Below are 144,179 nucleotides of genomic sequence, written 5' to 3'. Positions count from 1 at the left end.
AAGAGGAAGTTCCAGTTCATTGGAACTTCATGTTCTTCATGCTTCAAGGGCTTCTGGAATAACAAAAAAAATGTGCATGTATTCTTTGCCAAAGAGACTTGAAAAGACAGATGTTATCCTAACTTACAACCAGGATTCTGGCTGCCCATTTCAGTAGCATATTCTGGCCAATTAAAAACTGACATCTGTAGAAGTGAGTAGCAATAATGCAACCATGAGCCCAATGCTTCTACTGACTGTAGATTATTTTCTGTCTGAAAACATACACAATTTAAATAACAAAGGAATGCTTCATTGGTGATACTTTAAAGGTTTTATTTTGAATAAAGTCACATTGTCAAGATAGACTGGTGTCATTGCTTAGCCCAAAGAGCAGAAGGATAAGTTTGATTCCTATTGAAATTAATGCAAAGACCCTTACCAAGGGAATTATGTCAGTATTAGGGACAGTATTAGCTCTGTTTTTTTGTTTGTTTGTTTGTTTGTTTTTCTTTGTAATAGACAGCCAAATCCAACAGTTTTCCTTAACACATTCCCACAGAGTGATCATATGGATGTATTTTACCTTTTTAAATACTTGACCTTTATATTAAATGTTAAATAGTCTTTATCATTTTAGCCTACTAGTTCAGAGTGATTTTGAAAGCGTCTTCTTAGTTAAATTACACCTCCTGGAAAAGCTACCCCGTAAAAGCTATACACTTTAACTCAGCTACTGAGACAAAGATATCCCACTTTTTACTCTCAATGGAGCACTGCTTTGTAGCTAACATTTGAATTTTGTCTGACACTCTGGGGTTTAAAAGGGAGCTTACTTGAGAATACTGTTAATGGAAATCTTTCTAGTAAAGAGAATGGGTTCTCAACCCTAGAGAAAGCCTATACCAAAGTTGCTTCTGGGCCAAGAGTTCAGCATTCATACGTGACACTACTTTTAAACTAGCCTGTTTGAATATTGTTAGGGATGTCTCCCAAGAAGCTGGATTAGACTACCACTAAACACTGTTGTCTGAAGTGCTTCACCCAAAGGTAGCTATCTCCATGGTGCCCACTTGAACTGCAGTCTTGTGATGACAGAGTGCAGAGGAGCTCCTGTGTGACTTGCAGATGTGAAAATTTATCTTCTGTACTTTTCCTTCAGAACTTGATAAAGGTTCTTCTGCCTCCACCACTTTCCCCCACCCCAGTTGTTACTTGTCACAGACTGTACAGGTTAACAAGCTTCTCATTATCGTTGGCATTTAAATCACTCTTTTCATCTCCTTCCTCCCATCTAATGATCTTCTCTTTTTTTTGGTATGATCTGATATTTTTCTGACTTCTCCTTCCTACCCCTTACAGAGATGCTTCCAGAACAAAAGTAAATAAAACAAAATTAATGGTGACATGAATGTGACAGCTTCCAAAACTTGCAACCATTGTTTTCCATATCCTACTATTACTCTAATAAAAGATAATAGTTTGATGTGGACATGGAAACGTTTAGATTCAGTCGCAGCAGCAGGCTTAAAAAGGGAGTCAGCAATTTTATTTAATCTGTTAGACAGCAATGGTAACTATTTCAAAGAAGTGAGACATTGTCTGAACCTGAAAATGAATTAAAGGTTGTACCTTTAGGCTTCCCTAATGATCTATAACTCAACCACAACCCACTTGTCTTCTAGCTAGAAGTGGAAGTGAAGAGCAATAGGATTAGAGGAAACAAATTGCCACCTCACTGTCTTCCAGGACAAATGCCCAGAAAACTCTCTAGCACAGAGTTTTTACTTTAAATCATCTTCTACCCTGACTAAGCTGATGAATCTATTTCAGTCATTCAGTCATTACAGTCATTTGAAATGCAAAACCAGACATTCCGAATGTGGAAGAAAACAAAGAAAAACACACAGAAAATCAAACAAACTATCAAAAAAACACTACACAAAGCAAAGGTCTGCTTATGGAAAAACACTTCTGAAGCCCACACTATTAATCATGTGCTTTCATATCAGCAGAGACTTAGCATGGTAACCTGACAAGTAGGATGAATCAGTCTAGAATAGCTAGAGCAGTTAAGAAATAAATCAAGAGAACAACTTCCCAGAGCAATGAAATGAAAAAAGGTGATTGTGGGTAGTCATAGATGTTTCTGCTAGTTCTTATTAGCATCTATTTGATCTGTAGGCATATAAATAACTCTGAAAAGTGAACTCTCAAGAACATGCTAAGAGTCATGACTGTAGTGTTTTTGAGAAAAAGACTGAAGAGATACAGTGTGCTCCTCCATTGCTCAGAGTAATTTTTCCTCTCGATTTCCAACCACCATTTTTGTATTGTACAAATTTATTTTCAGCTACTTTCCCCTCATCCAATTCTAACTTGAGATCTGACAGTGATTTAACAGCTGTACATACCACTTTGACCAAAGTAATGCTATTGTTGCCTTGTGCTATCAACTGCCCAGTGTTATTTGAAGGGTTTCTCAATATCAAAGGCCAACATTCTCTGATCAATCAATAAAACTTACTCGGTGATCCTATTAAAGACAGAGTAATCTGTAAAATCTTTAGACTGTCAGAGGTGAAGTCTCAGTTGCATGCAATAGATACTCAAGTCATTTTGTAATCCCTTCACTAGTAGCCTTATGGATGTCATGGTAAAAATAAAAATAATAATAATTAAAAAAAAAAAAAGTTATGGTAGAAAGAGAGCAATTTTGAAATTGTTCATATAAATTGTTTAAATCTGAAATAAGATTTGGCTGTGGCACTGAGGATGACAGCTCAATACTTGATGAAGCCAAAAATAAATCAAAGGTACAAACAAAGACATTTAATTACAGTTCTACAACCAAAGTAAAAAAGCTGAGATTGAAAGAGATTCCAGGCCTCTGAACCACAGGAGGCAACTGGGAGGGGTGGGGGGGAGAGAGGGTGAAGTGTACGGGGACACATGTGGAAATGTGAACTTTTGATAAGCAACTCATATCTAGTTGTCATTCTTATAGGAAAAAATTCTTCTGAACACTCCTTATTTGCACACATACATGTGAGATGCTTCACGTTACAAGAGACTCTGCTCATTAAAGTAGGTGGTCAGCCACCTGCTGACTTGTGGGAAGCTGTTTAGGGATGCTGGTCTGCATCTTTATTATCAGAAAATTTTCAGCTGATCCATGGGTGTTACTGATATACTGTCTGCATCAGGCAACATGAAGTTGAAAGTCAATTCCTTTCATTATAGCACACAACCAAAATCTTTAATTAATTTCAGATCTTTCTTGACTGTCATCTGCTGTGTCTCACTGTGGCTATTAACTCAACACCTTGCTGAGTAACCTTTACTAAAAACAAACAACTGACGCTAAATGTTATGTGGGATTTCCAAAAATTGTTTTTACAGTTTCCAGAGGGAAATTACTAATTTATGATAGTAATTAAAATTACATATTTAATTTAATCCAGCCAGCTAAAACTGTGGTTAAGGTAAGGAGAAAAGAATTCAACTCACCTTAAAATAAGCATAGAAGGCAGGTGGGATGAATAAGCTGCCCCTTTTACCTGGACTGAACACAGAGGGAGCCAAGACTTAGACCGGACACCTAATTTTAAAATAACTAAAACTGGAACATACCTCAGCCAATGTTTATTTGCAATTCAGCACATATTAATATCACAGTTTATGTGTATTTACAAGATGGAATTTGTATTTTCATGCATACAACTCAGTATATATATAGATTTATATATAATGCACAAGCTGAATATATACTGCAGATTTTATTTTGCATGTATGCATATAAAACCTCTATTTCTTGTATAATTTCTGTTAATCAGCCACTGATTTCTCTGTTGCACTTCTAATTAGATTCTGCTGTTAGATAAGCACCACAGGCTGGAAGTGGTTTCAATGACCAATGAGTATTTCTCTGGACTTCTCTGGAGGTTGTAGCAAATGTAAGAGTATAAAGAAAACATAAATGTAATTATTTCTCTGTAACATAAGAGGGCATATGATTAACATTCCAGTGCTTTTGGAGTATTTGCAAATAAGGAAATAAATATTTTTAATAGGGAGTCCTCTCATAAAAAAATAAGAAATTTAAGCAATATTCATGCCAACATTAACATTTATCAGGTCACACCATAACGATAATAATACATACAGTGACCCTAATAATGCAGAGGGTATTGAAGTGATGTGAATGTATCCCTTAACTAAAGTTAGGTTCCCTCATTATATTATGAGTTGCACCAACGTACTCAGGTTTTCAGGTGTTGATTTAGAAGAACACATTTCACAAAGGCCTAACTGCTTATCTGGGCTAACTTTACCAAACAAAATATTTTATTCAACAAAATAAACAGGGAGGTTGGAAAGTGAAGGAAGCATACCAGAGACAAAATTTGTCACATATAAACAGACATACATTCTTGGTTAAGTGAGGACACTCCACTCCCATCAGTTCTTGATATCTTATATTTACTTCACTTCTAATACTGCTTGCTTGGTTCTCATCTTTGGAGGTACCCTGTCTCCCAGCTTTCTACCAGGTTTCTTGTTATTTTATTCTGCAGCCTTGACTGCTGTCATTGCCTTCACTGGTCTTCTTTGCAATTTGTTTCCATTTTTTTTTTCTCTTGCATTCCTTTTTCCTCATTTTTCCATTCCCTGAAAGTTTGTTTTCCAACTTTGTTAGTCTCTTCTCCTTCATCAATAATCCAGCTGTTTCCATTGAGAGTTGTGCGTTCAAGTGAAAAGATGCTTGATGAGTTGTCAAATGGTGTTGCTAACTTTTCAGATTTATTCATTCATTTCTGTGGTCCACATTTCCATTGTTGCCTTAATATGCATATATTGGTATCCCATTCAAGCTACTGTAGCCAGAGAGTTATTTTTTGAAACTTGGCTGTCTTACCCAAAGTTTTCGTTATTATTTTATTGAACTGCAGTGGGAAAGGTAAGTAGAAATTGACCTTTTATATTCACAGTAACACGGCTTTATATTTCAAATTATTTTTTTCCCTGTAGATCTTTTCTACTATTTCTTTACTCAAACATTTCATTCCCTAAGCACAAATGTCTATGAGGCTATTTCATATGAAAGAACTTGTTCTCCAGGTTTACTGAGTAGCCCTGAGTCACAGTAGTTATTTGTTTTTGTGCTGTTTTCCTCCATAGTCCAACTGTTTTACTCATGGTGAATTTCAAAAATAAACATATTTAATTGCCTTGAGCAGTCCACAATAGGCAGCTGAACTGAATAAAATAATGTTTTTAACTTGTTATATATGTGCCATTTAAAATTTTCAGTAACATAAAACAAAAACAAAACAACAACAACAAAAGCACCTCAGGAATATCTAGGGTTAGTTATCCATATATCTTTCAATAAGATGGGATGAGATTTATTTTTAGCTCAGAATCATTGTGAGGAAAAAGATATGCAGTTACTAGTGAGCATGCTTGCTTCAAAAATACTGCATTTCTACATGCTCAGAATAATTTTATATTCATTTTGATTAGAGCAAACCGCTTACTCTCAAGAGGTTGACAAACGTTAAAGATTTCCACTTTAGTGGTTTACAATGACATCAAAGTGGCCTTACATCTTTGAAAAGATCTGTTTCCTTGGTAACGTGAAGCAAACTGTTCATTTCAGAGGTGCCTATAGAGAGCAACTGAGATTTTATTTTCATGTTAAATATCAAAACTTAATGTGGATAATGACATTGTACATAATATACTACTGAGTTTAAAAGATGTTCAATCTTCAAGTAAATCATACAAACAGCCACTTTGGAATATCAATAATTTCTAATTATATTTGGATAATTTTATTTCTTGGAAGCCAAAATATGATATGAAATCAAACATAATTTAACAAAAATGAATTTTTAACAAACAAACAAAAACACATACTATAACAACTGTTAAAATAAAAAAAAAATCCACTCACTCATATTTAAAAATATTCTATGGAAAAGTATTCCCTGAGAAGTAAATTCTAAAAGAGTTTTAAAGTATTGTTTACCTATCAGTGAATTATTTCTCTGCCAGGAGTATCTTTCTCTGCTGGACACAAGCTTTATGCACACAGCATTGTGATGAAAAATAGCTTCAGTTTCATACAATCAATAAATGATTAAAACTCCTCATCCTTGCTCCATTTATTTATTACACTTAGTATATCTTAACTAAGACCCTGAACTGGAAATATATCCAAGCAGGAGCTTAGCTTTAAAGCAGCAAACATCTGTATTGAAGTTCTCTAAGCTTAGGGAAGATTTGAAGAATACATGAAAAATCTATCAAATATTCTCATGAACACTATGAATTTGTAACAGCTGAAATTATCACACATCTACATGTAAATGAATGTTCTTTTTCTGACAAAGCATCTAAACATCAATCTGTCAAGATATTTCCACAAATGAGACACATTTAATGCTCCAGTTATGATCAATAATCAGTGTGCTAAGGGGATTTCCAGCTCCATTAGAAATGTAAAAATAATTATTCCATTTCTTTCTTGATGGAAAAGGAAGAAATGCAAAGAGGTGGAAAATCTTTACACAGAGTAACAAAAGAGGTGACAGAGAAATTCAACGGGACCAAGATAGGAGAAACTTTATGGGGAGATACAGAGAGTTTTCTAGGGAAAAAAATTACCTTTTATAATGGCTGCATAATATCAACTTTTGTTTACCACTCCCTCACAGCCACGGAAGTGTACCCAATAACATCATACCTCAAATTTTGTAAAGGCGCATTTAGTTCAAATAAAATATTTAGTATACTTCACCTAAAGAGTGGATTAAGAAGAATCAGCCCAGCAGTCTGCCTCATAACCAGACCAGAATTTTACCAGATCACCTACTAGACATTGTACATAACATTAAAACATGTGATAAGGTAATTCTTGTACTAGACTGCAAACATTTTCTTAACAGGGAATATATATTTTTATAAGATATTATTAACATGTAGTAGTAACACAGTACATTATGCAATTTGATAGAAATAGGGCTAGAAATGGGGCTAGAAAACATTATTTCCAGGGAGGCATTAGAGAATGATCTTTTTTTATTTATTTTATTTTTTTTTTCTTTCACTAGTTTCCGTGCCATTTTTTTAGATGTTTAAAATTATGATTTATTTATTTATTATTATTTTACTCATTTATTTATTTATTTTAGAGAAAGGTAAAACTAGATAAAGTGAAAACTAAAGAACTTTTATTCTGTTGAACACTGTGGTGAATAGATGTTTGAAGATCCAAAAAAAATGATTTTTTAAAGCTTCCCATAAAATTGCCACATGTTGCTTATGGAAAGGCAAACAATGTTTGGGCCTTTCTGAAGTATTACCAAAGATCTCTGACATAAAAACTGGAAAGCTTCATAACACAGCCATGCGAGTTCATCTCAAATGTGTTTGAGATGAAGACTTGCATTATCTGCAGTCTTTGGAGGACAGTGTTTGCTTAGATCAAATCTCTACAAATGTATTTCCTTTCTTCGATGATTCAATGCAGGTATGAACATGAGTATCTGTTATTCATCTATGTATATCATTATATACATATAATAAATATATATATAATTCACATAATAACTATCTGATAGAATTATAGGCTCAACCTGAGTGTAAAGTGTTTTCAGTCACATTTCTGGTTGCCTCTGTTCTGCATCCACTTTCTAAGTCAGGCTAACCCAGGGTGATATTATTTGATTTACTATACTTCAGCTGAAAGATTTATAAATGATTAATGGATGGGGTCCATACCTTGTGGTTATAATATAGAAGCTATTTAAGCTACGTACAGTTCACATTGTCAGATATTGATTAATTTTGTCAGACTATTTGTTTATTTATTTGGTTTTCTTGGAGTAAGTTAGTTCAGCAACACATTTATCAACTGGCCAAAATAGCTAGTAGATAATCTAGTCTCTAATGTTCTCAGCTCTTAATTTATAGCAGCACAGGCTGCAATTAGGCACTACAGCTGTGAACAAATAATAAAAAGTGAAATTTTATTTAACACTCTGGTAAGTATGAAGCATGAACATCACAGTACAGCTATATTGGTCCTATAATAGTCATCTATTGGGAGAAAAAATAAAAATAAAATAAATTTAAAATTTAAAAAATAATAAAATAATAAAATAAATAAAATACACTTTCAGATGAGAGTTTTATAACAGAATATGTGGTGCTTCTTTCCAAGAGGAATCATAAAAAAGTAATTTGAGGTGCTATAGAGAACATGGACATGAGGAGGAGATACTTAGTCTCACTGCTATGAAATACATTAAATGTAACATAGTACTAATCTCAAGCTTAAAATAACAGTGGAAAAATTGTAATAACCTTCATGTTTCAACACAGCTTTTCCCAAGGCAAGTTGCCCTGAGGTTCTATTAAAAGTAAGGCTACTTTTAACAAATATTTGAATTTGTTAACATTTTCTCTTCTATTTTGAAGGGAAAAAAAAAAAAAACTGTTTGCAAATTACAAAAACAAAATGTAGATTTGTAAAGAGACACGTTTTCCAGAAACTTCCATGACATGAATCTGGCCTCTCAGCACATGGTCTTCACACAAATCTTCATGTTTTACAGTTCAAACAATTCTTTCTATAGGCTTTTTGTCAAGAAATTGACACATGAATGTTATTTTCTGGTCCATAAGTCAGGACCAGAACTGTAGTAATGTTTGTATAATGTTTCCATACATACTTCCCCTGAGTGAGAGGGATCAGGGGAGAGACCTTACCCATGGGCTGAGCAGAGAAAATGTGGACCCCATACAGTCCCATGATGTAGTTCACTGGCAGCATCCGAAAAAAAAAAAAAAAAAAAAAAAAAGACACTATTTGGCAACAAAATTTATCATCACAGAGTGAATTGTCTCCAATAAAGACCTTGGTCTTTAGTCACAGTTAAAGTTACAGTTATAAAAATTAACTTGCTATCTTCTTCAGAACTTATAATTTTGTGTATCTAGCAGAACAGCTGTATTTTATGTGGCATAATTGTAGCAATGGTGATGACAGTAAAAGCAACACCTATAACAAGTAGAAAGTTAAATTTCCAGAATGTTTTTTCAAAGATGTTTTACTTTCACATTGCCTAAATATCAGCAGGAGGGTGTAGTATCCAAAGTTAAACAGAGCTTTTATTGAATATCACCTTTACTAATGGGAGATTAACAAGCAAATGAGGAAGAAATCTTAACAAATTATTTTGTAGGAGTACTAGATTTTGCATACATTTAAGAAATCTGATTACAATAGTTAGAGATGTAACTTTGCAAAACTAGGATTTAAAGACAAAATCCTTAAGATTTTTGTGTTCAAATAACAATCAAACATAGAAGAGTTAAATATATATGTATCCATGAATAATGCAGATATATTTTTTACTGATCAGTGGAGGAAAAATAATTTAGTCCAAAAGAGGTAACAAAATTAAATAATAATGAAATGTAATAGAGCATTAAAAAGACAGAACTATTTAATTATGGAATAACAGATTGATATTCACAGACCATCCATAAACAGAATAATGTGTGTAAGAACCTTGACTCATGTTAATTTTCTTTTTTAATTTTTTTTATACTCGCAATCATAGTTGAGTAAAATTCAATGCAAAGGTTTAATTGTGTGATTTCTGCAAATACTTTCATTTTGTTAAACCACCTCAGTATTTTGTGTACTTTAAGTTTTAGTTAATTAATACATTTAATTTAGTTTTAATGTTTTATTTTCTCCTTTTTTTTTTTTCCCCTGTTCCTTATTTTTCTATAATGGGGATTTTATTCCAGTTTTATTTTTCCTTTACAAAACTGTTCATTTCTAAACTAAATGCCTTATGTAGTTACTTTCTCCCTTCAAACACTGCTAAGTAACCTACCATTTGACAACAGAAAAAGCCATAGTAGTAAGCAGAAAGATTTAGAAGTCATATACATAAAACCTGTCTATCAGACCTTTGAGACTGAAATCTTTAGGGCCATGTTGCCAGTTTGCACTCGGCTTCCTCCCTGTTCAGGAAAATGTATTCTGTTCTACTTTGGCTGTTGGTGCAGTTGCACTATATTTAATTTTGTTATTGAGAAATTTTATAATACAACTCTTGGGACTTATTTACTGAGTAGGATACAACACACACAGATCATTGGACAATATTGTTAACAGGGCTTTCACCATATCCCCAGGTAAATTCCTTGTCACACAGACATCTACCAAGAAAGTTATTGTCCAGCTTAATTTCTTTCCATCGAGAAAATATTAGCTATATGGGATTCTATGAAAATAAAATGCTTTGGTAACCTTATGAGTGCTATACAAATCTATCCTTGATATTGGTCATTTTTTCTTTTCCTTTTCGTTTATTATAGTGCTTTTCAGCACAATGAGTCATTGAACCTGTGGGCAGCATTTTTTTGAAGGCATAATATTAGGAATACAGCATGTCTTCACAGCTAGCAGCAGAAGAAAAGTTTGGCCAACAACACAAATAATTTCTTTCTCCTACATTTTGCCCTCTGACTTATTTTTGCTCCAATACTATTAGAATATTTTTGTACCTTTCATCTTGCTTTTATATTCCCCGTCATAAAAAATATCAGCAAGGTGGTTTCTCATTTTGCTGGCTTGTGCTGCAAATCTGCTGAGGTCTGTTATCTTCCCCCTCACTTTTCAAACTTTGAAGAACACCAGTGTAACTTTACCGATTAACTGGCAAAACATCTCTTGTTACAATATATATGAAAAAGATTAAAGTTTGTACTTCAGCTGTTTTAGTCCTCTCCTCTCCTCTCCTCTCCTCTCCTCTCCTCTCCTCTCCTCTCCTCTCCTCTCCTCTCCTCTCCTCTCCTCTCCTCTCCTCTCCTCTCCTCTCCTCTCCTCTCCTCTCCTCTCCTCTCCTCTCCTCTCCTGGTATGTTTTCTCGTACATCTCCATGGGCAGGGACACCTCCCACTATACAAGGTTGCCCAAAGACCCATGCAGCCTAGCCTTGAACAGTTCCAGAGATGGGCCATCCACAGCTTCTCTGAGCAACCTGTGCCAGTGCCTCACCACCCTCAGAGTAAAGAATTTTACTGAGAATCTGATGAGGTCTTTAATATGCCATGGCATTTCCTCTCACATGATGTCTTCACTGCCTCTTTTCCTACCAAAAACCAAAATGCTTCAGAAAGTTTGACCACATCACTGCCTCTCAAACAGTAATTTCCTACCTCTACTCCCAAGAGGATTCAATATCTGTCAGAAAATTAAGACTCCAAAGTCTTCCTTCTTGTTACTTTTGTCCAGACCATGCATCTTGAAACAATGCAATAACCATCTCTCTGGTCAGTTCCTGTCATCTCTTACAGGCCTTTATAGTGCTAAGAATTCATCTTAAAGAAGGGGAGGTTTATGGTTTTGGTACACAAGTTCAGGTCTTTGTTAGCAGGTTTGTTTAAGCTTACTTAAAAAATGTTGAACAAGTCACAATTTCACTGCTTGCCACATCCCACCTAGTAATTCAGAAAAAGTTTTTGTCCCAATCTTTGTGATTGTAAGACTCTGAGTAGATAGCAGTAATAGCTGTGATATTATAGTTCAACGTATGTGTGCACATACGATAGTACACTCTACTATCCACACACAAACACACAGAGACACAAACAAAACTTTGCAGAGAATTTCCAATTTCAGTTTCCGAGTATAAAGAAAGCTGAGTAAAAACAGCTAGACATACCACCATTTGTCTTCTTCAAAGTTTTAATCTACTTATTCATGTAATGTTTAACATTATAATGGCATAACTCAGAAATATACTGTATTGCAAAAATGATTTATATAGAAGATGCTCTATGTGTTGAATGCATACATCACTGCTGATTAAGTAATACCCTGGAGTTGCTAATGAAAACCTAATTAGCCCTTAGATAAACATATTATGGTTATGATGTGTGACATAAAAAGCAATGATGAAGAAAATTAAGCAGTCTCCTAGCTCCAGAAACTGTATCAAAACTTCATATTTTCAAGTGGAAAGAGTAATCCTTACTTGCATTTCATGGCTGCCTAGAGAATTAGTCCCTTACCAACAAATCAAGACAGGGAAGAGCTGCAAAACAGAAAGTGTATATCCACATCTTAAGCATAATATTTCATCAGTTTGTTTACTAAATGATTGATCACAAGTAATTATGTGAATTTTAAAAAGAGATCTGTATGATGTAAATTAATTAAAAGGCTTCAACAATATGGATATTTTTGAAGAAAAAAAACCTTTATGCCAGTAAGTAAATCAGACAAAGTACAACACAATTTTGCACTATCAGATATAAGAAAATTTCCTTCTCTGGAAAAATGTAAATTGATAACTTGCTAAGAACCAAGGCATTGGTCTTCAGGAGAAAGGAAGACAGCTTTCTTCCAGAGACAATGCAAACCCTGCATTGCCAAAAACATTTACCGTCATGGGAGGGCTGTGGGGCCTGTACATGAAAGCAGGAAGCTGGCCATCCCTGTCCCTGCCTCGGGCTAAGACAGAGTTCCGTTAACACGGGAAGAGAATAAATGCAAGGCCTTCTTCCATTTTCCAGGAGGTCACAAATTCATATTTGAGTAACTGGAATGATCACAGCTGAATAGCCCCAATAGGATAAGAAAGAGCATCTTTTATTGAACACAGTTCCCTCTTCCTTAGGACCCTACCCCATCACATTGTAATCACCTCAAACCTGTTGTCATTCTGAGGAGGCTGACTACCCTTATGCCTGTTTTTAATTAAAATTCATTAATGACGCACAAACATTCAAACATGTAGACTTTTGTGTCAAGTGTTTTTATTAAAGTACAGATTAAAATTAAATATAAGATTCAGTGAAAATTAAATATAAGATTCAGTGGAAGAGATACTAAATACTGAGATGTATCTTGAGTTATCAAAGACAGGGACTTGTCCCTCCTGGGAGAAATGGCTGTTAATTCATCTCTGACACTTAGGAACTGACATCTGATCTTATAAAAACATTAGCATCTTTAAGGGTATGAACTGACACTACTTTAATTAAAAGGAATTCTAAGATTGTCTTGTGATTAAGTCACAAAAAAAAAAAAAAAAAAAAGAAAAAAGAAAAAGTTTAATAGAGAAATTTATCATTGAATGGCTTGGTTGGAAGGGACCTTAAAGATCATCTAATTCCAACCCTCCTGCCATGGGCAGGGACACATACCACTAGATCAGGTTGCCCAGGGCCTCATCCAATATTCCAAACTGGTCTTGAACACTTCCAGGGAATGGGGCATCCACAGCTTCTGTGAGCCACCTGTTCCAGTGCCTCACCACCCTCTGAGTGAATAATTCCCTCCAAATTTGTAATCAAAATCTCTCCTCTTTTAGTTTAAAACCAATCTCCCTTGTCCTATCATTATCTGCCCAAGTAAAAAGTTGTTCTCCAACTTTCTTATAAACTCCCTTTATGTACTGAAAGGCTGCAATGAGGTCTCCCTAGAGCCTTCTCTTCTTCAGGCTGAACATCCCCAGTTCTCTCAGCCTTTCTTCATAGGAGAGGTGCTCCAGTCCTCTGATCATCTTCATGGCCTTCCTCTTGACCCGCTCTAACAGATCAACACCTTTCTTGTGCTGGGGGCCCCAGACCTGCATGCAACACTCCAGGTGGGGCCTCACAAGGGCAGAGCAGAAGGGGACAATCACTTTCTTTGATCAGATGGCAACCCCTCTGGTGATGCAACCCAGGATGCAGTTGGCCTTCTGGGCTGGAAGCACACACTGCTGGGTCATGTCAAGCTTTTCATCCATCAGAACCCCCAAGTCCTTCCCTGCAGGGCTGCTCTCAACGAGTTCTTCTCCCAGTCTATACTCATGTCTGGGATTACAGACTTACCTGAATGGATTTCAAGAATGAGTTGTGTTTGTTTGTTTGTTTGTTTGTTTTACATAAGAGTTGGATGGAATGCATACAATCTGAGATCTACAGCTTCCAGAAAGAATTCTCTGATGAATGAGATGTCAGAAAAAGCCTTTAGGAAGTCACATGTATAAAGAAGGATTGAGAATTTTCATTTCATCACCTCTGGCTTTTGTAAACCCTTGTAGCAAGTCTGCTTATTCAGCTATTGTGAGCAAATACTTTTTAGATGCATTTTACCTTGAGTCAGTTTGAGTTAAGAATGATTTCAAGGTAACTGAGTAACAGAAAGGCATTTCTCTCTTGGGGTGGTGTGACATGTTGATATGTCAAAGTACTAAAAACATCTTTAAAAAATAAAGAAAAAAATCCAAAGTATAATTTGCATTGTCCAAAGATAAACAGAATACACACCCTGAGCACTGGATGGGCAGCTGACATTCCTACCCTCAGGAAAAAAAGAATTATTTTACACATCTATTCAGGACTGGGAAAATTCTCTCTGTTCCAGACACTTCTGCTACTTTGCCCTTCTTTTACCTCCTATTATGGCACTGAAAACAAATAAAACCAAATTACTGATCAGCAGAAATAATGGAATTTCAGACAAGACTAAACTGAGTATAATATTATTTTTTTTGTGGGTATTACATCAAATAGATATACCAGACTTCACAAAGAAACCTGATTTTTTACCTCTGTGTGTCCTGTGGAAAAGTACCTCAAAGCTGTCTTCTTCCATCATTTCTTCAAAAAACTACCAGACATATTCCATCATGAAATATGTGCCTGGTTTATCCTTTCACACATCTTGAAATATATTTTTTCAGTACCTTGTTAATCCAGATTTTAAAGAGGATGTTCTGATTGTTCATATATATGACATATTCCCATCCAAACCTAAGAAAAAATATGTTTTGCTGTGTGGGCTGTTTAGGTGAATGTTCAGCCTTTTTGACCAACTTTGGCTCAAGCCTCTAGAATCACATGGTTTTGCAAAGTGTATACAGAAGACAAATCTGACTTCCCTTGTTCTGGTACCAGAACACATTTTCTGAGTTTGGCAGGCCAGAAGACAGTAATTTCATTCTGCAAAATTGGAGCTTCAGAATGCCATTTTTTATATCGCAGCAGAATGGAAAATTAAATATTAATTTACATGAAGATGAATTGCAAGAGATTGCTTTACTTCCCACCAACAGCTACTCCATGTACTCACACCATGAGTAGTAGTTTCAGCTTGCATCCTTCCTTTCATGAGCCAAGGCAGTTACTTAAAGCTACAAAACAGCAGATCATGGGAGGTGATTCTCCCCTTTATTCTGCTCTCTTGAGACCTCAGCTGTAGGATTCTGTTCAGCTCTAGGACCCCCAACACAAGAAGGACATGGACCTATTAGAATGAGTCCAGAGGACGGCCACAGGAATGATCAAAGTGCACCCCTCCTATGAAGACAGGCTGAGGGAGTTAGGAGTGCAGGGAGGGAAAAGACAAGGAGCAGCAGTTTTAAACTGAAAAGAGGTAGATTTAAATCAGATATTATAAAAAAATTCTTTACTCTGAGGGTGGTGAGGCACTGGCACAGGTTGCTCAGAGAAGCTGTGGATGGCCCATCTCTGGAACTGTTCAAGGCTAGGCTGCATGGGTCTTTGGGCAACCTTGTATAGTGGGAGGTGTCCCTGCCCATGGGGATGTACGAGAAAACATACCAGGAGAGGAGAGGAGAGGAGAGGAGAGGAGAGGAGAGGAGAGGAGAGGAGAGGAGAGGAGAGGAGAGGAGAGGAGAGGAGAGGAGAGGAGAGGAGAGGAGAGGAGAGGAGAGGAGAGGAGAGGAGAGGAGAGGAGAGGAGAGGAGAGGAGAGGAGAGGAGAGGAGAGGAGAGGACTAAAACAGCTGAAGTACAAACTTTAATCTTTTTCATATATATTGTAACAAGAGATGTTTTGCCAGTTAATCGGTAAAGTTACACTGGTGTTCTTCAAAGTTTGAAAAGTGAGGGGGAAGATAACAGACTATTTAATATATAATATAAAATTAATATATAATATATAATTATTTACCCTGGAGTATTTTGGCTGAGGGATAAGTTGTTGCCTCTAACTCCACCAAGTTCCAGTCATGTCTGAACTAGTTCCAACCTGCTTTTGTTCAAACCTTTGTGAGCAATGAAAATGTTGAAGGATAAACTACTGCTGTACTAATCAAATTAAATAACTTAATGTGAAAGCAAACAAACCTTGTCATATGTTCCAATAATTAGTTAATGGAACATCAAAGAGAGAATGAAAAAGACAGTTGCAGCACCCTCAAGAGAAGATTGACTGACTAATTATGACTCAGACAACTTCTCCCCTTCCTCTCCATTGTTCAGAGACGGAAATTGTAAGGGCTATATTTAAAATAAATAAACAAATGAAAAACAAAATCAAAAAGAAACTCACAGAAGGTAGAAAGATAGAGGAGACTAAAAGCTACCTAAGTCATACAGTGTTCATCACCTATTCAACTGCTGCCTAATTCTGGAAGTATTGAGCAGTCTCATCAGGTACATCACCAGCTTAGCCTGAAAATTCCCAAAATAGCTATTTTTATTCTTCCCCCAGAAATGGCTTCTGTACATGTACCAAGCTGATGCAGTGCAAGGAAATCACACTTCCTGCAGTGCAAGGAAGTGGCTCATGGGAGCCACTTGGCTCCCCTGAGGCAGAGACAAGAGCACCCCTGCCTCTAAACTCTCAATGTACGCTGACACATTTGGGGATAGTTTGTCCTAAATGCGAGTCTAGATTGCCTTTGAAACTGCTCTGGTGTCAGTGCCACAAGAACTGAGAGCTTGCTGATGGATAGGAGATGCAGGGCAAGCCCTTTCAACATGGGCCCATCCCACCATCCCAGAGACAGAAGAAGGACAATTGGAGGTCACCAAGGCAACTTGGTGTACTGGGTCTGGCTGGAATGTTAACTTTCCCTGCAGCAGCCCCTACAGTGCTGTGCTCTGCACTTGTAGCTAGAACAGCAGTGTTATCACACCAGTGTTGTTTCTAGTGCTGAGCAGCAGTGGCACAGCATTGGGACTCTCTCTAACCCTCCTAGGAGGCGGGCAAAAAAGTGAGAAGAGAAACATCACCAGGGCAGCTGACCTAAACCAACAAAAGGAATATTCCATACCATATGATTTCACACTCAGCAATAAAAGGTGGAAACAGGAAGAATAGGGGAGGGGTGGGCTCTCATTGGGAAAACATCAGTCCTCCTCCCGAACACAAGCTACATGCATTGAGGCCCTGCTTCAAGGACATGGTCAAGCATTGCTCCTTTGTGGGAAGTAGAGAGTAATTTCTTTCCTCTGCACTTCCACATAGTCTTCATTTGTTTTATTTGTTTGTTTTCCTCCTTTTCCTCCCTTTTTCTGCTTTCCCCCTCATTTTTCCCCTTTCCCTTTTTTTTCCCCTTTAGTTAAATTGTTTAGTTAATAATAATCTTTCCATTATTATTATTATTATTATTATTATTATTATTATTATTATTATTATTATTATTACTATTTCCTTTTAATTAAATTATCTTTATCTCAACCCGTGAGTTGTTCTTTATTTTACTTCTTCTCCTCTGCATCTCAGGAGGGGGAGTGAGAGAGCGGTTGTGGTGTTCAGCTGCCTAGCATGGTAAAACCACCACACTTGCTGCTGAGAGTACACAGAAGAAACAGATCTAGGATCATCATTCTCTTTGTCCAAAAGAGTTCAAATCCATAATTTCAAAACTGTAATGCTCAAACAAAATGCTAACCTACATCTGTCTCTGGAAATCACATTACTGTACACCAAAAAGCATATGACTCATGGTGTTGGTGCCCTCTCTCCTGTGTGAGCCGGGTGGTTCACCCTCCAGACCTCATGAACTCTTGCACCTCTGTGTGTGACAGAAGTAGAGAAGTAGACCTTCCTCTCTAATCTATCTTCATTCTCTCCTCTGTCATTCTTTCAATATACAAACATCTAAAAATTAACACTTTTCCGTCCCCAGTAAAGCTGTTCTTTTAATCCAAGGGCTTGTCTACACAATGGAGTGAAAGTGCCATGTGCCATGACGTAAAACTGCTGTCTGCTTCTTATCCTGAAATAAGTGGATATTTCTGGTACATTTGGTGTCTGTGCATGGTACTAGCCAACACCATAGTTTCTTGAGATAAGGAAAGGGTTGAGTGAAAGAGAGGAAGACTACAGCTCTTTTTCTTTCTACTTCTTCACTATTATTACTGAAATCTAGCTATAGCATACTTCTATACAGTACCTCTCAGTGCGTTGTATGCATGCTGTCAGTATGCACAGGAAGTGTCCATGGAAAGTATCCAGATGAGATGCCTTTTCTGCTGTAAGGTGCTGGAGTAGCTAGGCAAGCTGCCAAGAGAAACTCAGTTCCATGGAGAATATTTCCTTGCATGCCAGCTCTTAATTGTAAAATACAGAGCAATCCAAGACTGAACTCGTTCCAACTGGCTAGCTGCTCTAGATACATAGTCATTAATGGGGGTTAACCTAATTCTGGCTCTGCAAAACTGCTTTGTAGAAAGCAAAGATAAAAGCTAACTAAGAAAATGGCAAAAAATAACTCTGTAGAGAAGTAAGAACTAGAGAAAATTCTTTATATAATTGTAATGATTTTACCCCATGAGACCTTGCATATGCTCCTGATCAATCTACCATCAGGAAAAAAGGTCTTTAGTATTAAATTTTTAACATCATTTAGACAGTGGAGTGTTTTCCAATAGATTTAGAATTTGATTTCCTCAGATTTCATAACAGTTTCACTAATATATGATGAACCTATAAAGATACACTTGTGTTCTTAGTGCTTCAGTTCATACAATCATAGAATAGTTAAGGTTGGAAAAGACCTCCAAGATCATCTGGTCCAACCATCACCCAAATACTAATGTCACACACTAAACCATGTCCCAAAGCACCACATCCAACTTTTCCCTGAACACCCTCAGGGATGGCGACTCCACCACCTCCCTCGGCAACCCGTCCCAGTGCCTGACTGCCTTTTCTGAGAAGAAACACCTCCTTATTTACAACCTAAACCTCCCCCGGCACAACTTGAGGCCATTCCCTCTAGTCCTATCATGAGTTACCTGTGAAAAGAGGCTGACCCCCACATCTACAGCTTCCTTTCAGGTAGTAGTAGAGAGCAATAAGGTCTCCCCTGAGTCTTCTGTAGACTAAGAAACCCCAGTTCCCTCAGCCACTTCTCATAGGGCTTGTGTTCCAGGCCCTTCACCAGTTCCATTCACACTTGATTATTTCTTTTTGACAACATTGTATATTGTCTTGAAGATGAACAATTTAGCATACGGTGGCACTGAGTCCCTCCTCAGTATCCTGGACTTGCAGAGGAACATTCACTGACATCTTACTTTGAAGGACTGATCTTAATGAAAGTTTGCCAGTGCAAGGACACACAGTGCTTGGACCTGAATCTTAAGGAAGGTTTGGTTAATTGATCTATCTGAAAAACTGTGTCATAAATCAGCTGAGAACACAGTTCTTTCTGAGACTTTCAGTCAAGTAGGCTGATAAAGTACTTTCTTAAAGTGCCCACATACAGTATCTCAATAGAAATTAAGAGTAGACATTTCCAAAGATTAATAATTTAAAAGTTAAGTTTTGTAAATTAGGTTTGCTTGTGTTTTGTGGGAAAAAGGAAACAACAGTCAAAGGACAGGAGGGACATTTTTAATTCTTACTTCAGCTTCTGTTAGTCATATCTCATTTAGTGATGGCAGGAGTTAAAAGATACGAAGTAACAGCAACCTAGCTTTCAATTTATAAACATTATCTATCTTTTTTTTCCCCCCTCTTTCTCTTCTGTTGCTGCTGCAACTCTGTTCAGTTAATAATTTATACATATGATGATTGACAAAGGTATTCAGTAAATATACCTGTAGACTGAGATTTCAGAAAGTTATCAAAATAACTGTACTAATTCTTCTCCCACTTACATCAATAGCACTTCAAAACTAGATACAGTGTCAGCTGAATGAGGGAAAGGGCTGAATATGCTTCAGATGAGTACCTTAACATTTCATAGAATATCTGAGTTGGAGGGAACCCACAAGGACAGGATGGAGAGATGGGTGGAGAGGAACCTTATGAGGTTCAACAAGGGCAAGTACAGGGTCCTGCACCTTGGGAGGAACAACCCCAGGCATCAGTACAGGCAGTACCAGTACTGGAGAGCAGCTCCAAGGAGAGGAACCTGAGGGCTGGGTTGGAGAAGAAGTTAACTATGAGCCAGCAGTATGCCTTTGTGGCCAAGAAGGCCAATGAGATCCTAGCTTGCATCAGGAAGAGTGTGGACAGCAGGGTCAAGAGAGGTTATCCTCCCCATTTACTCAGCTCTGGTGAGGCCACACCTGGAATACAGTGAGCAGTGATGGTCTCTCCAGTACAAGAGAAATGTAGAACTTCTAGAGATGGTCCAGAGTAGAGACACAAAGATGATTAAGGGATTGAAGCATCTGTTTTATGAGGAAAGACTAAGTGAACTGGGCCTGTTTAGCCTAGAGAAGAGGAGACTGAGAGGGGATTTTATCAACCTTTACAAATACCTGAGGGTACAACATAAAGAGGATGGGGCCAAACTCTTCTCAGTAGCAGCCAGTGATAGGACAAGGGGTAATGGGTATAAATTGAACCACAGGACGTTTCATCACCATATAAGGAAGAAACTCTTTACAGTTCAGTTGACAGAGCACTGGAACAGGCTGCCCAGAGAGGTTGTGGAGTCTCTTTCTTTGGAGATATTCAAAACCCACCTGGGTAAGACATATGTAACATGCTTTAGGTAACCAGGCTTGAACAGAGGGGTTGGACTAGATGATCTCTGGAGGTTCCTTCCAACCTCAACCATTCTGTAATTCTGTGATTCTGTTTTAAAAAAGGATGAGGATGGAGCAGGGACAGGGTGCACAGGACCTGATTCTGTCCTGATTCTAGAAGCCTGAGTGGAAACTACTCAACAAGATTTTCTCTTTCACCACTACCACTGAAATCAGTTAACCAAACTATGCCACCAGTCGGAGCCATGCTCTTGTGCAGAGCAATTCCCAGTGAAGGAATTAAAGTCATATGATGATCAAGCAATTTTCAGAGTCCAATGAAAAGTCAAACAGCACTAGTAACTTGTGAATATGAGCCACAATACAACTTTTAACCAACAAAATAGTATTGATTGTGACATTGATTTGTGGAGAAGTCTATTTTCTCCTTTTTCTTGTTAACATGATCCATTGAGAATATGCAGAAAGCAGTAGTGTGCTTAGCTGGAAGTTTTTATTACTATAAAACCTTTAAAAAATGTCTCTCCTACTAAGTTGACATGGAGAAATACAAACGAATAAAGAAATAGGAAAAATTAAATGACAACAACAAAAAGGAAGCATCTAGACAGATAAAATATTGAAATTAATGAGGAATACACAGTTTATCAGTAGACATAGAAGTACTGTGGTCTACATACCCTCTAAAATATTAGCAAATGTTCAACACTGTTCTTTATCCACATTTTAGAAAAGTATCTATGTATAAAATTAATGAGCAATTCCAAAAGGAAACATGAAAAGATAGAATTAATCAAATCCAGACTTGACATGTCCAACAAGCACTATGACTAATAACACGTTGAGTAGATATGAAACAGCTCTTCAAAGCTCTTCAAATCAAGTTGTAAACCTGTTCATATAAATCTAAACTGTCTTTTTTTTTGTTGTTGCCTTTTTCCCAGTAAAATTTTTAGTGAAGCTAATATTTTTGATGGGAAAATGGTAATTTCAGTGAGAATTTCACCAGAAATTGTACCTGTTGCACAGATTTCAAAGCTTTTTGCATATAATTTAGTGGGCTGTAACAGAGCCCAGAAAAGCCAAAGCTTGTACAGAAATGGTAACTCAGTTCCTGTTCAGTGTAGGACAAAGGATCAGAGGTTTTCCCATCAGCATTTGGAAACAGCTATTTTCAGCTGTGTACTTGGAAACTGCCCTTACCTTATCGATTAAGAAAATGATTACAAATAGGTTATGAACCTTATTTCCTATGTTTTCTACTGTCTTAAGTCATGAAGTATTAAAATATTTCCAAGATTGTTATTTAAAATACAATTGAAAGAATAGTATGCTCCCTGCTTGACTGTTTTAAAAACAGAAACATAGTAATCATATTAAGAAAATGAAAAAACATGTTAAAAATAAAAGGTTTGAACTTTTGCAAAGCTGTAAAAGAATTGACTCTTCTGTTCTAGGCATAAATCAATAACAAAAGAGATAAAAAGATAACTTTGCTTCCAGCTAATTGTCCAACTAATGATCTGCTTTAGATAGCAAAGTACCCTGTACGTAGGTTATCATTTGCTCTGGAATACTGAATCTTTTGTTATATAATCTCATTTATTAGTCATAAAAAGACTTTCAGAATTCTAGGAAATATATCATTTATACTAGCACAGAACAGACAATCTGTTTGGATAACTCTCTGTAATTAATGGACAATAACATATTTTTAAGTTATTAGAAATTGAACATCAAATATTTGACCAATAAATGAATAAAAAACTAAAGACTTTTCAAGATATATATATATTTTAATTCCGAGTCTAGACCAAAGGCTGAATAATTTATTTATTTGTTTAATGAAGAATATATTATACTGAGATTTTTATTAAAAGGTTGGTGTGTACTTGGGGAACTGTGTATTTGTTGTACTGGCTTTAAACTTAGTTTTCTTAAACGCTTTAAAATGTCTACAATATATTATGTCCATTACTACCTCAAATGCAGTATCAGAAAGAATATTTTCTTTGTTTAAAAAACCATAGTCAGTTCTCTGAATATTGACTCTGCTAAGGCAAAACTTCAGATTAAGATCATATTATTTTACATTGCACATGTATATTGTTTGCTTTTTAAAAACTGATGTTAAAGCTAATTGTACATTCCACTTTAAGTGATAAACTATTGTTTATGATAATTGAATTTAGCATTTGAAGGCAAATCTATACTTGATAGAAAACAAAATTACATGCTAAGCACTTATGTAAACTGTGGTTCAGAAAGAATGCATTACAAATTCTCTTCTTGCTGTTTATCCTTTTTCTAGAAGAAATAAATGGTTGCTTAAATGGGACACGCAAAAACGGAACACCTTTATTTCCACAATAGCTCTTTGAATATGTTAATTAATCCAGCTAAAGTTAAGTAGGTCTGTGGTATCCTGAGGTAAGGTCGCAACGAACTCATATAAAATTAAATGTTTATTTTAACAATCATATCTCATCAAGCACACAAAAGGAAAAATACTGTTATTATTAATACTAATTTTATACATAATTATTAATAATAATCACAGAATCACAGAATCATCTAGGTTGGAAGAGACCTCCCAGATCACCTAGTCGAACCTCTGACCTAACACTAACCAGTCCTCCTAAACCATATCACTAAGCTAATAGAATCAATAAAATGCATGGTCTTTCAAGATTACAGAAATTCAGAGGAAAATCTTCAAATTTGGACACACAGCATAAGACTGATTTTAATGTCAGTTTCCCAAATCTTCATTTGATTTAATACCATGAAAAGAAATTCTTGTTTACCACAGTCTGAGTGAGATATGAATCACATTTCGTATCAAGTCAAGGAAGTCCTTGACTTTCTCAAGTGAAAGAAAGAACTTCATAGGAAAATAGGAAGAAAAACCTGCAGACACAGAAAACACTTCACATGTTCCCACATTTGCTGACTCAGAGATAACCAAATACCCTCTATCTTTTCTCATTCTAACTTTCCCAAGCTAAAAGAAGAAAAGAATTCACTGAATAAAAGAGTAGCAAAGAGGAAATGAAAAGAAGGAAGGATACATGTTAGAAACCAGCTATTTAAGCAGCTTGCAAACAGGCAAATCAGGAGAGCAGAAATAGTCTTTCCTCTGCTGGAAGTCTCCTATATCACTGCAATAAACTCATTTATCTCATGTCAGTGAACAACAGCATTTAAGAAGTGACTTGCAGTTTAGTAATAATAGTTGAATTGCTGATTGCACTGACAGTAGATTTCACCCACCCAAAGGGCTCCCTCCCTCCCTCCCTCCACCCTCCCTCCCCCCTCCTTTCTCTCCCTTCTCTGTCTGACCAAAAAGAAATCCTGAATTATTAGTGGAGGCTGGTGTGGTTAAAGTATGTCTCATTGCAGGTTGTTGGTTTCCTTTCCTTTCCTTTCCTTTCCTTTCCTTTCCTTTCCTTTCCTTTCCTTTCCTTTTCCTTTCCTTTCCTTTCCTTTCCTTTCCTTTCCTTTCCTTTTCCTTTCCTTTCCTTTCCTTTCCTTTCCTTTCCTTTCCTTTCCTTTCCTTTCCTTTCCTTTCCTTTCCTTTCCTTTCCTTTCCTTTCCTTTCCTTTCCTTTCCTTTCCTTTCCTTTCCTTTCCTTTCCTTCTTTTGTTTGCTTTTCTCCTGGATGAGAAACTCAAGAGGGAATCATAGTAAGAAACAGTAAATGTAGGGGACAGGGAGAAAAACCTACTGCAGATCATTGTGGAGGAAACATTTATGTCTAGCTTAACAGAAAGTCAAAAGAAACAAGGGGTAATGAGAAACAAAGGAAGAGGGAAGAGAGTTGTTAAAAATAGAAGAAAAAAAGTCAGAGAAACTAGTTTAATGAAAGAGAAAAGCAGCCTTTGAAGCTCAAGAAAAGAAAGACAAAAGTCTATAAGGCTAGAGACAGAGAGGAAGAAAACTGTGTGTGTGAAAGGGCCTATCTCCCTTAAACAGGTCTTACAAGAGAGAAAGCATCATTAGCACAGGATTGCTAATGGAAAGCAAGACATCTTTTCCTTAGGCCATTAGGTATAAAATAATGGAAGAGCACTTGTATTAGACAAGGGTGGGATGTCTCTTACCAGGCTGGTAGAATAATTAACCTAGTACCTATGGGAACTTTTCCTACCAAAATCTGCCCAAAGGTGGGAGAGACAAAGAAACAAAAGGCTAGTTCAGAAAGTTAGGTCAATGTGGGGAGAGGAGAGCCTGAGAAGTCCTGAAAAAACAAACTCTTCAAAACAAATCAATTTGCCTGTTGTGAATGCTTAACCTTGTTTAAAAATGAAGCTTATCACTCAGTGTACTATAGTATTAATGCTGCCCAGTATTGAGAGAGAATGTCAGATGATTAGGAAATGCACTGGACAGCCACTGAGAAGTGTTCATAAGAAGTGTGAGTATAATCTAAAGGTATTCTACAGTGATTAATACTGTGTTTGAAGTGCAATCTGCGTTTCAGTGAATTAACTGAACAATTATTCTAGACAAAACATGTGGGTAAAATAAAGGGTGGTAGCATCATAAATAACAGTAGGAATGGTGCAAAAAAAGAAGTCAATATGGTTCATGCACACTGAATACACTTTTTTTCAGCCACAAACAAAACTACACATACTCAATATGAGATGTTAAATATGTAGTAGAAAAAAATATCAGAAGTTCCTAAAACATTTTAAATGCTTTTGAAAGCAGAAATATAACTGGGATTACTGAATAAGAACAGACGTGATTTTCACTTCTCCTTATGGCATGATAAGACCAACAGAAGCATAATGAGTAACAATGGGGGTTCATATTACACAAAAAACATTACTGAGAAATCACAAAGGGTGCAGAAAATTATTCAAAGGCTAGAGAAAATGCTTTCCTGCAGGAGATTTAAAGAATTCAATCACTACAGTTTATGTAAAAGAAAGTTAATGACAGTGGCTTCACACTATCTTAGAGAGAAAATTTCTGTTACTAAAGCACTTGGTGAGCTATAAGAGAAAAGAAAGGCGAAAACCAATGTCTGGAAGCTGAAACCAGACAAATCCACTATGAAAAGGCACACAGTTTTAATAGTGATTAATGAGTGGAAAAACAATTATCAGAGGAGGCGATAGATTTTCTTTCCCTCTTGATTTCTTCCCATTATGACTAGGTGGCTTTCTACAAATTAAGCTTTAGCCAAACTCAGCTAATGGGCTTAGGAAAGGAATAACTGGAGATGCATAACCACTTATGGATGCTTTCCAGACTCAAACATTCTAAGTCCCTGAACATATCTTAAATTTGGTAGATTAGAATAGCCCTGTCAGAGGGCATTTTCTAGAACACACTTTGCTGGTCTTTGGAAGACAGTGGTGGGTGCCACCCACACCAACAAGGAAACTTCCTCATTGAAGTTCTGCTGCCCACTATTGTATTTCAAAATAGCAGAAAGCTGTGGTGGTTTTGTGCTTGACAGGAAGATCCAATTTGAAAATAAAAACTATTTGGGAAAATTTACTGTATTTAGGCACGTGATCACTGCTTTAGATGCAGACATCACTACATGACTTCACGGAAGAGGAAGAAGCCCTTTCTGACAAACCTGAACTTTACATGTCTGTAACAGGAGCAAAAACTGTCTCTACTTATCTTTAACTCAGAGTTAACCCAGACTGAAATGTCTCTTTCTTAGTACAAATGTTTATGTGGGTATGGCACACATGAATCAAAAAAAGCATGAATTCTTTTGAGTAGCATGCCAAACTAGGATAACCAATCTTCAGGTTTTTGTCCCTCCAGATCTAGCACACAGGCACCTAGAGTATAATTAAGGACAAAAGATCCTTTAATTATGAATGGCTTTGCTTTTATCCATCTTAGAAAAGATGGGTGTCGCTAATACAATCAAATATATGTCAAGAAGTATCTGTTAATGTCAATTGTCGGGAGATACTTGTTACAAGTTGTATACCTGCAACTTTTTTCATTAAGAAAGTAAATAACAAAGGTTTGTCTCTGTTGTTATTATACATATATATAATGTTTATATATGAATATAATATATGTATATAAAAGTTATAATGGTCATCTAGTCTGGGCTTACTTGGGATATAAGTTGCTCTAGACCTGTTTTTAAGGATAAATTTCTTTTGAGAAGCAGAGATATGGGTATGGTGGCTTTGCCATCAATTTGCATCATATTATCCATAAACACTGTATTATCAGAAAGCGTAGAATATACGAAGAATTCAAAAGTATTTTGTTTACTAATCACATTTCTGATGTGTATTACAGATCTGTATGACTGGGCATTTTCAAAGGAAGGAAAAATCAACTCTCATTGAAAAATTAATGATATATGACACCTGCCTTTATAATGGACATAATGGGCTTGAAAAGTTGATTTTTTTACAATGTACTTAACCAAAAATGGTAAAAGTTAAGCTTTTTAACAGCTGCTGCATATTTTATAACTGATTAAATTGACTATGCCATTTGAGATATGAATGACATTTAGCTGACAGAGTTCATGATAAATTCGGCTGCTGGCAACATAATTATCCCTAGTCATTGATTCATCTGTATGTTTCTAAGCAGTAAGACTTCAGTGTTTTTACAGATGTGGTAGCTAGCTGTGTCTCTTCCTTGTTGGATGATAGCTGTATTTCTTTTCACTAGTTTATTCATTTTATTTCAGCTAATGTATTGTGTGATTGAACTTTGTATAATGCATATAGTTCACCTAGAATAAGATGCAGTACTGAAGAGTGGAAACTGGAACAACTAGCTTTTTAAAATGATTCAATGATATCCAAGGAGTAAAAGATAAAGTTGAGTATTATCTGTGAGAGTTTCTCAGCAAAACAATATATGAAATTTCTGGCATATCCAGTGAAAAATAGGTCAATCTGAACTTCAATAAACAGTGTTAACATTTGCATTTTTGAATGAAAACAAAGCATAATCTTGTAAATGCTTTTCTGCATGGAATAGTTAGTGCAGTATAATTACACTGCAGTTATTTCTTTATACTACTTTATTTCTTTATACTACTACATTTCTTTATATCTCTCTACCTGGAAAATATCATTTTATGTTAAGTAATCCTGCACTGAATCCCTCTCTTTATATAAAGTCATCTCCTTTTTCCACATACAGAGAAGGCTCAAGAATTTAACATCACTAGGCTAAAGCTAACCTTTGTGAATTTAATCTACAAGTGCTTGTGCACTGTAATTTAGTAGCTTCTCAGGAAGAAAAATGTGCTATAAATTATTTCCCTCATTTGCTGTGGATTAACTGGTCTGTGAAGACAAACTGTAAGTCACCTGGGTACGCTTGAAATTTATGCTCACTTTTTTAGCCTCACAGAACTTGTACTTTCTTATCATACCCAGACATAGCAATCAAAAATTTGACCTTGACCAGGGCCTAGGAAGCAGCAGTTGCTCAAAATCAACCTTTAGAAATACTCAAAATCAGGATTGAGAGCAGTTTACTTTCTAAAAAACATTTGTAAGTTTCTGGTTGATTTTCATTCTTAGCTACAGAGGAAGTAACAACAAAAAGATATCTGATAGTTCACAGCATGTATTTACAATACTAGACAATACTGCACTTTGTCAAACATTTTTACTGGTCAATTAAATTTCATGTGGATTAAGAAATGGGAATCCTGGGTTTAAAAACTTATTCTTTCTGTACTGATGTTTGTAAACAAAGAGGACTCTGTTAATTAGAAATTAGGATTATGAAAGCAGACATATAATAGACCCTTGGAATGGTTGATGTTGACTTCTAGGACATCCCTTCACTAGAAAATATGAAGTAATGATATTTATTTCTATTTTGTTTTCCATTCTTTTTGGTTTTTACTATCACTCATTGAAAGTACTGACAGATGAGGATGTGATCCAAAATTGTGCAGAATATTTGACACAATCAGAAATTTATCAAAGAAAAATATATAATACTCTAAGTTTTTGAATAAGAATGTATTCTTCTTTGGATATAAAATCTAAGTTTTACCATCCCTTGGAACTATTAAGTAACAGAGACTAGGGTTGTTGGGGTTTTTGTTGTTTTGTTGTTACTGTTTGTTTGATTGTTTTAATAGTCTATGCTTTCCTTCTGAGATAGTTGTGATAAATATTTTATGCAATGTTTTCCATCTAAGCCTAGAAATTTATGCATCATACCTAAATTGATATTTAGTTTTATAATATTTTATTAACAAGAAATTATATGTGCAATCATGTACATTAACAAAATTAATAAATGCTAGCATTTTGTTTTTAACACTGTTTTAGTATTCCTCTCCAGGCTAAGGCAACAGTGAATGCAATTTTAATTCAATATATATAGTGATAGTTTTATACAGTGAAGGTTTCCGGTCTAAATATGGAATTTTAATTGGGAAGGGATGGGATGCTTTATTTGAATTATATAACTGCTACTTAGGCCAGTGCTTACATGACAGATTTGTTATGTGATAATTCTGAGTTTGCTCAGAATTTTGGTCCTGTCAAAATTTTCCATAAAATCTATTAATTTTTAAAGAGATAGAGGTGAGAGAAGGCAGGTGAAAATAAGATGGAGCACACACCACAGTTATTAAGTGGTAGATGGCTTAATTCTATCAAAATTAAAGCTCTAGTTCTGATGTTTAGAAAACTTGATAAACAGAGGTAACTCTACTGACTTCTGAATTAACATGTGTAAGATAAAAGCAAACGCAATTCTTCAACCATTACCATAGCAACATTATTAATGTTATGTTAGTTAAGGCTGCTGCAATGTTTCTATTTTGTATAAAAACAGTGCTTCCTCCTTTCTAGTAGTTCATGTAAAATGGAAAGAATGCAGAAATATTTATTACGTGTCTGTCTCCTAATGAAAGGTTATCATCACAAGTAACGTTCCATCACCGCTGACATAGTATAGAAGTTTTGATGATCAATGATGTGTATTAAAGATTTAACACTGTAAAATAGTAGATCTAAATATTTTTGTTACAACTGAACCACAAACAATAATGACAATTCCAGTGAGTCTTCTCAATTGAAGTGCAAAGCAAACGAACTTTCCACCCCTTCCAGCAGTCTTTACATAAGGATATTTTTATGTACATACTCACACTGAATTTGCTAGTCAGAATTTCTAGTATTCATCATGAATTACTTCAGCTCACAATTTAGGTACATCAGTATCTGCTGCCCTCACAGCAATAGGACTCACAGAACAGTGTTTCTAATTACTGTTTGTAGTTACTCAAATGTAACCCATGTAATCCTACTTCTGTATATGCTATATGTAGCAATGCATAACAGATACATTTTTTCTTTACTCTGGATTAACTTTTTTTTTTTCCAGTGTGCCTAGATGCCCCCTAATATTGATGCTATTTCTTTCCACAGTACTTTATACCCTCAAATATAATTGAATCTTCATGAAAAGAGCAAAAGAATTACATTAGGAGATTTTGGGGCCGGGGGGAGGGAACTTACTTGGTCTTCTGAATCCTTTATTCTTTCAATACTACATCAACATTTTAAATGGGTGAAAAAATAATTTACATTAGAATAATATGCTAAAGGCTAGCTAGACAACAACTAGTAAGAATGCACATACAGCTCACACTGAACTAGTGAGTTTGTAGTTCTCCCCAGTACTCCCATTTGCACAGTTCATGGGTAACTTTCTGTTGCATTTTCAGATATTTGCCATGGAAAACACAGTAATAGAAAAAAGTTCCCATAAAGCTTCAGTGTCAGCCAGAATGACTGGCATATTTTGTGCAATGCTCTTCCCCTTGCACATACCTGCTTCATCCTGGAAGGCATTCTGGGCCACAGGAGTATAGGGAACAAGGTATTACTTATAATTAGTCAAGAATCCTTTGGGAAGAACAAAAAATTGCATTTTTGCCTTCAGCCAGTATAAATTTTATTTTATTTATTTATTTATTTATTTATTTTTTTTTTTTTTGCTTCCATGTCTTCAGAAAGGGACAAGTATTTGCCCAATCTTTGCAAAAAATAAAATAAATAAATAAAATAAAAAGTGAAGTAGTTTCTAATCTCAATTGTAATAAGTACCTTCTCTGAACCATTTTATTGTAGTCAGCCTGAAATGTGCCAAAGTCTTCATTTCTGGGATCATCTCCACATTCTCAATAAATGATCTTTTGGATGTCATGAGATTTTAACCTGCATGCTCTCATTTTAAATGACATTAGTTCTAAATGTGTCCAAATTTTCAGAATTAGAAAAATACCCAAAAGTGAATTTTGTACATGTTTCTTTGAGATAACCAGATGTCAAATTGATAGTAGGTGTTAATCCAGAATAATTGGGTTTCTATGAAGGGAAAGCATCAGCAGGGATGAAGTTCAGCAGAAAGGGTAAAATTCATCATTAGATAATAAGGGACTGTCTAATTGAAATTTGAAAAGTGAAGAATGAATCACACTTTGTCCTAGAATGCTGTGAAGATTTCAAAGGAAAAAAAAAATTAAAAAAAAAGACCTTTTTACAGAATATTATCCAGGCTGCTTATGTGGCCTAGCAGGCCATCTCTGAGTCAGAGAGCGTTCAGTACTCACTGACCTTCTGAAAACGAAAGTTGTCTTTTAAACTCTCAGTGACTGCATATGGAAGAGGATCAAAAAAGTATGTTTGCTACATGAAACGGAGGTTTTGGTTCTTTAATAATAGTGAAAAGACAACTTCACTAATATCTCTTTTTGCAGTGATGATGATATATTTCAGGAAGTAATACTGTATTTTTAGCTTTATACATCTGATATAAACATGTTCCTCAGTCTTTACAAGGCACAACAGTTTTGTGACACTGACTCAGTTCAGTCCTATAAATTATCTGAAGTAGCAAATTATTAATAATTACTCCTAAACTGTAATTAGAAATATAAGAGAATTGTTGAATTACCATTTCTAGTCTGATATCCTATTTTCAATTTCCTTTCAGAAGTGCATGTCTCCATAAGTAGCTAATATAGCACACAGTAACTTGGCATGCTTAGAATGTTCCTGGGGCTTCCGTTATCCCAGTTTTGTTTTTGTTTTTGTTTTTTTTGTTTTGTTTTTTTTATCTCTCGTTCTTGCAGCAGGATTAACATTTTTACAGAGGAATGACTGCCCTGGGTCAGAGCAAAGGTCTCTCTTTAACATGTCTTGTCCCCAGTGGTGGCAAAGAGCAGATACTAAGAGAAGTATCCTAGAACAGGGCAATCATGCAACAATGCTTTCACAGAATACTCTCCCAGTCTCTGATCTTATTGTGCCAGAAGTTATATGATTTTGTTTAATAATTCTTGTGGATTCCACTGATTTGCCTAATTGCTCTTAGAACCCATGTAAATTTTAAGTCATCACGACATGTAATGACATTTCTACATAGCTCAACTATCTATCATGGAAAGATGCCCTTCCTCTTGTTTCTTCTGCATAAACCTGCTGATAATCTGACCTCTTGTTCATGTATTGGAATAAATGGTGTTACATCTTTCCCAAAGTGCTTGTATTTTTACATACAGTTACAATTTTTTTTTCACCAGTTTCTTTTCTACAAAAGTAGTACAGGTTTACTTATCTCCTCTTTGTAGAAAATGATTCCATGTCTTTGCTCATCCTTGCTGCCCCTCTCTGAAGTTTTCCTAGCTTTACCACAGCCTTTTTGAAAAAGGACACATATGGGAGAGGCTATGTATTCAGAGTTTTATGCACATCATACAAGAGATAGGAGTACCTGGGATTTACTGAGTAGGATAAAACATTTTCTTAAAAGCCCAAGATTTCACTTCAGAATACTAGTAACCAACTTACAGCCCAGTAGGTTTTAAATTTGAATCTTGTTCCCTTCCCAGCAATGAAATCTAAATTCTGTTTCCTTACTCCAGGAGAGTACTATGGCAATCAAGTCCTCCTGCTTGGTTCTGAAGTCGTGTTTGTACAATGTGTAATTGATATTCTTTGGTGTCTTTAGAATTTAGAAGCTCCTTGAGCTTTGTACTACCCACTGCTCAGTCAAGAAGAAACAATAATTATTCCAGATGTTCACAAGTCAATATTATCAATGCTGTAACTGAACTGAATCCAACAGTGGCCTGAAAAATAAGTTACAGTTAGAGGAAATGCTGGCTTCTCATGGGGAAAATAAAGTTTCTGCTCAGAATCATTATTTCAGATTATTTCAGTTTTATTTCTTTTTGTAAAGTGTACATGGCCCCCAATTATCAGCAGCATTTTCTGCTTAATTTAACTTGTTTTTATCACACAGTCTTATTGGTTTAAAAATTCCATGTTCTGAACTGGTGTACCACGAACAATGAACTGTTTGCTTATATTTATTTTAGTGCAAAAAAATTTAATCATGATAAATTATGGCTTCTGGGAAGTGTTACATTTCTGCCTCAAATCCTAAGCAGTCAGAAACCAGAGCTTACACACCGACTCACTGTCATTCCAAATGATATTCTCTGTCTACAGATTATTCTTTTCCTCATATCAGCCAATAGTCACACATGAGCTCAATGACAGCTGCCAAGCTTAACAAAATAAATTTTCCTTTCTCTCCAAAATATGTTTAAATCAAGCTGGATGAGACTGTAACCCAGAACTGTATCTAGTTTCAAGCATAGAAATGGGGCACAGATCTTCTCATATCCTATTGAGCCAGCTGTTTCCAGTTGTTTCTCATGGTGTCTGGTGCTCTCCAAGTGCTCTCTGCAGTCTATTTATCATATTTGGTGTAGATGGCTCCTGATTTGTCTATTTATTTTTTTTACACTGTGACTCCAACAGAGTTCAGAATGGATTTCCAAATGGCATCTTGCTGTTCTGTATTCATCATCTTACACCTTCCAGTTGTTTTCTCAATTAAAATGTAAGAATAATTTACCCTGACTTTCCCCTGACTGGAAGCCCTGTAAACACATGCAAAGATATGCATGCCACTACATAACCATGTACATGGAAACAAACTCATAGTAACAATGAGCAAGGCAGGTGACAACACTTTTAACTGTCTTCATGCCTTTAAGGAACTCAGCCTTTATGATTACTTATCTCAGTATTAATATTAAACATAATTCATTATTAATATTAAACATAATTCATTATGTTGAAATATTAATGTTATGCATAACAGCATGACACATTGAAGGAAGACATTTAAATAAAAATAGGTTTTCTCTTAGTCTGAATTATCATTTAAAAATACTCTTGTAGAGAAACATAAACCAAACAGTGCAGCTTACTGCATAATTTTGTCTTTTGGATGAAGATTTTGCTTGCAGACAGAAGCAATTAATACTCTACTGAAGAAAGAAAGTTTTAAGAACTACTGTAACTCAGGAAGATAAGTTTGCATTAGGCTCAGTAAGTGAAAGAATCTTCTGTTCACTTTGCAGACTGTTATAAGTCATGGTTTTCAAACCCTGAGGCAGATTCTGCTGCAGAATTGAAAAAGAAGCCACTGGACAAAAGCATTTCCATTGGGAGAACTGTTGTACATGTATATTTTTCATCTAAAATATTTTTCTTTCAAATGGAGGATAATTCCATTCAACAAATTTAAGTATCAATAGGAAAATTATATTCACATGACTTTTATTGTAACCTAGATCTTATGACTTTGTTAAAATTGTAAGATTAAATTGTAAGTTATATTATTACATTTTTTTGTCTAAAAATAATCTGATTTGATCAACATTACCCGATGTATAATTAACAGCAAAATCACAGCTAAATTACAGTGTAATTTGTCAATTTTAGTTGGTAGTTCAAGGAGAAAAAAAAAAAAAAAGAAAAAAGAAAAAAAAAAAAAGACCTCAGGCATTCCTACTTCTGGCTCCGGATGCTTCTCAGGAGAATGCACAAAATAATTGGAATGATTACATTCTTTAAATGCTATGAACAATGAACTCAGCATGCAAACAGCTCTGACAGCAACACCCAACAATAAGATCATGTTAAAAATGCCACTTTTCTTAGCACAACAGTTGAACAGGGCTTACCACTTGTGACAAGAGATTACAGAGGTCTAGCACACTACCTTGAACTGTTTCCTTTTCCTCTTTCTTATATTAATATATGGCTTACATTGTCATCCTTCTGCCAACTGATGTAAGCACCAGCATGGTCCTGGTCCTTAAATTATTTGGATAGAAGATAAGAAAAGCATTGTTTCAGGATAATTCTTGACAATATATTAGCTGATACTCTCTGTTAGGACCATCAGAACAGGAAAAATGGTGTTGCATAGAACACCATTTTTCCTTCTGCTATTCTCTGACCATTGTTTACTGTTAGTGGGTAGAAAGTCCCCAAGTCCTGAAGAGTGCTTCAGGGTACCCTTCCTCCCAAAGTGTACTTCACCAACTGATGCTTTCTACCCTAGAAAGCATCATCCAGTTTTACATGATGTCCCAACACTTAGTTCACAATAACAATTTCAGTGACAATTTCCATCCCAAATTTCTTCTATAGTTTTGCCTTTCTGAGCATAAAAACTCTTTTGAATTCAGTTCCACATTAAGTACTCTCAAGAACATGGATCCTTTTGTGGGAAGTTGTCACATCTTCCTCAAAAATACGAACCTATTCTCACAGCCAGTTTCCCTACTCAACCATCTCTGACTATTTATGGAGTTGCAGTGACTTTCAGAGTCAGCAATGAATTCCTGTATAGTTTATTTAGAGGAAGCAACATTCTAGTAATAATTTCTCCATCCAGAAACATGTGACAGAAGATGACTTTTGGTGTAATTTCTCATTCTATCACTGGAGCATAAGACCCAAAGACTGTTATTACTTTAAAGTTTTAGAACTGAAGCCATGTAGTCAAATGTGACATACCCTTAAAGCCACCACCAGAGGAAAGAAGGATACTGTGAAAGACAAACTAGCTCAAGTTTTAGACTATCTCTGTACTCTTTGAAAGGCAGCAGAATACAGCATCTGTTTTTTCTTAACTGTCAACTTAAAAACTGAGATATTATTTCAATCTTTAGGGATCATTTCCATACATTAAGCTTAAATTTATCTAAGATGCATCAGGAAAAGAGAGTGAGGAATGGAAAGGTACCTGGAGTAGAAGAGTAGCAGATCTGTCAACTGACCCTCAAGTAACTTATATTTATAGACCCATACATTTTTATTTATAACCCATAAATTCACCTGGTTTAGTCCAGAAAAGCCATGATGGGAAAGAAGACTGGCTGAGAATTTCAGAAATGTGTTGTGTATTTACACTTCCTACCTTCTTCACCTCTCAAATTCAGAGAAAGATAGAAATGGAATAATGATTGTAAGTAGAAAAAATGCAAGGTGATAACAGTAAAATCAGTAGTGTTACTGCAGTGTAAAACTGTTCATAAACATCTTTATTCTTTAGGCAGTCACTAATGCCAGAGATTATACAATAAGATAATGCCTCTTTTGACTCATTCAACAAGCACCACATTAATATATGAACATTCAGGTCTAACGGTTTGTTCCTCAAAGAGCAAAACTATATGATTTTTCATAAACTGTGTACAAATTTAGATGCTTGATGAGAAAAAGTCTGTGAAGTGACCCTCTTAAAATGTTTAAGCTGCCCAAATAGAGACTATGCAATTTGCTGGAAGCTAAAATCATTCTGCGTCATCGTTTAATAGAAAAGATAATGCACTACACCAGGGGTTAATCTGGCTAACACATATGCTTCTTTGACATCTCTAAGCCTTAAGAAGAAATGCTAAAGGTTAAAGTGTATCTGTTATGTTATGAGATTTTTTCCCTAAGAAAGCAAACAAAAAAACCTTAACTTACAATAACAAAAACAAATCAACAAAAAAACAATAAATAAATAAATAAGGGAAAAATAAGCCAACCAGAACCAAACAAACACTATCTTACTACATTAGCATTCTTTGAGAATTAGATAAAGTATTAATTTCAGGAAGATAAGTAGAAAGCCTCCTGTAACAGTATGAGATACATATCTCTTTGGTGAACTGAAGTTGAGAAGTCCTAACAACTATACTATTGGCTTTGTCCTGCTGAAGCTTTCAATTTAAACTGGAAATAATCTTACTCTTCCCTTTACAGCTGCACTGATTGTCATTATCCTCGCAAAGTATCAACTGTTGAGCCTGAGGGCAGTGAGAAAGAAACAGTGAGGAAAAAGGGTAGTTTTGCATTGTATCTGACTGAGCCAAATTAGAGATAAGGGTTGTAATTCCATGATATCAGCAACAGCCTAACCTCTATATTCTGCAAACTGGCAAGGCTGATATCCTGTCCAAAAATTCCTTGATTCTAACTAAATAGCAGATAGGATTAGGAATCTGTTTCTGTGGATCAGATATAGTAGATTTAAATTTGACTGTGCCTGTTTTGAGAAGATGATAAGGCGGTAGCCATGGTTTTACTGTTTTACCAATTAGTTTAGTTATTACAAGTTAGGTTTGTTATTATTCAATGCTTGCTTATTCTTTTACTAGAGTGTTGGCCTTATACATTATGAACTAGTCTTCTGTTATTTAAAGGTAGAGTCAGATCCCATCTGGATTTCAACTACTCTTCCAATAAACATATATATATATATATTTTTTTTTTCCTAATTTACTTCTTCATTCTTTTAATCTACCTTAACAATGAAAATGATCACTGAGGTAGTCAGAAAAGAGAAATAACTTTCATGAAATTATTCAAATTCAACCTCTACATACAGTCACTACAGAAAACATTAACAATTTTTCTATCAGAACAAAGTACCTTCCCTAACAAAGGGAGTAATCCTTGTTCTTGAAAGAAGAAAAATCATTAAGAACTAGCCTCCTTTTCCCTCAGGCCATTTCCAAGTGTTGCTCATCAACAGTTATTATTATTTTTCTAAATAATTCTCTTCACTGAGGTAATAGTATGATATTAATTTTTCCTAAGATATTATTATGGCTATTATTCATAGATGGTGAACAGCCCAGAGAAAGGTTATCCTTGCATACCAAATATTGATGAATGAACAAAGATATTCAACCTCTAGTAGATTAATTTTCTGCTTCTACAGTTAGAAGTCAGGAGCAAACCAAGTGTGTATATTAGAGTGACTATATCACCTCTTCCTTGTCTTTCAGTGGAACAGAAATTTTGATCATTCATGAGCTTACTTAAAAGCAATTAGATGAGTAATCTCACTAGCACTGACAACCACTTCTCATCCCTCCATCGCCTTCTTCCCTCCCCAGGGGAAGAAAAAAAAAAAAATGTTATAGAGTCAGCATGGGATTCAGTACCTCACTTAAAAAAGAAGCTGTTATGCCTACTGTGTTTCATGCTTCTGAGAGCTGAATGGTATACAGCTGTCTATCCACCATCTGAAAATATTTCAGAACAGTCACTTTTAGATACCTAAGTAAAGGTGATTTATGAATATGTATCATATTCATTTTAAAAGACAATATATATTCTCATGAAAAGATGTGTCAGACTGCAGCAGTCCTTGGCCATATTTCTGTGCAGCAGGAGTATCTCTTTTACCATCTAGAACTGATTTCTTTCTCAGCTCCAGACTTTCTCAGCTTCATACTGTGGATGTATAGCCCCGGATTCTGAAGAGAAATGGGGCTCAAAAGGGACTTAGCCAAGCCTGGAATATCCAAGCCAGGAATAAGACAAACATTGATCAAGTCTCAGCCAAAGTCACAATCCCTGCACTGAAAGGCTTCCTCCACACACAATGAGTGTTTGAGTTAATGGAAAGCACTCTGCATTATCAAATGCAGTCCTAAAATTACACAAATATCATACTTAGAATGAGGATTTGAAGTGTGAATTATTCAAGTTTACCAGGAAAAATTTCAGCTGTGCATATCTAACTCCTCCACATAAGTCTAGGTTAAAGCAAAGCCTCTAGTATAGACATAAATTTCCTGTTACTTTTCTCTAGTTCACCAAAACCACTAAGTTTAGGAGGCTTATTTATTCCAATTTCATTCTGCACACAATAAGAATTTCTATTTTTTTTTTTTGAAGTTAATGTATAAAGTTTATATTTATTCATTTACCTGGAAATTTAGAATTTCAAATTAGCTTTCAGTCACTTAACAGGGAATTTCAATGGCAATTTCTTATAGGTAAATTGAAAAATAGGACCATGAGAATTTTCAGTTTTGTTCTTTGACTCCAAGTCTTTGTGTACTTGTGCTTATAAAAGCATTAAAACAGAGCTTCAGACAATATGAACAAACACATTTTCACTGAAGAAAGTGGACTGTATACACTCCACTTACAACAAGATGCAGGTCTGGCCCATTGTTCTGGTTTTGGCTGAGATAGAGTTAACTTTCTTAATAGCTGGTGTGGTGTCACGTTTTCCATTTAGGAAGAAAATAATGGACAATATATCACGTTGTTTTAGCTGTTGCAGAGCAGTGCTTATACTAAGTCATGAACTTTTCAGCTTTCTCATCAGCTGCCCTGCCAGTGAAGAGACTGGGGGTTCACAACACACCGTGAGGGGCTAGAATGAGGACATCTGACCCAAATCAATATTCCATAAAATATAAAATCATGCCTAGCAATAAAAGTGGGGGAATTTGGCCAGGCAGGATGCCATTGCTTTGGGACTGGATGGGCATTATTTGGTGAATGGTGACCAATCATGTTTTGCTTCACTTGTTTTGTGTATTCTTTATTTTTATTATTATTATTATTACTATTACTATTACTATTACTATTACTATTATTAATATTATTATTCCTGTTATACTATATCTCAAACCATGAGTTTTACTATTTTTCCACTTCTGCCTCCAGTCCCACTGAGAGGGAGTGAACAAATTGGCTGTGGTGTTTAGCTGCCTGCTGGGTTAAACCACAACACCCATAATTCACAGTTTTGTTGAAATGTTCTATATAATGAACAAGTAAATAAAATATATACTCTTGTGCTTAAAACAAGGCTTTGGACAAACAGCAAGAACAGAACTCATGCCAAGCCATCTGCAAATCACAGGAATGCATTTCAGCAAAACCCCCTGCAAAACCCCCTTCTAGAATATAAACTGGCATATTTGCCTTTATGTTTCTTAAGTTTCTCCTTGCTAATACGGGACAACAAATATTAAGCTTAGCCTCAGATACAAAGGCATCCAGTAGATACTAATGGATGCAGACTATCTTAATGTTAGAACAAAAATTACAGGCTTTAAAATATCTGTCAGACTTTCCCCCAGGGCACTTGTTACTTGATTTTCACCATTTTAACAGGTAACAAGTGGAAAAATTCAGGCATCAGGTAGGTGAAGGAAATTTCAACAGCTGAACATTAAAAATTCATTTTTTATCGGTATTTCTAGCTTTCAAAAAACAAAAAAAAAAAAAGTAAAAAAACATTTATTTCTCCATAGCTTCCTTTTCACTGTAGTTAAAACACTGGCTTTGGATGTCACTGTTAACAATGTTGTGAGTACATTACATTTAAACTTAAAAAATTATGAAGACTATGAAACATATTTTCGGTGTAAAACTCTGATTTTTTTTTTTCTTTTTTCACAAAGAAGTGAGAAACACATCATCAAGCTTAGTCCTTGTGTCTTCTTTAGGTGACAATGATGAGCATGTTCTTTGTATTGAATGTTGCAGGAGGGCACGTTTCCCAGATGGGAACCAGGTAGGTCACTCTTTCTTGGTCGGGTAAGTTTCTGCCTTCTCCTTGCTCTTGCTGTTCTCGCTGACACCAGTGGATCCCACATCAACTGCCTTCTGGGAAGTGGCAGAAAATGTCTGTATGAGGATCCGTACAGCATCGCTCAGCTGCAGGTTCTGGACAGACAGTCCATTTTGGTTATTGCATGTAATTAAGATGCAACTGTCATTCAAATGTTTACAAGTCAAAACATAACTTTGCTCATCTAAACTGATGTCTTCCAGGCCATCATCCCTGATTTGTACTTTGGCAGTGGCATACCATGCGCTGTCTTTAGGATCCACTTTCAGTGAGATGCCAGCCAAGGTCTGTTTTTTCCAAGAGATCTTCAGGTACTTTATAAATAAAAACACATGAACTCATGTTAATAAAGACCAAGGTCTTAATCAAGATCAGGCCGGATTCAGTATGGTGATAGTAATGACCCAGGAGAATAGCATTTATCTAAACTAGTGAAATCCAATATTCACTCACACGATCCTTATTCTGGTTCTAACCAAAACGAAATATTAGTATCCCTTTCTATGGCTGTGGGCAACTGCCAGATAAATACTGATAATATTATTTATATCTCCCACTGCAATTAATTTCACCTAAATTTGTCAGACTAATTACAAGACCACAGTTCTCCTCTTTCCTGTAATTATTACAGTGCTAGCACCTCAAAATCCAATTCACAACTAGACTTCCATCATACCTGTTTTTTCACATACAAAAGAACATAAAGACCAGAAAGAGCTCTTGCAGGCTCTGCAGTTCTCAAGATAAGATTTAGATGTGTGTAATAAGTAAAACAAACAGACAAACAAAAGACAACTTCATGACCTATTTACACTTCTCTTTATTATGCCAAGTTATTTCCCTTTCTGCCTTCCATTTGCACAGCTCTGTTCAACAGAAGCAACAAAGAAAATTCATATTATTTTGCAAATTTACCACCTACTGTTAGAGATTTATTTTCTTCTATTCATTTTCATAGTATACTGAGCAGTTTTAAATGGGCCAGAAACACTATTTCTATTATTACTGCTAATGGTTCCAAAAGGGAAAAGATTTAACTTCATCATTATTTTTTACAATGCATTATCATAGAAAACATCAATATCTATAAATGATAGCTATTGAAAGATTGTATATTGCAAGACCTTTGAGACATGATGGTTTTGTTATGTTCATGGAGTGCAACTATCATCTTTGCAACTCAGTGTGAAATAGTGGCTTCTGTGCAATAAGCAACATTCTGTGTTAGTACCTCTTCAATCAGTAGATAGATGGCAGAGAAAATGAAATACAAATGGAAAAATTTATATTTATATAATATAATAAATATTTATATAATATAATAAATAGACAGAAGCTAGTTTTACAGGTCTCTAGTGGAATAAATTATCTATTTCTTTTTCCTCCTTGTAAACAGGAATCAGGTTTATTGACTTTTCATGTAATATTATCTTGCTTAGTGACATATATTTTGTGCTTAGTTTTGCTCATTGTGTTTGTTTTGATTTGAATGCTTTTGCATCATTGAATTAAAAACACTATCAGTCATCTTCTTCCCCCAACTCAACCTTACTAAGGTTTTAAAGAAGTACTAGATGTAATTGGGCAGAGCCATATGTTTTATGAAGAAGTTTCTAGCTTTCCAAAAAAAAAAAAAAGATAAAAAAAATAAAGCATTTATCCATAGCTTCCTTTTCACTGTAGTTAAAACACTGGCTTGAAGCTTCATTGATGAAGAACCTGTACAAACTTTGAAACTGTCTGGAATTCTCCAATTCTCCAAAGATGAGTTTTGCCCTGCTCTTGAGTTGTAGCAGTCACAGTATTCCACTAAGAGGGAGGTCAAACCTAGAAGCTATAACTATTCTTCTTATATTTATGTATGTGAGTTTGTGTGTATTTATGTACATATCAAAGATGTACATTCTTTCACTGATCAGGAACTCTGAGCACAGAGGAGCTAGATGATCAAATGATGTAAAATGACCTATGAATTGAGATGGATTAAGTCCAGCTGAATTTAAACTACCTAAGAGCTGTAGAACACATTCTAACATTTCAGTAAATAAACATGAACAATTACATTGTTTGTAGCAGTTGTACAGTTGACCATACAAATTTTGACAAAAATGTTGACAACAAGAACATCACCATACTTTTTTTTTTCCCCCTCAAGCTAGTAACATACAGTGAACAACTAAAACAAAGGGAAGAAAAGTAGAGCACAGTTATGGAAGATTGATTAGATAGAGCAGATCAACATCTGTTTTCTAAGAACTAAAAATAAAATAAAGTAAAATAAAATAAAATAAAATAAAATAAAATAAAATAAAATAAAATAAAATAAAATAAAATAAAATAAAATAAAATAAAATAAAATAAAATAAAATAAAATAAAATAATAAAATAAAATGATAGTAAGAAGAATAAATGATTCTAGAGCTGAATTGAACAGAATAGATTAGCCTATCATCTAAAAAAGCCTTGTGCCAAGATATATATACGTTATATTTATATGTATGTATATATATGCATATTGTATATATATGCATATATAATACATATATATATTAAGAATGTATTATGAGATTAACATTCAGTATTTTCATAAATTAGAAATGATTTTCCTTTAAATATACAAACTGGCACTATCTTATCAGGCCCATCTCCACATGGACATCTTTCTATGTCCAGAGACATAGAAATTCCAAATTTAAATAAAACTTCAACGTTCTAATAATCTTCTGTAATGCACAGGCAAGCCCCAAACTTTTACAGATTTCCATAGGATTAAGTCACAGATAAAAAAAAAATATATATCAAATTGTTATGAAAATTGTTTTCTTTCTAAACATGATCAAAGGGAGATCGGCAAATATTCGATTTCACAGAATCATAGAATAATGTAACATCTGAGAATAAGAAGGGACCTCTGGAAGTCATCTGGTCCAACCCCTCTGCTCAGGTAGGGACACCTAGAGCATTTTGTCCAGGGCACTGTCTATTTCTATAAGACATACAGAATTTTCAAGTCAGCATTATATCAAATGCCTGAGGAATACCTCAGAACCTCATACCTCTTATGTTATTTAAAATATTTAAAATGGTCATAAAATCTTGAAAAAAACTTTACACTGCTAACATAAAAATTGACAAAACAACAAAATACAATAAAAAAAATAATGAAGAAAAAAAAAAGGACTTTTAAGTGGAAGTAATTTGTGTTACTCATTGTTGATTTCAAAAACTCATAAAACATCTTTTACATGACTTAGAATTGACTAATGTCCATTCAGATGTTCAAATGAAATCTTGTAAATCTTTTTCTTCTAGAAGCCCTGAATTATTTGTATTTTACTTGGTCTATAATCAATATATAACATTTTGAAACACATCTAGAACTCAGCTCATAATTATTATAAGCCATTGATATTAAGTAACATTCTTCATTTCCATTTCTTTCAGTAGAGCTATCCTTGATTTTGTCCTACATATCAAGGTGAATGAAATACAGTACTAAATTCTCCTTTAAATTGACTCAGGAATAACAGCAATAAGATGAAAAATGATGATGATAATAATATTTCTGCTATGCACTACACTGTAATCAGGAAAGATCTCCTTGACCAGTCTGTCTAGTAAATCAATTTTACCAAATTTAGTGTCTACCTGAGTTGCATTTTGTTTCATGCTTGGATTATAGAAGTAAAATAAAGTCACCATCCCTGCTTTACTGAACTTGGTGACTACCTTGGTTTCACCAACAGTGAGAGTAAGCCTGATGCTGAAATGCAGGATGCAGAATATGAAAATCAAGCCAAAAATGAGGATAAATCCAGCCAACAGGAAAAACAGAAAAGATAGGAGAGTGTTTAGAAAACTCATAGCTGTAAGTGTCTTGAAGGAGCAGAAGCAGAATGATGTACTTCAGAGAGCACTACATCTCACTGTTGGCATTCTGGTGACCTGTCCTTAAGCCACAAGCCGCATCTTCCATCTAAGTGTGTTGGAAATTCTGCCACATCACAATTGGTGGCATAGGGATGACATAGAAACCTCCTGCATACCTGATATGCCTGTGCAGTTCCCAGCCATTACAGGTCATGACCTTCCAGTCTTTGTATAACCATACAACCAGCATTATGATACTAACTGACTTTTTCAGAAAATTTTAGTGCTTCCCAGCAGTAACCTGGGGAGATATTAAATTTATCTAAATTGTGGATTATTTCTCTAGTTGATCTCTGTCTAACATATACGTAATTATGTCCTGGAGATCAAAAGATTATTGAAGATGGCAGGAACAACTGAAGTTCACAGAATCACAGGATCACAGAATTTCTAGGTTGGAAGAGACCTCAAGATCATCGAGTCCAATCTCTGACCTAACACTAACAGTCCTCCACTAAACCATATCCCTAAGCTCTACATCTAAATGTCTAAACAGGGTCACATACAGAAGATTGGTTGGGGCCACATCCAGTAGTGTTTTGATGGATGGAGTTTTTCTGGGCAATCTGTGTCAACATTTCACCACCCTCACAGTAAAAGCATGTTCTGTTCTGTTCAGGTATGTTTTCTTTTGTGCCCATTGTCTGTTGTCATTTCATAAGATACTGCTGAGAAGAGCCCAACTCACTCTTCTTTACAATCCTCATGGGGTATTTATTCACATGGATAACATCCTTCCTGAACCTTCTCTTCTCCAGGCTAAACAGTCCCAGTTGTCTCAGACAGTCCCAAATGATCCCAGCTGTGCCCCAAAGACATCATAAATCTTACAATTTCCACACCACACAAAGCAACTTAGCCAGGATGTCTAGCTTTATGGAATTTAATGTAAATTGGAAATACACCAAATCTAGCTTTCTTTTGAAGAAATACCTAGTCCAAAAACAAAAGAAAAAAACAAAACAAAACAAAAAAAACCCTTGTTTTTAACATATTTAGTAAACTTGGTTTTAATATCAGAAATGGAAAACAAAAAAGTATGTACTAATATTGCTATTTATATTGCAGTACTGTACCAAGATTCCACATAAATATTTATGAAGCTCTTATTTGTTATTTCTTGAGAATATATTACTAACTTATAAGTTAGCAACAAGAAAAGCATATCAGCTTTGTAGATACAACACTATATATCTGTGGATTTGTGTGTGAAAACAGTGAAATAGCTCATTAACATGCTTTTTACTGAGCCTACTTGCCAAGACAGCCTAAGTGAAAAAATAAAATTTAGATTTTTTCAAGGAAAAATCTGAGTTTATATATAACTCTTTTTGTACTCTGAGCATGAAATGCATATTACTAGTTTAGGTTGCTTTCTTTGTTTATTTGTTTTTAATTGTCAGATGATTTTTCTGGTGTAGATGAGGTCTTTGGTGACACCACAGTACATGGGACTGGCACTGACTCAAGCATGCTGAGCCAGAAGCTTATATTAAATTTGGGGTGAGTCCAGAGGCCTAAGCATATCTATAACTACAGTCTCTTAAATTCAAATCTAATGAAACTTGTGTGTCTACTGTAGATTTAATGTATAGACCGCAACTGCATATAATAAAAGTGCTCTGGGGTTTTGTATCTGTTGTTATGTCTTTCCTAGCAGGAGGGATTTTCTTTATGTTTTACTGTAGAAACAATGATCTATTGGTGATCTATATAATTATAGACTACAAAGTATATACTGTAGTATCTTTCAGTGTCTGTATCAAACATGTTAGTGAATAAAGAGCAACAATGAAGAATGAATCATGATACGTATTGAATCGGTAATACATTCAAGACCAATTGATTTTCTCATCTTGTTGTAGATAGAGTGCAAAAAATTTGATCTCACATACTTCATAAGGTTCAGGTGAAGTGTCACCTATAAAATTTGCTAAAAGAATGCAACCACCACAGCACCTACTTTGAAAGATATTAACCACGGTGTAACGATGTTGCATATCCTTTTGTCTAGATCCACGGATCCAAGTGGGGATAAGCAAAGTCCTGAATGATTACATACTGAAGTTAGAAACACCAACTACAGATAATCAAAGTTCAAGAATTTATTATTATTATTATTATTATTTATGGTACAGTTATTCATTTTCAATTTATTATATGTTCTTGGCAGTTACTCAATAGTCACTTTCCTAGAGGAAAAATTGAACTTTTAACTTGATTGTGTTTTCTTTGCCTTTTTAGCTTCCTCATAAAGCCATAAAAGGATTAGCAGCTTCATCTGATAAATTGACACCTATGTGTCCCTGTTGGACATCATCAGATCCAGCAATGATCAGATACAGTCAGCACACTCTACAAACTGAAACAGAAGTACATCTATACTAGCATTTCAGTGAGGCTGAGGACTTCACTTTGGAAGCAAACCTTGTGCTCGCTACCACCTACTGCATTTTGGTTGGCACTGTCGAGTGGCACAAAGGTGTGCTCACCGCACTTATTTTGTGTGACACATTCCAGGAGCACACTAGACTGGAGCTATTTCACAGTAAAACCCCTAAGATGACTATAATATATCTGTCAGGTCCTCAGGGCCAACTGTTTCTCCTACAGACCACTTCTATTAAGCTGCACTACTTGTTAATGGAGACATAACTTAAAAGAACCTGTCTTTTTCCCTAAATACATTACTTTATCCTGCGGAGAGATCTCTTACTCTCACTCATCCTGTGAATTGAACCGTCACCTATTCTGCCTGATATTAAGAACTAAATCTGCTATTAAAGCACTAGTCAGAGAGATGAGTAACAGTTTCTCATACTATAATAGCTTGTAAAAGTCTGCAGACAAAAATAAATAAATAAAATTATGTGGATATGTATATGTGTGGCTTCATGCCTTTTGTAACTTTTGTTTTACTAATAAATACAGATTTACGCAATCATTTGCTGTTGGGTACAAAACTATCTTGTTCCACTATGGCATTTTGTCTCAAAGTAGCATATTTTCACAACTTTATATCAAAAGGGTAAATAGAGGCTATCTACTTTATGTATGGAATATGCTTTCATCTAGAAAAAATAAAATTAAATAATCTTGAAAACTTACTAATGCATTTTTTTGAACTCATGATTGATAATTTTTATAAGTTTATTTCCTACACTATTTCTTGGCATAAATAGATATGTAGATACATATATTTAAAGAAAAAAAAAATCACATTAACTACCCACTGTATTTTTATAGTATTGTGGACAACACATAATTCATACTATAATGAAATTCACATACTAGATCTATCATGATTAAATTAATTACTTTTATCAGCATGGATGTTCTATCTTTCTAGCAAATGCTGCTCTCACACAAACCAAGTAAGCAATATTATCATGGGAAGGAACAAGAAATATATCATGTTTTTCTTTATAATGAATAGAACAAGATAGCATGTGTTTTCACCTGGAATAACCCATGTCATGTTTGTCTGTAGGCAAAATATTGATTGTTTGAGAAAGATCTCTATTTCTAGAGTAGACTAACAGGAAAATATTAAGTATCTGCTATAATTTTTCTTCAAGGAAAAGTGTACTGCTTCTACCTCAGAAGTAAAAAGTAAACTATAGCTCTGTGAAGCTCTCTCTTTCCCTATATATATATATATATATATATATCTCTAACATGAATATCATTTTGAATCATTCTGAATGAATTATTTTTATCTTAGTTTTCAAATCCTCTTTGTAGAGATTCATAAAGAAAAGGTCATTTTGTATTCACAGGCCTCATATCTTTCAACAAAAGAAGAACATTCCCAAGTATTATGGAGAAAAATTTGCATTTGCTTTTATAAAGAGGTTTTGCCTTATCTATGATTTCCATTCTTTTCAAGACAACATCTCTTAAAGATGTCTTGTGAATGCACAATGTTTAAATATATATATTTGTGAAGGGAGAGGATAAGAATGAAAAAACACTGTATATTTTACACCACCAAAAACAAAACAAAACAAAACAAACAACAACAACAACAAACAACAAAAACTCCTTTATAAACAGCAGCATATGGATCGCATACCTCAGGAAAAACGCATCCTCAGCTAGCAAGACCAATATTAAGAAAAGTTGAACGCTCTTTTCCACTATCCGAGCACTTAGTCAGTCTCTTAAGGTCTCATGCAGCGCTGCCTGGCACAGATATCTTTTTATGGCTCCTGGATGCCCTCAGTAAATTTTTCCTGAACCAAGGTCCAGGAGACCAGATGTGTTTTTGTGTTTTTAAATGGAAATTATCTAGCTTCTTAGCTGACTTTTTGCTTTTGTTTGTGTTGTTGTTGTTTTCCTTTATATGATATTTTCTTTCCCTAAGAAAAGCAAAGTAAGAAAAAAGTTTGAAGTTGTCTTCTCTTCTCAACATGAGATCTCCATTGTTTGCTTCTATATGGTTTCTATTTCCCTTTTCAAATGCAGTTACCACACTTCTCACAAGCTAGATAGGTCTAAACAGAACTGTAAATTTAATGTGATACCCTGACATATTTGATGTCTATGTCTTAGAAGTTCTGACCTGTTTATCCCCAACTTCAGATTTCTGTTGATTTCCACTCTCCAGGACATCCTTCCAGTTCTTTTCCTTAGTTATTTAAGCAATGTTGTGTAAACAACATGGGAGAACTGCTATTTCAGACTTCATAATAGAAAGGCAATGAAAATCTGGTTCCATGTGTTGCTTTCAGATGCTTAATTACTTTCACTGCCTTCATGTTTTGTCTTTGCTTTTTCCTCTTATTATAAAATTCCATTCAAAACACTACAAAAAGTTGCCCATAAAGTTTGCAAATCCTGAAGATACATGTGATACTCCATCAGATAGAGATGAAGGATAAACAACTCAAGTTCCACTGCTTTCTGCTTCCAAAATAAATAAATAAATAAATAAATCTGCTCACTCCTGCACTTTCTACTTATCTTAACGAGGTACCACCTTATTCCTGCCAAAGGCCATGAAAAAGGATATTGAAATATCATCTCTCATAAGCTCCAGGCCGTGAAACTGAAATGGAGTAAGAGTTTTAGGAAAGCCATTTTTGGCGACTATTATTAGACCTATCTCCATTTAAATGACTTGTGTGTTGGAAAATTATTATTACTTCACTAAATGTGTCATGTTCTTTCCACAAACCACATAATGTAGTACAAGATAATTAAATAGTTTAAATCTACCTAGTTTAATTGTCCCTGCTTGTATTACATAACTGCTGGTGTGTAGTCAATAAGATACGCTCACTTAACAAAGGCAAATTATTTCACTCAAAATTCTTCTTGCCTTATCCGCCTGAATGACATTATCAGCCTGAACTACTCTCCTAGACAGTGTTATGACCTATATTTAAAAGGGTAATATTGAAGACTAAAATAATAAACACTTCTTTTTAATTGTCTTTTAATCCTTAATAAAGTATAGAATAATAAAAATTTCTTTCAATTTGTCACTTTGACTAATTTTAATGAAACGTTTAAAAAGAAAAGATCTGGTGGCCTGGGTGTGATATGCACTGACAGGTTTCTCATGCAGATTTATGGAGATGAGTATTGTCTTATGGATATTTAAAGAATCATAGTTTGGACTGATAGATCAGCTACTTTATGTGCTCAAAAGGCTTACATTAATGAAGTTTAAAAATTACACATTCTCATGTGATTTAAGACTAAGGTGATGGTGAATAAGGTGAATAAGACAGGATACAATGCATATTGTAGTCCTCACACTTGAAAGGACATTTCCTATGGCACTGTAAAAAAATGATGATCTCCATTGTATAATCTAGTCAAGTGGATTTGCTCAGTTTCATAAATGCTTGTCAGCTTCTAGACCCCAATACAACAGAAATTCAGTTTCACTTTCTCAGGGTCACTCCTGGCATTCTCAGAGGTATGAGACCAATTATATTCATATTTCTGTTTATTATTATTGTTAGTGTAATTGCATGAAAACTGCCAATAGCTTTTCCTTTTTTTCATCATGAGGATTATAACTTAGCTAAATTATAATTAATTAGATAAATAATTAGCTAAGTTATAATCCTCATGATAATAAAACATTAAATTCCCAAATTATAAGGAAAAACATAAGAATTAGCAACAAACTCCAAGAAGGCCAGCAATTATGCAGCATTGCCTGCAAGTACTTTAAATTTATATTTACTATATTCAAAGGAGTTTAAATTTACTTTTTCTCTCTGATTTCAAGGCATATAGAATGACTTAATGCAAACAGTCAGAAACAAATGCGTTTCATGGATTTACATAGGACTTGGCATGACTCTGACTGTCTGGCTGCAGTAAGCTGACTTCAATGAAGCTGATGTTTATAGAAAAAAACTTTAATTAGGTATTCCATGCAATAGGTAGCATGTAATTGGCATGAATATACCTTCTGTGAGCAGCCTGATTAGTCATAAATAAAGCTATGCAGTGCTGCTGAGAGTAATAGATGAATGCTGTGTTCTACTGGTACCGATGCATATTGACTTGAATAGCTCATGGTGATAATAACATTGTTTTAATGAACTGGAGCTGCCAAGGCAAGACAGAGGACAGTTTGTGTCATAAATCTATAGCCCCTACTTTTAGATAATGAGCACAGACTAATTTAAGGTGACACAAAATAACCTGATTGCAACAATTCACTTGCAATTGGGCAAACATATATACATACAGTTGTGTAGGTGTAATTGGAATTCCATAATGAACCTTTTTTGCAGAATATTCAAAGTTATACAGACAGATTTGATTTGACACACTGTTCTAAGCATAGGTTATTTACATTATTACCAAACTTACTATATGTTTATAATGCCATCTGACAAACAGAAATTGGAAGTCAAATGTTGTTTCTTACTCCAGAGGAGTATGTTTGCTCCATATGAAGAACTACATTAAGCAGAGCTTGGACTTAATAAGTGATTTTGTAGTAAAGATAACTCTTTACATAGGGCTGTCATAGATTTCTCTTTGTTTCACAACTATATATACACACATATTTACACAGGTGTTTATAAAGCTATCTGTAAATAATATTTATGTAAGAGGTGTGTTTCTACCACAGACTTATATCCATACTCTTCAAAACAGGGATTTTTAATTGATGAGAACTGGAGAGCTCTGGAATAAAAAATAAAATAAAAGTGACAGTTACAATCTTTAAGACTCAAAATTATAACCAAAATCCTCTTGCTATGACACAATGTGTTGCTCTAAGAAAGGCTACAGGGGAACTAGAATATACATGTAAAATGTGGAATACTAGATAAGAAAAAAAAATACAAGTTATAGATATTATGAAAATTTTAGTGCAAAATGCACCCAAATAATCAGCAATCATATTCAAGATCCAAAACAAGTTTGGGCATATATAATAATTATATACATTTTAATGTGGTTGGCTGCCTGCAAATGGTCACTATTACCAATATAAAAGTTTAAAACTTTCTTTGTCATGGATAGAAGAGAAACTAACGAAAAAAAAAAAAAAAAGAAAAAAAAGAAAAAAAAAAGAAGAAAAAAAAAGACAAATTGTACAACTTTTACATTTATCTATAAAGTTTACTCTTCAGAACTCTCTTCTCTTTTGTTTTTCTAGGGTGTTTTTTGTAGCACTAAGGAAGGTTATAATCAGTCTTGTTCAAGGAAAAGTGAGTTGTTAAGAAATGGTGAGAGAAAATTTCAAGCTTCTATTCCTGGAGTTTGGTCCTGTTTTCCTGAAGATTAAACAAAACAAAAATACCCAAGAAATACAGTAGAGGTTAAAGGAAAAGTGGTGTGTCTCTTTCTGGTGTACAGTCTCAATGACATCTCTGCTGGAGAATGAAATATTTTGTATATTCTTATGCATTTTAGAGAACTAATGAAAGGCATTATCTTCATTAATCTTTAACTGTGGACCAGAAAAACAAGATTTAATATATATATATTAATATATATATATTTATATATATATCCCTATTAATATATATATATATATATATATATCTCCCTATCTTCTGTCAGAGTACCTTCTATCATTTCTTTTTGGTGGCTTGTTCATTTTTCTCAGCTTTAAGTAATTATTTCTTTGGACTTTATGAAGTTCCATGCACCTTTCAGTGACTTTTCAGAAAACAAAGTAGTTGTGAAGATTATGTACACCAAAATGGTGATTCTTAATAAATCTCAACAGACCTATGAAACAAATAAGACTGGCATATACAACTTCACTTTGATGACAAAACTCAACCTGGATCAAAAATTATGTATGGTCTCTGTGGTTGTTCTTTCCCCCCCTCCCTCCCCCCCAGTTAAAAATTTCCTCCCCAGTAAGCACAAAAAAGAACTGAGCATTATTCTAACAATTGCTGTAGATTAGTATTGATGAAGATGTACTTAGTATTGATGAAGAATCAATAGTCCAAAGCAAAGTAGGGCATATGTTCACAACAGATCCAAATTCATATGAGTTTAGCCTTAGCCAGCAGTTCTTCATCCACAAGCTGAACTTTTATGTGCTCTAGGCTATTTCGCTAGCAACTCTGAGACTACTTGATAAGTGCTGCGTTACCATTCTACATGGAGATTACTGGCTTCCCAGCCTGCACAGTCTACCCATCTCAGCTAGAGGATGCACAGAAATTCTGAAAAGGGACAGAGAGAAATTATACTTATTCTTTCACATGGATTTTTCACCTGAAAAATATAGTTTTCACCACCTTACCTCTCCCAATACAATCCACAGTACATTCTTCAAGCAATACATTTGTGATTTCATGGGTGGTAGTACTCCCGGGAGGACTCTGAAGATAAAAATTTAGCCACTGACGCAGATGCTAGCAATCAGAAGGAAAAGAATTAATTGTCTAGGGAGCAAGTTAAGATGTGTGACGTGGATTTTAAAAATCCCTTCCATTTATTAGCTATTTTTATTAGCTATTATTAGCTATTAGCTATTTGACTTTTTCCACAACTATCTCAAAACATGGATGTATTCACTATAAAAAAATCATCATTTGGTGGTCATCACTATGTTGGAAAACAAAGCAAAGCAAAACAAAAACATAAAATTCTCTTGTACTTCCCTGTTGTATTCCAGGAGATGTCAGTTATTTTCACCCATCATAATAATTTGCCAAAGAAAATGAGGAGATGCTTCCACCCAAAAACCTGTTCTATAAAGTGCTGTAATAACATCTAAGGACAGTTTTCAATTTCACTGATCTTTCAGTAATATGCTTAAAGCTTTAAAGGCATCCTACCTAGTGGTATTTCTGAAGAAAGTGGTTTTACTCTACTACTCAATGAGCTGCACAATGACCACTCTTTATGGTTTATGGAAGATGCATAGAATGACAGTAATTAATTGATCCTGATCTGTTTCTCCTCATCTCTTGCTAAACATCTGAATTTAAAGAGAGAAAGATTAGGTTATAGATTAATTTCACAGTTAAGTACCATAACATAGTACATGTCACACACCAAGTGCGTTTTGATCCTTTATTTTTCCCCAACTATTTTTTTTTTTTAGGAGAAAGTTATAAAAATACTGAAAAGCTTTCTTAGCATGGTAGTTTTACTAGATTTCATAGTGTCAAGGTGTTAAATCATGCAATTTCAACTATCACAAATTATTAGAGCTTATTACTAAGACTACTATTTGCTCTTTGCAAATGTCATAGGGAAGAAAATTTCAGGTATTGAACTTATAAACACTTGCAGACAAAGTCTGCCATTCTAAAAAGCAGAAACTTAATTTTTGTTTTAAATTAAACGTAGATGACACATTTGTATAGCAATTAATAGATTGTAAAAATCACAAATTCCTCTTAAAGCAGTTTTATTTATTTATTCTACAGCTCTCATGGCATACACAATTTTATAAGATTTCTTTTTTTTTTTTTTTTTTTTTTTGACACTTTTTTATGCGGATTACAGATCTGCAAAGTAGAGAGAACTTTTAAATAGGTAGCAGTATAAAAGCACTTATTAGAATTCAAAGCTACGTTTTAGAAAGTCCCAGACCTCTTTACGAAGATATTCCAAAAAGAAGTGATAACAGCCACATGGAGAAATATCAAATCACATTATTCCATACAAGATGAAGTCAGCTGACAAAATTCCCAATTAGACGCAGTAAACAGGCAATATTTTTTGCCTCGTTACTGATTTTAACTCCACCAAGAGACAACACCAAAGTGTTGACCATTTTACTGAGGGTCTGAAGTATTGGCCCTGTTGGTTAAAATGTGCTTTCTTTGCAGGAAATGTCATTTTACTTAGTAATAGTAATAGTAATAGTAATAGTAATAGTAATAGTAATAGTAATAGTAATAGTAATAGTAATAGTAATAGTAATAAATCCATTTCCTTTTATCTGAACATAAGTCCAGGATTTGCATCTTTTCTGTACTACTCATCCAAATTTATGAGTTCTTAAGGAGTTTAAAAGTTTTCATTAACAATTTATCATTGTCTATTTCTACATTAAACTGCTGGCAACAGTTTGCCATATAATTTGAAATTAATGTCCAAATTTTGACAAGTCACTTCTTTAATGGCAATTAATTATTTTCTACTGAGATTTACTAATAAACTTTATTTTTCCTGTTTGAATCAGGCTTTAGTTTGAGCTAACAATATATCATACTGCTGAACACTTTTCCAGTTTTTCATGGTACCTAAACACCACAAGAATCTTGCAGCCATGCATTTACTGGGAGTATTATTTGTTGATATCATTGTCATTCTAGCAGTTATCATTTTTTAATCATTATATCACTGAAAACATATATCACTGAAAACAAGGAAGCTCACAGAAATAGGCATTTAAATGCTGCCTGTTTTTTCTTTTTTCTTTTTTCTTTTTTCTTTTTTCTTTTTTCTTTTTTCTTTTTTCTTTTTTCTTTTTTCTTTTTTTTTTTTTCTATCAGCTGTCTTTTTTTTTTCTATCAGCTGTCACATAGACACTTCTAAATGAGCCTGTTTGGAAGCAATTGGTCTTTGACTGATGTGCAGATGCAGCAAAGATGTTACTGTATAATCAAGAGAGAGAAAATACATTTTCACTCCCAAACTTGCAACAGGCAACAGGCAAAGCAGAGTCACAATCAAAGGGAGCTAAATACAGCTCTTCTTGGCTCAGTCTCTTATAAACTGCCTGACTGAGCTTCTACTATTCAATGTTGCCAAACCAGTAAGTTTCAGGTGACTGTAGCAGAGAATAAAAACTCTGTTATTTCAGCAGCAGTGTGAAGATTTGCTTTGCACTCTGCAAATCAGAAACAGTGGGTACTATAGGGAGTGGCAGGGATATTTGAAAAGCAAGAAAATCAAGAATGAAGAGAGAAGGTTTCAAGCCCAATATGCTGACCTGGGTCAGAGCATTTGAAATAGGATAAAGAGAACACTTTCATCACTATTTTTCAGAGTCCTTGCTCTATTTTTGCTCTTTTTAATCCCTAAGATTTTTACATCAGCATAAATTAAACCTCTTGAAAGAGAAGTGTAGTTTTGTGAGTCTGTAGTACACTCATGTCTCCCACACTTCCCTGTTCTTCAATAGCAGTGGTCAGTATTACCTGACAGTATTTCATAAACAGGTCTGACCAACTGAACAAGAGGTGAAAAACAATAAAGACACCTTTCTGCTGTGTTGAAATACTGTGGTCCTTTGACAGTCTGGTTTTTGAAAACATATCTGGGAATAAGATTTGTGGAGCTACACACATATGTCATCAGTCTAAGAATTGATTTTGTACTGACAGAAATTAAGTCTTGGTGATTTCTGACAGCTTCAAGATTAAGGAGATACAATCTGAGGTCACAATGTTGGATTTCACCACTAAATGTCTGCATGAGTACTGCTTCAGAAATCTTAATGCTTTACAATGTCTGGTCTATGATCTTATTAGCTTTGCCAAGCCCTGGCAAACTTGTACCAGTAGAAGGATACTTGAGATGGCTCTTTTTGCCACCATTCTAAACAGAAAAGTATAGAATTTTTCTTAAAAAAAAATGTTTATATTAGTCTGCCATTCAAATAGCAGAATGAAAACGGAGACAACAAATATGGCTGGGTAAGGAAAAGGAGGCACAAGAATGGGAGAGGAGAGGAGAGGAGAGGAGAGGAGAGGAGAGGAGAGGAGAGGAGAGGAGAGGAGAGGAGAGGAGAGGAGAGGAGAGGAGAGGAGAGGAGAGGAGAGGAGAGGAGAGGAGAGGAGAGGAGAGGAGAGGAGAGGAGAGGAGAGGAGAGGAGAGGAGAGGAGAGGAGAGGAGAGGAGAGGAGAGGAGAGGAGAGGAGAGGAGAGGAGAGGAGAGGAGAGGAGAGGATTATACATTCAAATTTAGTGTTGTTAAGATTGACAATGGAAATTTCTCTCTTTTACTTACTTTGTTCAGGACATCTTTCAGAATGAAGATGATGAAGGTCTGGTGGTATGATGACCAGAGATGGGGAGAGTAACATCTAGAAAAACAAAGAAAGACAAAACTCACTGTATTCATATCAACTGTTCCTGTAACACCACCAACTGAAGGATTAGAAGATGTAAGAAGTCTACTATTTCATTCTTGTCACAAGAATAAAATTTTTTATGCCTGTCACAATAGTTTTGATATATCTGTCGTGCTTCTTCCCTATTTAACATAATCCTGAATGAGTAAATTTAGTATATCTTTAAATTGTTGCTGAATTTTAACTCTTGTCTTGAGCTAAGATGGATTTTTTTATCCCTACAAAAATTCATCAAACTTCCTCATATTTCTGAACAGTTAAGCATACTTCTACTGTTGAGTAATGTACACTATTACAGAGCATTACACTGGATTCTGCATTGCTCATTGCTCTTAAATATCTTTTTAAGAGGGGACTCATCCAATTAGAAAGCTAGCTGGAAGGTGACAAGCTTCACTAGACACAAAGGGACAAGCTATTTGAGAAAAAAAAAAAAAAAAAAAAAAAGGATAGATAGATAGATAGATAGATAGATAGATAGATAGATTTCCATCTTCCACTAGATTGTTGAGACCAATGGAAATCAGAAAACATAAATCTGGACAGAGGTCAGCTGGAGCTCAAATAATATTTTTGTTTTAGATCAGTTTTATAGCTGAGGAAAATGCAGAGTGAACTACAAGAAAAGGGTGCTGGTTCATCTGAGACCTATTTTATAACTTCAGTTACGGTGTGTTTTATTTTTTAAGGAAATAACAGTTATGCACACATGCAAAAAGCTTTCAGGCAGATTTAATCAACTCGAACACCTCAGGAAGTAGCTTTGGGCCTTGGTTAAATTGACAAGACCACTTATCTTTCTGAAATGGTGTATTTCAGTCTTTATAGACCAAATTCCCTTCATCCCTCCTGCAGCAGCTGTGCTAAACCTCAAAGGCTTTTTCTAAGCAATGTATCTAACTTGGAGCTCCTATTTTAAATTATCTAGTCTACCTACATAGCTTACTACTCCTGATCATAACACTGCTTAATGTAATGTGATGCGATGTAATGTCAGCTTGAATCACTGCTAAAAACAAATGACACTTTTTGGGACAAACTAGGAATTAGAAATGGTAAACAAATATTCTGCTGTCAGCATGTCTCTGCATCAGGCTGATCAACAGCCTGGCCTTTCCCTTCTGGTGCACTCTGAACAGCAGCAATTTTGCTTTTGTGTTTTAATAATGCTAGCAAACAGTATCAAGGGGGCCAGGAGTTTGAAGTGGTGAATATTCAGTCCCATGAAAGAAGCCCTTGTTGGATAAAAAGAAGACAAATACTAGGCATCTACAAGGACAAATCAAAACAATGTTGACTGAAAAATTATTTAGGTGATACAAATAGTTTTATTCTTGCCAAATAAAAATGTAGTTAGTTATTGAACTCCATTGTAATATTTTGTTAACAGCAGTTTTACTTTAATATAGCCATTCTCAACATCACTCAAGAAGTTAGCTTAATTTAGTAGTATGAAAAACATAAATAAATTGTTCAGAGGAATGTAGCTTATTGACTGTCAGAAATTGACTGTAAGATGTGAAGTTTATTTGGAGAATCTGTAATTCATCACCAATTTAAATCAATGGTAGTACACTGAGACTCAGTGAAGATGAACTATGTTGTGGTCAACAGCTATGCTTTTAGAATGCAACTCTTGTTTATGAAGACAAATGACTGAATTTTAACCTCCTGTCACAAGCAATGCATTTTTTTTCTGCAACCATCCTTGTGTCCTGAAGGACTTCAAGATAGAGGATGGTCTTCCCAGTACAGTCTTGCTATATTATATTTCTCCCACAACAGTTTCATAGTACCAGATAAAATGCTTTCACACATTTCTCTAAAAATACTTCAGGCAAAGCTAGGAATTCGTACAAGGCTACTCATTTTTCCTGGGAAAATCATAACTTACTTGCTGAATTCAACCAATTCATTCAAAGGGTATATCACAGAATCATAAAATATCCTGAGCTTGAAGGGACCAACAAGGATCACTGAATCCAACTCTTGGCTCTGCACAGGACCACTTAAAAATCAAACCATATGTCTGAGAGCATTTTTCAAAGGCTTCCTGAACTCTGGCAGGCTTGGTGCCGTGATCACTTCCCTGGGAAGCTTGTTCCAGTCCCTGACCATCCTCTGGGTGAAGAACCTTTTCCTAACATCCAGCCTGAACCTCTCCTGTTGCAGCTGCGTCCTGTCACTGTCACCAGAGAGCAGAGCTCAGCACCTGCCCCTCCAGTCCCCTGGTGAGGAAGCTGCAGGCTGCCATGAGGCCTCCCCTCAGCCTGCTCTGCTCTGAGCTGAACAAACCAAGGGACCTCAGCCGCTCCTCATATGTCCTGCCCTCTAGGTTCTTCTCCATCTTTGTTGCCCTCCTTTGGATGTTCTTTAGTAGTTTTCTGTCCCTTTTGTACTGTGGTGCCCAAAACTTCACACAGTACTTGAAGTGAGGCCTCATCAGTGCAGGGTACAGTGAGACAAATGCTTCCATTGACCAGGAAGTGCCCGATGCACCACAGGATATATTTATCTGTTTTGGCTGTCAGGGCACACTGTTGACTCACATTCAACTTGCCATAAAAAAAAAAAAATAAATAAAAATAAAAAAAAAATCCCCAGATTGCTTTCTGTGGGGCCACTCTCCAGTCTCTTGTCTCCCAGCAAGACACATATATTCAGGATTGCCTTGTCCCAGTTTGAGAACACAATACTTGCTCTTGAGATCTAATTAAAAATATGACACTAGAAACAAATGGGTGCATTTTACCCTCCATCAAAGAAATACTCAGTTACTTTGGCATAGCACTTCAAAGGGACTTTTTTACTAGCATTTCCACAATCCAGGTACCAGAAGTATCGTGTCAGGAAGGTTGTTCTGAAGATCAATTACAGAAACTGCCACGCTGCAATGACAAGAGCTGGCATGTTCTAAAGTATTATCTTCACAGCTTGATCCATTTGTGTAAATGTCACAAACCAGGTCTAAATTTGTGTTTTGTTTTGTTTCCCTCTTTCAGCCATAAAAATTCCTGACAAAGATATGGGAACAATCTGTTAAAGTCTAACATCTCCATAATAAGATTGCAGCAATTCTCTAAAGTTCCAGTCTCCAAATGTACAGAATATTCTTCTTTCTACTTCAGAAAGATCAAGATTGTTGTTCTAGCACATCCAAAAGAAGTGGATAGTACACATTCCAGTTCCCCTCTGGATGGCACTCTGGCTTAGAAACATCTTTTGCCGACCAGAGGGTAATTCATTAAAAATATGACTCAGCCATCCTGGCAACTGAGTAGAAGCAGTGCCAAGCAGCTGTAATCTGCTTTGTCTCACACAAACAGATCTTCTACTATTAGATCTGATATATATATATATATATAAAAATATATATATATATATGTTTTATTTGTTAAGAAGGTTTTATATATATACATTCGTTAGGAAGGTTTTCCAGTAAGGTGTTCCTTAAACCGTCTTGCCAAAGAGAAGCCTCAATAGCAGCTGAGATCCTTTCCCCCCCTTCCAAAAACTTTAAACAGGTCAGAATATATACATATATATATATATATATATATATATATATATATATATATATATGTAAAATTTGATCAAGGCTCAGCTCAAACCACTTGGTAATATCTAGTAAAACTATATAAAAGATTGTACAAATCCCATGGATTCAACTGCAAAGCAAGTATTACTTGTTCAATATTTCTATTATATTTCCACAGTTTCTTTTTTCTGTTTATTCTTCAAAGGGCATAATTTAAAAAATAAAAAATAAATAAAATCATCTAAAGCCTCCAAAGAGTTTGGTATTCATTTTAAGTCCAGAACAAACTAAATGAGGTCCAAAACAATTCTCCCTGACAATTTTTTCATCATCTTCTCATCAAGCCAGTGGCCTAACCCAGCTGATGCTTAAATTAAGGTCCTACACAATGGATTCTGGCTTTCTAATCAGTTCTACAGATGTTCCTATATCAGATTTTGTCTACATTAGTGTCAAGAAGTTCCAAAGAAGAGCTGGTAATTCTGGATAAATTTAGCTCTTTATAAAGGCATTCTCTGAATAGCCAACAGTACACATTATCCAAGACTGTGCTGTTTGGAGGTGAGATTCGAGGGAGAGTATGTTGTCACGTTAAAGCTATTTCAACTAAATCAACTCTAACTTATCCTTGTTGTATCTTCTACAACAGAGTCTATGTAGACAGAGCCCAGGACTCTCAAGTTCCCAGACCTTTTGTGAAAATCTCTGTGAAATGCCTACATTTCATGAAGAAATGTAATGATGTTACATGTAAATATGTTAACACAACCATTATCAGCTGCCTACATAACAGGCAGAGTTCTCAGGCTTCAGTAACTTCCTACTTTGGAGGAATCTGGTAAACTTGTGATTTTCCCATTTTACATCTACCTCACCTCTAGAAGGTGTAGAAGAAGATCTGCACACATAGCAGTGCAGGAAGACTCATATTTCAGGGTCAAACATCAGTACTTATCTATGGCAAGTAGATCTCTCTCAAGAACAGATTATAAGCAAAGATAAATCATTGGGAGCCCTGTGCAGCTACACAAATAACAAATAACATTGAATTCCATGTCAAATATAAGTCATGTGTTGAGATGGACAGAGTGATCTGGTAACTCCTTCCATAGAATAAAGTGAGTTCATAGGTTACTGCAAGACTTCCAGAATTGAAGTATGTTCAGTCCATTTAAACTGACCAATTTCCTATTCACATCAAGGACGTATTAACCACTGACAAGTCAAGTTGAAAGTAAGACAGATAGAGTATTCCATACACAGGAGAATGTATGCCACAATAATTCCACTAGATTTTAAGAACAAGAAAGTAAAAAAAATTATTATTTTTTTTTAAATTAAAAATATGATGGAAACATCAGTGAAAATACAGTTAAACTCTGCATTGTGTGGATATGCATATAAAACTTTCACTAATTCATCATGTATATTTCACTCCACTTCAGTGTATTTAAATCATTTTGAGTTGCCGGTATCTGTTTTCCATTCATCATGGATCACTCTCCTTTCTAATCACTGTATAGCAGTTACTTGATTAATTTCAGATTTGTTGGTGACAAAGAAATATATATATATATTATATATATATATAAAATATATAATATAATAATATATAATATAATATAATAATATATAATAATATATAATATAATATAATGTAATATAATATAATATAATATAATATAATATAATATATTTATAATATAATAATATAATATAATAATAATATAATATAATAATATATAATAATATAATATATATATAAAATAAATAAATATATATATTCTATAGTTGAAGAAAACTATATAGAAACAAACTTTGCATGTTGTTTTAAAAATATTATTTCCATTTTCATTTTTCTATGCTATATGCTTTCTCCACTTCCTAAGCTATGTCTACTGTCTGAGCACTGTCTATTCTGTATACATGTGAAAATACTCTTCCTCAATGAAAGTTTCACTGTGTCAGTGGTGTACAGCTGATCTGGAAGGAAACACCTGTAGAAAGAAGCACATGTCATGCTTGAGATCTGAGCAGAGCATCCTACAGTGTACTAGTATTCCTTACAAAATACCAGTAAATTAGCACTGACATCAAGAATATATGCATAGCTTACAGTATTTGCCATGCAAAAATTCTACCTCAAATTCTTCTAGATTTCTTTGTTGTTTTTCCATTGCTGTTCTTATTGAAACAAGAAAATTAGTTTGCATACCAAGGATTTCTTTGGAAAGTTGGAAAAGGTGGAAAATCTCCCTCAAGACTTGAGGTATTTAGAAGTATTCCTCAGGGAGAAGAAAAACTATATAAATAAATTATTCTGTGCTACAATTCTTGGTTTATAATTCAAATGGTCCATACAGCATATGAGACAGCTGAAATACAGCATGTAAAATAATCAGTAGTCATGGAAGAACTGCAACTGCTGTTGGACTTACAACAGGAATTAAGAGCGCTGGATGCCCACTGGTCCCTGTTTTGAGGAAGTATTTTTCCATTATGGTCATGTTGCTTCATGTGTTAATAATGATTCTGGTGTCAAAAGTCTTATGGTGCCTCTTCAACAATGTTTCTAGATGAAGTCTTCCTTCTGTACCTACCTCTAGGCTCTGGTAAGAGCTCCTCTCAGACTTACATCTGAAAATATAATAAGGACAGGAATTTTAGAAGGATTAGAAGGCAATTCAAAATAAAACACTTGGTCTCATGGAATATACAAGATTAATTAAAACACTGGAACTAGAGGTTTGTTCTCAAATAGAACACTGATAAACCTGTTAAGAGAATATTGTGCTCATAGTTAGCTTTGAAGAGTTCTCACAGAACAAGAGGAGTTCCAAATACAAATCATAGCCTGAAGAAAGATGTCTCTGAAAAAGAGAGCTTTAGTTTATCATGAAGAGGATTGCTATATAATGGAGTAAAATGTCAAGTTCCCTCCCAGGTAGAATACATTGGTTACTTATAAGTTCATTAATTCTTTGGACACAAGTATAACAAATGCACTGACTAGTACTTTAAACCTCAGCATTCAGAGAAAGCAAACAAACAAGAAAAAAAAAAAAAAAAAAAAAAAAGCAATGAGGATAATTGATCTCTTCTCTATATTATCAAGTTAAATAGTTGCATCTCTGCATTCTGAGTTTTTAAATTTTGAAAAAAACATCTTTTTGAAACCCTGATGTAAACAGACTCATGGTTTTTGAGTTCTGTATTCCTCTGAGAATTGTATAAGATGCATCACTTTATGATATACAGTAGATCACACCAGATAATCTTGTGGAACCTCATCAGTATCCCCAGATGGCAATAAGAGCAACATCTATATTTTCAGTAAAGAAATATATAAAGAATATAAACCTTTCAGCAACAGTTATTATTTCACTCTGAAATGAAATACATTTCTCACCAGTTGTTTACCCATATTATTCACTGATTATAGATTTTATCTCCTTAGCGCATCCCTCTTAAGTTCTTAGTTCTTCATTAGACTAAAAATGATTTGTCCAGCTGTCCCAGACACCATGAGTATGCCTTCAATACATTGTTGATACCATGAAAAAGAAAGAATGTTTCTCTTTGTAAGAGAAAAATAAATAGAAGATGCAAAGTGGGGGAAAAAAATAAATAAAGCATCTCAGTCTTCATATAAAAGCAGTTTCCATCTTTCAAGCAAGTCATGTCTTTACTTCTGAACTGAATCGGAAAGAATAAATGGAGGACCCTCTTTTCTACACCTCGAATATCTCTCTGCTTCAGGTCAGGCCAAAATGTCATTTCTTTGAGATTCTTGACAGCTTTGAAGTGGAGGTTTATGGATATGGCTTCTGAATCCTGAGTTTATAGTTAAACAGTCATTTTCAGAGGGAAGATCATCACTTTTGGAAGGAGCCTACATTGAAGCTTGTTGATAAATTGAACTGTGTACACAGTTGACACTTAGACATACTTGATCAGTCATGTATTCCTTCTTTCTGTGTCTTTACATGGTGCATGGGCCTGTGGGAGTCCTTAGCTGACTTTACTTGAGCAAACACTCCCTCTCTGTGTAAAGTGAACAGCTGTTGTCTCAGGAACAGCACAGTGCTACACACAGTCTAATCAGCTGTGATGTAGAGCTATCATCCTACCTCTAGTTTTGGTGTTCTCTCTGCTAGCAGTGATTCAGGGGTCTTTGTGCCTTGTAGACCTACTGGCACCATCTATAACTGAATTTAGTGAAATTCTTACTAAACACTGAGACCAAAATCAGCCAAGAATAAAAAGTCATATTTGACAGTTTTCTGACTTCCTATGAAATTTCTGAACAAAACAGAAGGACAGAACTACATTCAAAATGTCTAAAATTCATAGGCAATTAAATTTTGGAGACATATGTGTTTTTTGTTTTTTATGAGTAGCTTTGAAAATAATTTCCCTTCCCTTCCCTTCCCTTCCCTTCCCTTCCCTTCCCTTCCCTTCCCTTCCCTTCCCTTCCCTTCCCTTCCCTTCCCTTCCCTTCCCTTCCCTTCCCTTCCCTTCCCTTCCCTTCCCTTCCCTTCCCTTCCCTTCCCTTCCCTTCCCTTCCCTTCCCTTCCCTTCCCTTCCCTTCCCTTCCCTTCCCTTCCCTTCCCTTTTTTTTTTTTTTGCCCAGCAGCTGAAAGAAAATGTTTAGCATAAAATTTTCTGGTAGTACATGTCCCATATTAGAGATATTTCAGATGATTTGGCTTTCTTGATAAATCATGAAAAAAGTTTGTAGACTCTAATACCCTTTACCATAATATTTAAGACTGTCAAAATGTAGTTTGCCTCAGACTTTCTGAATGGGCTTCAACTATTAACCATTAATTCCCTGATGCTAACATTTGACATTTGTCCCTGTAGATTGATCCCCAGAAGCTAATTGTATTCTTCTCAAACTATTGTCCCTTGAAGAGTAAAACATCTGGCGAGGCATTTAAAAGTATAGTGACCTCCACTGATGTTTAAAGTTTTGTTTAGCTCCTTCACTGCTTTGATCTTTCTGCTTTCCATAATATCTTCTTTCTAGGGAAATGCCCTCGGAAAGGGGAATTGTGAAAAGACTATTCCTGGAAAGCTGTATCTGGGTAGTGAAAAGGAGCAAGTAGGCATTATCAGCTTCCATCACCCAGTGAAGTTGTCTCCAGGTAAAATGTTGTCTTTGCATGGCCTTCACCAAGGGAGTAATGACTATTAGAATGCAGAATTGTTTTCCTGCACAGAAAACTATAATTTCTCTGCTGGACTATGAATTATGAACTAGTGGTTTATTTTCAGTTTAAATTATCAGCTAATTATTATTTTTCAGGCAAGCAATAATCCCTTTCATGACAGAAAGCCTTCAAAGGGAATATTTTCCATCGAGAACACAAAGAGCTTAGGAATATAAAGCAAAGAAAGGTTAATCTTGTCTTGGTGCAAGCCTTCCCCCTTCTCTAAGTAGTCCAGAGCTTCAAGTAGTTGGAACAGCCTTGAATACAGAGATTTTCATTTACCACTCTGTGATAATCCACTTAAAATCTATATCTGTGAAAATTTGTATTTTAAGGCCAGAAGTCTGAAAGTGAAATGGCAAGATAAAACAGGAAGACAGAAACGCAGCAGTGCTGGTAAAAGTGAGAGGAATTCACAAAGAAAAAAAAAAAAATTTTTTTGATTAGGACAACAGAGGACAGCAAAATAAGAGATTTAGGGTTAGATGACAACATTATCTAGGACATATTCTTCAGAATTAATTCCTTGTATAAAATTAGTGTTGTATCTTTCATCAAGGCAGAAGAATACAAATATTATTCTGGTTTTAGTCTGAAATACTAAATGAAGCACGATCTAGTCCTGGGAAAATGCCAATAAAAACTGTTGGGTTAGTGTGGAGAAAGAAAGTAGGCTCCTTCCTCCTTCTGAGCCATTAGTCTAAGCAGAAGGCACCACTGCCTTTCCCCCAAAAGGCAGAAGAATGCAGTGATGCTGGGAAGTCCATCTATTGGGCCTTTTAGCTTCCCATTTCCCTGCTGCATTAAGTGGAGCTGCTGAAAAGACTTGCACTAAGCGTAACAGATCCATATGGTAATATGTGCAGCGTGGAGCAGACATGCCTGCAGCACGCCACTGGCTTTGGGTTGCATGCTTAGGGAGCTTCCCATGCTCTGCCAGGGCCTCCTGCCCACAGAAATGCTTGCATTTGGAAATGGAAGCATTTGCAAATGGAATTTGTTTGGGTCCCTTTGGTTGTTTGATCCCAGCACTGAGTCAGGAAAATGTACTAGCATAACTGTGCCAGGTATAGATGAGCTCAGGAAAGCACATCTGAGCAGAGGACGGCATAGCATTCTTCATCAGTCTAGAGAGTGACAGGAACCCACATCGGTTCCTCTCTCTCCCCCCCACACACAAATTTTCTTTTAAACTCAACCTTCATGCCCTTCATTGTCATGTTTTGCCAGGCAACGATCAAAGGAAATTGTGCAGCTGCCTTTTAAGTCTATTACACAACAAGAGTTCCAGGATTTTGATTTCATTTCAGAGGTAGGTCACAACTTCTCAATCTAGTCCTTCCTATTTTTCTGCCTTTGAACTTTATTTTAGTGCCTGAAATGTTAAGATGTTCATCTTCCTGGCTGGTAGCTCAAATACCATACAAGCATCACTTTATAGTTTGATGGGGTTTTTGAGTATTAGTTCAGCTGAAGCAGATGAGTTTCCTGGAGGGCAAAGTGAAGGAAGGGGAGACAAGAAAGAGAAAAATCTTGAAAATTTCTAATGCAAGTGAGAAATGGAAAGCAAGGTATCACCAGAAGATAAACCTTGCTAGGATAAGGAACTAAAGGGAAAGTTGAGAGGTTAGAGAAACATTTACAAAGTCAAAATGTAAACTATTAGAGAGAAAAAATAAATAAAAAGAAAAAAATGTAGTCAAAAGGAATGTAAAATCATTGAGATTTTAGTCATATTTAAATAAGGATTAGAAATTACTTGAATTGCAACTGATGCCACTAATCTCTCAGCTGTTGTGTTTTAGCCATATAAACTAGTTTACAACAGTGGCAACTATTGTTCATTTATATCTTTTTTAAACTCATTAATTATTTTATGGCTTCCAGTTTAACATTCTACTCCCTACCTAGTATTGAAACTTCTTTAGAAAAAGGGAGCTGTTTAATTGGACAAAGACAATCCATGCAAGTTCTACACAAAGGTATAAAGTATTGTTATCTAAAACAGTTTTGTTTTGTTTTGTTTTGTTTTGTTTTGTTTTGTTTTTTAACAGAATAAGGAAGACTCCAGTGCAGAGTTCATGGACAAAAATGCATTCAGTATTACACAATCTGTCTTGAGATCTGAAGGGCACAGCCAAGTATGTTTGTGTTGTGTGTTTCTTCCACCATTTAGAACAACAACAACTCCAGTCACTTAGTGGAAATTACAGTGATGCTTTTCATCAGATTCTGAGAATAATGTCTGGCAAAGTGGCTTTAGTCATCTTTCCTAAGGCAGCTATTGTGAGCATATCTTGGTACTGGCTTTGTATTAACAGAGATATTAAAAGGTTTGCTCCTGGAGAAGTAAATGAAATGCTTCAGGACACAAAGGCGGCAGAGCATACAGAAAGCAGATAGATTTTAGAGGCAATCATATACTGAGGAATTAATAATTCTCACTGACTGAATCATGTACTAGGTAGTCAACATAGTCAAATACCATTTATTTCTACATGTCTTTATGGAATAAAAGTTTTGGCAACTTCATGACTGCTAGCTATATCACACAGGACAGTGACTCATAGTAAGGGTACCATTAATGGTTGTCTGTGCACTGCTGAATCTGCTGCCCAGTTATTAACCACTAATCCCAAGTAGTCTAGAGGACAAAATAGTTTTGATTTATAACTCCACTTAATGTGTTTTTTGGAGTACTGTAATGATAACACATGCACATTTATCTTCATTGTTGCTGCTGGGAAATTTAAAGGATGTCTGTAGCAAGCTTTTCCCATTTAGAGAAATAAATGTTAGGATTTTAAAGCACTCTGTGTTATCAGAAGAAAACAACAAATCTATAACCTAAGAAATAGTATGTGGATGAAGAAAATAATATTCAAATTTCTTCTACTGCATATTGTTTTAGAATTCCAAATATACAGAATCAAACCCAATTCACAGTAGATACAACCCTAATGTTAAGTCAAGAACATAAGCACTCAATGCAACTGACTGTGTAGGTTAAATAGCAGCTACTAATAAAACCAGTGCTGAATATTCCTTGTCAGTCTCAACTGTCATTTTGAATGACACTAGACTGTGATCTGAATCACAGTGAATTGTGATTTCACTAGCTTATTGTATTCTGAGAAAGCTGTAATTTCAAAACCATGACTTCTTTGATGTAAAACACTTGTGACAATTCTTACCGAAGTCAGAACATACTGAGTTATAAAACACTTAGAACACATTTAGTTATGAAATAATTTAGGTCATGCAAAGTTGCAGCTGTAATTAAATGCAATTCTATTGATTTCAGAGAAGCAATACTGCCTTACACTGATATTCTGGTCCTGTAAACTTAAATAAACTTAGAGCAGTTAGGACTGTCACTGCACAAGCAAAGCTTTGCTATTAACTCTACTTATTCTCTGACAGATACATATCTTTTTTTTTAATCTGTTCATATATCTATATCTATATCTATATATATACATGTATATATTATTTTTTTTTTTTTTAATTTGCTCATTCTGACCATAAGCAATGCTGAGTTGTATTTATGGCTACAGCTGCTGTTAGCGCAACTATGAAGGTCTTAGGGTCCTCCAGTACTGTATGTAGGACTAACTACAAATAAAGCCAATATTGATACAGTGTTTTGTTGTCAGAACAGACCTGAAACAGGCAACAGATAAACAAGACAAATATTGCTCATATGTATTGTCATTAATAACAACAAAAACATATAATGTTACCTAATTTCTTACCTTTAGCAGAGAGGTTTTTTTGTTCTGAGGATACCTGCCTGAGAATTCTGCTTCTAGTTACTTCTTGAGGTTAGTCCTGATAGTTAAATTATCCTGAGGATGTATTTATTTTATTTACCTTTTAATATGTACATGTAAGTTAAATTACTTTCATTAGTAGAGAAGTTTCAGGCACACTTCTGTCACCTGTCTCCTTAACCAGCGTAGGTTCACAGAAGAGCTGAATATATTTTCTTTTTCAGAACAGAATAACATCAACATAGAATGTGTATTCTTTGCATTCATTCATTCAGTGTTAACTTCAACAGCTCCATGAGTAATATTATTGACATCTTATGGATAGACTCTGAGACACGGGGAAACTACTTATATCAACTAAAAGGGAAGATATTTGAGTCATACAGATTCAGTGGTAGAATAGGAAGGAGAACCTTAAAAACCTGAGTCTTAAGGCTCATGTCTAACATTTGATTCATTCTCTGAGCATGAACCTCAGCATCAACCTTAAGTTAGGACTTTTAGTATAGTAAATTACAGGGGAAGCAGGGGAAGAAGGTGTTTACTGAACACAGTGTGTGCTGAAATACCAGCATCCCTGTTTGCCTATCCATTGCTGGTAGGATGCTTAGTAAAATATATGAGCTTTTTTGCCAGATTATCTATTTTAACATGCATTTCTCACATGGGAAAGATGCATTCAGGAACCCTACTAGCTTTGAAGAAACTGTTGCTGAGAGCTTTATGATGTCAACACCAGGGCCATGTAAGAATACCCAAACCAAAAATCATTCTTAAGGAGGTTTTTTTTTCTCCCTTTCACCTTCTGACTTACTTAAGAGAGTGCTAGGAAAGATCTGCTGCTTATTTACGGTTCCATATTAGATGACTTCACACCAGACAGAAGTCTACATTGGGATACTTCAGACAGCAGGAGGCTGATATACTGCATCTTCAGACCGCTGGTGGTGTGTGGGGAGAAAATGTCTCATTTCTTAACAGTGGCACTTTCACAGTTATCATCTCTCATCTTCCATAATTCTTTCTTGTGAACGTGTGAATTAACCCAGGACAGAACAGAAAATGAGAAAATAAAGGTGTGGAAGCAGGTGAAAGGATGGACAGTGCAGTGGAAGCTCAGGAAGACAAAGTGATTTCTAAGGCAAGAAGAGAACCACATATCAGATTTACTGGGTAAAGTTATGATGGCAAGGCTTGAGAAGACTGAAGGTGATGGCTCTGAACAAGGAGAAAAGGTGAGGGGGAAACCTGAGGCAGTGTTTCTTGCAGGAGAAAATAGATGAGAAAATAGAAGAGCTGCAGCTAACCTGACGCTATGCACCAGGGACTGCCAATGAGATGTGAAAACTTTCCATTACTAACATTTACCTAACAATAGCTGGTTGAGTGAAATTCATTACCATAAATTGGCTGTTCACTGAACTATGGAATGATTTCAGTGCTCACAGTCCCTTTCCCAAAAGAGAGGTGAGAACATCACAGACCTCACTCTTACCAAAGGAACACCGTTCTCAGTCACAGGTCCCGCAGACTGGTCCCACAAGCCAAAGTGCAGGACCTCATGGCAAGACAGGGAGCATAAAGACAGTTTAACCTACTACTGTGTTTAGTTTCTGCTTCTTTTCAACACAGATTTTAAAACATCCATAGGTAGCATTTGGACTCTAAGTGCACATTTTAAAAGAGTTCAATTTCTACTGTAGATATTATTAATAGAAAACTGTCAGGCCACATATTTGCTATTAAAAAGATTTTTTTATTATTATTATGAAATTATTTTACTAATTTTAGCAATTGCTCTACTAATCATTACAAATTGATATCTAAGATATTATTAAGAGAATGTGGCTGTCTGGAGAACAAGTCCTACGAGGAGCGGCTGAGGGAGCTGGGCTTGTTCAGCCTGGAGAAAAGGAGGCTCAGGGGCGACCTTATCGCTCTCTACAGGTACCTTAAAGGAGTCTGTAGAGAGGTGGGAGTTGGTCTATTCTCCCACGTGCCTGGTGACAGGACGAGGGGGAATGGGCTTAAGTTGAGCCAGGGGAGTTTTAGGTTGGATCTTAGGAAGAACTTCTTTACCGAAAGGGTTGTTAGACATTGGAACAGGCTGCCCAGGGAAGTGGTGGAGTCACCATCCCTGGAAGTCTTTAAAAGATGTTTAGATGTAGAGCTTAGGGATATGGTTTAGTGGGGACTGTTAGCGTTAGGTCAGAGGTTGGACTCGACGATCTTGAGGTCTCTTCCAACCTAGAAATTCTGTGATTCTGTCTTATTCTGATTCTTCATCCATGAAGTCGATGAAGTCGATGGGGCCGGATGGGATCCACCCAAGGGTACTGAGAGAACTGGCAGAGGAGCTGGCCAAGCCACTGTCCATCATTTATCAGCAGTCCTGGCTATCGGGGGAGGTCCCAGTTGACTGGCGCCTAGCAAATGTGACGCCCATCTACAAGAAGGGCCGGAGGGCAGACCCGGGAAACTACAGGCCTGTCAGTTTGACCTCAGTGCCAGGGAAGCTCATGGAGCAGATCCTCCTGAGAGTCATCATGCAGCACTTGCAGGGCAAGCATGTGACCAGGCCCAGTCAGCATGGGTTTATGAAAGGCAGGTCCTGCTTGACGAACCTGATCTCCTTCTATGACAAAGTGACGCGCTGGGTGGATGAGGGAAAGGCTGTGGATGTGGTCTACCTTGACTTCAGCAAGGCTTTTGACACCGTCTCCCACAGCATTCTCCTCAAGAAACTGGCTGCTCTTGGCTTGGACTGGCACACACTTTGTTGGGTTAGAAACTGGCTGGATAGCCGGGCCCAAAGAGTCGTGGTAAATGGAGTGAAGTCCAGTTGGAGGCCAGTCACTAGTGGCGTCCCCCAGGGCTCGGTGCTGGGGCTGGTCCTCTTTAATATCTTCATCGATGATCTGGACGAGGGCATCGAGTGCACCCTCAGTAAGTTCGCAGATGACACCAAGTTAGGTGCGTGTGTCGATCTGCTTGAGGGTAGGAAGGCTCTGCAGGAGGATCTGGATAGGCTGCACCGATGGGCTGAGGTCAACTGCATGAAGTTCAACAAGACCAAGTGCCGGGTACTGCACCTGGGGCGCAATAACCCCAAGCAGAGCTACAGGCTGGGAGAGGAATGGTTGGAGAGCTGCCAGGCAGAGAAGGACCTGGGAGTGATGGTGGATAGTCGGCTGAATATGAGCCAGCAGTATGCTCAGGTGGCCAAGAAGGCCAACGGCATCCTGGCTTGTATCAGGAACAGTGTGACCAGCAGGGCTAGGGAGGTGATCGTCCCTCTGTACTCAGCTCTGGTGAGGCCGCACCTCGAGTACTGTGTTCAGTTTTGGGCCCCTCGCTACAAGAAGGACATTGAGGTGCTTGAGCGGGTGCAGAGAAGGGCGACGAAGCTGGTGAGGGGCCTGGAGAACAAGTCCTACGAGGAGCGGCTGAGGGAGCTGGGCTTGTTCAGCCTGGAGAAAAGGAGGCTCAGGGGCGACCTTATCGCTCTCTACAGATACCTTAAAGGAGGCTGTAGTGAGGTGGGGGTTGGCCTGTTCTCCCACGTGCCTGGTGACAGGACGAGGGGGAATGGGCTTAAGTTGAGCCAGGGGAGTTTTAGGTTAGATGTTAGGAAGAACTTCTTTACCGAAAGGGTTGTTAGGCATTGGAACAGGCTGCCCAGGGAAGTGGTGGAGTCACCATCCCTGGAAGTCTTTAAAAGATGTTTAGATGTAGAGCTTAGGGATATGGTTTAGTGGGGACTGTTAGCGTTAGGTCAGAGGTTGGACTCGATGATCTTGAGGTCTCTTCCAACCTAGAAATTCTGTGATTCTGTGATTCTGTGATTCATTGACATTTCATAAAATTAATCAGCAAGAGTGGTCCTCACTCAAGTCTTAGCAGCCTCATTTTTGTTTAAAAAAAATTAATAATTTTTTTTTTTTTTTTTTTTCAAATTAGAAGTCATTAGTCTCTTGCAGGCATGTATTGTTGAAAATCACCATGTTGACAGTCATAATGAAAAATGTTTACCTTAAAATATAGATGACAGAATTTACTTTGAAGTCTGTACATAAGGGCTTTGCCTAATTTCCTTATTCATCAGCTGCTTCATTACTGTGAAAGCTAGAGGTTTGACTCTTCTGACCTGTTATAAATAGAGTCTCAACTCAACCTGAATTTAGTAATATTTATAAAAGACAAGTAAACAGCGTTGGGTGCACGGGGAGTCTATGCTCTACCAACACACACACACAAACATAGAACCTTCTAAATATAAAAAACATTGCTTTTACATACTAAACCCGAGTATGCCTATACATATGTACAATCAGAAAAGGTAACAAACAGTCCTTTAAGTCTATTACTATTAATGTCCATGACTGGGGGAGCATAGTTGGCCTCGTTGAAGTGTTCCCATATCTTCCATGACAGTCTCCATTTTCCATTCCTTTTCTTGATTAAAAACACCAGAGAATTCCAGGGCTAGTCGTGGGAACAATATGTCTCGCTTTAAGTTGTTAAGCAACCCAGTCTTCGGGCCTTATGTATCCTAATCTTCCCGGATCGAAGAAAAGCATATCCATCTCCTTTTCAAGGCCAATAGGGCTTGGATCAAAAGGCACGTCCAGGCCAACAGGGGGCGGAACAGCAAAAGCCTTCGATGGCTGTAGCAGCAGAGGGGCCCATGGCGTAGCAGAAGGGTCAGTAAACGAGCCCACAGCTCCCTCACTGTCTGGCAAACCACACGTTTCTGACTGTGGTCCCACGCGGCTCTTTAAGGCCTCAGAGACTGCTTGCCAGGTGCTGAGCAATCCCACTGCAACCTTGTCGTTTTTAGTTGCAGAGTCCCCCACCTTGACCTCAATTTGGTCCCATATTTCAGGATCATAAACTGACTGATTGTTAATAAGGAGAATAAGCTGTAAGGTTACCAGGACAGTCTTTGTTTCTAAGGATGTATGATTCCCCGTGATGCGCAACTGCTTACCAGCGAGGGGCAGTTGTGTGCGCAGGTCTGCTTCTCTCAGCTCGAGCTTCTCTCCAGCTCCAGTGCGGCTATTTCCAGTGACTTTCTGTGCGAGCTTCTTTGAGTGGTTTGCTGAGTTTGGCCAAACCTGTCTTCATGGGGCGATCAATGTGCCTGTTCCCATCCTAGTCTCCGTTCTGCTGGCCTGTTCCTTTTCATTCCTCTTTCCTGCTTCTTTATTGATGACATAACTTCATCGTGTTGCCTTTTTTTATCTTGAGGGCAGGCTCCCCTCTTATACCCTTCTCCCCACAGCAGTCCTTTTCAAAAACAACTTTTCATTGGTCAAACAACTCTGAATACAACAGCAACAGCAAACACCCAGAAACTTCCATGCCTTAATGGCTGGAGAACAAGCAACCGGAGACTGCATGGAATCTCCTGAATCACCCTTCTTTGTTCCTTCTAAACTCTTTTACATTCCTGATGGCCTCATCGTTAAGAGTCTGATGTTATCACCAACCACGGGGCTTTCTGACCCCCATGGCCACACTCCCACATCTCCCCCTTCTTATTAGTATCAACCATCCTTTAGTTTAAGTAACCCTAATAACTTAAGCAACACCTTGCAAGTCATAATACTGGAGGTAGTTACCAGCGAAAGAAGAACATACAGTGTTGAAAGGAACCTAGACATTGCTGAGATTCCTGTTTTTAATGTAAATGTATAAGTGGCTGCAGAAATCTATGGCATCCTTCAGAACTCTGAATGCCCACAGTGGCTTAGAACATCTCTGACTCCTTTCCCAGAGTTTTTTGTTTTGTTTTGTTTTGTTTTTTTATGTTGACTGTATGCCCCTTTCATCAACTTTCCACAGTCTATTTAGAATGACTTAAAAATATTTCCTGGAACAGATCACAAGAGGAATCTGGTGTTTACAGGCAGATATTCCAGTGTGCCATCCAGATCAAAGAGTAAAAACTATTTGAGGATTGAGGAAAATAAAGAGTGATTTTCCCCCAGGCATCTGCTTTCAGCATGAACTCTGCTCCTTGCCCCCTGACACAACTAATAGAAAAGTACAAGCTTTTATAAAATAAGAAGCAAAACAATGAAAATGGAGACAAACATCATGGCCATGAGGGATCCTGGAAGAGGAAGGAGAGTGGGATTATCCAATCACCATTACAGGACCATTCCTTTTGGCAGTAACAGGAAATCTTTCATTAGGTCTGTGCTATCAAACTGGTCCCAAACAAAATGACTGGTAAAGTGGAATTTTGGCTCCAGACCTTTGGTTGGTCTTTATTCATTCCTAAAGAGAAAAGAATGTATGCCACATAGAAAATAAATAGCATTTAAAAGTAAGAAGCCAGGCACTATTTAATTTTTATTTTTTTTTCACAGTGTAACCAATGCACTTCACAGCAGATACAGTGCCAACAATACATTACAACTCTCTTACAAAGTTCAGTGTTGAAACTCTCTTAATTCTTACCAGTTTAGAGACATCAGAGCACAGACATCTAATTTGTTCATTTTGCACAGAACACGTGGTATTCAGTGGTGGCTTTTACTATTTTTACTTTTACTTTTAAGACTATGGCTTTCAGAGTTTTACATTAAAAATATTACAAGCTATGTCTTAGAGACGCCAGTATGAACCATGCATCAGGGTGCAAGCACATTTCCACTCAATGCACAAGGACTAGTGCAACATCTATATGAAAATTCTGTAGACATTAACATATTAACATTTACAATACAGTCATGAGTTATAACACCTATCCTTCAAACTAATGTCAGTCTTCTCTGGGCAACAGATTTCTGACTTTTTTTTTTTTTTTTAAGAAGTCCTTCTACGCTAGTTTTTCTCCTATAACCTTAATACAGAAATTCTGCTTTCAATGCTTTGAGCAGCTAAACACCTTCTGATAATGAGGGCTTCAAGCTCCTCCTTTCTGAGCTTGTTAGCATTATTCCTTCCATCAGTCTCAAAGGAGTACTCAAAATCAGATTTTAGCAGAAAATGTACTATTCTGCATGAGGTATTCTGTTGTCAAAAAGACACTGGGTGAAATCCTTCTATTTGCTTTCATCTCTCCTCAGACCTCAGAAAAAAATAAAATAAAAATAAAATAATAAATAAAATAAAATAAAATAAAATAAAATAAAATAAAATAACAAATCAGTAATAATAATAAAAATCCCACAGGCAAGAGAGAACAAAAGGCTAAAAAACTATATATAACCTTGAACTTTCTGCAATATTCTACAGAAATCTAAATTTTATATTTATTTAAAACTATCTGTGATACCTAGTTAGTTTGAGTCCCTTGCTTTTGGATTGCTTTAAATGCAAGCTTAAGGAAAGACAGAAAGGGATAAACACTCACCACTCTCTAGAAAGCAAGTATTTAAGAGATTTTAAATTAAAACAGTATTTAAATTACACACTGGAAAATGAAGCTTATAAAAAAATAAACTCTGAGTACATCTTTTACCTTGACAGCAATAGAATTCATACAATGAAAACTAGAATCCATCTGTTCCGTGAATGCAATCACAGCACCTCCCTCAGTACTGACGAAATTCTTTCCTATCAGTAAATCAACTTTTCACCAGAAGCAGAATTTTCATGTTTGTCTTCAGTGATACCAATTCTTATCTTCAGTCAGAACATTTATGTTCTCCATTCTGTTGCTTTGTTTTTGTTTTTTAGTAAAAATAAATTAATGTGAATCCACAAAACTCATCAAATAAATCCAGAATTATTTTAAACTTCTGAAATATTTCTGCATTCTAACTGGGGAAACAAAATAAATAATAAAACATATTTTTTTATGCTTAGAACAAAATTTTTATAGAAAAAAATGTTTCTGAAAATGACAATCAGAGCTTGATGTATATAAAAAGGTTTAAGAATATGCTCTCTAATCTATATATGAAAATGTCTTTCCATTGCTAATATAATTTCTACTACATTTGCAAAATCTTAGTTGTATGGGACTTAGCCAAGAGCATCATCAGTTTGTCGTCTATGAAGAGCACAATGGAACGTCTATGCCGTTCCATTGTGCTCTTTAATAATGTTGTCAAATACTAAAATGGTCATATCAATGTTTTACTCTAACCTGGCACACAGACTTTATCAAAGCAGAGAAGCAAATAATATTCAATTTAATATCAGAAAATGCTTTAATTTTGGCATTGCACACAAAAAGTTACGGTATTTTAAGAGGGGCTGAAGAAGTCATGGTTTAATCACATTAAAAGCCTGTGAGGATACTTTGATGTTTCTGGGCAACTGAATATAATAATGGACAAGTGCACAACAAGGTTTTTGGAGAAGTACCAAATAACTGAGCAGAACTGTAAGTATCAGCACATACAATATTAGCCCAACTGAGGAGGCTTCTGAATGTAAAACTGAAATAGGATAGCAGATTTGCATTAGTATTATGTATTTTATATATACTCCTTAGAAGGAACACTGAAAATTATTCAATTTATCTTAATGTTCTGTATTTTTGCTCAGGAAGGTATAACAAAGGCTTTCATATATCATTTTAAAAGTAACATTGATGCATAATATTGCAATATTGTCCACTGCTGCCAAAACTCTATCAAATTGAATACATTGAACATTCAAATATGAATGTTCAATTACATAGCTTAAAAATGACAGATTTTTTAAAAACAGAGAAAAAATAAAAAATAAAAAAGGGTGTATTAATATGTATTAGTAAGAAACAAATTGTGAATCTGTGAAACATTATGTGACCTATAAATGTTGAGACAAAGACCTTCAATAAGGGTGTATGCACATTTGAAGCAGCTATTATAATGAAACCTCAATATAATAGAGAAGTCATACAATAAATTACCAGGTGTTACTTTTGAACAATTACCATAAACTTAGTCTTCAGATGAAACACTATAAAATAAACTGTAAAAATAATATATAGAAAAACAAAACAAAACAAAACCACTGTTTATAAAAATTCATTAGAGAGGAATACAAATTATAGCATTATTGTTTAATTAATTGGAATAGGAATTATAAACAAGTATTATATTTTTCAAGATAGGAATCAACATAAGATTAACAGATTCTGATCCCTTGGTTTCATTTAAGGAAGTATTTATGTTATATTATAATTTAAACTATAAACAAATATATCACAATGCAACCCTCAATGTCCATGAAGAACATTCTGGGCATTCATGGTGGGCAACAGTGAGAAAAGCAAATGTTGTGAAGACACACCAATCACTAAGATTTTTTGGGTGACTATAGTGTGAACACGGATGGTGTATTTATGTTGAGCCTGTGAATACACAGATGTCTACATTTACCTGTCTTGAGTATTCCGAACCCTTCAGGTCCCTTCAGTTTTCCTTCTCCTATACCATCAGAGGCAGAGGGACAAACATGACATTACCTGTTTAAAATGACTGTGACCTGCTTTCTGCAGACTTCGCAAACCAAAAGGTTTGTATTTGCTGTTTTTCTCAGGAGGAAAAACAATTTAAAGGGAAATTGACTTCTGCAGTAAACAATGACTCATCCTTACTTCCCACCAACAGAAGCCATTTGGGGGTTTTGTTTTTAAATATTGAATTGGCAAAAAATATTATACTCTCTGTGGGGACAGTACTGGTCATTGTTGTTAAGAGTGTTTAACATTTTCAAATCTAAATGACAAAGTAGTCTTAATGCCACCCTACAGAGCCAGTCTGCCTCCTCAGCTGGATCAAAAGAAAATCGCTTTTCCAATGGGTAGACCTCTCATACATTCCCTGAATGAATTCAGTTCAGGGAAGCTTGAAGAGGAAACCTTTCTTTTGAATTCAGCAAGACTTAAACCATGATGATAAAGATCATTCTGTGAAGCCAGAAATGCAAACAAATTACTTCCAGCCTGGGTAATCTTTGAGTTTCAGGTAGGCATGCAGAGATGTATGGAAAAGCAGCTACCACAAAGAATTACAAAAGGGAAGCCTTATTACTGTGAGCAGACTCTTGTCTCTTTCTGGATCCTATCAGTTAGTGAAACTCAAGCCCTGTTTTCAGTAGAAAAATTGTCCTCATTTATACGTTTCATACACTTTCTAGTACTTTAATACTCTTTTCTTGACTAAGAACAGGGATGAAGAACATAGAACAGTTTATAGGTCTTAACATCCCCCGTGGCTCCCTCACCCAGCTCATATTATGTTGATTTACCATAAGCAAAATTTGTAGGCAAAGCAAGATTTGTCACTGTGAAGGGAAATGAGATTGCTCAGCAATTTTACAGATATAATTTCTTCCTTAAAATACCATGAAACTTTTAATATATTTTTTAATACATATTGCAGATTTTTTAGTGGGCAAAAACACCTGCCTATAGATAAAAGGTGGAGATTCTTTTTTCTGTTACAGTTTTAAACTTTAAGTGCTTACCTGCAATGGCAGCCTGAAGTTTCCTCTAAAGCCTTTGTAATGTTCCAGTTCTCTCGGTGAGATTTGCTAATATATAACCTCAAAAATTTAGTATTCACTGATCTAGAACAGGTCTCAGAACCCACAACCTGTAACAAGTTTTGGACATCTTGCCCAGGAGTGCAAACCAAATTATCCCACATATGCAAAAAAATAAAATAAAATAAAATAAAATAAAATAAAATAAAATAAAATAAAATAAAATAAAATAAAATAAAATAAAATAAAATAAAATAAAATAAAATAAAATAAAAATCCAGTGCCTTGTAACAGGACAGTCAACACAACGAAACTGTACATGTGCAGACAGATGTACAGAGATGCTTTTCCATTATTCTGGAAGTAATAGCTCTGATCCATCTTCTAAACAAAATCATGTAGCCTGTTTGAAATCATAGACCAGCAGGCAGAACAGGCAGAAATCATCTTTTTTAAAAACAAAACAAAACAAAACAAAAACTGTTACCAGAATCCTTGGAGGACACTGGTTTATGCCTGACATGATCATAATCCACCTTTCCAACCTCTGAAAGAGAAAGAAACTTAGTGATCTAGGGGGCCATACTGGTGCATCATCAGTCGGATGATCCCTTCCATCTGATTGTAACATTATCTTAGACAAGAGTATAATAATATCTTTTTTTTTTCTTTTTCTTTTTTTTTTCAGGTTTTGAGTCATCTGGCAACATGGCTTTCCAACTGCAATTGCTGGAACAATTGAAGCAGAAGCAAGAGACCACCAAAGGACATACTGATTTTTGTTGACTTAAACCACTTGGGTAAGAAGTACGTGGTGTGAACCGGCACAGGTGTTTTCTCAACCTGAAAAACCTTTGCCATTGAGTCAATTTCCCCCATGGCATGTTCATTGTGGAAATTCACAAGCACAACATTTCTTTCTAATTCCTTGTTTCATATTCTAAACTCTAGTCTAGCTAAGAAATTTTACTTTAGTTGCTATTCTCTCTGTTATAAACACCACAAAATACAGTTTTATTTTACAAACATAAAATAATGTCTTTAATGTATAACTAAGCTGAGAACTGCAATAAATTTAAAAAAAAAAAAAAAAGTTATGAAAGCAATGATTTTAATAATGCAAATTAGAAGTATTAACATTAATCCTCAGTTTTATGGAAACAGTAAACTGAAATGATAACTGATACAATTAAATAAAATATATCTCTTACATCATGGCAATTTAAATCCAGATTCCTCCTGTTGAGCTTTCAATTGAAAGGCCAAAGGTGCTCACAAATTATAAATTGCAAAGTACAGTTCAGATAACAATTTTAAACAAATCTTTTACTACCATTACAAATAAGCAACAGAAAATTATAGAAACTGTGTTGGAGGTGATTCTCCTTCAAAGCCTTCCACAATCCTATGTCTCTGAATGTCAGAAAACTGGATAAGGTTAAAGCCTTTGAAGGACATCAACATGTGAATATAAAATACACTACCCAGAGCTCATGCGTTGGTTGCACTCTTACTGCTACTACATTAAACACATGCATTCAAACACAGAAGACACGCACTGAAGATCAGGAAGTACGATCACAGACAAAACCTTACGAAAAAGTAACACTTTGACCTCTACTTACTTTACAAGTGGTAAACACAAATGCAGGAAATAAATGTCTCTGTTTTGAAAAATACATTTCAGGAGATGTTCACCATGGGTGCAAACAGTTTCCACAGATTTGTTTGTCCCCTCTCTGCCTTTCTGGCAAATTCTCCTCTGTGTCCCTTTCTTTCAATGAGAAAATGTTTTACTGAAGAGGCTTTGGCTCCCATCCTTAATGCTCAATGATTTGAGCTACTGAACACTCATTATTGAAATTAATGCAAATTAAGCATGTCTTAATGGCATCAATTCAGGATAGCATCACTCTTTATGTCAGTACATAAGCACATGCTTTTCTAAATTCTGGACTAATTACTGTACTGATTAGGAATAGGTTTAAGCATGTCTTTAAGCAGTAGTGGTCAGAATAATAGGACTCCAAATATTGCAATCCCACCTATCAGTAAATGAGTTTTTTTCCAGGTAGATTTCAAAAATGGTCACAGCATCTAAGCCTAGGTAACCGTTGTCTCTGTTTCTTGCATTTTTATTTTTTTTTTTGACCAATGCTTAGAGTTCTTGTAATTTATATATAATTATATATATATATATAAAATAATATATTCTTGTAATATATTAATGTAATTTATATATTAATTTACATGCAAACTGGAAAAAAAAAAACACAGAGGACTAAAATAACACATTTATTACATGCTAAGTTACAGTTCACTGCATTCCCATTTCAATTTGAACTCACAGTACTATGGGAAACTGAAATGATTTCATCAGAAACAGATGAAATACACAGAAAAGTTTGTCAACAGACAGAAGCAAGTGCATCTCTAAACAAAAGTCATAACATTCCATAGATTTAATATTTCATTACATTGTTTTATAGAAATTAATGATGAAAGACTTTTTATCCATCCCTCCTTTATTCAGGATGTTTTCTGTTGCCCAGGTAAATCACTGGAGGTTGATTGGCAACTGACAACCAAATAAAAAAACTAACTGGATGTGCTGTGAAATTTGTATTTCCCCTTGCAAAGTGACAAGTTCTTTCAAGTCCCTGTTGTTTAAAGATAAATGAATGACAAGCAGGAGCTCACAAAAATTTGGACCTGTATTGAGTAGCAAGTAGAATGACTTTCAAATATGCATCTAACATACTGCTACCGAAGCCACCTTCATCCCTCCTACAGAGGAAGATGTTTAGTGTGCTGTCAAAAATCACACTGCACTATGGAATTAAAACTGACATATTTCCATTGTACTGAACATTTTCTGAAAATGAGAATCTAAAGAAACAATAACATTGTTAATGATGCTGCACTTCTACCCTCAGTCTACCAGTCAGAGGAAGTTTGTGCTCAGAAAGGTCATACAACAGATGATGTTTGGCTAAATAAAGAAATAAAGCTTGAACTAAAATGTGATCTTCTCAGTCACACTTGCTTCCAGATTCACCGCACATAGTCTGGCATTCTTTATTAAACTTTAGGGCTGAACACTGCAGTAACTGTTCACATATGTACTGAACATCTTATTAATTCTGGTACCAACTAGCCTATGAAAATCCATTACTTTATTTCTGATAAAAATTCAGAGGAGGTAGCACATTCAGAAATACGGGGGAGGGGGTGGGAAGGTGGCTTCTTCCATGTATCATTTTCTATAATTAACCATTAATCATGTCTTTATCTCTAGTACCGAGCATCCTCACCTACAGCCAAATGTTAATCCCATTAATCCTCTTTAAAGATCTGTAAGGTTTTCTGTGTAATTCTGACTTCTACGTAATGCATATCTTAATTTTACAGTGATTTTTGCAAGCTCACTTGAGACCAGTTTCTTTCTGAGAAAGGAGGAAAGACTGCATTTTTCTATAATGAAGACAATGGATTTAAAAATAGAATTTAGATAGTAAATGCTGCCAGCCAGCAATAGTCAACACATAGAAGTTAGTCCAGAAAGACTACCACTGAAGAATTCCTACTAAAGGGAACAGAAGCTCTGACCATAGAAAGGTTAGAGTACTGGTCCTGTGATTTTGGGGGGATACATCCCATCTTGAAGAAGGATCTGTAATACATAAGAATTATATTTATTTTTTCCTCTTATGAAAAGGCTTTTTCATTAAGAAAAAAAAAAAAAAAAAAAAAAAAAGTATATATATCAAGGATATATATATATCAAAGAGGTAATTACACAGCAATCCGTAACACAGTATCAGTAAATCTGGCTTTGGCTCAGTGAGAAGCATAAGCAGTAACAAACAGAATATACAAAACTATACTGTATGTGAAGCAGACCAGGTCCTATATTTTACTCATGAATGGATAGGATGGATAAATGGCTTTGAATACAAAGTCTATAGTACTATTATAGGGTTTTTCCGAACTCTGATTATACAAATTCTACTAAACTCTTTAACTCTTTCTCTGCCCCTGAGTATGGATAAGACAAAGGAGATGGAGATGGGGAGGATGTGTAGAGTATTATGTTGAAGGGCCAACATAATAAGTTAGCCAACACCAGTCTGGATTCCATGAAATTAGATCAATGGCAGCAAGGTAGGAATTTATCAAATTTGTAGCCCTCTTGGAGAACTCTGGGAAACCTGTAATAGTGAAATAACAGCAGATGGAGCACAGACATACATGTAATCAAAGGCTGAAAGCCAAAAGCCTATATCAATGGTCAGGATAAGACAAGCTCAGAATTATCCTTGTGGATTTTTTGCAATATACGCATTTCTTGCTGCTCTTGTCTCTGTGTTTTGTATAAATATGAATGTGATTAATCATGACTTAACCATTCTTCTTAACATACAGCAGAGAACAAATGTCTAGTTGAAAAATAGAAATGTTCCACTTCAACTTTTTAAAGTCAGGAGTTAATAAATATCATCATCTTATAGATGAAATGAATGAGAATAACTAATCTCATATTATTAAGGCTTTATTTGTTAAGGTGTAAGAGACGCTACAGAATTCATCTGCATTATCATTTAGAATTGAAATTCAAAGGTTATGTAGAAATGTTCAGTTCAATAATATAGCCTTTTGTCTGTGCATTTTGTTAGAGCTGGACAAAAATAGGTTTGTTTTCAGATAACCTAAATCATAAGAAGTTTTATTTTTAAATTTCCTCTTCAAAATATGTTCTATAGTTGATCACAAGAGGGAGACTACATCATCATATTTTCTCTCATTGTTTCAGATTTTAAAAACATCCAATCTGAATCATTTTGGACCAGCTCTATTCTTTAGTCATTCCATGGTCATTCACTGAAAAGCATTGACAGATAACTAACTTTTTTTTTCTGAGTTTGTCCAACCACTGAATTTTATAGATAAAGATAGCCAATCCAATAAACAAGATTGAACAATGCAAAGGCTGTTGGAAAGAAGATTCGAGAATAGGAGTCAATTTTTGCAATACGAATGTGTATCCTTCCTTCTCTCCAAGATCCTGTGCGGCAGTCTTCAAAACAACAAAAGAAGCTAGCACAGTCTTTCCCTTCTAGGCACTCATATCCATAATCATCATCACGTTCGGGGAGATGATTAATGTTATTAATTGGAATCAGTGTTGATCCAGGTCGAACAGCAATTGCAGGTGGTTTCTTAAGAGAGAAAAAAAAAAAAAAAAAAAAAAAAAAAGAAAAGAAAAATACAGTGTTTGTTTTTGTTCTACCTTCTCGTCAAATAATTCCATATGCTTCCCACAGCAAGGGCCACTATAAGCACATTAGCACAATATAAAGAAATTCAAATATTGCAGAAAACAGTTTTGGGAGCTTTGCAAATTATGAACTGCTCTATATAATTAGCTCAGGCAGGCAAAAGATCATAAATGTTTTTTACCTGCCACAGTGAAAACTGGGTTTTGATGGGATCTGGGAATACTGAGTTACACAGATAGGGTTAGCTGATCCCATCTACACAACACTGTTCTTCTACACAGAAGGACATTTTGAAGTCAGCCACAGCTTGGTGACTGGGTCATAAACAAAACCATGGTCAGGATATAAGCACCACTACCAAGGGAATGATGGCTTTACTATCATTTGGAATCTTTAGTACTGGACTGGGCTTGTTTCTGGATTTTCACTAAAGGAAGATAGTGGGATCAGAACAGCATTACTGTTGGATTTTTGCAGGCTGATACACACAAGGCCAGGTTATGTCATCTAACCCTCTGATGCTAAATCCCTAAATATGCCATGCTGAAAGAAACCAAGACATAAGGCTCCTTAGGAGAATGCCATGAAGTCAGTGAAAATGATTAATTTAGTTCTTAATTCTTACTTCTACTTTCCATGTGCATAACTCAACCTTCTTGCATTCTCATTAAAACTGAGTGTAACAGGTGTTAAGATTCATAAATAACTTTCAGAGAAATAACCTGTGTGCCTTATTACCTATTATATATGTTGTTTGCTATTACCTTTCTTGTGACTTTCCACCTTCCTTATACTTGCACTACCACTGCCCATCTTTCCTCTTTTTATTATTTTGTTTCCATGTAGCTCTTCACTCCTTATCCTTGTTTTCCCAAATATTCCAAAATACATTCTCCCTTTCTCTGTCTGTCCTTATTTTAATTTCTAAATCCCATAGCCTTTTTACACTATTCTATAGTCATCTTGTTCACTCATTCTTTCAGTCCCATCCCACTTCTGGTATCTCCTAAAATTTTCAGACTGAATATGGTGGTTACATCGATACTGCTCTTACTTTTTTTTCTTCTTGTCATACAAGGAATCAAAACAGGAAATAATGCAGTCATTAACTGAATTTACAATGAAGTAATTAGCAACTCTCTCTACTGAAACATATAAAAGAATCCTTCTTATAATTTATACATGATAGGAAAGTATGAAAGTATACATTATAGGAAAGTATGAGAAATGTATGAAAAGCAAGAAGCCACATCATATCAATTGTTCTGATGCTTTAGAGTCCAATTGTCCCACTTCCAGGAAATTACTTTGGCCAGTACACAGATGTCTATACATTGTTAAAGGAGCAACTTTATTGCTGCAGGGACATTTTACTACCATATCCCAAGGGGACAGTGTTAAAACTGTGTAGTATCCTCTATATTTTTAATAGCCTTTGTAACTTTACTAATAAGCATTTTTACCAGAGGAAGATTAATACAGACTGCTGCTTCAACACTTTTTAGACATGATGACCTAGGGAGGTAATTATCATCCTAAAGGACCTCATTATTCTTTTCAGTTATGATAAAATACTGACAACAATAAAACAGCAGCTACATATGAGACATTACAAACAGATCTTATTTTTGTAAAATGTAACATTAAATTTGTTTTGAACTTACAAAATCATTACTTTTTTGAAATATATATAGGGAAATATGTCTATTTAATATAGGCATGCCTATTTCTGACTTTACAAGAATTTTCTGACTGCTGGTTCCACCAATGTAAGACTGATGGAATGATTCATTTTCATTCATGAAATAAAATAGGAATTCCCAACTCAGAAACATCATGGTAGGAAGAAAAAATGATGGTACAACTTTTTATTGTTGACGGGACAAATGATTTCTAATTTTCTGAGAATTGATACCTCATCTTTATCTGTGCCTAATCTGGAGAACATCTCTCCCCCAGAATAGATATAGATTATAAAAATGTTTTTTTTTGCAATCAAAACCAGTCATTATGCATTACACGAGATTAAGACCACAGTAAAGAATGCAGTGAGACTTCATAATCAATGTGTTAATTCAACACCAAAAGGGGAAGGAATGTTTTATATTTCAAGGGTACATTGATCACATGACCTAACTCACCACTCAGATTACTATAGTAGTCACCTGCTCTCAAGAATTACTGACATATCACAGGAAGACATTCAGAGAAGGGAAACAAGGAAATAGCCCATTCCACAGCAAAACGGAAGAAAAACTAAAACAGTCCTATAAGAAGAGCAGCCAAGGAAATCCTTACTTTTCAATAGCTTGTACCTTCAGAATCCCAGCAGGATTCTCCAGCACTCAGTGATTGTTTGCTCCAGAGTTTCTTCTGTTGCTGGAAATATTACCAGCATTCTCCCTGCCATCTGTTCAACAAATCCTATGTTATACCACCATAGTTGATTGAAACTAGCTTCTGATGTACATGTAGAATTTTGTAGAGGTGCCCTGAGAGAGGCAGAAAGAGTGCCATCTTACAGGCCTAGCTCCTTACAGGGAATACATAACATGTACATAAAACAATGTAATAAGGTAAAGGAGGTGGGGTGAGGGGATAAGATGTGAAAAAGTTATATTTTTCAAAATATCAAATGAAATCTTTAAGGTAAACCTGGAGATCAGGAAAGGACAAAACTAAAATAAATTCCTTAGCAATTTGGCCTACTGAGCCCAACATGGATCCACATCAATGAGAGAAAACAGATCTAGGATCCATAACCTATGAATTTAGAGATTACAAAGCAGAGCTCAAATCATCAGAAAGGTGAATAGTCCAGAAAGAAACTTGTAGTGACAACTGGTAACTTGAACAAACAAACAAACAAAACAAACAAAAAAATCATTTAACCTTTTTTTTTTTTTCCATTTTTGGTATAAGTGAGTTTATGGTGTGTGGCAAAGTAGAATGCAATACTTCACAATAACATAAACTCATGTTATTGGCAGGGACTGGCAGGGACTTTAAAAAAAAAAATGTATATAGAGTACTATACGTGTACTGTGCATGTACATAACTATTAATACTGTAGATAAAATTCTACATACAGTGACAAGCATTTATAATACTCTGCAGTAAGATGAAAACCAAATTAGTTTGAATTAACAATAGCACATGTACAAAAGACAGCCATCATCTGTGGAGCTCATAACATAGGCGATACATTCACTTCTGGTGAAATGGAAACCAGAACAAGATCCACAACTTATTAAGTTTAATCTTTCCTGCCCAAACTCATTATCATTACTAATGTGGATTTGCATAAGCCAATTCATAGTACCTTTCTTGATTTATGCCAGCACATATTTTTTAAGATAATATTGCAGTAATCATTTGTAAAATCTCACCATTACTTCACAAGATCTTTTGTTACACCTTTTCGGCATCAGTTCTTGGAATAATATTTTATTGCATTTTGAAATAGAAATAAAACTTATGCAAAGCAATTTTTCTTAGGAAAACACACCTGTGAATAAGAACTTTTCAGAAAAAAATAAAATGACTATTTGAATTAAATTAACTAAATTGTGTAGACTTTTCTTTTTTAATTGCACATCCATAATTGCAAGAAAGAATGAATAGTAGTCTCTGACAAAGAAAAAAGAAAGAAAGAAAGAAAGAAAGAAAGAAAGAAAGAAAGAAAGAAAGAAAGAAAGAAAGAAAGAAAGAAAGAAAGAAAGAAAGAAAGAAAGAAAGAAAGAAAGAGGAAATAAATCCAGATTTGTAAGTGTGTGACTTCCTATTGATTAACCAGATATTTTGTTTAATTGCTCTGTTTGGAGCAAGAAATTTTAGATTTTCTTAAATTTTAATAAAAACTTTATTTATTGAATGAAAATCCTTTACATCTAAATATATTCAATTTGACACCCTCCATTTTTTTAGCCATTTCTTATCTAGTATGCTCTTAAAGCCATAATGTGCTGAAGCATGTTTAAAGAACTGTACATGAAAATATTTTTTTTTCACTCCTTAGAAATAAAAGGCATGTTTTAAGAACAAAGTAAAACACAACTGAAAAGTGTTTTGAGAATTAAATTACTACTTCTAATCTTAGTCCAAATGTCAGCTGTTTATTCGACGTGTCTTAGTTTATATTTCACTATTCTTCTATATTTTGCATTATTTTATGTGTGGAAAATCTCAAAGCATTTGTCAGATTATTGCACAAATGGCTGATATAGGAAGACGAGTTCTGGAAGGTCTCAGTGCTCCATTTCTTGAGAGCATACTTTCAAACCACTTCAATATCTGCTGATTTGCCACCAGCTGATCTTTAATTTCTCACTGGTTTGAATATGCAGTAATCCTCCTCTCTTCACTTTTTCCTTGTTGCACATGCTGTGAATACACCCATTTCTGATCCCTGATCCCTAAGTGTTGTTGAGACTTTGTTGCCACAATAATCTCAAACTGAACTGAAACTATACTAACACTGGGATGTACCCCAAATTCTGCAGCCTCTATCATTAAGCAAACACAGTAAGTTTAGCTGTGGCCCTTGCTAACACCTACCTTCCATGCAGTTGCTCTTACCACTAACAGCGAGGAGGTTTTACATCTACATTTTCCAATTGACTTCCAATTTTCTTGTCTGGGATTTCCTGAGGATCATGATGATACCCGACAAAGGCAGGATAATGTAGTACTAACCTTTCACCGCTAGTCTTGTCACCATTATTAGTTGTCCATATGAAACAAACGGACTCTCACTTCCCTGCTATTAAGCCACAGCAGTTCCACAGAGCTGCCATAAAACAATTTCCCACAATAGCACTGCTCAAAACAGGTGCACCAGCACTTACTGATGGGAGTCACAAAACAGATGTGGTTCATACCAGGATTTATGCAATTCCATATCTGGGCTTCTGTAATTTCATTTCATCTTCTGTTTGATCTTACACAGGTGTCATTCAGCCCTCTCACAAGAAGGACAACTGATTTGTCTATGCTACAACTTGTTTGGATGAAATGATCCAAAAGTGGGCTTTACAACTTTGTCCTTCCTTTTATTCAGTCCCAAAGAAGACTAGAATAAAGCCTCAACTAATAGGACTACTTTTCTAATGAATAAGCGATTTAATTCCTTTTCCTAAATATTTTAGTAATTTAAAGATTAGTTTTAAATATTTGTACTGTCTTCCAACAATGTTTTTTTTCAGAAATTCCAATATTCTAACCATGTGAACAGAAATTCTCTTAAAATAGAATAGTATTTACTCCTATGATATCTGGGCATTCATACAAGAAAAACCTCAACTGGTAAAAAAAAACCAGAAGATTCATTTTACCAGAAAGAAACATGGAAGTAAATGAAAAAATTACTTAAAGTACTGTTTATGAAGTGAAAGAGGGTCAGAATTCTAACTGATAATAAGCAGTTTTTCCTCTGCAGTGTTAGCAAGGTAAGACCCAAATGACATTAGGTGATACAGACCCTAACAAATCCTCACAGCTTCAGTCCATTTACATTATCTTTGTTGCTAAAATCTCACCTGTGGCTCTTTGACAGATGTTGTTTCCAGAAATGCTTTGCCCCTACAGAACTCTCCATAGGCACAAGCTCCATGGGCAGCTGTAGAAGCACCATGGGTATAGCATGGAAAATTACATCAAAACAACCCTCTAGGGTGTTTTAGACTTGTGTTCTCACTCACATATGAGTGGAATGATCAAAAGTTTGCTTTTTAGTTGTATTTACAGAAAACGAATACAACCCCCCACTTATATAAAAATAAATAAATAAATAAATAAATAAGCTGTCTTTGAAAAAGTACCTCAAAATTAATATGATAATAAAATCAAGAACCATTTTTTTTCCTTCTTAATCATTTGGTTAAACTTACTGATGGCTTAGATTTTGCCTTCTTATCTTTTCCTTTGTCCCCTTTTCTGTTGCTGGTAAAATAATGCAAGGTGCCATATTCCATCAAGGCAGCAAACACAAAAATGAAGCAAACTGAGACAAAAAGGTCCATTGCTGTCACATAGGAAACCTTTGGGAGTGACTTCCTGGCAATTGTACTCAATGTTGTCATGGTCAGCACCGTTGTAATGCCTGTTTGATAACGAAAGTAAGAAAGACAACAGAAAAGTAAGGATATATGTGAGTAATTTGATCATATTGTTACTATATATATATAAATACACTACACAAATTAGCCCTTAATTCATTCATGAGGCATACAAGAACTGAGCCACAACAGGATTCATCCTAGATCACGTTCATACACACTGTGGATCCAGTGCCCACCAGGGGATCATTCAGAAGGTAGCACATTTCACCTTTAATTTAAATCCTTCCCATATTCAACACACATCAAAGAAAACAAGACACTGATAAAGTTTGTATAATTTTATAAATGTTACAGAATGCATGTGTAAAAGAAGTACAATAGGCAAAGTGGTACAAATAAGCACACATTTTATAAACAGGTAAAAGACCCTTGGTTCTTGATAGTTTAAAATGTCTAAAAACACACACAGATAAAATAAAGGTGCATTATATATCAATAATTAAAAATAATAACAACAACAACAAAAACAGAAACAATAAACTTTCAGAAAGCATCAGAAAAAGGAATTCAGTACTTGAAGGGGACTTATAAAAAAGATGGGGAGCAACTCTTTGCTCAATCGGATAATTACAGAATGAGGGGAAGTGGATTTAAACTAAAAGAGAGGAGATTTAGATAAGAAGTTAGGAGGAAATTCTTTGCTCAGAGGGTGGTGAGGCACTGGAACAGGTTGCCGAGACAGGTTGTGGATGTCCCAAGACCAGGTTAGATGAGGCCCTGAGCAACTGATCTAGTGGGTGATGTTCCTGCCTAAGCAGGGGGGTTGGAACTGTAAGATCTATGAGGTACCTTCCAACCCAAGCTATTCTATGATTCTATGATTATATGAATAATGTTTACAACTATTTGCTTCTGATTTGTAGTAGGTCAAATTAGATGACTCTCTTAGCCTTTCTGGTCTCATTCTTTGTTACTAGATATTTTTTCAACACTTTGTCTTTAGTAATAGAAAATGTTTCCCTTTATTTACTTATATATATAGGTTAATTAAATGAACAAGCTGTCCTAGGTACCAATTTGCTTAGTATCTCAACAATACCCCTTTCACTGGTTTAACATTTAGAAGGTGTTAACACTTTCTTCTTATATGTGATGCTTCAGGGAGATGCAAAGCTTTTTCATAGTAGTCCAAAATTAAGATGTGACCTTTACTTTGGAGAGCAATACTTGAACACACACATAATTTGTTACTTACATGTGCAGGCTTATTGAAAAAGAAAAAAAAAAAAAAGTTAAAAGTTTTTGTTTGTTTGTTTGTTTGTTTGTCTTTAAGTGCTATACCAGTCTAGGGCTTTCTATGGCTTTTCAATCTAAGCATGGAATCAGGAGTTGCTATTGACTGATGATGCAGGAGGGAAGCAGAGGTGATTTTACAACAGATTTTTCAAAGAAATTACTTGCCTAAAAGGGCACACAGACAACCACACAGTTTTTCAGTAGTGTGCTTTGCTCCCAGTAAATGTTTTTGAGAATCAATTAGACATTACTCTGAAAAATTATGTATCCAAAGGCCTTTAATCATTACAATCCTTCTGCTTTGGGAAACCCCAATCTGCCAGGATCTTCCAGCATGTATGCAAGAAAAATTACCAAGCAGTTTATATATACCCCATTTATATATACCATTTTATATAGACCCCAGCACAGACTCCAGGTTGGAAGTGACACCCACTATTCTCTCTGCTGGCTTCTGTTCCAAAAGGATGAAAGATGACATGGACTTTTCCAGTCCTCTCCGCTCTCTGGAAGGAAGCAAACCTTCCACAGCATCACAACTACTTGCCATGATGCACCTTACTTAGTTTTGGATTTCTTTTCTTAATTTATCAGTCCTTATTTTATTTTTTTTTCCCTTTAAAATTACATCTGTTTAACTTCTAAACTCTTTAACTCTTTTTTTTTTTTTTTTTTTAATTTCATCAGGACGCCTGCATTTGAGAAAAGTCATCCTACAATCTGCCAAACATTGGCTTTTGAGTATTCACACAAAAGGAACTCAGAGTTAACTGCAGGGAGCCATAAATATGATATGGCAAACATTTGTAGTACATCTCAAGTAGACGAAAGACAGTACTGCTGAAGTGACAGCATTAAAACTCTAGTTTCAACATGAGATCCAAAGCAAATTTGCTGAGTTAGTGGTACAGAAAAAGCACTCCGTAAAAAGAACAAATTAGATACTAGCAGGATACCAATACGACAGTTTTTTTTTCGTTACAGCTAGAATCCTCTTGGACTGTCCCCAAAATGATGCCCAATGATTACAAAGTAAAAGAAATTTTATAATACATTTATTAATATCAAGAGATAATTTCATTTATTTATTCAAGATTTTATGCTCAGAAACTTATCACAGAACTTTTGAATAGCACATATGTAAGATCCAAGACTTGGATTTTCTTCCCTTACCTTTTTATTAGGCTACTAAGCCATGCTCATTTTTGCTTAATTTCTTTCTTGACTCTTGAATCTTCCAGTCCCGACTGGACTGTAGTCCATTTTCAGCGGAAAGGCAGGGAGTTAAAGCCTGGACTTTCCTACTTCTAGTAGGAAATGCTCCTACCAGGTGGGAATGGTGTATTCAAAACCCTTTAAAATGATGAAGATCTCTCACATCCTAAGATACACTCTCAACTCTTGGCCTTTCCAAAAAGAAGGGGTCATACTGTCATTACCAGTTTTACTATAATCACCCACCAGTACTAAGCTGTGAATTGCTACTGTGCATCCTATGCCTTCCATGCATCTCCATCTATTATGAATATATGGGAACTACGACACTTCTACAAGGCAGTGTATGAATCCCAAATGATCACATGTAGGAGGCTAGTGCCACACCAATCAGTTCAGCCATGATAACATTAACACAGAACTAAAACTGTAGTGAACTTGCAACGTTTAAGTAATATCTGTAAAAAAATCAATGTCCCAAAGGATGGAAACAGAAAATTTGCAATTTAATGTGCTTAAATGGTTGAAGTTCAACTTTGGTTGCAAATTTTCTCTCTTATCTTGGACTTCAGAGAGCCATTTGTTTTCATTATTAAAACAAACAAATAAACAAAATAAATTCACCAAACACACACACATAAAATAAAATAAAATAAAATAAAATAAAATAAAATAAAATAAAATAAAATAAAATAAAATAAAATAAAATAAAATAAAATAAAAACATATCTTCACAGTTTTCTGGAGAATGGAGATGACAAAAAAAAAAAAAAAAAAACATAAAAAAGAAAAATATATATTTATGTGAACAGCAGCATGTCCACAAGGCCTGGGTCAATGTTTCCAGATTTCCATTCTCAACACTCCCTCCTTGTGCTGTGCTACTACAGCTGGATCCTCATACCTTGCAGTTCAAGAGAAAGGGTAAGCAACGGTCATAACCTGAAGGGGAATAAACTGTGGTTAATCCAGTGACCTCTGCAGTTTTGTATTCCTGCGGAGTACCAGAATCTTCGGAGGTGACAAAACACATCCTTACCCAGAGATGTCCTTGCAGGAACTGCATCCTTATTGATCCAAAATGACACCCATGAAAGAACAACTGTGAGAATACAAGGAATGTATGTCTGGATAGTGAAATATCCCATACGTCTGCTGAGATCAAAGAAGATTGTCATAATAATATAATCACCTACAAATTAAAAATAAATAAATAAATAAATAATGCATTCTTGGATGACATTTAAAATGGGTTTTAGTTATATCTTCTTCTATTATATTTGTTCTACATTGACATTACATGCAATAAAACTTCACACTTTGCCTTACCAGACAGAGTATGAGAAATTTCAGTTGTATTTCGTAACCCTACAAATGCAAACTGGTACAATCTCCAGTATTTTGGATCTGCTACTTCAACAGAGGTTTTCTTCCATTTGTATTCTATTTCATTTCTGGGATATCCATCTAGAACAAAACAGAGCAAATCAAGTGTTCAGCCATGGTATATATCAAAGCATGTTTTGTGATTTCTGAAGTTGTTTATAAACTAAACTAGGGCAATATATAAAGTGCATCAGAAAGTGAGAAAATCTGTACTCCACCTGATACACCTAACGATGAAAAAATATCTAGCCTAACTTTTAAGTCTAGCTAGTATGATCAACCAAAAACGGTACAAATACAACTGGTTAGGAAATACCTACACAAAATTTTGGAACTCTGACATGAAAAACTGTCTCAGAGTCATCGCTATGTATCAATATGTAATATACATTAAGTTTAATAGACTACAAAGAGCTTAAAAGTATATACACTTGCTAGTTTATACTTTGCTAAAATTTCAGTTCCCTATCATGGATTTTTGTGACTGGAGTCACTGTTCAGTAATCCAACTGGAACTGCAACTTTCTTGATTTTCATGTGTTTCACATGTTGTTCCAAATTATCCAAATTGTATTTAAACATCAGAGCTACCAAAGTTAATTTAGCTAGAAATATTAAAAAAGAAAGTGCTAAATGAAAATATTCATTTAAGAAGAATCACTGAAGTTTGATTTCATTGCCTATTAGATTTCACATTTAGGAATAAATTGTTTAGCTGTGTTCAGGTTGTTTAGGATTCTTTTGCCAGTAATAGAACAATTCCCTTAGGAACAGTATATATATATTTAACATAGTTTATATTAAAAAAATAAGTCTGTATGTTGTATTTGTTGCTCATATAAGTAAGTTCGACTGAAAGTATAAGGAGTCAATATACTGATTTAGCATTTACAAGAACAGGCTGAAGAGAGCAGGTCTTTTTGCTCTTAAGTATACCGCATGGAACCAATTCAAAGCTGGCAAGTATGGCAGGCATTAAAAAATAAAGTTCTTCCAGGAAAATAGATCCCTATTAACTGGAATGGGCACTGCATCACATTCCTAAGCAATATGATTATTTTTAAAGCTGCAACTAAATGAAACGCATGTAATTCAACTCATTCATTATTGCATTTAATAGTGCAATAAATAATACAATAAATCAAAGCAAATTATAAACAAGTCTGTTATTTTTCCTTCAGTGCAAGGCGTTAAAAAGTAATTACTTGCTCTCTTGTTGCCAGAACTTAGGGAAATTTAAAGCCTGAATGTAGAAAGAGAAGAAAACAAAGTATTGTACCACCTACAGCTTGAAAATTCCAGTGGACAGGAGTGTTCATCCATAGGAAAGTTATGAAGCTGAAGATAACATTCAGCATTAATTGTCAGTCTAATTAGAAAATGAAATTAAAAAAAAAAAAAAAAAAAGAGAGAGAAAAAGAAAAAAAAGGAAAAAATAAAAAGACAAGGGAGATTATATTCAAGCATCCAGACATCCAGAAACTTCAGACTAGATAGTAAAAAGCATGCACTGAAATCAGTTTTGCCACTTAATGGACCTTATGGATAGCCAACTGTGTATCTGCAAAAAGCATCCACCATGACCTTTGAAGAACAAAAACTATCATCACGTGCAGCCTGAGGACCTGTGTTGTTTCAATTGCCATATCAAGTCAATTTCAAAAATGTCAAGTGATTTGAGGGATTTCCCAGATGTCTCTTAAAGAAAAAGGGGTAAAAGGGTGGGGATGAAGGCAGGGCAAGGAGAGGAGTTTATTACACCAAAACTTTAACATAGGGCCTGCTCTACGCTTATGGAAGAAGCTCTGTTAAAGACAGTAGTATGGATTGGAAAGAGCATTTCATAACATTTCTACTCATCCAATGTCTAAGGCACTTAAATTATTCAGGTAGCTAATAAACATTTTAGAAGCAGTTTTGAACTCATACTATTTGGACAACAGAAACATTTGCTGCTTTTAGAAAAATACTATTACAGATTTCCAAAGATCTTCCAAGCAACGAATGAGAAAAACAGTTCAACTAACTTTCACTTGAAAGCTAGATTAAAGGGTTTGACTCTGAACTGCCTTCTTTGCATTTAGAATAGCTCCTTGTCTGATGGTACTACAGTGAAGAAAATCAGAATTTCTTCTAAAATAAGACTTTGAAAATTAACATGAAAATTAACAAAATGCTCATGTGCTGAACTGTATGCAATACTTCCATACCAGACTAAAAGGGATAGGAAAAGGGTTGTTCCATGCACTAACATAAAACACCATAAATCTGTGAATTAAGTAGTTATTCTACCCAAAATGTCATTAGGTTTCCCAAAATCTGACCTGACCAAGAGAAAGGGATTATGGGATTATAAGGGAAAGTGTAGTTCTTTTTATACACCTTGGGGGGGGGGGGGGGGGGGGGGGGGAGGAGGAGGGGGGAGGAGGGAAGAGACCTCTGGAGATGCTTTTCAAATTTACCAACTATGGTATATGCATTTATTGCCTTTGCTTTCCATTTTAAGTCTTTGGATAATCAAGCCCTTACAGAAAAAGACAACAAAACTAGACTTCTTTAAAAGCAATGCAACCAGATCTGGAATCACTGATGGGTGCAAAGGAATGAGTAAGGTCTAAGCTCAGAGTAAACTCAGTAGGCCAGAATGTAAGAGTAACTGAGCATTAAAGAATCAGCACACCTTGAGTTAGGAAAGAGTGGTGGTGCAGGGGAATCTGGAGTACTGTCAGACTTAGTTATTGTTGCTTCAATCAGCAACCTATGGATTTCTCACTGTTATTCCACTTAAGGCTAAATTCAGACCATAATCTCAACTATACAGATGTTTGCTTTTTACAGTGCCAGGTGAATACACAGTTTTGCTCTTTTATTACTAGCTTATTGCACTTTATATCTCAAACTCCAGCACAATAACTCTAAACTATTGCTTTGGGAGAGCTCACATTTTTTGGTTTGTTTTGCTTGTTTGATTGATATATTAAACTCTGTTAAACTAAACAGACAGAAGGGTAAAGTCTAAGTATGAATTTTTCGCTAAAAATAAATAAATAAATAAATATCATGTTAACAAAAGAGACTATATAGGGATTTTTATAAACACCAGAAGAATAAACTGTTTACAAAGTGCTCTCCCAAGGTATTCATATACCTTCAAATGAAGCATATTAAGAAAAAATTAAGGGAACAGAATCTCTTTAAAACAATACAATTCTTCTTTCTTCTGTTACAGAATACTTTTACAAAATACTCATACAACACTAACAGCCTGCATATGAAAACATCATAAATGAAAAAAAAGAAAGTAATTTAAACTTTCTACTTTAAATAGTAATCATGATAGTAATAACTGATGGAGAGCAGAATCAGATTTACGGCATCTTTTGCATTCACTAACAGCTCCAAAACTAGCAAGATTTTTTAGACTTTCTTGCGAAATGAAAATAAAAACTGAGAGATGACCCTAAAATTCTTTCTGTAGACTAAAGCTATTCAAGAACTCTTTGATAAGTGACTAAAAGATCAGTACAGATAGCCTAGATGCAAAACTTTAAATCATCTAAAGCATGCCCCATTTACCAAGCAGATTAATTGCCAACATGTTTGCTTATGCCAAATTTGGAGGAACAGGTTTAAAAGCCTTTTAGGGTAAACACGTAAAGTAGTATAGGCAGAACTTGGTCCTTAGAATTAATTAAACTTTTTATGATTTTTATTTTTTGAAGCACTCATATTTTTCTGATAGAATATAATTTGGTGGAAATTAAATAATGAACTGCTTAGCACAGAAATTTGTTAAATGATTTATGACTAGATCTGTGTTAGCTTAATGACAGACCACCACTATTATGTGTTACTATATATGTTACTGATATATTGATATATGTTACTGGCTACATAATATATATATATATATATATTTTTTTAATCCTGTTTTTACCTAAATGTAATTAAAATTTGCTATCCATTTCAATTGGATCTACCCAATCATCTGCGCAATATATTTCAGTACTAACTATTTTATGTTTTTCATGATCAAATAGTTTATTCTTTTTCTCCTTAGAAAATTTTCAAATTCCTGTGGTCCAAGAAAGAATTGCCAGAGACATGCTCCATATTTTTTATTTTCATATTCTTAGCTATAACAATTCTGTCTGTTTGTTTTTGTTTTTCTACTTATTTATTAAGAACCCACCTTAGAGTGTATAATACTCTTCCATCACTCCAGATTCGAAGTAAGCGATTTGGAGTTGTAATCCAGTGAGCATCAGATTTCCTTGAGTTCCGGAAGAAAGTGTCTGGAATCCAAATTTTTCCAACCATATTGCTGTTAAGCATAAGCACTTTCATTGAGCTGTTAAATTTTAGACGACTGTCATACCAAGTCTGGGCAAAAATTATATCTATGGTGTATTCCTAAAAAAAAAAAAAAAAAAAAAAAAAAAAAAACAGAGAAATATCTATGTATACATTTACCAAAGCCTGCAAGTCAAGAATTTGTAATTCATATATAAATCCAAGGCCACCTCTTCTATTCTCTTTTGTATCATTTGTGTTGCACTCGGCTGCCCCAAGCTAGGAAATTACAGACTGATGAAAGGCACATACAGCCTTCTGCCTCTACCTCCTCTCCCCTGAAACATAAGGGAGGAGCTAAGGAGTAGGAGACCTGATAGAAGCTTGTTGTAATTTGGTGGTCCTCAGAAAACACAACAAATTCTGGGGCCACAGACAGAAATTTAAGATCAGCCTTTACAATTCTGGGCTAGACTACATACTACATATAGTCTACATACTACAGACAGAGATTCTCCATTGCTTAAAAAGCAAATCAAAAAAAAAAATTCTTACGTTTTTCCTCTCCCCAAAAAACTCCACAATATATGCTTTAAGGTCCTTCAAGAAAGCTACAATCATCTTCAACATTCAACAACAACAACAACAAAATAATAATAAAAAATCATCCAGTGGCCAAATTTCAGATTTTGAAAAATTCCTGGATATACAGGAAGTGAACAACTCAGATTGCAGAATTACCTGTTACTATCTGCCTTATATATTTACTACATACACACAAAATGTGTGACATTATCATAGTCAGGAAAGGAATTTCCCTAAAGGAACTTGACATTACTTATTAGATCCTGAAGAAAACTTTTTGGATAGAAAGCAAACTCCTCAGTAGACTTTTATGGATATAAAATAAAAGTGGTGAATAATAATAATAATAATAACAACAACAACAACAACAATAATAAACTTAGCCTTTTAATGAGGCAATTCTTGACACAGTAAAGAGGGAGATATGAGGGAGATATGCATTGAAATAAAAAATTCATTGCATCTGCAAAGAATCCCACCATTTGCTCCTCCACATCACATAAAGAATCAAAGCTTCTGTTGTGTTTGTCACAGCTCCAGACCATGGCTCTGATCTAAACATCAATAGCCACTCCATTTTGTGGCAGATCTTTCCTAGATGGCTGTCCCATGACACCTCCAATGAACAACTCAACATCTCTTTTCAGAGCTCAGTCTGCTGGGAAAAAGTACTGAAGACGAGACTTAGACACATTGTGTTTGTTGGTCACCTGTCATTTATGAGGGGAAAAGGGAGAGAGAGAGACAATGATTCAAATGCCTGCTTAAGCCAAACGATGCGCTACGAGTTTACTTGGCCAATAAAAATGTGTGTTGCAAATAGTCAATGGACTCCTCACCCAGTTCTCCAAATGATAAAAGCCACCTCCCAAGAAAGCTTGTGAAATTTTCCACTCCATCCTTGAGAAGTGCAAAGATAGGTATTAGGACTGCCTAAACCTCTCTCAATTTTCCCACCTCTTCATGTGGGAGAAGAATAGGTTTGGGATAGAATTCAAGAAGGAGGCTTGCCTCTGCTCTCTGGTCCACCTGGACTTTGGTAACTCATTCACTCAAAGATTACAAATGATTAGTGTAGGAGGCAAACAGCAGGGGGACAGAGGGAACAAAAGGAGTAATGAAAAATGCATTTTAAGGATGACTTCACTCAAATTCTGTTTATTCCTTGAGGGGCTTTGCCACCAGGGGAAGATTCTGCAGGTCAGAACAAGTACTTGATTATTTTATTTCTACGAAAGTCCTTCAAGACAGCTGTGAAAACCCAGGTCTTGTTTATTCTTAAAACTCTGTTTTCTGTGTTCACCTACAGTGGTTACAAATGGAAAGGAAACTTGCTTTGGTCTATTGTAAATGAATACACAAGACAGTACACTAAAGAAGTGCTTTAATGGACTTAAATGGAACAGCATGAACAAAGATTTATTTGTTGCCTTAACAGTACAAATAGGAGAAAAAAAAAGTCAGTGAGTGAAATCAACAGAAACAACCAAATGTATGAAAAGAGCAGGCTGACTGAGTTTGAAGGTGCTAACCTAAGCAATCACTTCACAATGGCACTGTGCACAAAGGCAAGGAAACTCAGGTTGCCATAGAATACCAACCACCCTAAATTAGAGGATCTCACAGATGATTTTGAATGTACAGAGCAAAGGAACAGCCTCAGTAGACCCAGATGCTTGGATTCTACTATTTTTCAGTATTAAATGTGCAAGTTTTTTTTGTTTTTTTTTTTTTTTTTATCAGAACTGTGTATTACAGGAGTTGTTTAAACAAAACTCATATTTTCTCATTAAAAGGGGAAACAGGGGTCCCTAAAATATGTTGAAAATGTGGTAGAAAAATCACTATAATAAAGCACTTAGGTATCTTCTCTAAAAGTACTTTGTTTCCAGAATGAGATGAATGAAATCCCCATCTTTGTTTATATACCATAATAAAAAGCACAACGGCACATCAGATTTAGACAATTTTATTTTAGTGCAGCAAATCTTTCTGAGCAACTATTTTGCTTTCCTTGTTTTCTTAGAAAAAGTGAAATTTAACACTCTTATCACTACCTCTATTAATCTTATAAAGCTCACAATTCAATGCCATTCTGTAACCATAAAAACTGGTTTACTATTTTCTCTTCCAAATGAAACTAATGATAAAATAGCCATGCAGAATAAAATGAAATCAATCTATGCCTACATTAGTCACAGCCATAGCAAAATGTGTGCTTATTCATATTTAGCCTCACATGGTTCAATAACCATGTCACATGTTAGCTCAGATTTGGTATTTGATTAGATCACTGAACTCTTTTGTGCAGCTGGCATAAAGAGCCCACCTGCCTAATTATTTACAGATAACTGCAATCCTCTTCCATCTCTTTCCTCTCTAAAAGATCATAACAAACTCCAAAATCTGGGAATAGAGTGACAAATCAGAGATTACTATTAAAGGGCCATGCAGTCACAACAATCTGTGAATACTGACAAGCAGGTGTGTAGTCTCAGAGAAAAACAAGTAAAAGCAACTATTTCAAATAGAGTAGGAACAGTTATTGTATGGGAATATATTGAATTCTCAAAATTAGTTTCTCAAAAAGAACAAGTACAGTTCAATTATAGTCAAGCAAGAAAATAGCCTGCTAATGTTTTTTATTGGAAAGTTGGGGGGGGGGGGCAAATACCATTCTACAAGATTATTTCTTAGTGTACCTACAACATGCCAATTCCAACATAACAATAGCATCAATAAGGATTAAAAAAATTACACAAAGAAGAAAACATTTTTTCTTGATTATTTTGTCTGGCAGTCTCACAAGTGATTTGATATTCCATAGTAAAAATTGTAGAAAAGTCAAGCAATGAGTAGCTAAATGTCTGGCTGGATTGTGTTAACCACAACACATTTTCTTTGGCAACTGGAAAAAGTAGCCTAGCTTTCTGGGACTAAATACAATGCAGTGAGAAGCCCCCCTACCCCCCCACAAAAAAAAAAAAAAATGGAGCTGAAATATTGTGTTATCCAACTACAGCCCTGCAATACAGTTCATTACTGATGAATTTCAGAGGGGTAAAAATAAATAAATAAATAAATAAGTAAATAAATAAATAAATAAATAAAAGTGTCTACTTTTCATTCCTTCTTCACTCACAATAAACCTACCCTAGCTTCTCTACTAGATTCAAAATTTTACATGAAGCACACCTGGATTTTTCTGCAGTGCCACAAGCGAATTCAGAAATCTATTTCAGAGGTAGTGCCTGAACTCAGTTAAGTCGCTGAGTGTGACATGATTTCATCTTGTTTAGTTACCCATAATATTTTCACCAAGTTTCTTTATTCTATTCAGTTTTCTAATTCCTTTAAGTCAAATTTAATGTGAATGAGGCAGGAAATTCTTCAGGGAAAAAGAAATGAAGAAAGGGAAGCTAGAGAAAACACTCTATCAATCTATATGTTTTGACATGAAGTTATGCGATTTAATATCAAAGACTCAGATAAGTGTGATGGTTAAGAGGTTTAGACAATGAAGAGTCATAGACAAACTGGCAACCAAACACATGCTTTCTCAAGAGGTAAGAGCCAACAAAACCATGAGGCACTAGCCAATTTATCTTCACCTTGTCATTGAGAAGCCAGTATGCTCTCATAGTCTTTACCTTTTCCCTCACCAAAATATCTCTGGACACCAATGCAGTGTCTTTAAGTACTTTATTCAAATACTTAGCTATCCTTTAAGTATAACTTCTCTTAACAAAAGTTTTAACATACGGTTGCTCTCCCTGGTGGGTTACTTTAAAAGCTGTTTAAATAAGGTTTTTGAGCTGCATCAGACTCAACCATAGTTTCAGAACTTGATCCCCATGTCTGGGACTGAAGCAAAAGTAAAATTCCACATTTTAGTAAGCCATTTTAGTTTGTTCACTTGTGGGCCCTCCAATGAGATTGAAAAGATCTGACAAATCACAATGATTCTGATATGTACATCTAATATTAAATTAATGATATTACAGTGGTGGAAAGGGTGGAGGTTGCAGGAAATACACTAAACAAAAGTGTAAACCATCTGCTCCCAGACTCTTTTAACCAGTCCGATTGTTATAATTATGCAGCTAATCACACTGGAGGGTATTACTATAACAACATATGCACAGGGGAAGTGTAAATATGGCAAATCATATCTACAGAAGGTGAGGGAGCACAGAGAGACCTATATAACCATGATACAGGAGATATCCACTGCTCCTCACAACATAATTTGGCATCTGTGCTTCTCCAGTCCTTGTTTTGAACATGTAAAGTGACAGATGCAAATCAAAATGTGAACAAAAGGCAAGATTTATTTGTTTTGTAGATTATAATAAAAATCTTGCCCACTAGTTAAAAGATTAGATAGAAAAATAACTAAAATACTTCAGCAAAATCTCTGCTTTCATATGATCAGCTTAGATTTGGGACTTCTGAAGAAAGCATGAGAAGAGGAAGTAAACAATATGGATACATTTGCATATTGAAAATAATACAGAAAGGGTTTTTTATGCTTTTCAGTTGAAATCTGAACATTTCAGCCACTGCCATTCAAAAACATTAAACTACAGAAAGAAGCAGACAACTCAGATCTCAAAAATCAGACATACATACATACATATATATATAGATATAAATAAAACCCAGGAGTGAATGCTAATAAGGAGTAAGTCTTCAGCTTCAAGGCTGCCAGTAGTGATCTATCAACTGCATTAACAGTAGTTTCTAAATTCTGAAGCTACATCTACCTTTCTGTAACTAGAGAGACTTAAGTAGTCAAAATTAGTCCCACGAACAAATTTAGCAACAAAGCTGTGCATCAGTCAAGTATACATGGTTTTCTACAATTTCATTTTATAAATAAGTCTCAAACACAACACTTCACTGTTCAGTACACTACAACTGCTTTACCACCAGATTAATTGTACTCTTTGCTCTTTTAAAAAAGAGCAAAGTTACTCTTTGCTCTTTTGATTCCACAATTTTCCTGATAAGTTCAAAATCCCAACATTAATGGCAAAACCAAAATCCCAACATTGACAGCAAAACCAGGACAGAGACTTACCTGCTTTTGGTTTCTATCCTGCAACTCTTGTATGATACGTGATATATGTGATCCTATGTGAAATAATAGCAGTCATACCAGTTTACCTATCTGGTTCCTGAGGCAGTCAGGAACCTCCTAATACTTGTGTGCTACACTGAAGATATAAAAGCATGAATAAATGATAAGAACTTCCAATGACTTTATTTAACTATTGATCCCAAGTCCTTTTTAAGGGCTGGCACACTACAACAAAATAAAAATAATGAAAGCCAAGATAACAGCCAGGGAAGTTACATTCACTAGTAAAAGAACACTGCATTTCTTAATAGCTACTTTATCAGCTCTCTCACACCTACTAAGAGTGTACAAACACTTATTCCAAACACTTATTCCAAAAATGGGTTTGCCTCCTTAGTAAAAAGCTAGGAGGTGTGGCTGTAGAAAGGGCAAGCAGACCATTCCCTCGCTTGGCAAAGTACACTTCCTAGAGCATGCTCTATGAGGAGAAAAATCCTGTTTCTATAGCTGCTCAGCTTTTAACAGATGTTGAGATTTTATAGTGTCAGCATAGATCCTGGCACTCACAAGGACAGCAGCTTTCCTCTGGAGCACAATAGTGAAGGAGTCAATGACAACCTGTATTGTAGGAGCCAAAGCCAAGGGCAATTTCTAGATGACTACAAGCAGTTTTAACAGTCAAAGCACATCCCTCATCTTTCTACCCAAAACCTAGGCAAATCTAGGCCAGCAGAATCACTCCCACAATTTGAATGCAGCATCACAAATTTCCATATAGACAGACAGATTAAGAATTAATAACAAAGAACAGACATGCAATGTTCTCCAAAATATTTATAATATATTTGAAGCAAAGATAAGAGGTACATGACAAAGAACTCTATGTAGCTTGTCTAAGCTACAGATACAAGACAGACAACCACAGCAGCAGTCAGAAAGGGTTTGGAACAGATATTAAGGCATCAGAAGTAACAATAAACTGTACAGCAGAGCAGCCAAGAAGTCTGTGCAGTCTGGAGTAAAAGCAGGAGTGGAACACTGGTTGAGTGATAGCTGATACCTTCATCTTTTCAGTGAAATGCTATGTGGTAATTATATTACTGTTATTCTTGGTTTAGGTCAAAACTGATTTCACAGATGCTCAAAAGTGCTTATATAGGATACACATCCACTGCAAGGAACTTACAGTTTAAATTTAACATAAAAAAATAAAATAATATAAAATAAATCTGTAAAGGCAATAGGAACAAGAGTAACAGAAAACAGAGAACACAATACCAGTCAGAATTACGGATTACAGATAGTGATTTTAGCACAGCAAAGGCTTAATTGCTTGCAACATTTTGTAGCCTCTACAAAAAAAAAAAAAAAAAAAAAAAAAAAGTTTAAGCAGGATCATGATGAGAACAAAAGGGAAGAAGCAAGAAGCTTAGAAGCTTTTTTTATTTGTTTATAAAAAGTTTCTTTCAAGCAGAAGCTAGCCTCTTGGGAAAAATGAAGAAAAAAAAAAATAAATAAAAAAAAAGAGCGGAGAATAGGCTTTGAAGTTCCTTAAAGGAAGCAGGAGCAAGAAATAACTCAGTAGAAACTGTGGAATGTTCTCTCTGTAGGACATCTCTAAATGGTATGAGTGGAGCAAGACTGCAATTGGAAAGGTTACAAAAAATTGTCATCATAACAATGGAAACACGAACAAGAGATTAACTGTGACAGATAGATTAAGAAAAAAAAAAAAAAAAAAAAAAAAGAAGAAAATCAGAATTTGTGAGGTTGTCTGAGGCCTTGCTCCTGGTTCTGTGATCCATCGCATTACGGAAAATTTTTAGATTTCAGACTTCAGACTTCACATACAGAGCAGTGATTATCCACAGCAAAGGAAAGTGTGGAAGGGTCAAAAAGTTATTGTTTTGTCTGTGAATATGATGAATCTAAAATAATATAAAATGGATTTTAAACCAGTGGCATACTCTCTACTGAAGTCAAGAAATTTAAAGTCAAGTAAGATGTTTTTTTTTCTTAATTATTATTTATACTGAAAATATGTCAACTGTGTCTTAAGTGACACAATGCAACTAAACAAAAACAAAAACAATATCTCCTGAAACATGAACTAGACTAACACAAGATTAAAGAATGAGCTACAGAACAAAAAGTTCGCAGATTACATCATTCCTAAATGATTCCTAACAAATTAGGGCACATTGTATATCAAAGAGCACAGATTTTCTAGTGCAATGTGTGGGACCTTAACTACCTATTCTGACTTCATATCTGTAAAGAGATGACTGGCAAACTGCAGTTGAAAAAGTGACAAGTACTAAATGCTGTTTAAAGTGGGGGCTGAAAAGATGGCTCTTCTTTGGTTGGTTTTCAGAAAGCTACTGCAACATTTCCCTGTCATACAAAGGCTGTCTTTTCCCTCAGCCCTTGCCATTCCCTTCAAAATGATCACAGAAATTGAGAGTGACATACAGACTGTTGTGCTGAGCCAGTATGAGCAGAATATTGCTTGTACTTGGCTGATTCCTCCGAAACCATGTAGGATAAGCTGCAAGTACCTTGCAATAGTAATAGGCAAACTCGCTGCCTGCCAGAACCAGACTAATCAATTTAAGCTATTTTTTTCCCCCATGAAAAACAGAAAGCATTCATAAAATTGTATTTATGAATTATTATTCAAGTTCCTACAGCTTGCAAAATAAGAAATACTAATAGACATGCTGCTTTTAATACTTATTTTAATTATTTTTTTTAAATACGTATTTTATACCGTATTTTATAAAAAAAATATGTATTTTATAACAAAGAAACAACAATGTTTAAGATTACAGAAGGTTTGTTCAGCCTGGAGAAAAGGAGGCTCAGGGGTGACCTTATCACTTTTTATAAGTACATTAAAGGAGGCTGTAGAGAGGTGGGGGTTGGTCTATTCTCCCACGTGCCTGGTGACAGGACAAGGGGGAATGGGCTAAAGTTGCGCCAGGGGAGTTTTAGGTTGGATCTTAGGAAGAACTGCTTTACTGTGAGGGTTGTTAGGCATTGGAATGGGCTGCCCAGGGAAGTGGTAGAGACACCATCCCTGGAGATCTTTAAAAGATGTTTAGATATTGAACTTAGCGATATGGTTTAGTGGGGGACTTGTTAGCATTAGGTCAGAGGTTGGATTCAATGATCTTGAGGTCTCTTCCAACCTAGACAATTCTGTGATTCTGTGAATATTTCCTCAGCTGTTGTAAATGAACATTGTCTCCATCTATCTCAAACACTCCTCTGAGTAAGAAGCAGTTAACTCTGATCACTTTTAGTGCTGATAGGCATCAGAATGATTGGGATCTACCTTTCTTAGTCAAAATAAAAGAGTAAGTTGGGAAAGAAAGTGTGCTATTCTAGTTCAGTCCAAAGAGGATGCTATACAATAAGCGACAGGTAATATTCAAAGACTTGTTGATATTTCTGTTCTGATTTCCAATTATTCCTACACTATGAAAGAGAATGGAAGCTGCTTTCATAAAATGCATACAATGGACTCCAAAACAAAATAAAACAGAACCTGTAATGCTTGCATGATGAACATGCACAACCTACACAGTCTACAACTTCCTCGTAAGGGGGTGTCGAGAGGCAGGAGACCTTTTCTCCATTAACACCAGTGACAGGACCTGTGGGAACAGGGTTAAGCTGAGGCAGGGGAAATTTAGGCTTGACATGAGGAGGGGGTTCTGTGGTTGCACACTGGAACAGGCTCCCCAGGGAAGTGGTCACTGCACCGAGCCTGTCTGAATTTAAGAAGAGATTGGACTGTGCACTTAGGCACATGGTCTGAACTTTTGGGTAGACCTGTGCGGTGTCAAGAGTTGGACTTGATGATCCTTAAGGGTCTCTTCCAACTCAGGATATTCTATGATTCTATGATAACCTTATGAAAACTCAAATTCTCAAACGTGGCCAGAAGTGCTCATGCCTTTACTCTCACTTGGTTATCATAGAGCTCTTACAGACAATGGTTCTGCTCTGCACAATCTTCTTCCAACATGAAAGGAATTCCAATCTGAGCTGTCAGACCACAAAAGCCAAGGCACTAGCATGGTTCTGCCACAGGCAGTAGCAGAGAACATCTGCATATCCTGAAGACATTGGAGCAACAGTAGCACAAAACTTTATGTGTTGGTGAACACAGAGGGACTGGGGGATGAACACAGCAAAAAAAAAAGATTGTGAGGCCCACAGACAGCATGGATGAACATGTATTTCTACACAGGGACCATATAACAGACTTAAAAACTGTACCACCAGTGGCCTTTTTTAAATATATATATTAGCCCTGCTTTGGAAGGAAAGAGCCTAGAATGTATATATTAAGCACTCAGCAGAATAAGCTTCCACATAAACAAAAACAGGCTCTAAATATTCATCATATGTCTAAATTCAATTAAGAAACCTCTAGACCACTGCAGAGGTATTGGGGACCGAGACTTTGACCGTAAAAATGCACTTAGGTATGGTTTATATGACCATTGCAGGATGCATAGCCCAGGGTAGCTCTAAACGACAGATTCAAAAATCTAGTATTAGAAGCCTAAATACTTCATTGATCTGGACACTTGTTAAAAATGTTTACTCAGGCTGCAGATGCCTAGAGAGACCACATGCTGTAGGAAGACATTATTTATGCATGGGGTGTCTATACCATCTAGAAATGTATGTAGATCTTTGTTAAATTAAATACTGAAAGCCAAAATGCAAGCCTTCAAAAACAAGTTCTGATGAATGTCATACATATGCTTAAAGCCTCACTTTTATGAAAGTGAAAGAGTCTATCAGATAGCAAGAGGAAAATAGACTGAATTATAAACATAAATCAGTTTCCTCTCATAATGAGTGTCCTTTGAAGCTTTCAGAGGAACATACTCCCCTGATATGCTGTTTCAACATCGTTTCAAAAAAAAAAACTTTCTACATCATGCCATGTTGTTTCCTAACTAAATAGTTAAAGGACATCATTTGCCAGAGTGAATTAACATATTTGGCAAATGAGTAATTCGATGGGGAATCACAGATATGTGTTCTCACATAAAGTGATAAAATGAAGGATTAAGGACAACCCTTGTAATGGAAGCAATTTTTGGAATATTGGTTAACTAGCACAAACAATATTAACTCCAGGGAAAAGTGCTTCCCTAATGAAAGAGCTCACATAACAATTGCTTACAGGGTCAAATCCATAATTATTTTTTGCTGAGAATGTTGTTTCCTAGATTAAAGACATCTTAGTTGGAAGCCTTAATAAAAACTATTTGCATATATATGGTTTTATTTATTTTCACAAACATTTATTTTTCTAGTGATATTAGATGTTCATATGATCCAGGTTCCTGGAGTCCAAGCACAGAGAAAGCAATTGCTATTTTATGAAGACCATAGTGCCCTTAGATTATAATTTGAATTGCTAAGTAGTTCTTTGCTCATTTTTTTAAAACATAGAATAGTTTTCAAAGTTCTGTGTTTTAAAGACATTTTTACCTTATTAGCCTCTGGTGAGCAGCTTCATTGTTATTTCTTTTTTAAATCAGGTTAGGGGGATAAATGTTGATATACATTATAACCAGTAGGATCCTACTTTATAATGAAGTAATATGCTTTTTCAATTTGATATCCTTGCCTTAGATTAAAGTCAGTATGACTGCATTTTGTTAGCACTATGTCAAAAGCAGCATTGCCCAACTGTAGCAGATATGGGTAGACGTCTAACCAAGTGGCATGATATAGTCCTATGGCTGATCCTATAATCACTGCAGGTGTAACACATGGTAGGGATAAGAGGATGGCAAGAGTTGGTTCTTTATAACTGGCAAACTGGAGCTGTAAATATTTCCCCTTTTTGGTCCTCATGTATGCAACCTACTGGTCACTGGCTGAAAGACCTCATTACTAATAAAGGAAACCTTGGTTACTAGTAAAGGAAACATTTACAATTTGCTATGTTCTCATTAGCAGTAAGTGCCTGTCCCCATATTTTGCTCCCGCTGTGAGTTCCTTCAGAAGATGTGAAGAGGAGAAGCAGAGGAGAAAGACTACATTTGGAAAAGGGATGAAACCACAAAAAGCACTTATATTGGGCATGAAAATGTGAAAAAAATCCCCTACCACATTGCTTGTGCTCTTTCAATCAGTTATTTACATACAGCCCTCACCTGAAACATTGAATTCCCTGCCACAGCCCAAGTGATGACAACCCTAAACTTGGTAGACTGTTACACTTTAATGTATGTCATTTGCCATAGATCTGCATCATCTGTTTTTGGCATCTTTATCCTTAGTATCTAAGTACCACTGCCCTTTCTAGCTTCACACCAATGAAAGTCAACATTCCCCGTTCCCAAGCATGATGACATACAAGCAAATCACTAAATCTTTAACAGTCTTCTGGAATAACTGCTTTCACCAAGTGCTCAGAAATTGCCTGCCCTGGCATATCCCAGCATACTAGAACTAAACAAAATGCCCTTCTGTATGCAAATGCAAAACTGTGAGCAGTCCTGTAGGGAGGTAGAAAAGGAAAAAGACAGGAGGACAATGAGCTCAAACTCACCCAAGTGCCAGTCTCAGTCTTAGTACTTCAGATCCTGAGCTACTGACAGGAGCCACTGCCAGTGCTGGGTGGCACTGCCCAGGAAAAGTCTTGTACAGAAGCCTCTCTAAATCCTCTAGCATCACCATTTCAGACAGAAATGACAGAAAATCTAAGTAATTTGAGAAAAGGCCACAGACTGAACTTCCTCGTAAGTGCTGTTATTTCAGTATTTGTACCAATAGATGAGATCTGACCTCAACATATCTCTCCTGAAACTAAGGTGCGTTGCATTGCTTTAACTTCTGAAGAAACCAGCTATGTGCACACACATTGAGGAAGACCCATAAGACTAAATAAGACATAGAAGAAGGAAGACAATAGAGTTTATTTTTTTTTTCTTTCCATGAATTATCAAAATAAATAACTCATTACACTGAAAACGGTTTTACTCACAAATGCTGGGTAAATTGTTATTTTTCCTAGTCTTAAGAATATCTCCAGGAAATATTTTATACTGGGCCAGAGGTAGACCAAGTATAAACAAACGTAGTGAAATTGTTCAACATGTACCAAAATAAACACTTGATGCAATGTCTTCTGTATTTTTAGAAAACACATTTTTAAAAATAAGTTTATTGAAATAATTAAAACAATTTGGAATACATAGTCTAAACAAGTTTCTGCAATAGGCACAATTATATCTAACAGCACAAGAACACACAGTAAGACATAAAGAAGCTTATTTGAATAAGCTTATAATTATTTCATAATATTAATCTACAACATCTTTCAGATACTACTTTCTGTCAATATTCAAAACTTACCATATTGATTGGGTCAACTGGGCCAATGCTGTTAACATAGACATCTGTCTCAATTACCGTAGTTCTCACTAAACAAAATAGTAACAATAGTAATTACATATTTAATTAATTCTTTACACTGTTAATATATTTCAATGTATGTATTAAAACAACAATTTTTACAACATTTATTAAACAACATTTATTAAACTCAGAAAAAGTAAATCTTGTTTTGTTCATTCCGTGAAGAATCATATAAGATTTGACTCCCTTATTCCATGTGAATTAAGTTAGAATTATCAAGATGATTTTTTTTAATTCTTAATACAACCACCATCTGTCATGTTAACAGGTACAAGATAGATATAAAAAAGTATAAAAGGTAAGGAGGGTGTAGGGGGATAACATTCTTCCAACATTAAAAATTAATCATAAACAGAAACAAATGTTTAGAAAAAAATGATAGTAGAGCAAACCATAAGGTCTTGGAGCAGGTGTGTTTATCAACTACAAGAAATCAATATACAGCACCTCTGTCAATTCCTACTGAAGATGTCTGACAAAAATAAAATAACTTATTACATATTTCTTCAATTCATGCAATAATAGAACACCAAAGGATTATTAATATCCTTTCATGAACTTGATCAATATACTGCTCCGCACACCAAATTGAAAGTTCATTAAGAGAAAGTCATTTAAAAGTTAAACATTTTCAAACTTATTTTTCTAAGAAAACCAGTAAAGCTACTCTCACTGGGCTGACAATATTAACTGTTTTAGAAATATATTCTCGTATTGTATTTACAGAAAGACAAAAACTCTAAGCAACTTCCAAAGAAAGTCATGTCTGATGTACCTGTCATTGATAAATCAGTTCTAAACTCATAACTGTTTTTTGGGGGAAAGGTACAAATGGTCAGGGTGTGGTGCAGGAGAGAATTGCATTTAAACAACATCAATTCACCAGGCATTTTTTCCAGCTTGTACTGGAGAGTGAATGACAAAGAGTATGGACACCAGATATATGTCCTAGTCCCTTAATTACAAAGTTCTGCTGCTCTTTCTCCCATGATCTGACACATTAAAGTGAAGCACCTCTGCTCATTTGTAGATGGAAAAGGAGGAAGGTACAGGAAAAACGTACTTTGATTTCATAGAAGAGGGGTGCTACGTCATCAGATTTGATTTCTTTATACTGCAAACAATCAGAGATCTCCTAAGTGCTCTATAACAAATGTAAAACCTTAATTAATACAGGATTTTTCAAACCTAAAACTAAAAAAAATCTAAAAATCAAAAATTCGGACAGGCACACAGAAAGAAAAAGGGCATCCCTCCTGTCAGCTATGACAACAGGCAAGATACATTTCCTAAATATCCAAAGATACCTTTTCCCTGCCAGTCTCACTTGGCAGGAAATTCTCCCTGATCCCAAATCTGACTACCCATTGCCCTGAACCTGAGACCAAGACACCCTAGTCAGGCTGCACAAAGAATTTTCTGTATGACCACAGAGCACTAAATCCTTTGATCATCCTGCTGTCCCGAGCGTGATTCACAGAATGTTTAAATGGACCCTTGGAAACTAGTATACACAGATGGAAATATCAGAGGAAGAAAAAATAATAGTAAATAAATAAATAAATTTGTGTGTATATATACACATGTTGCCTCTGTAATGTTACATGTATTTTTACACACGCCACGTCTCATAAATACATATGTACTCCCTTTGATTTTGAAAGCCTGTTTAACTATATAACAAACCCCTCATTTTAACTACTGCCAGACTAGAACATAAGGAGCTGGATCAAAGCATATCTTGCTTCATTGGTCAAGAAATGCTGGATCCTGTCCTTTTTGCCCTGTAATTGTAGGAAATATTTAATTCTTCCTATTAATAGGAAATTTTGCTTTATTCTGAAGTTCAGTTCTTTAATTCCAACTTTGGCAATTCCTAGCCATATGTCAAACCTCTTCTTCACACACAAACATCTACACACAAGGATTAAAGTCACCTCAGACTTCCGTAACCTGAGCAGTTCATGCCACATACTGCAAATGCTAGTCATGGATAATCTGTTCAGCTTTAACTTCTAAACTTGTTCTATTGTTTCCAGACCCATCTTGAGATGTGGACACCAAGAGTGGAATTTTTTTGTAATGGTGTTATCGGTGCTGCATGAATACTTCCAGTTTTCTACTCATAGTGTCTCTTTTCAAAGGGGACTTACTCTTCTGGGTGATGCATACCTAAGAACTCATACTACACAAAATAACCAAGTTTTCCCTAAATCATTGCTCTTCGGTGCAGATCTCACCTTGAATTATAACCCACAGGCTTTTTTTTTTGTTCTTTTTTCTTTATTTTAACAATTATCTTTTGTTTGTGTCTATGAATTTACTGAAGGACGGAATTATTCTGCACATACAGTCTCCAACAATCTGTGTATCATTTGCCTACTTAAAAAAAAAAAATAAATTTGCTGAAATCTTTCAAAATAGCACTACTCTTGATCAAGACTTTCCTGTGAGACAGCCCTACCTCTGATATTCCCTTATTAATAACTGAATTTTGAGATCTGTCAGTAAGCCAGTTTTTAATGTGGGTTGTGTCAATTTTATGAAATTCCAGCTTGCAGAAAGCAGTACTTGATCTGCCACAAGGGTTCTCTTGTAATGTGCCACAGGGTTCAGTTGCCTTTTCCATACTGCTCTGAGTAAGATTATTAGACCTATTAAGAGCCAGTGAAGAGTCTGAAAATCTGCCTCTGTTGAAGTTATTTTAATTGACTCAAACGAAGAAGAAGAAATATATCTGATGCAATAACATTAAAAGGGGCTGTTTTTTTCTTAGTTCTTCTGTATAGAACAGATCCCAGTGTTTCTGTGAATTAGAAGAAAGAATTCATTCTACTCATGTTCATAAACTAGAACTGATATGAGCCCACTAAAATGACAAAAGCTGGAGGAAAATACATTATTTATACTAATTTAACATCCATATAATTACTTTGTTCAACTGCTCTCCACAAAGAGCTAACTGTGAAACATGGTTTGGGAAGATATTTCTACAGTGAACACTTCTTATTTTATTTACAAAATTTAGTAACAGCCTTGAAAACATTATGAGTAGGAAGAAAGCTGTTTAACACATCCTGAGTGAAGTGCAAAACAGTATTATAGACTTACAGAAACTTCTAAAGAGTGAAAAGAGATTCCAAAGAGTGAAAAGAGAGCACAAAAGAGGTTAGAGTAAAGCAAGAATGCAAGAGGACAGTAGACTGCATATTAAACAGGGAGAGCAAAGAACACCAAGAAGCAGCTGCCCACAAGAGAGAATTCATCAGGTCTCAAATTAGCTGTAGCATGCAAGAGACAGAGGGAACCCATTCGCTAAGCCTTATCTGGAGAGATGCACTCACACTTCCTGATTTCCTGCTTTTCTACCTTTTCTTTACTAGACTAAATTTCTGTTATTTAGAAAGTTTGACTGGCACTGAGCATCATTTGACACAAGCATGTAGCTAAGGACAGGTTTGTCCCAGGAAAGAAATAAGTGACTTGTGCTTAAAATTCAAGAATGAGAAAGAATTTCCCAGCAAGCAACAAGACATGGAAAGAAGTCTTTCTTTTGCAGATATGAACCAGTGCTTCACTAGCAAGGGATGATGCTGGATAATCCCCAGGAATATTCTGAACTCAAGTTTGGGTTCAAAAATCTGTGTTCTGGAACACATTCGCTCTAGATTAGAAAAATCAAAGTGACAAAAATCTACTTTGATCATTGACAAATTACTTTAATAATTGTTCTTGCTGTTGAAAGTAACTGTGTTTCAGCCTGTATTTATCCAGGTCCAATTTTCAGCCTTTGATATTTGAAATCTCTCTGCTTTTTTTGTTGAAGATCTCTCTTTACCAGTTATTCTAGGTTTACAAACCTCTATCTCCTGACAGAAACTATTACAATTGTTTTAAAAATGTAGAATGTTGCCCTTTTTCTTGTTGAATATTCTTCCATTTAGTTTACTTCAGTCCTCACCATTACCCAATAGAATGTTAGTCCATCTAAATTCACTCCTGTTAATTCACTGTTTCCCTTATCAAAAAAATGTGCATTTTACAGTGAAGGCATAGCACTTATTTTTATTTATCACAATTTTTAATTTAAACAGAGACTTTTGCTAACTTCATCTAAGTTGGTTTTTTTTTTTTTTTTTGAGAGAAAATTTTCTGTAATTCTTTATTAATTGCATAAAGAAGCCTGAAGAATTTTCTCTTCTTGGTGCTAAAGCAGTTATTCAACAAAGAAATTAGGTGCATAAAGAAATAACAGGGGTCTTTAATTTGTAAAAATATTTAATATAGCAATAACAATTTTCACAACCTAATCTAAGAATATACTTATATGGCTATCTATATTAAAATTTGTCCTCAAGTGTTTACAGTGGGCTTCCAGCTCCATCTCTAAATAATTTTTTCAGTGAGTTTGATGAAAGCAGAGCCCTGTTCTTCACTCTTCTACCTTTATTATTATTTTGTTATTTATTATTAAATATAATTGATAATAATAATAATAATAATAATAATAATAATAATAATAATAATAATAAAAATCTTTAGCAAATACCTACCCCAACACTTTTATAATTTCCATCATTTTCCATGCAGTGCACCCAGAGTACTTTTAACATTTACTGCATACAGTCTCCTACACATTATTCTTGTACTTAATTTCCTTTATTTCTTGTAAAATATTCTTCATATCAGAATACATACTTCTCTACATTTTCCTGCTACTTTTTGTGCTTATTTAAGTTTATTACTTTCCTGCCTATAACAACCTTTTGTCGATACTACAATAAGAGCACCTACATGTTCAAGAGAATACCCTCATTATAGCCTTATCTTTTCAGAGTTAGTGTATCTGTCAGTCTCTTGAAAGCCCACATTTTGTCAATGTAACCCTTAAATCCCTGAATACATCTTTTCACCTTAGTGGACTGAGATGCAATTACTTGCCCATGCTCTGCTTACAGGACAATCACAACTACACAAAATTCTCTAGGTAGAAATTTCTCTATGCCCATGAGCTATCATCCTCATCATTCTTAAAAATATTTCAGTAATGACTTTTCTTAACTTGGTGATTGAAAACATTACATTAGAGATGTAATATGTCACTAATCAATATTTCTAATTGAACTTTCAGATTATCAGTTGTGTTTTACACAACACTGGGCATAAGACACAGCTAGAAAAGATATATATAAATTGATAAACCAATATTAATTATTTTAGTATCCATTAGTTGTGAAAGGTGAAATAATGAGCAGCCAGAATACTTGCCTTTTAGAAAGTTGAAAAATAATAAATAATTTGATCTAGGGCTGGAGCTAAAACAGTGTGGTTATAAGTAGCCAAAAGGTAAACATACAGGAGAATATTTTTTCATTAATACATCAACACTCCAAGATTGTATCTGTAATTATAGGAATTTATACTACAGATAAGAGATCCCAGGTGGTAACCGCTACTATTTCATACTGAGAAGAAGTACTTTAATAATATGTTTATGCTCCAAACATCTAAAAGTATGTTATATGTGAGTTAAAGACTAATATGTTTAATAAACATATTAAAGGTTAGCAATTTAGAAATCAGTACAACTCATGGATACTTGTGTGAGACACACCAAAAATGACAGAATGTGGTTTTCTGCTATTAAATATCAGTATTACCATTAACTTTTCAACTTTCATTTGGCTCTCCTTTATCATCTTCCTCTGAGTATTTAACAATGAAACCCCTTATCTCACTCTGAGATGCTGAAATTCTGTGTCAACATCGGGAAGAAAAAATTCTGCTATGCTATTTAAATTCAAAAATTGCAGGCCTCAAAACAAATAAAAAAAATAAAAAAATAAAAAGTGTTTTTAACTGAGCATTGTAATTCAATAGTAAAGATTTTATGCGGGAGATTATTACCTTGAAAGATAATTATAATTCCAGTCAATAACCTTGCTGTAAAAGTACTGACATACACTCTGAAGATGTGGAATCTGACACTAGATTTTATCCATATAATTGAAGCAGACTAAGATGAATGAACAATAGGCCGATTTTGTTTTTCTCTCTGATAAATCTCTGCTGCATCTCTCAAGCATCTGGACAGAATATGATGCCTGTATTTGAAGGTGGAAATTTCATCTTACATTCTGAACAATTTCTGCCCCATGGCAGAACTCTGCAATTTCTCCTCCATCCAGAATGATCAGCCTTAATACTTATTCCCCTAACAACAATGTGAATACCCCAGAATGTCTCCTGTTCTCATCACTGGCTAATGTTCACCAGCCTTTTAATATATGGGTAGACGTAAGTCCCAGATAGCAAAGGTCAAATTACTATAAAAGTGTATCATCAAGAAAGTAAAGAAGAAAAAGAAAGGGAGTGTTTATATGAGAGAAGGTAGAAGTTAGGAGGTGTTTTCTTTTGGAAACTAATATTTGAAATCCAGAAAGTTACACAGAGTTACTCACAGAAAGGCAGAGCTTTTGCTCTGCCAGGACCAGTGAATAACCAGTTGGATATGTCAGAATAATTTTCTCTTTCTCTATTTTCCCTTTCTTTATTACAAAATATTAAGGGGAGAGAAGAGAAACAGAATTCTGTTTTCTTTCATCTACACCCTCCATTTGAAGGATTTTCTGTGGAGATAGATTACTCCCTTATAATTCTCTTGCATCGAGCAGTCTGAAAGAACAGGAATGCTATACATCTGCCACACATTGAGAATTTAAAGAAAAATAAACTGGAAGAGTTTTTTGTTGTCTAAATCTTCACAGTAGTTCAATGAAATAAAGGTGAAGGGAAAGTCTTAAAGCAAACTTCATGAGATTCCCTGTTATGACAAACAGAAAAATTGCCATTCAGTGTCTTCAATGAAACAGTCAGCAACAAAATAGAACTAAGAAATTTAGGGGAAAAAAAAAGATTGTCAGAAACTTTTAAAAGGAAACAAACAGTCTGGGATTGCATCTCTCTGATCTCCTACATAAATGAAGTAAGTCTAGATTGTACAATTGTTTATTCTATAAGCAGCTTATAGACTTACATTAAATTTCTTTGACACCAAGTATTTAACACATAAGTCTGTCCTCCACCTCTCCATCCACAGTTCAGAAAACAGACCCAGAGAAATAAAATTATTTTTCTTAGCTTGATCCAGTATGCATGTGGCAGACAAGAGATGGTGAATTTTTCATGTATTCCATGTTTTCAACACAAATCCTATTAAATATTTATACTTAATAGTTATATCTGAATTGATATTTTGACTATTGAAAGACAAAATTGTTTTCCTACTAACTGCAAAGTTTAAAATACAGTAATGAAATCTTCCTTCCTATAATCTTCAAAAGTCCTAAACTGTCTTCATAGATTCTTACAAAGTTTTTCAAAATCTGAGCTAAGGAAAGACGAGTGGTGGATTGAGTTCAATCTCTTTAAAATACACATTTACAGTTCACTTTCTAAAGTAAGATTAAAATGTCTAGGAATAATACTTTAATAAACTCCTGCTGACTCTCTCTCTCTCTATTTAATTGTGGCTGGTTTATATATACAATTATTTTTGTAATATTATCTTGGAGTAACAAATCAAAATATAATTATCTTTTAATGGTTTATTGATCACTGTCCCAAGAAAACAATACTTTGCATAAGGAAAAAATTATAAATATAACACAAAAATTCTACTCATGCATGGTATATTATTTTTACCAGTTCTAGAAAACCACTGCATTTTACTGCTGTTATATTTAACTTTATTAAGCATAATAACACATTAAACACATTTGTGCCAACTTTAGCAAAATGCAGGTGATCTCCGGTTCACATCTTCTATTTACTGAATTATTTTAAGAGCTTACCTCCAATATCTGGCCGAAGCTTATTGTCATATCCTTGAAGTAAGGAGTCCAGTATGTGAGTCACATCCCCACCATGAATCTTTGGTGCTAGGACCCATGTTTTATTCACTGTTAGATCTTCGTCATCCTCATCATCTGCTTTATCGGCTCTAATGGTGATTGAATTTAAAAAAAAAAAAAAAGAAAAAAAAAAAAAAGGAGGAGAGAGAAGAAGAAGAAAAAAGTTTAGAAAGAAAGAAACAGTTAAACAAAATACACAAGGTGAAGAAGAAAATGGTAAAATACTGAATATAATTTAAAGTAATTTATAATGCGTTTTGGTGCCAACAGAAAGAGAAGTACCTTGTTTGAACCACCAACATTTTATTTTATAGCAGAGAAATTTTAAGCTAATAAATATGTCAAGAGAAACATTAACACATTACATACACAGAAAAACTCAAATCATGAGTAAAACTCATAAAAGTACCAGTAGGCATCCTCTGTCAACCTTTTCCTGTTTTAAAACGCAAAATGGAATTCCTATGTTTTTTTTTGCTGTACATACGCCATTTTCAATTCATGGTATTAATGTTTCTAGTAGATGTTTAGTCATCACAATAGGCACATATTGGTGTCAAAAGCATTAGCAGAATTTCCTTCTTAGTAGCCTCTTATTCTATCTATAACAATAAGACCTCAAATGCACTCACTCGACTCCATTCAAATTTTAAGAAAACAAACAAATATTGTGTCCATATGCTATGAAACATTCACAGTTAGAAGCTGCAGTCGTGTCAAAAATATATCTGCACGTATATGTGCTATAGTTAAAATTCTGTACCATTCCTTCCAGTTACGATTATCTGTTAGCCATCTATTTTATCAAGATGGAACAAATGCACAAGAAAAACACTTGTATATTCATACATCACCTATCTTTTAATTAGATAAGCAGCAATATATATTTTATTGCTAAGTCATTAGTAAAAAAATGGCAGTACATTGGCTATGTCTGCAGAGTCACTCAGATATCATCAAAAGGTCAAAGAGTGCCTGGAAGTAGTTTTCTTTCCATTTGGATCAAATGCATGTGGACTTAAGTATTCACAGAATCACACAGAATTTCTAGGTTGGAAGAGACCTCAAGGTCATCGAGTCCAACCTCTGACCTAACGCTAACAGCCCTCCACTAAACCATATCCCTAAGCTCTACATCTAAACGTCTTTTGAAGACTTCCAGGGATGGTGACTCCACCACTTCCCTGGGCAGCCTGTTCCAATGTCTAACAACCCTTTCAGTGAAGAAATTCTTCCTAACATCTAACCTAAAACTCCCCTGGCTCAACTTAAGCCCATTCCCCCTCGTCCTGTCACCAGGCACGTGGGAGAACAGGCCAACCCCCACCTCGCTACAGCCTCCCTTGAGGTACCTATAGAGAGCGATAAGGTCACCCCTGAGCCTCCTCTTCTCCAGGCTGAACAAGCCCAGCTCCCTCAGCCGCTCCTCGTAGGACTTGTTCTCCAGGCCCCTCACCAGCTTCGTCGCCCTTCTCTGCACCCGCTCAAGCACCTCGATGTCCTTCTTGTAGCGAGGGGCCCAAAACTGAACACAGTACTCGAGGTGCGGCCTCACCAGAGCTGAGTACAGGGGGACGATCACCTCCCTCGCCCTGCTGGTCACGCTGTTCCTGATACAAGCCAGGATGCCGTTGGCCTTCTTGGCCACCTGAGCACACTGCTGGCTCATATTCAGCTGACTATCCACCATCACTCCCAGGTCCTTCTCTGCCTGGCAGCTCTCCAACCATTCCTCTCCCAGTCTGTAGCTCTGCTTGGGGTTATTGCGCCCCAGGTGCAGGACCCGGCACTTGGCTTTGTTGAACTTCATGCAGTTGACCTCAGCCCATCGGTGCAGCCTATCCAGATCCTCCTGCAGAGCTTTCCTACCCTCGAGCAGATCGACACACGCACCTAACTTGGTGTCATCTGCGAACTTACTGAGGGTGCACTCGATGCCCTCGTCCAGATCATCAATGAAGATATTAAAGAGGACCGGCCCCAGCACCGAGCCCTGGGGGACGCCACTAGTGACCGGCCTCCAACTGGACTTGGCTCCATTCACCACGACTCTTTGGGCCCGGCTACCCAGCCAGTTTCTAACCCAGCGAAGCGTGCGCCAGTCCAAGCCAAGAGCAGCCAGTTTCTTGAGGAGAATGCTGTGGGAGACGGTGTCAAAAGCCTTGCTGAAGTCAAGGTAGACCACATCCACAGCCTTTCCCTCATCCACCCAGCGCGTCACTCTGTCATAGAAGGAGATCAGGTTCGTCAGGCATGACCTGCCTTTCATAAAGCCATGCTGACTGGGCCTGATCGCCTGCTTCCCCTGCAATTGCTGCATGATGACTCTCAGGAGGATCTGCTCCATGAGCTTTCCTGGCACTGAGGTCAAACTGACAGGCCTGTAGTTTCCCGGGTCTGCCCTCCGGCCCTTCTTGTAGATGGGCGTCACGTTTGCTAGCCGCCAGTCGATTGGAACCTCCCCTGATAGCCAGGACTGTTGATAAATGATGGAAAGTGGCTTGGCCAGCTCCTCTGCCAGTTCCCTCAGTACCCTTGGGTGGATCCCATCCGGCCCCATCGACTTGTGCACATCTAAGTGCCGTAGCAGGTCACCAACCAGTTCTTCATGGATAATGAGGGCCACATCCTGCTCCCCATCGCCTTCCACCAGCTCAGGGTACTGAGTATCCAGAGAACAACCGGTATTGCCGCTAAAGACTGAGGCAAAGAAGGCATTGAGCACCTCCGCCTTTTCCTCATCTCTTGTAACTAAGTTTCCCCCCACATCCAGTAAAGGATGGAGATTCTCCTTAGTCCTCCTTTTTGTGTTGATGTATTTATAGAAACGTTTTTTGTTATCTTTAACGGCAGTAGCCAGATTGAGCTCCAGATGAGCTTTGGCCTTCCTAATTTTGTCCCTGCACAGCCTCGCTACTTCTTTAAAGTCCTCCTTAGTGGCCTGCCCACTTTTCCAAAGCTTATAAACCCTCTTTTTCCTCCTAAGATCAAGCCACAATTCTCTGTTGAGCCAGGCCGGTCTTCTTCCCCGCCAGCTCGTCTTTGGGCACGTGGGGACAGACCGTTCCTGCGCCATTAAGACTTCCCTCTTGAAGAGCGCCCAGCCTTCCTGGACCCCTCTGCCCTTCAGAACCACCTCCCAAGGGACTCCACCAACCAGTGTCCTGAGCAGCTCATTCCTCCAGTGCTAAAGTTTGCAATCTACATTACTCATCCAGCATATTTCAGGGAACTGCTATGGGCTTCAAATCAAGCAAAGTGCATCAGACTGATAGCAGTAACTCTGAGAGTCACACAATCTTCACAAATGGACACTGGATAGCAATTATTACTGAGGGTATGCAATTCATATAAATCAGTTCTAATGTTACCATAAGCATAGGTATTCCCGTAAAGGAAAGGAATCAAAGAATTGTCCTTGTACCAATTTGTATTGTACACCAAAACTAAAAATGTATTTCTACATTATTAGAAAAGGATTTTAAAGAGCTTCTAAATTACAAGCATACTGCACTCAAGGCTAAGGCTGGAATTTTTCAGTAAATTTCCTATAGGAATGAAGACCACAAGGATGTTCCACAACACTACGATTTCATAGAGAAAGAACAGAAAAAGTCAGGAAAGGACAGAGATGCCTGGTTGTTATTGTAGTCCTTCATGGGAATGCACCAAAATATACTGTATCCAAAAGACCTTGCACCACCTCTCACATAATGCTATTAAGTCTCGCTGAAACTCAAGACTATCACCATTGTAGTAATTTCTCAGTAGTTTCAGGATGCCTGCTTAGTCAGGCAAGTGCAAGAGGGAGCTGGCAACAATTCAGTAAGTTTCCAGAAGGTGAACAAAAGGCACTGCTTGGATATCAGGATTTTCATACCTAGCTTGCTGCAAACAAGTCACAAGAGTCTATTATAGCTGGAAGTAATAAGAAATCTAAATACAAGGTTCACCATCAGCTTCCCCTCTAACAACCCGAAAAGTGCTTTCATTCTCTTAAATTGAAATGTACCTTTTACTGCACTACATAGACATTATAGAAATGTCAGCTATTAAATATTTAACATTCCCCATTAGCAGGATACCACTAATGGGAGTGCTAAAAGAAGTAGGAAGTAAAGTTTTGTAAATGTACACTCCTTTTCCCTCAAAGCTACCTATTGCCATCTCTTTCATGTTTCATTACCACACTATTTTATTTATTTATTTATTTTTGGCCTGGTTGTACTTTATGTCATCTAATTACTACATAAATTATCTTATGGTTCATCAGAGTGCAGAGGCAATCCCAGCCTTTCCCTGAGGCATTAAGATGATGATGAGTAAAACTTAACTTATGAGCAGCTCTCTAAGGAAGGAAATGTTCACTACAAAACTGACCATTGTGTCTTATTCTTTTTGTTCCCTATTCCTTAAACAACAGAAAGTACAAGGAAACTACCAGAGCTCCATAGTTGACACAGAGTGATGAGGACACAGTTTTGTCTCCCTTTAATGTTCTTTTATGCATCATCATTATTGAAAGTAGACTAGATTTAGCCAAAATGAATGGTACAAGACATCATGCCAAATGCCCATGCTGACCTAAATGCAAAAAGAGTTACAACCATGATACGTCCATGCACAGCCACTCAAATACACTGCCATTTTGAAGCGTTCGTTTTATTTATGGATTTACAAGACAACTCATATGGGAAGGGACCACATGAAGTCTCTAGTCCAGCCTAAAGGTCAAACCAGGTTGATCAGGGCTTGATTCAGTCAGGTATTGGAGACATCCAAGGAGAAAAAACAGTACTACCTCTCCAAGCAATCCACTCTCCACTTCTCTTTTTTCTATAATGTAATATCTTTAAATATATTTGAAACTAATAAAAATAAAAGAAATATATAAGTACATATCAGATTTGTACTTCCTGTTTTGCTTAATGGAAAATCTCTGGACATCTACTTTTAAAACTTTGAAATATAAAGTACTATGAAGATGCGGACACTGATAAGTTTCTGAAAGCTATTAATAATACAATAGCAGGGTGAGATGGAAAAATTCCATCCCAACATCCAACAGCTTTTCCAGACACTACTAAATAAATCCTTTTAAGGTAGTTCTTTTATCAGGATCTGTTTCTTTTCTTCCATACCAGTATGCTAGCTCAAGACCTTGTGACTTGTTCATCCATTACCTAAACAAGCAAAGGAACCAGTGCAGATTAGAAATAAATATATCCAAATGTGGAAGAAAAGACACTATTGCTATTCCTAATTTGAGAGGAGACATTCTCACTCTCTCCAGTCCTATCTAACTAGCCTTTACAGAGATGACTGACTGCGACATCTTGCTACCAGAACACCATCCTTTTAATTTTTGTTTAGAATGTGCCCAAGACCACTTTGAGCAAGCAATGAAGACTATAATCTCTCTGCAATGGTAATGGCAGACATTTCTGCACTTTTGATTCGAAAGCCATAGCAATTGATTTGCAAGTCACACAAGAGAGATAAGACAGGAATGGTGTTGGCTGGAAAAAGGAAGTGAGCAGAATATATAGAATATCTTCTGTATGCGTTCCAGTGAAACAGAGCACACAACACCTGCCAGTTGGAGTAATCCATTCAGAGATTTGGGGAAAGTTGCATAAAGCAGATAATTCCCCACACAGAGCAAATAGACACGTGAAGGGCAAACAATGGATATACACTAATTTCTAGGAATCAGAATTACTAATTCTTGTCATGCTACACTGGTTTGACCCACTCTGTTTCAAAGGTAGAAATCCCTTCAGAATTACAGTCAGCAGGATTTGTTGAGATGTTACCAGGATCTAAATGAGGCTGGTACACTACATTATTTAAAGAAATATTCACATAGGAGAACAAGTTGGTCCAAAACTGTTTATCTTTGGCCTAATTACAGAATCACAGAATTGTCTAGGTTGGAAGAGACCTCAAGATCATCAAGTCTAACCTCTGACCTAACACTAGCAAGTCCTCCACTAAACCATATCGCTAAGTTCAACATCTAAACATCTTTTAAAAACCTCCAGGGATGGTGACTCCACCACTATCCTGGGTAGCCCATTCCAATGCCTAACAACCCTCACAGTGAAGGAGTTCTTCCTAATATCCAACCTAAAACACCCCTGGTGCAACTTTAGCCTGTTCCCCCTCATCCTGTCACCAGGCATGTGGGAGAATAGACCAACCCCCACCTCTCTACAGCCTCCTTTAAGGTATCTGTAGAGAGCGATAAGGTCGCCCCTGAGCCTCCTCTTCTCCAGGCTGAACAAGCCCAGCTCCCTCAGCCGCTCCTCATAGGACTTGTTCTCCAGGCCCCTCACCAGCTTCGTCGCCCTTCTCTGGTCTCGCTCAAGCACCTCAATGTCCTTCTTGTAGCGAGGGGCCCAAAACTGAATACAGTACTTGAGGTGCAGCCTCACCAGAGCCAGGGACAGGGGGACAACCACTTCCCTAGACGTGCTGGCCACATTGCTTCAAGCCAGGATGCCGTTGGCCTTCTTGGCCACCTGAGCACACTGCTGGCTCATCTTCAGCCGACTATCCACTGATACTCCCAGGTCCTTCTCCGCCTGGCAGCTTTCCAACCACTCATCTCCCAGCCTGTAGCTCCGCTTGGGGTTATTGCACCCCAGGTGCAGGACCCGACACTTGGCCTTGTTGAGCTTCATACAATTGACCTCAGCCCATCTGTCCAGCCTATCCAGATCCTCCTGCAGAGCCTTCCTACCCTCAAGCAGATCTACACACGCACCCAACTTGATGTCATCTGCAAACTTACTGAGGGTGCACTCAGTCCCCTCATCCAGATCATTGATAAAGATATTAAAGAGGACAGGCCCCAGTACTGAGCCCTGGGGAACACCACTGGTGACTCGCCTCCAACTGGATTTGACTCCATTCACCATGACTCTTTGGGCCCGGCTATCCAGCCAGTTTCTAACCCAACGAAGCGTGCACCAGTCCAAGCCACAAGCAGACAGTTTCTTGAGGTGAATGCTGTGGGAAACGGTGTCAAAAGCCTTGCTGAAGTCAAGGTAGACCACATCCACAGCCTTTCCCTCATCCACCAAGTGCGTCACTTTATCATAGAAGGAGATCAGGTTCGTCAAGCAGGACCTGCCTTTCATAAACCCATGCTGACTGGGCCTGGTCACATGGTTGCCCTGTAAGTGCCACATGATGACACTCAAGATAATCTGCTCTATGAGTTTCCCTGGCACTGAGGTCAAACTGACAGGCCTGTAGTTTCCTGGGTCTGCCCTCCGGCCCTTCTTGTAGATGGGCGTCACGTTTGCTAGCCGCCAGTCAACTGGGACCTCCCCCGATAGCCAGGACTGCTGATAAATGATGGAAAGTGGCTTGGCCAGCTCCTTCACCAGTCCTCTTAGTATCCCATCTGGTCCACCCATATGGTGGATCCCATCTGGCCCCATCGACTTGCATACATCCAAGTGCCGTAGCAGGTCACCAACCATTTCCTCATGGACAGTGAGGGCCACATTCTGCTCCCCATCCCCTTCCACCAGCTCAGGGTACTGGGTATCCAGAGAACAACCGGTTTTGCCGCTAAAGACTGAGGTAAAGAAGGCATTAAGCACCTCCGCCTTTTCCTCATCTTTTGTAGCTAGGTTTCCCTCCACATCCAGTAAAGGCTGGAGATTCTCCTTAGTCCTCCATTTTGCATTAATGTATTTGTAAAAATATTTTTTGTTGTCTTTGACGGCAGTCGCCAGATTGAACTCCAGACGAGCCTTTCTAATTTTATCCCTGCACTGCCTCACAACATCCTTATAGTCCTCCTGAATGGCCTGCCCCCTTTTCCAAAGATTGTAAACCTTCTTTTTCCTCCTAAGCTCAAGCCACAATTCTCTGTTCAGCCAGGCCGGTCTTCTTCCCCACTGGCTCGTCTTTGGGCACGTGGGGACAGACTGCTCCTGCACCATTAAGATTTCTTTCTTGAAGAGCACCCAGCCTTCCTGGACTCCTCTGCCCTTCAGAACTACCTACCAAGGGACTCTACCAACCAGTGTCCTGAACAGTTCAAAGTCAGCCCTCCAGAAGTCCAATACAGTGGTTTTACTGGTCCCCTTCCTGGTTTCTCCAAGAATGGAGAACTCTACCATTTCATGGTCATTCTGCCCAAGACAGTTTCCAACCACCACATCTCCCACCAGTCCTTCTCTGTTTGTGAAGAGAAGGTCTAGCGTGGCACCTCCCCTGGTAGGCTCACTAACCAGCTGTGTCAGGAAGCTATCTTCCACGCTCTCCAGAAACCTCCTAGACTGCTTTCTCTGGGCTGTGTTGTGCTTCCAGAATATATCTGGGAAGTTGAAGTCCCCCACGAGAACAAGCGCTGACAATTTCACAACTTTTGTCAGCTGCATGTAGAATTCTTCATCAGTTTCCTCATCCTGGTTCAGAGGTCTATAACAGACCCCCACCAGGATGCTTCCCTTGTTGGCCTTCCCGCTGATCCTAACCCATAGGGACTCAACCTTATCTTTCCCAGCCTCAAGTTCCACAACATCAAAACTCTCTCTGATACAGAGAGCCACACCACCACCCCTTCCATGCTGCCTGTCCCTTCTGAAGAGCCTATAACCAGTCATTGCAGCACTCCAGTCATGAGAGTGGTCCCACCACGTTTCCGTGATGGCAACCAAGTCGTAGCCTGCCTGCCGCGCGATGGCTTCCTGCTCCTCCTGTTTGTTACCCATGCTGCATGCATTAGTGTAGATGCACTTCAGTTGGACCATTGCCTTCTCTCCCAGCCTTGCCATTGTTCCCCCTGGCACAGCTCTAACAAGCCTTGTTTCAGCCCTGTCCCCCTTCTCACCTAGGTTAAAGCCCTCTCAATAAGCCTAGGATCTCCTGGCCTAGGATCCGTTTTCCCCTTAGAGATAGGGACCCATCTGCAGCCATCAGGCTGGGTGCCGAGTAAAGTGCCTCATGGTCAAAAAACCCAAAATTTGTACGTTGGCACCAGCCTCTGAGCCACGTGTTTATCAGGTGGGCTTTCCGTGTTCTCCCTGTACCCCTCCCTGCCACCGCAGGGATGGACAAAAATACCACCTGTACTCCCGCTCCATCTACTAACCATCCCAGTCCCCTAAAGTCCCGTTTGATGGTCTTCAGATTTCTCTCTTCAATGTCATCACTGCCAGCCTGGACTATTAAAAAAGGATAATAGTCAGAGAGGCGATCCAGGTTGGGAAGCTTTCTGGCAGTGTCCTGATCCTGGCCCCAGGGAGGCAGCAGACTTCCCTACGGGTAGGATCAGGCTGACAAATAGGTCCCTCTATTCCTCTGAGAAGGGAGTCACCCACAACAAGCACCCTTCTTTCTGTCCTGGTGGAGGCGGTCCTGAGGCATGGAGTTGACTTCTTCGCCCTAGGCATCCTCCCGGGTAGACTTTCTACCTCTTCCTGCTCGCCCTGCCTGCGCCAACTGCCGTGCCTCACCCTTCTGCCGCGCCACGCCACACCCTGTTTGCCCATCCTGTTAGCTGCCGCACCACTCCCTTCTGACACACCACACCCTATTTGCCCATCCTGGTCACCACACTCCTGGTTGCTCGCGCTTCCTAGGGGCACCTTATGAACGGCCGGGGGGCGGGAGGGCACTGTTGGCTCCGCCTTTGCTGCTGGCTCCGCCTATGCCTCGTTCTGGCCTCATTCACCTCCCTCACGAGGGCTGCCGGGTCTTGGTGGCTGCCTCGAGCGGGCTTGGTGCCGGAAAAATTAGTCCTGCCTGCCCAATCCCGCACTCTGCTGCAGAACGCGTCTGACCCAGAGCCGATTGCCTTAGTAAGTCTCTGTGCCTCTTAATTCACTTTTCAAAGGCCATTTTTTCCCCAGCTTTTGGAATGGGATAAAGAGCAAGATAGAAGGTTATAAATTTAATTCCAAACTAAAAAGATAAAGTGTTAAATTCAGGTATGCCATTGAAATATAACAACAGTTAACTTCAGCTTAACACTATTTTACTTCTTTGCAGTTGAAATAAATCTTACAAACCCATGAAGACTAATGCTAATTAACTCCACCCTAACTTTAACAATAGTACTTTCCTCTCTCTCTCATAGCCCAGGGGAGAAAGGCAAACTTAATTAAAGAAGAGTTCTTTTCCTTTCCCAGTTTACCTAAAGATTATTTCACTGTACACAGATCATCACACTTGATCCTCTCTCCATTTACTATAAACTATATTTTTTTCAACAAATTTCACTCAGTAGGTCTTTTTCAGACTGTCTGGAGAGACAAAGATTCAGAGCAAATATATTACATCTTTACATTCAAATATTTCTAGGTTGACCCTAATTTTTAGAATTCTCTAAGTATGAAAGTCTTAACTTCTTAACATGCTTGTTGTTATAACATTTCAGCTAGCCTCATAAACTTAACAGTAACTGCATGTATACAGTGAACAGTAATTAGGCACAAAGTGCCCTAATTATGCTCTCTGTCCTTCAACTAATTGGAGACATTACCATGACTAATAAATCCCCCAGCACAAGCAAATAATGAATGAATAAGTCTTTTCAACATCAGGCAGCATGCACATCTTCAGACATTAATATCACCGGTCTTTGTTCTACTTTAAGTATGAGAAAAAACAATCAGATGAGCTTTAACTTGCAATTAACATCTGTCAGGTTATATAAGGAACTGAAAAAAAAAAAAAAGGATATAGTGAGACTGCTGCTACTGCCATTTGCATCAGCATATGAAAGTATTACACATAGAAGTACATGGATAGCATAGACAGGGTATTTAAACACAGCTGAGAATCAATTTCATTACCCACTCCCAGGCTCTTCTTCTCACCCAACACACACAAGGGTTCACAGTTCTCCAGGTAGGGTTGATCTATGGGGAACCTATAGACTTTTGGAGAAGCAATAGAGAATGGCCAGAAAACCTGTATTATCTCCACTGACATTTCATGCCTTCACTTTCCTCTGAGTAAAATGAGCATAATCCCATTTTACTCTAGAAGCACTGCTAACTCTCTCCTGTTGGTAAACTGGACACACTGCCTTGCACAGAGCATTCCACTCATCTGACTCTCTGAGACAAACTAAAAGAAGAACAGAAGTCAAAGCTGAGGATGAAAGAGAAAGCTCCTTTTAATGAGCAGATGAAATAACATTTCCATTTCTAAAAGACCAGTCTCAAGTCTGCTCTTCTGGCTGACAAATGAACTGGTTCAGCAGCTAAAGATGCATGCAGAGGCTTTACAAAGAAAAGGAAAGGATAAGGGGAGGAAATCAGTGTTCACAAACCACAGCCAACTAATAGATGTCTGACACTGGATGTAGTGACTGGAACCTGAGAAAGGAAGTTCCCAGCACACATTGCCTGCACAGCTTTCAAAAGGTTGCATAATGATAGATAGAGCACAAATGTGAAGACCATGTCTTCACAAGACATCTTCATCTTGACAATAATAAAGTCCACAACAGAAAGTTTAAAAACTTAAACGATTCCACAATCAGTAATAGCACTTTTCTGCTTCTTATATGTAAGGTCCTAGCAGCCTATATATTTTGATATATTTAATGCAAGAAGCAACTAACAAATCATAAAAAATGCTTGAAGACAGCTGTTATTCACTGTTTGTGCTTCCCAGCATATTAGTTGTATCTCCTCTAAGTATAATTCAATTTAACTTCTATTTTACAGTACTTCAAAAATAAATAAATAAATGATTTTCAACTTTCAGACAAAATGGTAATGTTTCCCAAACTACAAACATGAAAGAATACACTCATGGTAAAAATACGACTTCAGAAGTCTGTCAATATCCTACAATTAACCAGACAATGTTTCACAATAAATTAGTCCAGACAAAGGTTTCCAGGTCAGGCTTCCAACCTCTCAGACATCTAACCAGACATGATTTTGCTTCAGAACACCAAACATGATAAGCTTGGATACAATACAAAAGTGTATTTCATGGCCCCATCAGTAAGAGTTCAGATGTCAGATGACCTAGTCAACTATGAAAAAAGACCTAAAGCATTGCCAAAAAACAAAGCATGGGATTTGACAACCCAGTATTCAAAGCCAAGCACTTTTACAGGTGCTGGTTCTAATTCTGAAGGTAAAAAGGCAAGTTCTTATATGTTTCACATGAATGACCAAGGCATAGGGCCACGTATAGAAGAAAATCTGAACTGTAGAAGGATGACAAGTTTAAACATTGCCCGAGACAGAAGAGACTTCATTACAAATAGTGCAAAATACATGTACAACTTCAACATGGTAGGAAAGAATAATTGCTCTTATCTGAGCAATTTAAAATATATAATAGCATATTTTTTTGGATCTACCTAAGATAAAACAAGAACCTGAAACAGATTTGCAGTATCCTTCAGGACTCTGAGTCCTGCACATACAAGAATATCACTTTTTCACAGCAATACCAATAGCAGCAGAACCACATAGTCATAGAATCATAGAATCATACATGTAGAATATCCTGAGTTGGAAGGGACCCATAAGGATCATCAAGTCCATCTCCTGGCACCACACAGGTCTGCCCAAAAGTTTAGACCATGTGACTAAGTGCATAGTCCAATCGCTCCTTAAATTCAGACAGGCTTGGTGCAGTGACTATGTCCCTGGGGAATGACTGCTAGAATAGGACACAACAACATTTTTTCCTCAAGGACTTTCCTGAATTTTTTCTTCTGCTTCTACGAGTACTGTATTTTTTTAGACATCTCTCCAAAACTTCAAAACTTGATGACTGACTTCATACTCATTTGGTATATGAAGTTTCTGTAGAACTCTTTTGCACTTCATCATCAGCTTCTTCACCGGTATGCTTTATTCATGGCAGAAAATTCCTGGGAAAATACTGGAACTGCAAACAAAGAAATGTGGCTACTGAAAACATGTATCTGGGAAGCGTTACTAGCTCTTTCTAATCCTGTGAGATATAGACTCACTGGCATATTCCTTCATCTTCATTCTTCTTAAAGACATTCTCTTGACAAAAACATCTCTTTTATTTTTTCCCCATCCATTTCATCTCAGGTGCTTTTATCAATTTATTCCCTTTCCTCCTGTTGTTATTTTTTTTTTTTTTTGCCTTCCCAGAGTCTGGCATCTCGTTGTGTGTCAAAATGCATTTCTATCCCACTGTATCCATTTCTATCCCAAAAAAGTATCTGTTTTACTTAATATAGCTTTTTAAAATATTTTTGCAGTTTACCTACCAGATACCATTAGGCTGATTCTTCTTCTGTATATACATACTTACTTACGTTCTTCGCTTTCTCTAATATCATGTTTTCTGACTATTCATAATTTCTTGCCTTGTTTCCTCTTTCCCTTCTCCTTCACAAGTTTTGACTGAAGGGATGAATTTTCCCCTGAAACCAGCATTAAAATTATCAGGGAAAATAATAATGATAATAATAATTAAAAAAAAAAAAAAGATTCTTATCATAGAGAAAAAAACACTCAATTTTTAGGTTAAACTTAATAAAGAAGTAAAGTTTACTTACCTATTTGATAATTGGTAAAGATTTGTTTAAGAAAATCACCTAACAAAACAAAAGCTGGCATTTCAACAATTCATATAATCGAAAGTGTTGCCTACAAATTTGAGTGTTTAGACTACCAGACTCATGGCATCTTAATGCATATCACAAGCATCAGGTGATCAAGCTTTTCTGAGTCATTACGGCTTTGAAGTGCACCTCTGAAAGATATGAAACTTTTCTCCCACACACAATAAGTTCAGTACAATTAATTTTAGTCTCAGTAAGACCTTCACTTAAAAGCATTATCACATTTCTTGTAAAATGATCTTCAACATCTCGGTGGTATACTAATATAACAAAAACTAATATGAACAATACAACTAGGCTTAACTCTGAACACTTAACAAAAGCACTACCTGACTCCAAAGAACATTTATAGAAACATGATTTTCTGAAGTTCAGAACAACAGGTATTATTAAAGATATGATACAGAAGATTTTTTTTCTGGGACCAACACAAATTGCTCTCCTCCTATGTCAACTTTCATGTAATGTTATATTATTTCAAATGACACTTGTCAAATTTGTTCTTATTAATTCAAATGACTTCAAAGTTCTCACAGAAATTATCATCTGGACTCAAAGCATCGCAGTTATTCTTTATCCACCAGTCCCTACACATAACACTGAGTTAATTTTCTCTCATTGAAAGTTCATCCAATTATTGATATGTTCAAACCAGTATAACTGCCATCTCTGCTTCTACCAAGTTACTGTCCAAAAATTAATTGAAAATTTTCCACACATTTATCTATCCACATACAGGTAATTCTCTGTGCCAGTTCAGAGCTACTGGTTTCTCAAACATATTAAGTTTGATAAAGCATTTTGACCACCTTAGTAAAAATAGTAGTTTACCTTCATATGTGGTCACAAAAATACTCTTCCCAGTTTTGTAAATCTGATTGGGACAAGTAGCTGTTTCTGCACCTCTGCACCCCTTTTCTTTTACACTATAAAACAGAGAGCAAGAACCTCGTATGAGTGAGATAGCAAACAATGCTGGGGGGAAAAAAAAAAAAAATGTAATTTGCTAATTCTTGCTATTTCCCACAGAATCACACACTTTAGAAAAGACCTTGGGAAGTCAAATTCAACTCAAAGGAGGGCTCATACTGAATTCAGAAAAGTATGATTAAAGCTTAACCCATTTGGGTCTTTGAAAACTCCAAGGACAGAAATCCCACAGCCTTAATGGACATGTTCCACAGCTTATCTATCCTTATAGTGTGGTGTTTTTTTTCATTACACCTTATTGGGTCTTGTCCTATTGCAATTCTTCATCATTGTTCTTTATTCTCTTACCACTCATTACTGTGAAGAGGCTATCATTGTCTTCTTAATCACCTTCCTGTAAGTGCTAGGGGTTCCTGTTGGGTCCCTCAAAGCCACTTCTTCTGCAGGCTGAACAAGCCCCAGTCCCACAGCCTCTCACCTCTCATCACAGGGAAAGGTTTCCTGCCTGACCAGCTTGACAGCCCGCTGCTGAGTTCTCTCCTGTTTAGACCCAAAAGTGGATGCAGTATCTATATGTGGTTTGGCAGGTGCTGAGCAGAGTGAGACAGTCACTTCCCTCAACCTCCTGAGTACATGCCTGTTCAGCCCAAAATGTTGCTGGCCCCCTTTGCTGCTAAGGCACCCTGATGTCCACCACAAGTTCCAGGTCCTTTCTGGCAAAGCTGCTCCTCAGATAGCAGTCCCCAGCCTGTTCCGTTGCCTGGGGGGGGCTTCTGGCCCAGCTGCAGAACTTCTTATTCATCCTCAACAAATTTCATAATATTCCTCTCAACCCATTCTACCATCAGCTCTGGGGCCCTCTGAATGGCAGCACTGCCATCAAACATATGAACATAAGCAATCTTTCAACAAGTTAAAAACACATAATTTTTCTTCAGCAATGGCTATACTAACATCATTGTTCCTGATGCTCTGAGCAGCTCTTTTTCTGCCCCAGACAAGTGAGAAACCAGGACACATTTATCACTAGTCCTCTTTTCTTCACACCAATTATTCTATGTTCTGATTACAAACTTGCAGAATGTGTTGTGTGTTTTGTTTTGGCCAACAAAACCTCTTAGGGATAAAGTGCATTCTGCCATTATATTTTTTTTTAGAGAAATATGCATTTATGTTCTCCTACCAATTGTCTTCTAAGGAGAGTCTTCCCACCATTATATGCAAAAGAAAATAAAACTTATCAAGAAGATAAAGTAGTTTTTAAGAAAATTGATACTGCCTTGACTGAAACTGAAGTGTAAATTACTAAAATTCTTAGGGAGATTTATTTCAGATGGATTTGAATGAAACCTAGCAATGGACATTGTTAAGTTTTGCCTTCTCATTTGGTAAGTCTCACCTTTTTTGTGGGTTTTGGTCAGACCATGCAATCAAGCAATTAAAACATAAAACGCCATATTCCAGTGCTCCTTCAGACCAAATAGCAGGGAAGAAATTGAGCTTCAGAGAACAGAAGATAAAAGGATAACCATAGCAAATTATAGAGTCTAAGTAGATATGACTGAAAAGAGACAAATGGCACTAAGTAAAGGACAAAATGTTCCCAAATTACTAAGAAAGGACATGATGATGAAAAGGCATCACCTCTGGATACCTGGAGCACATTAAGCACAACAGTATCAGACCTCCTCGGAGTTTCAGACTAGAATCATCACACAGAGACAAACAGACATAAATCCATGTGCCACATGTCAGCATCCAGTTCAAGAGACTGCAGATCTTTATCTGCAGTTGACTGATGAAAGGTTAATTATCGTCAGGTTCAGAATGAACTGATGTATTTTTGGTGTGTTAAGTGCTTTGATTGAAGAAACGTTTTCCAGAGTAGAACTAGACCTAAAACAAACCTAACATAAATGAATACTGAGATCCATAACCTTAATAAAAAGCAGTTACCCTAATTAAATGCCACCCCACAGCCACTATAACATTAATCAAATCACAAAGTCAACAGTGTTAGATTTCAACTTTAAAATGTCTCCTGCATCACAAGAAATATATAAAACAAGTTCTCCTTCATGAGGTAGTTTCAGTTATATAAGCTACTGATATTTATGCATACTCATGCAAACGTGTTCTAACACAATTCATAGCATATTTCCTGCAAAATCTTCAGGTAACTAGGAATCTACTATAGCCCTTCACAAAAACTAGCTTCTTAAAAATACTTCCAAGTAATGACACACACCTGAGCAAGCACCAGTCTTCTTCCCTGGGAGTTTGAGAAATATATATAGGCTGTAGTAGCAACAGAACTAGAGACTTGTATTGAACTGCATACCATAACTGCAGTGTATAGGTGAATCTGGCTCAATAACATAGAAAAAGCCATACACCTTCTATAAGTAGGCAATGACAACTTATACCCAAGAGAAAGAGAGTCAATGGGTTCTTCTGAATTTTTTGTGTAATTGTTGTGTAATTGTTATTAGGCAATTGTGGACTAATCCAAAGGTCAATGAAATTAATGAATAATCATACAAAGAGGCAAATATGCTCTTTAAGGGCTAGTGACAATACCTAAACCATGCAAGATAAAATTTGCTGTCTGTCTCTGCAAGCAAAATTCTCTCTTCCCCAGTGTAATTTATTGTGTATTAAATATAACACATGTATTTTACAAGAGAAGCATTCCACCTCTTGACAGATGGTGGATAAAGTTTATGACTGTCAGAAATATCCCCTGCTGGATGAAACCTGCTGGCCATCAGATCTTCATCAAAAAATCTAGATCTTAAGATATGGCTCCATAGCTCACCTGCAGCAGGTCTGACACAGTCTGGTACATATTCAATGTCTATATGTTGGTGAGGTCAAGTACATTTCTCCCTCAAGGAAAACTTAGGGAATAGTTTATTTTTAAAAACATCTACATAATCTATTCTACAATGTAAATGTGACATTGCACAATGAAGAGAAAACAAAAAATTTGTCATGACTTACAGTGCCAGAGTTAGCAACCTAAATTAATACTTAATATTACAACTTTTCCTAATATAAATTCCACCCCGCTGAACTTTATTCTGAAAGATAAATTGGAGTATAATATTACATTATTAATAAGAAGACTTAATCCCTCATGGTACACTGCCTTAAATAAGAATAAAACCATATTATATGAGCAATCAGCTACTTTTTAAGCCTTCGAATAATTTCATCCAGTGGGGATGTATCTTGTGTTACCTCAGATCTTTTCTACCTTCAATTTCTGTCTATCTTCTTGAAAACAAGAAGAATGACTGCATATAATTTAGGACCATGGAAAGACATTCACACCCGACCAGGAATGAGGAATGCAGTAGCACTGAAAAGGATTTGAGAATCAAGGCAAAAATCAAAAAGAACACGAAGTACACCAGGGCAGTACTGGAGCTAATCCCGGGATATATTATCTCAGCAGTATTAAGCAGGAGTAGGGAAGTAATATTCTGTGTGTATATACCATTAGTGAGGCTAATATTTGTATAATCTACCCATTTTTGAGGTCTGCTCTTCAAAGAAAAATTTGAAAGGGTTTAAAAAATGTCTAAACGAATAATTCAATATTTGCTGAAGAAATTTAAGTAGCTCAGTTTACTTATCTGAGAGAAAAATGTAAGCTGCTATCAAGTTGCCTCTTAAACTATATATACCAAGGAAATAATTCCAGCTGTAGCTTGGGTAAATCCAATTTAATGGAAAATTCCACCCTGTGCTGAATATCTCTGATTGTCACACATTTGTATAAAACTTTCATTTTGGACTAGATCACTCACCCCATAAATACTGCTATGGACGTAACTGCACATCAGTTTCTCATCTCTGAGAGGTGAGGAAGTTTTTCGAAGCAAGGAAGTAATCCAAACATGTCATGAAAGACAATGGTGAAAACAGAAAACTGGATGTTTTATAATCAAGATAGTGATTCCCTTTGGATGTTTTATAATCAAGATAGTGATTCCCTTAAGAATCTCAGGATTAATTTGAGGTGCTCTGAGATTTCTTCAAGGTGCTGCAGACCATGCTCCATTCCTAAGAGCATCTGCAGCCATGGGTCCACACTGTGAGGTTGCCCTCACAGAGGTACAAGAATCAGAGGTACAAACAGGGTCACGGTTTTCCCAAGAGATGGACTGAAGCACATCAGATTCAAAAGTGGCTGGGACAGTTGTAGCATGTGGTAAATGGAAGAGGAAAAAAAAAAAAAAAAAAAAAGAAAAAAAAAAGAAAAAAAGAAAAAAAGAAAAAAAGAAAAGGAAGAGAGGAAGAGAGAAAGAGAGGAAGAGAAAGGAAGAGGAGAGACTTTTTCATCTAGCAGAAGAAGGCAGAAAATCCAGTGGCTGGAAACTAGAAAAACCTCAGACTAGAAATATTGTAAAATACTTCACTGGATTTCTTCTTGTTGAGTGTGTGTGCAGGGGCTTAAAACAGTTATACTGAAGCAACAAACCTGATGCAGAAGTTAAGTTCTGCATCTTCATTTATTCTTATGTTGGACCAGATTATCATAACAGATCCTGCAGACTTGAACACACATCAATGAAAGCATATTTTATGAAGTATTTATTTTCATCTTTGCCAATCATTAGGATTTCCCTCTTTGAAGCAAATTCCATTCTGTTCAACTCCTTGGAGCACTGGAGAGACATATCTAGTCTTTCCAGCCACCTCTATCACAACATCTTTTTCAGTGCATGATTTACCTTTTTAAGTCTAAATATGTAGAATCAGGTTTTTACATAGGCCAGTAGGCCACTGAACTCACCACACTATTTTTAGATTTATTAATAGAAGCACTCACATGTGTAAAACTGCAAAATCAGGATTTCCATGTCATCAGCAGATTAATTCAATTGCATTTGAGCTATTCTTCCTTACAAATTTTTACTATTAAGTGAAATTGTCAAGAAATAAAGCTTAGCACCACTGCCATCCACCACCCTTTCAAAGACTCTTGTCAGTGTGCTACATACTATTGTTTGTAATCATAATTTCTCTCTGTCACTTTTTACCACACGTTATGATATTATTTTAAGTGCATAATCAGTTTAGTATGCCATGCAAAAGAGGACTAAGCAAGTAATTTAAAAGCCCAGACACTCTTCTCTCATAAATGTTACTATCAAAAAAAAAAAAAAAAAAAGGTAGTTTGTTCATCTTGGCAACTTGCAGACTCTTATCTTTTTTTCTGTGAGTTCAAAATACATGACCTCTTCAGCTATATATGATAGCACAAACCAGTGCAACTTACTTTCCAACTGCACATATGCCAAGGTATTCCTGCATACTGTCCATAGAAACTAGGTGTTGCATTAAACCCAAATTTTGTTCCTCTGTAACTTCAAAGAAAAAAACTAGTCCTTTTATCCCCTTGTAATTTACGTGGTCAGACATGTATCCATTAAAAAGTTGACCAAAGTCAATGAGTGCTCACCTTTAACATTTTCTACCCAGCTTAAAAAAAAAAAAAAAAAAAAAAAAAAAAAAAAAAAAAGTTTGACTTGGTAGCAAGCAACAATATTTAACAAGCAGAAAGTTAAAAGCAAATGAAAATGTTGTTTAATTTACTATGAGATCATTTTCAGATTGCTATAGTTTGAAGATTTCCTTTAAATCCAATAAAGGAACAGAAAATTATGCATAAATAATAGTCATTCTTGATATTTAACTATTTCTAGTTAAATTTTATATTAACTCTGCCAAAAAAGATTATGAACTGTTAATAAAATAAAGAACTTTTTAAACAACTGGTTCTACTAAATAACAAGTTCTTCACTGTCACGTCATGAAAAAAGCATATATGAGTAAGGATAATAATGAATAAACATCGCAGATGTTCAAATGAAACACTAAATCACTATTATCAAGCATTAAGAAACCCATGTTGTTATGACAGGCTTAACTCTGATCCATGAATTTATCCAAGAAGAAAATGTAGGCTGTATTATATAAGTATTTTCCTACGAGATGCTATGAAATGGAAAAGAAAATATTAGTTGACATTTGCACCTGCTGACAGTCCCATTGTGATGGGGCATTTATAACTGCTTTTTAGAACAGCCACCGCCAAAACTAAAGAGAATGTATGGCAAAATAAAGTAAACCTTACATATACTGTTATATATGCTGACCGACAGATATCATTCAGACAATGTCCTCGTTAATAAGCTTGATCTTTTGGTTAGCCCTGAAGAGGTCAGGAAGTTGGACTCAATGATCTTTGAAGGTCCCTTCCAACTGAACTCTTGCTCTACTCAGTAAAAAAAAAAAAAAAAAAAAAAAAAAAAAAGTGACAGTTTAGCTGTGCCTGTATATTTAGAACTAGGAAAACAATATTAATTTTATTATCAGCCCTTATGGTCTCCCAAGAAATATCTGTTTATTTGAGATTACTAAGTATAATGAGTGTGCTGAACTGCTGAACTTGTAGGACTGTGGTGACTGCTGGGTAACTACTTTTTTCTTGCACATACCTGGAAAGGATCACTTCTGTAGAAGGTAGACAAGCTATTGAAGACATCCCTCTTCAAAATACCAGCTCATGAACTTACACCGAGTGCAATGACAATTCTGGTCTGTTTGTGGTGTGTGTGCAGAACTAGGGTAAAACAACTGTTTTACAGATCAGAATTCAACTGTTGCAAATTCCTTCAGTGAAGGTGTGCTATGGCGTTGGGGGCAATACACTAAAAATGGTTGAAATCAACTTCAGATTTCCTTTCTTAGGCTTTAGTTCCACATGTCATATCTGCAGTAACTTTTACCCACACTCGACACAAAACAACATATATAACTGAGGGTTGGAACTAGATGGTCTTTAAGGTCTCTTCCAACCCAAACCATTCTATGAAATGCATACGAAAAGTTATGCAATTTGCAGCCTTTAAAAACCATGGCTTGAAAGATGTTTTGGCTCCTGTAGGATGTTTTTGGAAAACCAGCTAGAATTGGTGTAGCCTAGTCTATTCTTGAGAAAAGCATTGCTTCTATGTTTTTTCATTTGGACTTCAATGAAAAGCTCTGGCTGAAACTACAGAAAGGCAGCCAGAGAAGAGAAATAGTATTTCCATCATACTTTGTGGCAGGCTGCTAAAAGGTGCTAGAGCTTGCAAGCTCTCTGCAAACACCCTGAGTTGTAATGCAATACACATCAGAGAATCGGGATCTGAAAAACATGTCCATTTGTGGTTACGTTAAAAAAAAAAAGAAAAGAAAAAAAGTCTCTCAACAGAGACACTGTTTTCCTATGTATTCTCTGGATGAAAGGCAAGGCTGAAAAACGTTGATTCAGATAAGTGCCTATTTAAACCAACGGGCGCATTTTATCTGAGATGTTCTGAAGCACAAAATAAAAAGATGCATGTAAGTTACTCCTTTTTCTCACTGAAGACTTCTCATCAACTTCTTTATAAATGCGACCATTAATGAGATGTAAACATAATAATCTAACACCTAGTCTTATAATCACAACCACACTTTGACAAACAAAACAACAACAACAACAACAACAAAACTTTTTTTTTTTTAAGCTAGTCCTTCTCCTTTGTAACCAAGCCTTTGAACTGATATATTAGCATGCATATTCTTTTCTCTCAAACCACTTGATAATTTCTTTCATACCTGAGGTACAATATGTTCATTAAGAAGCATTCTGAAGATGCACAGCTGCACTGGTATAATTTCCATCAATGCTTTTGAAAAATATTTCCATAATATGCCAAGGTTTTAAAAGACAGAATAAGAAAAGTATAATCAGTAGGGTTTCTAAATAGGATAACACAGCAGCCTTCGGAAGATGAGAGATGAGCTGAGATGAACACACTTCACACGATTGATAAATGATCATTCAACATGAGGAAGGGGTCTACATTCTAATAGATTTTTAAAAAAATGTTTATGGATTCTTTTTTCTTTTTCAGCCAGTCTTTATACTACATATCTGATATAGCCTCTTGGAATGACAATTTGGTTTTCCTTTATGAAGAAACTGAGCAACAACTGAATACCATTTCGATACTGCTTTGTTTTTTAAGGACAGTATAACCTGTGGAATGATGCACATTACTTCTGAATTATTAAAACCGTTGAACGATCAGATTGCCTTTTGTTAATTTTTTTACGGGCACTACTAACACACAACAGCACCAAACTGTTGTGTCTTGAGAGCCCTCCAGCCCAAATTTCACAACTCTCCCTCGGAGGGCACATCTCCAACTTGGCGGACTTGAGCAGCAGCAGCCCGGCACGCGTGGGCCCGATCCCGCAAGCTGGGGCTGGGCAGGATCAAGGCCAGGAGGCACTCCCGGCTGCGAGCACCCCACTGGCTGGGGAAAAAGAAAAAAAAAAAAAAAAAAGTAGCAGCACTAGCAGCACCACGAGCGGTGCCAGCACCCTGCCATCCGCGGCGGGGGCAGACTCTCCCCACCCGTGGGAGCGCAGCCGGGTCGGGGGTGGCTGTTTGTTGCGCCGGCCGGGTGATGCGACGCTCCCACGAACAAGTGGGATGCGGCAGAACTTTTACTTTCCCGGTGCCGGCTTCCCCCGCATCTAAAGGAAGCACCTTTAAAATTTTATTATTATTATTATTATTTATTTATTTAAGTTTCTCAGCACGCCTCATTCCCTTCCCCAAGCCCGGCCGGCACCTCCCCGGGAGGAGACGGGCTGGCGGTGGCGGTGCCCGGCCGTACTCACCCGCTCCCCAGCCTCACGGTCAGCAGCAGCAGCAGCAGCCGGGCCCCGCGGCGGCGGCTCCAGAGGGGCGCGGAGCCCCCCCACGCATCCATGGGCGTGCGGGAGCTTCTCCTTTCCCCGACTTTTCTCCGGAGAGGCTGGGGAACGGCGACCCTGCCAATCCCACCGTCCCCCCCCCCCTTCGCGGCACACGGCAGGCAAAGGGAGGGGAAGGAAAAGGGGGGAAAAATAAAATAAAACACCCAAACAGGTAGGAACCCACTCTACAAGGACCGAGCAACTCGCCCAATAGGCTCATCAGGTTGCTCCATAAATTATCCTAAAAACCGCCGGGCGAATCAATCTCTAGCAGAGGTGGAGCCTCCCTTACTAGAAGGGAAACATGCTTGGAGGAAAGGGTGGCATTGATTTGCTATTTTCTCCAAAG

The 144,179-nt window shown here is 36.3% G+C and overlaps 1 protein-coding gene across 1 annotated transcript; it reads right to left on the bottom strand.

The window, feature by feature from the left end:
- Positions 1-84,862: 84,862 nt before the first annotated feature.
- GABRG1 (gamma-aminobutyric acid type A receptor subunit gamma1) lies at positions 84,863-143,844 on the bottom strand (the record flags this gene model as incomplete). Its single annotated transcript, XM_084285620.1, has 9 exons — positions 84,863-85,141; positions 91,090-91,301; positions 94,811-94,963; positions 95,101-95,238; positions 96,444-96,526; positions 99,350-99,570; positions 112,514-112,581; positions 120,430-120,578; positions 143,753-143,844. 9 exons carry the CDS (start codon positions 143,842-143,844, stop codon positions 84,863-84,865), a joined length of 1,395 nt encoding a protein of 464 aa, XP_084141746.1.
- Positions 143,845-144,179: the final 335 nt, after the last annotated feature.

This window comes from Netta rufina, assembly GCF_964035555.1.
Source record: "Netta rufina genome assembly, chromosome: 4".
In the NCBI taxonomy this organism is placed as follows: domain Eukaryota; kingdom Metazoa; phylum Chordata; class Aves; order Anseriformes; family Anatidae; genus Netta; species Netta rufina.
The sequence above is the reverse complement of the archived record's forward strand: the minus strand, read 5'-3'. Positions and strand labels throughout refer to the sequence as shown.